Consider the following 144,179-nt stretch of genomic DNA (forward strand, 5'->3'; position numbering starts at 1 on the left):
TCTATAGTCAAAAGGACAGCACTATTAGAGACAGTCAGATAGGAATTCCTGCCTCTATCACATATTGACTGTGTTATCAGAGATGAATTACTGAACTTCTGTGAGCATTCAGTGTCTTAATCTATAAATAAGAATCATAATTACATATACCGCCCTTCTTCACAGGGTTGTTGACAGAATTCGAAGGAAAATAATTCTGTAAAGAAGGAAGTTTTTTCTATGTAGGACAAAAATGTGATGCAGGATTTTTTTTTTTTTAAATTCCAGTATATTTGACATACAGTGTTACATTAGGTTCAGGTGCGCAATACAGTGATTAAACGTGATGCAGTTTTAGTCCACAATGGAGGCGTATTTGAACAACTTGATCGGCTTCAAGTTTATACATTCCTTCAACAAAAATCCTTAAAACCTACTATGTTACAAGCACAGTACTGGGCACTAGGGATGCAATAATGAACAAAATAAGACCAAATCCTTGCCCTGATGGAGCTAACATTTAGGCAGTGGAGACAATTAATGCCGTATATGTAAAATAAGGCCAGCCAGTGAGAAGAGCCACAAAGAAACAAAACAAGGGGGAAAGCATTCAGCAGTAGAAGAACATTTTATATTGTATGATCGCCACAGGCTTCCAAGGGTGGGGGAGATTTCCAGATTCCTAAATGAAACGACAGTGTGAGAAGACATCTGAGAGTGCTCTCCTGGGAGACCCACTAGCAGATGCATTAAGCTCTGTAATGGAAACAAGCTCTGTGTATTTGACCAACAAGAAGGCCAGTGTGGTTAGAGCACAGTCAGTGAGGGCAGAATGGGGAAAGCAAGGGAAAGGAAGTTTCCAGAGGGCCGGATCTTGCAGGACGTCACAGGCTATTTAGGAGTTTTATTTTGTTTTGTTTTGGTTTGGTTTGGTTTTTTGGTGAGTAGTCCAAATGTTGAGGAAGCCATCAGGGAATTCTGAGCAAAGATGAGATATGGTCAGATTTATTATTTTAAATTCTTAAGTTACATGATTGGATGAGGGAAATAAGATCTCAAATAATATATATGTTTTTTTTTCTTCTTCAAATAAGTGTGTAGGCTGGTATGCAAGCTCTGCTCCACGAAATTGTCCGGGCTGGTGTGAAGATGTGGTAACTCCTTAGTGCCCAGGATCTAGACTCTAATTGTGGCTCCTGCGGCTCTCATGTTCTTAGATTGTTGTCCTCATCTTCACGATCAATAGCATTAGGTACAAAATGTTATGAAAACAAAAAAGAGAGGGAGTTAATTCTTCCTGAGAACTTGAAGGATATTTCACAAAGTTTATTTAGACTGGATCTCGAAAGTAGATTTTTTTAAAAGCTTTATTTATTTATTTGACAGACAGAGATCACAAGTAGGCAGAGAGGCAAGCGGGGGTGGGGAGGGACCACAGGCTCCCCCACTGAGCAGAGAGCCCCTCGCAGGGCTCGATCCCAGGACCCTGAGATCATGACCCAAGCCGAAGTCAGAGGCTTAATCCACTGAGCCACCCATGTGCCCCTCATAAGTAGAATTTGATCGGGGAGGAAATTCAAAGGAAGATAATTATAATCATAGGTATATCAGTAAATAGTAGGTAGGGAGGAAGTAGTCTGTTATTGTCATAATAAAAGGTATACTGGAAAGGCATAGTAGATGAAGCATATCCATTTATTAGATTTCTAATGTGTTTAAAAGCTCCATGATGGGAAAACTATCTAGAAAATTAAGACATATTTTCCTATCTCAAGACTTTTAAAACTAAGTGGGGAGACATACAAGCACATACTTCAGCATATATGACAACAAAGGTATATGTCCTTATGGAGACACAAAAAGAGACCCACCATCAAAGACATTTTAGTGCCCTCTCAGTGGTTGTTTAGGTACCTTGCACTGTTCACTTTATCCACCCCACTAGAATGAAAGCTCTTTGAGGGCAGGAGTCATTTACTGACAATTATTTATTAAGCGCCTGCTGTTTGAGATGATTTTTTTTTTCCCATTTGAGATGATTGCTCTAAGTGCTGGGGATGTATCAGGGAATATTTCATTATTGTGAATATGTAAATTAGAGAAATTTTATTACATTTTCATTTATTTAGACTTCCTACATGGGATCATGATTTTATATTCCTTTAATCAAGTCACCTTTTTAATTCTCAAGAAGTATATCTAACTTATTCATCGGATCCTGAACAACGAACTTATTCCTAGGTGTTACTATGCATTTTTTTCCATACTGGGCTCTCTGAACACACTAGCTTTTTGAAAATTAATTGAACTCATATAATTATGCCTTCATTCAATTAGAATATTCAGTGATCACTGTTTTGTGCCAGATAATATTCTGGGTGGTAGAGATGTAGCAGTAAACAAAATAAAACAAAAATAAAACTTCCCTTCATGGAGCTTATATTCTACTAGTAAGGGTCCTCAGAGAACTAAACATAATGAATAGATCAAATAATGCAGTTTGTGGACAATGATAAATTTTAAGGAGAAAAATGAAGGAGGGAAATGGGGAAGAAATGTTGGGTATGTTTTTCAAAGTTGATCAGGCAGTGTCTTTAGTAGAAAATCCTGAGTAATGACTTAAAGGACATGAGGGATTCAACAACGTGGAATCCTTTCTGTCTTGAACAGAACGTGGAAACCATTCTGTTTTGAACAGAATGTTTTAAACTGTATTTAAACAAGACAAGGACAAAGTCCCTGAGACAAAAGATGGACCATGTGTCAGGATGGAGGGCCAAGCATTACACCGTATGGACAGAGTAAAACTTTTGACAAGACTCCAAGGCCTTTCAAAGCTAGTATAAAGACTTGGGTCATTCCTTTGACTGAGATGGGGAACCAGAGAATTTTAAGCAGAGGAGTGACAGGACCTTAGGTGTATTTTTAAAGGATCGCCTCAGCTGCAGTTCTGAGAATAGACTTTGAGTGAGGCAAGAGTGGAAGGAGGGCAGCAGTAGAGATTGAAATGCATGGTAACATGATATAGGCTGGCAGCGGTGGAGATGATGAAGAGGGCTCATATTACATACATGATTTCTGGAGCTAGAGACCCATAAGATTAGCTGGTGGATCAGATGTGGGGAAATAAGAGTGAAGTATGGAAGACCGCCGGGGTTTTGGCCTGCAGTACTGGAAGGATGAGCAAGTCTGAGGGAGGAGCAAGTTTAGACAACATTTCTGGGGTTCAATTCAAGATATTTGGGTGCTCTTATCACCCTTAGTGTGTATAGGCGGATAATCATTAAATGTTTGCAGAATGAAAACGAATGCTCATGAATGGATCAGTGTGCTACAGAGGGAATGGATAAACAAATATATAAGAGTATATGTCCTAGTTTTTGCAGTAAGTCGTGAGTGTTGACTCGTCCACAGCAGGAGCAAGAGTCAGATGATAAGCACCTTGGTATAATAAACCTAATAAAAGGATTAGATAAACGGTTGAGACAATAACCAAGCCCAAAAGAGACTGTGTTTGCCAGTATATCAAATCATAAGACAGTTCAAAGACAGAACCAAGAGCTCACAGTAGAAATGTTCTGTTGTGAATGACTGTATGAGCAGTGAAGCAATAAAAATAATAGCATGTAAAAGAGTGAGACTGGGGGCACCTGGGTGGCTCAGTGGGTTGAAGCCTCTGCTTTCGGCTCGGGTCATGATTCCAGGGTCCTGGGATGGAGCCCCACATCGCGGGCTCTCTGCTCAGCAGGGAGCCTGCTTCCTCCTCTCTCCCTGCCTGCCTCTCTGCCTACTTGTGATCTCTGTCTGTCAAATAAATAAATAAAATCTTTAAAAAAAAAAAACAGTGAGACTGCATTAGAGTCCCTTAGATGTGGTTTTGACCTTGAAGGATACTTTTGGTGTACTATAACACGTCAATTATTACATGCCAGCCTTAAACAGCTAAAATGGAGACAAAATTGTGATTTAAAACAAACAAACAAACAACAACACATGAAGGTACTTTGCTCTCTTTACTTGCTTAGCATGTCTATCCTCTTCCAAAGGCATGTCTATCTGTTGCAGGCCGTAGGCCAGGGTAGTAAGGACTTGCAGCATGGGAAATGCTCATGATCCATGCATTATTGAGAGAAAAATAATTGTCCAAAATTCTTTTGTTTCCAATTGACATTTTACGGTCAATTTAAGAATTGATCCATGAGGACTTAGAACTAGACATCACTCCATCACGTGCAGAAGACAAGCATTCTACCTACCATGTTTGTTACTGAGATGTACTGAGCTACACTGAAAATTTTACGACCTAGAAAGGTGAAGTAAAAGAAAGCACGTTCTTTCTAGTCCAAGAGTGTGAAGAAAAGAAGAGAGACATAATGAGACATGTGTGTCTCAGGCTCCATTCTCCAGTCCTCAACCCTGAAGGAAAATATGTAAATAAGCCGAGGCAAACACTGAAGACAAGGATTCTTCCAACCTATTTAGGATAATGAATGGAGACATATGCTACATGGTTGGTTTTTTTTTTTTTTAATATTTTATGTCTTTGTTTCTGAGAGAGAGAGCAAGAGCACAAGAGCAGGAATGGCAGAGGGGCAAGGGAGAGGGAAGAGAAGACTCTCCACTGAGCAGGGAGCCTGATGTGGGGTTTGATCCCAGGACCCTGAGATCATGACCTGAGCCGAAGGCAGATGCTTCATGACTGAGCCACCCAGGCACCCCCTTTCTTTATCCTTTTATCACTATTTAAGAGTGTAGAGTGGTGTGGTTAGACTGAGAGAGGTTCTAGATGGTACCCAAGAGTTCACCTCAGTTTCTCCTTGTCTGCCACAGAGGCAGAAATGAAAACCAGCAATCCTTACATGGGGCTTGCCAGGATATAAGCAAGGGGACTGTACAACATAGGCTAGGGACACCTAGATAAAGAGACTGGATGAAGACTACATCAAAGCCTAGGAGGGGCTTGAAAGCATTGGAGTTGAGGTTTTGAGAGGAGGAATGGATTCTTCTTAGAGAGGAGCAAAGAAGGAGACTGAAGTCTGAAAGAATAGTTTTATCTAAATGGGAACTGCACTACCTAGAACAATTGCATATATAATTATATTAGACAAATATATTCCAGCCCAGTCACAGATAAAAAAGAAAAAATCATTTCTCTGCAGTCTGAGTTTAAGTTTGAGGATACCTGTGATGCTGTTACACAGATTCACAAGTTGTCATATCCCCAGGACTATAATAATTTTATATAATTTCCCATTTCAGATCATTGTATTTCATTTATTCTTTTCTTAGGTCAGGCAACCTGAAATCCAAAAGCAAACAATGGAGGCAACAATAAAACGTGGCTTAGATTTTCAAAGTTGAGTGTTATGGGTGGAAATGTGAACCCCCTCCCCACTACCACCAATTCTTTTTTTTTTTTTTTTAATTTTTAAAATTTCTTTGCAGTGTACCAGAATTCATTGTTTCTGCACCACACCCAGTGCTCCACGCAAAACACGCCCTCCATAATACCCACCACCAGGCTCACCCAACTTCCCACCCCCCGCCCCTTCAAAACCCTCAGGTTGTTTTTCAGAGTCCATAGTCTCTCATGGTTCATCTTCCCCTCTGATTTCCCCCAACTCTCTTCTCCTCTTCATCTCCCCATGTCCTCCATGTTATTTGTTATGCTCCACAAATAAGTGAAACCATATGATAATTGACTCTCTCTGCTTGACTTATTTCACTCAGCATAATCTCTTCCAGTCCCGTCCATGTTGATACAAAAGTTGGGTATTCATCCTTTCTGATAGAGGCATAATACTCGATAGTGTATATGGACCACATCTTCCTTATCCATTCGTCCGTTGAAGGGCATCTTGGCTCTTTCCACAGTTTGGCGACCGTGGCCATTGCTGCTATGAACATTGGGATAGAGATTGCCCTTCTTTTTACTACATCAGTGTCTTTGGGGTAAATACCCAGTAGTGCAATTGCAGGGTCCTAGGGAAGCTCTATTTTTAATTTCTTGAGGAATCTCCACACTGTTCTCCAAAGTGGCTGCACCAGTTTGCATTCCCACCAACAGTGTAAGAGGGTTCCCCTTTCTCCACATCCTCTCCAACACACGTTGTTTCCTGTCTTGCTAATTTTGGCCATTCTAACTGGTGTAAGGTGGTATCTCAATGTGGTTTTGATTTGAATCTCCCTGATGGCTAGTGATGATGAACATTTTTTTCATGTGTCTGATAGCCATTTGGATGTCTTCATTGGAGACATATCTGTTCATGTCTTCTGCCCATTTTTTGAAATGATTATCTGTTTTGTGTGTGTTGAGTTTGAGAAGTTCTTTATAGATCCTCCCACTACCACCAATTCTTATGTTGAAGTCTTATACCCCAGTGCTTCAGAATGTAACTTTTTTAATTTAATTTTTTTAATTTAAATTCAATTAGTCAACATAAAGTACATCATTAGTTTCAGATGCAGAAGACAGAGACTTTATCCAAGTAATCAAGAGAGCCATCTAAAAGCCAAGGAAAAAGACCTGGAATGGTCTTTCCTTCACAGCCCTCAGAATGAACCATTCCTTGCCACCACCCTGATTTTGGACTTCTAGCCTCCAGAATTATAAAACAAAAACAAAACCCCTATTTTCTATTGTTTAAGCCATCCAGTTTAAGCTACTGTGTTATGGTAACCAAAGCAAACTGGTACATGAAGAAATGTTTAAGTTGTAAGCAGCAAAATTAATCACCATAACATTTTTCAAAATCAAGAGCTAATCAATGCTGGATAAGATACCACAAGAAAGATAGCCCAAAACAAAAATTAGGAAGTCTTCTAGATGCTTACATAACATTCCAGTTAAAGACTGGACCTACATCAAGAACTGAAGTGCAGACCTTCATACTCAAATTCAGCATGGTCTACAACAAGAAGCAGTATATAATTTGGAGTCAGGGCAACCTGGATTCCAATCCATTATTATTAGCTGTATGATCGCAGGAAGGTTAGTTAACTTTAGGAAATAAGAATTGGGTTCCATTATTTGCACTCTTTCTTTCACCATCAATCAAATACTCTTTGAAACCCAAGCAGGAAAAAGATCTCTAATATGGTAGATTAAGAGTCTATGTGTGTCTGTGTGAGTATATGCATATATATACTGATTTCCAGTAAGTCCCTGATATAAATTATGAGATTTTAGTTAACTTTAAAATTCTCAATCTATTCAACAAAAGAATTCACTGATCTAATCATTAGTTTTCTAAATATTTCTAAGATGCCTTCTTTTTCTACACATTTCATGGTGATAAGATTTAAATTAATATCATACGAGATACCCTGGAATGACAGAACTCCTTTTCTATTTTTTATCTTGATGATTAGAATCACTTTTTTAAATTACACAGAACTGTTTTATTGCAGCAGTATTTGCAGTGGCCAAATTATGGAAGCAATCTAAGTACCCATCAATAGATGACTAGATAAAGATGTGTTGTATATATACAATTGAATGTCGAGCAGCCATAAAAAAGATCTTGCCATATGTGACAACATAGATGGACCTAGAGGGTGTTATGCTATGTGAAATAAGTCAGAGAAAAACAAACACCATGTGATTTCACTTATATGTGGAATCTAAACAAAACAAACAGAAAAGACAGGAATAACAGAAAACTGGTGGCTGTCAGAGGGGAGAGGGAGTGTGGGGATATACAAAATAGATGAAGGGGATTAAGAGGTACCAGCTTCCAGTTATAAAGTAAATCTCAGAGATGAAAAGTACAGCATAGGGAATACTGTCAGTAATGTTTTAATAGGGGCGCCTGGGTGGCTCAGTGGGTTAAAGCCTCTGCCTTCAGCTCAGGTCATGATCTCAGGGTCGAGCCCATCATGCTCTCTACTCAGCGGGGAGCCTGCTTCCCCCTCTGTCTCTCTGCCTTCCTCTCTGCCTACTTGCAATCTCTGTCTGTCAAATAAATAAATAAAAATTTAAAAAAAACTTAAAAAAATAATGTTTTAATAATTCTGTATGATGACAGATGGGAACTATACTTATGGTGGTAAGCACAGCATAATAAACAGAATTGTCCAATCACTATGTTGTGTACCTGAAAAGAACATTATATGTCTGCTATACTTCAATTTAAAAAAATTTAAAGAGGGAAGAAAATAATAACACATAAAAGCATCTTTATTGGTTTTTTTCTTCTTTATCTAGAAACAGATGTGAATTCTCCTTTGAGACAGCTCCTTTGTTCTAGGGTTAGGGGAACAATTGACAACCCTTTTAGTTTCACAGAAGTAAAACTAGATCCCATTCTAGAATGGAAAGCTTTGAACAAGAAAAAGCTAAACTGTTTGGATAATACAGTAAAAGCAGAGGAATGTATCTAATTTACAGCTTTAACACTGTTTATGCACATTAATTCATATGTATTATACCTGAGTCTGAGGTAAATCTCATTAAATATTATAATCTGACCCCATCTGAAACTGTGGAAAATTAAGACAAGGGTCTGTTTGTCTCCACTAATGTCATGTCAGTAAGGGTGACAACAGTAGATACCAGAAAGAACACTGTCATCTGATGGCCAAAAGGGACATGCAAATTAAAATGAGGTAAATTACAACAAAGAAAATCCCAGGTCCAGGATGCATCACTGATAAATTCTACCAAACATTAAAATAAGAATTAATACCAGTTCTTCAAAAACTCTTTCAAAAACTGGAGGAGTATGGAACCATAGGCTGAGTGGATTATGAACAACAAAAACTTATTTCTTGCATTCTGGGGGCTTGAAGTCCAAGATCAGGATGCTAGGCTAGGTGGGTTCTGGTGAGATTCCTCTTCAGACTTACAGACCAGCAACTTCTCACTGTAATCTCACATAGCAGAGATTAGAGAGAAGAAAGCTCTCTAGTGAGTCCCTAGTCTCACTAGTCTCTAGTGAGGCAACTAATACTCCTCATGAGGGTCTCACCCTCAGGACTTCATCTAATCCTCATTTTCTCCCAAAGGCTTCAAATCCTTTACCATTACAAAAGGAGGTAGTGAAAAAAAAAAAAAAAAAGGAGGTAGTGTTTCTACATATGAGTTTTGGGGGCAACATTTAGTCCACAACAACCTTTTAGAACATTCAAACACAACACAAGTACAGAAAACTATCCCTTTTGAATATATGTTAAAAAAAAAATCAAAAGCTGGAGTAAACCAAATTCAGCAACAGTGAAAAAGGATTATATGCAACGACCAAGTGAGATTTAACTCGGGAATCCAAGATTGTTTTAATACTCCCAAATCAAGCAATGTAATACAGCATATTGAAAGAATAAAGAACAAAAACCATACCATCTCAATACACAAAAATATTTGAAAAAATCTAACTTTTTCATAATAAACATAAAAAAAATAGAAGTACAATAAGAACTTCCTCAACCTGATAAAGGTCATCTATGAAAAACCCAAACATAACACAATGCTCGATTGTGAAAGAATGAAAGCTTTCTCTCTAAATTTTGAACAAGCTGTTTGTGGCCACCATTTCTAGTCATCACCACACTAGAGATTACAGCCAGCGAAATGAAAAAAGGAAAAAGAAGTAAAGACATTCATATCAGCAAGAAGTAATCCAGCTTATCTTCATTTACAAATGGCATGCAGTTGTATATAGAACATTCTCAGAAATCAGAAAAGTTAAAACTAATCAACAAGCTCAGCAAGATCGCAACAAACAAGATCAATATAAGAAAATCAATTAGTAAAGAAAACTAAAAAATTAGGAAAACAATTTCATATACAATAGTATTAAAAAAGAATATTTAGGGCGCCTGGGTGGCTCAGTGGGTTAAAGCCTCTGCCTTCGGCTCAGGTCATGATCCCAGGGTCCTAGGATCGAGGCCCACATCGGGCTCTCTGCTCAGCGGGGAGCCTGCTTCCCTTCCTCTCTCTCTGCCTGCCTCTCTGCCTACCTGTGATCTCTGTCTGTCAAATTAAATAAAATCTTTAAAAAAAAATTTAAATTTAATAAAGTGTAAGACTTTAAAAAGTCTTTAAAGTATCAGAAGACTTACTGTTAAGATAGCAATTCTTCCTGAATTGATCTATAACAAAATCTTAATCAAAATCTAAGCAAGCTACTTTATAGAAAGTGACAAGTAGATCATAAAATTCATTCAGAAATGCATGGAACTCATAATAGCCAAAATAACCTGGGGGGAAAAAAAAAACATTTCAGAGGGCTCACTCTCAATTTTGAAACTTACTACAAAGCTGTGGTAATCGAGATATTGTGGTATTTGTGAAAGGAGGTATATATCTGTGTCTGAGTAGTATATTGATATATGTAAATACATAGATGAATAGAATCAAATTTACAGTACAGAAACTGTCACATTTATGCTAAATTCATTTTCAATAACAATTCCCAGATAATTCAATGGGGAGAGAATAACTGGTTCAACAAACAGTGCTATGGCAACTGGATATCGACATGAAAAATGAAGTTGGACCCCTTACCTCATGCCATATATAAAAATAAAATCAGGGGTGCCTGGGTGGCTCAGTCAGTTAAGCGGCTGCCTTCGGCTCAGGTCATGATCCCAGCATCCTGGGATCAAGTCCCACATCGGGCTTCTTGTTCCACAGGGGGCCTGCTTTTGCCTCTGCCTCTGCCTGCCTGTACTCTATCTCTCTGACAAATAAATAAATAAAATCTTTAAAAATAAATAAATAAAAAATAAAAAAATAAAATCAAAATGGATTAAAGACCTAATATAAGTAATATATAGCTAAATCTACAAAACTCTTAGAAGTAAACACAGGTGTAAATGACTTTTATGATTCCAAAATCACAGCCAACAAAGATGAAGTGGACATCTGAAAGTTAAAAATATTTGCTTCAAAGGATACAATGAAGAAAGTGAAAAACACAACCTACAGAATGAGAGAAAATATTTGAAAAAAATACAACTGATAAGTGTATATAGTATCCATATGATATAAAGAACTCTTAACTAAACTGAAATTAAAAATAAGCAATTAGACACTAAGAAAAAATCTGAATACATTTATCCCAAGAAATAGCCAATAAACACATGAAAAGTTGCTCTAGATCATTATCCATTAGACAAATCAAAATTTCAGTGAGATACCACTTCACATCTGCCAAGATAAATACAATTTGTTACATCTCTACAGAACACATGGTATAGGTTGATGATAAAGAACTGGGGTGTATTATCAAGAACTTGGTGTCTTCTTCTTTACCAAAGGAGAGCTAGCATGTACTTCTGGTATCAGGTACTGTCATTTGCATCAACAGCCGCATAGGTTATGTCCTTATCTTAACGTTTAAGAGTGAACTGGAGCATGCCAGACACTAAGGTCCAACCTGTGTATAGTCAGTTGATTTCAGCCCTCTTGCTGGGAACAGAAAGTGCTGAAGGGGTAAGAACAGGCAAATTACAACCACATGGTCACGGCCCTATTTTCCAAGCATAACCCCATGGCCATACACCCAGGGATTGGGACATCTTGGGGAAAATTAATTCAACAATCCTCTAAAAACTCTAAGCTAGATTCTAACCGCATATTTACATTTTAGACCTACTGTTATCCCCGGACTCCAACTCCTTGATTAGAATAGATTGAATTCATCAATTTTATTTAGGCAGATGATTTAATTATCTCAGAAAACATTCTAGTGACCTAATGCCCAAAGAACAAAAGTTTTGACTCCATTTTTTGTTTGCCTGTTTGACCTAAAACTGCCTTGACCTAAGGATGGGGATTTTTCTTAGATGTCCCTTTCTAAGATTTTACAACAAATAAGCCCAGCAGAAAGGGTGGGGGAGAGGTAAAGACATCTGTCCTTGTTCAAAGTTATTAAAGAGAATTTGGGGTTGTAAAACAAACCCTATGGTTATTTTAAAATCCTATGGTTTTATTTTCACTATATGTTCTCTTGTATCACTTTCATCACTTTATAATAAAGCATTCCTTAAAATCTCATATCTGCTGAAGAAATAGATAACATAGTATTTAGAGGAGTTAGAAATCTGCCAACTGAGTAAATCCATGATAAACAGATTAGAAATATCTGAAATATGATTGCACATTTAAACTATGGAGGCCCCCACCCACTTTCTTTTACCTGGACTACAAAACTTCAGCTTGGGTCTAAAATTAAAGATTAGGAAATTCCCAAACAATTTCTCTGGTATCAGTGTGCATGGGGAATGGCATTAAATCTCGTGGCATCTCAGAAACCTGCATGCAGAAATCCCTGAAATGAGGCTTCATGACCTAGAGCAAACAGGCTATTTACTACCTTTATAGTAGTAAAGGCTGTATAATTTCAATAATTGAACTCACTGGCTAAACAAGCATTACCACACAGCTGCAAAACCCTCAAGAAATTGCAGACAAGCTATTAAACTATGATTTATGAAGTCAGCTTTTGTTCAACCAAGTGATTACAATTTAATAAGTTCGCCTACTTAGCTCTGAATTGGACACAACCAGTCAGAAGAATGTGTGAGAAATAAGCTTATGAGAAGATTCGGGTCTCCCATCCGAAGAGGCCATTTATCCAATTAGCCAACAATTCTTCAAAGTTCACTTATAGGCACTTCAGGGAATATAAAATGGTGTTGAATATGGGCCCTGCCCTCTGGAAGTTTATTATAATCTAATAAGTGAATGAAATTTGTACATAAATACCTATATACAGGGCATCATGTAGGCACCAATACATTCTTGTGGAGGTCAGATTTGAGCAAAAGTACTATGCAGCTAGAGGAGAAGTCTTCAAGAAAAAAAAGAGCACTTATGTAGGCTCTGATGCTGTGTAGTGTCTGGATGTAAAGAAGGGTAGAACTGCACAAAAGTGTACATAGAATAGAATGTAAATCATGTTGATTAAAAGGGAGGTAAACAGGCTGAATGTAGGAAATATAATGGTCAGATAGCAAATAGCAAAATATCCGAGCTGTGATTATGACAGTATGTGGAGAGTAGTTTTAGTGGGATTCAGTTAGGCAATATTTACCAAGCTCCTACTAAGTGCCAGACACAGAGAACTGGGGGACAGAGATACACGAGAGGAGGTCAAATATGGTCAGCTGATGAGGGCCAGAATGAGGGAGAAGATTAAAGACAAAGGAACCAACCGAAAGCAGGTATTTCATTTGTCCTGTGCAATTGTCTCCCCTGCGCCTAGAACACCTAATTTGAGAAAGTTTATGTTTCTCAATATAGTTTAACCGGGACAAAATAAAGTTTAGAATCTGCTCCTGAGCTATCCAAGACAATAGACCATGGGTGCTATTCTTTTGTTCTCTTCAGATTGGAAGAAGAATATAAAATTGGGGGTAGCATAACTCTTCATAAAACAAATCCTAGCCCTCTAAGAGCCTAAACCATTCATTTCATCTTCTGGAAGTTTTGATGATAATGCACTGGACACAGTTTACAAATCCACCGATTCATTCAACCATTCAGTCAGTATTTGGAAAGCACTGCACATCACTAAGTGTGGTGGGATAGGAGAAAGACAATATAAATACCTTTCAGAGATAAATATTCTAGAGAAACAAACAGAAAATGAGTATTTTGCCAGTTTGTAGTGAGTGCTACAAGGCAAGTGAGTCTAGATGCAAGCAGAGAGAATGATGGATGAGCTACAGAAAATTCAGATATTCTTTTTGTGATTGATTTTGATGTATGATTTTTCACATTTTTAGATGTGCAGGTAAAGGTTTCATGAAACATTACAAAAAATACTGCATGCAGACTATGCTAGTTACCTAAACTTATTTGATGATTATTCCACTGATTCATTGTGTGACAAGATCATTCCCATCAGTAAGTTATTTGAAACATTTTATAGACACAATCAACATGAATCTTTTAGATGAGTCACATTTTTTACTCTATATTAACAGATAATGTTATCGCACTGGATTACATTTTTCCTGTGCTACAGTGTACACGGCATTCTCTGTTCACTAAACAACCTCCTTTCCTTAGTAACTTTCTCTAAAATTTTGAAAAAGGATCTAGCTAGACTAATCCAAAAACCTAAAGCACAACTCATACACTCCCTGCCCTGCATCCAAGATGTTTCTTGTAATTTTCCCCACCTATCTGTCCTTAGCACTGCCACTCTAACTCATTATCCCTCTCCTTAAATAATTGAATAACTTCTTAAATTATTTGTATCTCTTTGTTTCTCTCCTTGCTGATTCACCTTTCCCAAGGGGCTAGATTAATATTCCTAAAATATGACTCTGATCATATTTCTTACCTCTCAGAATCTATGATGACTCCTCATTACTCATGGAGTTACTGACATTTCTCCAACAGCAATTATGTATTCTGTTACTAAACAGCCATACCATCAATCCCATGAAAGTTGGCCATCCCACTATGTTTACCCTAAACTCAAGTGACAACTGATAATCTGTGTGTTTATTGTAGTGGTTCATCATACATGTATTAGAAAAGAAAGGCTTAAACTGAGTGTCAATCTCAAGATAAAACCAAAGAAGACCAAAAAAATCAAAGACATAGAAAGCAATGCACAAAAAAGAGAATTAGCAAAACCAAAAGTTGATTCTTGGAAAAGACTAACACAAGTGATAAATCCTTAATAAGATCGCTCAAGAAAAATAGAGTAGGCAGGAATCTCCAATGCTGGTAATGAAAAGAGGGAAAATCATTACAGGTTCGATAGACAATAAAAGTTAAACTATATAATTATAAACTTTATGAAAATATAAAAAATTATATTAAAAGAATACATCCCAGGACACCAGGGTGGCTCAGTCAGGTAAGCAGTCAACTCTTGATTTTGGGATGGAGCCCTGCATTGGGCTCTGTGCTGGGTGGGCAGTCTGCTTGAGGATTTTTCTCCTTCTCCCTCTGACCCTCCCCCAGCTCACACACTCTCTTTCAAATAGAGAAATTGTCAAAAAAAAAAAAAAAAAACCAACCACATTCCTAGAAAAGCTCAGTAAACCAAAACTAATAAAAGGAGAGAGAAAAATGCCAAGCAAAGATGTCTTTACCAGTTAATTTTCTAAACTTTTATGGAAATAACAACATGGATTACATACATTCTTCCAGAGATTAGAAAAGAAATATTTTCCAATTCATTTAATGAAGTCAGCATTACTCTGATAGAATATTTTACAACAACAACAACAACAAATTACACAGTAGTCTCTGTCTTGAACATAGATGCAAAAATCCTAAATATAAGAAATGTAGTATCATATAAAAGGGATTAAAATATAAGCAGACTGAAGTTGAGTTATTTCAGGAAAACAAGGGGACTTAATGTTAGAGTATCCATGTAAACTATTTCATCAACATAAAAAGGAAAATAATACGATCATATCAATATATGCAGGAACAAATGTGCTAGAATTCAACACTCATTAATGGAAAAAATGCACCTAATAGACTAAGAATAAAAGAAAATATCTTCAAAATGGTAAAATATCTACAAAGTCCTTCAGCAAACATCATACATTATAGTCAAATATTGAAAGTGTAACCTCCTGAGATCAGGAATGAGAAAAGGATGCCTGCAATTGCCACTTATGTTCCTCTGGACAGTGCGACATGAGATTTTCTAAACCCTTAGTAATAAGGAAATTTTGCTAAGTTGTTGGAGAGATCATAAAAATAATTTTTATTTCTATATAAAAAGACCAAAAGTTAGAATTTTTTGTTGTTTGTTTGTTTAAGATTTTATTTCTTTGACAGAGACAGATCACAAGTAGGCAGAGAGGCAGGCAGAGAGAGAGGGGGAGGCAGGCTCCCTGCCAAGCAGAGAGCCCGACACGGGGCTCGATCCCAGGACCCTGAGATCATGACCGGAGCTGAAGGCAGAGGCTTAACCCACTGAGCCACACAGGTGCCCCGTTTTTTGTTTTTGTTTTTGTTTTTGTTTTTGTTTTTGTTTTTGTTTTTTTTTTAAGATTTGAGAGAGAGAAAAAAACAGAGAGAGACAGAGAGAGAATGAGAGAGGGAGAGGAAGAAACAAACTCCTGGCTGAACAAAAAGCCTGAGGCAGGACTCCATCCCAGGACTCCAAGATCCTGACCTGAGCCAAAGACAGGTGCTTAACTGAGTCCCCCAGAAGCCCCCAAAAGTTAGAATTTTTAAACACCACTGAAAGCACTAAATATCAATTAGCTAGGAATAAATTTAACAAAGGATATGACTGACCTCTATATAGAAAACAATGAAATATTCCTAAGAAAACATTTTAAAAGATCTAAATATCAAAAATATATATACAAATATATTGTATTTGTAGCTTGTGACAATGTCACTTCTCCACAAGTTGACCTACAGATTCAACGCAATTTGAATTAAAATCCCCTTGAAAATGTTTACCAAACTGACAACCTGATTCTACAATTTATATGGAAATACAAAGGGACAAGTATAGGCAAGGCAATCTTAAAAAACGACTATTGGAAGACTTACACTATTCTCTATAAAGACATTTTAAAGCCAGAATAATGAGAAATGCGCATTTGACCTAAAGACAAGCAGCTAAAAAGGAGAAACCAGAAATACACACACACACACACACAGTTATTTGTTTTATGACAGATCATTGCAAAGCAGTCAAAAAGGTTTTTTCCAGTGAGTAGTTCTAGGTCAATTTGATATACATTCGGGAAAAAATAAACCTTTATCTTTACCTAAAACTATAAATGACCACCAATTCCATATGTTTTATAGCATGTAAAGTAAAATAAGTCTTCACACATATAAAAATATATACACAAATGGGAAATTATCTTTGTGAACTTGAGGTATTCAAAGACTTATGAAGATTATAAAACACTAGTAGTAAGAGATATTCATAAATTGAACTTTTATCAAAATTTTTCAATGGGAATATGAAAAGGCAATCTATAGCAATGAAGACAACATTTCTAACATATCTGACAAGATCCATTCACAGGATATATATACACTCTTACAAATCAATATAAAAAACTCACTGGAAAAATGAGCAAATGAATTGAACAGGCATTTCATGAAATATTTAGATTGGCAATAAACATATGGAAAGCTGTTCAACATATTTTGCCATGAAAATGCAAATTCAAACTACTATGGGATAACATTATATGGTCATCAGAAGAGCCAGGATTAAAAAGATAGTAAATACCAACTGTTAGCAACAATAAAGAGCAGCTAGAATTCTCTTGTACTGTTGTAACATGTTCACGGGCATGCTGGCTTTAGAAAATTTTTTGTAAATATCTATTGAAGACATCCTACCATCTGGCAATTGTAGTCCAAAATGTATAGCTAAGAGAAATGTGCACACATGTGTACCAAGGCATGATTTCATTTCTTGAAAGATCGCTGCAGTTTATCAGACAGAAGACTTGATAGCGGATAAACATAAGCGTTATTGTAACAGCCCCGAACTGGATACAACCCAAATGGGGAAAAAAACTGTGGTATAATAATTGATGAAATGCTACACATCAATGGAAAATAGATGAATTCACACTACATGTAAAATATGGATGAATCTTGGAACATAAGAATGAGCAAAGAAAGTACAAAGTAGTAAACATTGTATGAACATGGAATAATGTCATTTGGACACTGCACACACACAAACATGATGTCAAAACCAGACAAAACTAGTTAGCGGTATTAACTACCAAGACAATGGCTACTTAGGGGGAAGACAGATGAATATTTAGTAAGAAAGGTAGAAAGGTATCTTATGGCATTCTGTTAATATTCTATTTCTTAATCTCAGTTATGCAGGGGAATGTAGATGTGAACGTGGACAGCGATATTACAAGTGTGGATTCTTATAATGGCCTCATGCATTCTTACAGGAGAGAGAATCTATGGAAGAATTCATGAGAGCCACTGAGAGAATTTCCACTAGTTGGATGATTTTGTTTTCCCTTTTTTCATATGTCTGTCTCTAGAGAACTCTGGAATATATTCTCACATTTCAAATATTTCTCTGATAAATGGCATTATTGAGATTTTTCCCCACAGAAGACTAAAAGCAAATAAAATTTTTCTAACACTGGGGATCACAACACCTCCACTTTCCCTCTACATCTCATCGTTACAAGCAGTACCAGTTCGCTTTATGTTATGGCATACATAAGTCACAAATAAGGGATACCTTTTTAATTAAAACGTAAGTTTTTGAATCGTATATTTATTTTTAAAAAAAGATGAAGGATGGTATGGCCATTCTGGGAAATAGTATGGAAGTTCCTCTAAAAATTAAAAGTAGAACTACCATATGCTCAAGCAATTCCAGTTCTGGGTATATACCCAAAGGAAATGAAATCAGGATCTCGGATATCTGTACACCCACGTTCACTGCAGCATTATTTACAATAGCCAAGGTACAGAAACAATTATGTGGAATATATATATTTTGTATCTTTATATAAGTCCCAGTAACCTAACTCATAAAATTAGGATTTGCTTATTGCTTTGACTATTTATGTTGGGCAAGCAATTACATTTATAAAATAAATTAATAGTAATGCATTCATTCCTTCGTACAATATTTGTTCAGTGCTTATTATGTACTACCTCTTCATGCCCATTAATCTTCTCTAACTCCCACAGCAACCCTGAGGGGGAGGTTTTAGTCTCACAAGCATGTGAATATGGAAATTGAGAGAGAGCTAAGTGACTCACTCAAGGTCTATCAGCTGCAGTGTGGATATAAAAATTGGACACCTTGCATTCATCTTTTGGGCTTCAGAGACCTTATTCTTCCCACTAGAATGCACACTCTGTGATAAGAGTGAATGGAACAGAGGAGTAGCCAGGAAGATGTGATCAGGGAAAGCTTCACAGAGTGGGTGAGTTCTTGCTTCCTTTGCTCGGCTCTCCACCATGTAAGGATACAAATCGGCAGACTGCAAATCAGAAAAGGGCCCTCACCAGATCTCAACATTGATCTTACACTTCTAGCCTCCAGAACTGTGAGAAGTATGTTTCTGTTGTTAATAAGGCCCCCAGTCTATGGTATATTTGTTATAGTAGCCTGAACAGACTAAGACAGGCATCGTCACTAAAATTTAGTGTGAAAAGGAAGGCACTTGATTCAAGGCAGGGACGGCATCATGAAAAGATAGTCCATTTGGATTTCACCCTCATAGTGAAAAACCAGATTCAGAAAGTCTCTTAAGACATCAACAACATGTTAAATGACTGTACACTATTTCAATAATCAGGATGTTGAATGCCTTTAAAAATGCTAATTAATATACTACTACTATATCCAAATATTGACCAATCATTATAATCATTCCAGTATACATACCACGCTTTCCCCCCTCATCCTCTTCATCATGATGACTTAAATTCAACTATCTGCATACTCCATGCCTAAAATACACATGGAATATTAATAACAATTAATATTGTTATTGATGGGCAATTAGCACTTTAAAATTATGATTGGGGCACCCGGGTGGCTCAGTCGGTTAAGGGACCAACTCTTGATTTCAGCTCATGTCATGAGATCGAGCCCCACATGTTCAGGCTCCATGCGCAGTGGGGAGTCTGCTTCAGATTCTCCCCCTCTCCCTCTGCTCCCCCACCAGTAAATAAATAAATCTTAAATAATTTTTAATTGGGCCTTAATGCTTTCAAGTAATCTTAGTACTCTTTTTTTTCGGTCAGTTCTTTCCCCCACCTTTTTAGGCTAGTATTCCAAACTCTTTCCCCATCTCTTCAAACTTCCCACACCTCCTCTCCAATTCTCACTCTCAGCTGATAATTCTCCTTCCTATTTCACCAGGGATGTTGAAGAATTAGAAAAGAATTTCCAAATGCTCCCACCATCCATATATATCCACCTACCTACATCTGTGCCTATGCAGTCTGTGCCAAATTAGAGACATCTCTACAGCAATTGTTCCCTATTTCTTCTACAGAAGCAAATTGCTCTCTAATGGATCATTCTAGTCAACACTAAGAAAAAAAAAATCGATCATTTCTCCAAATTAAAAATACACCATTTTTGAGACCATTTTTCTTTTATTTACAGCTCTAGTTCATCTTATTTACAGAAGAATTTGAAAGCATTGTATATAACATGAACCCAATCTCTTCCCTCCCATCCGTTCTAGAACCCACTTATATCAGGCATTTTTCATCCATTCACTCTCTAGATGGTCTCATCCAGTGCCCTGTCTTTACCATCCAAATGCTGACTTCCCAGTATATACATCCTGAAAGCTATAATGATCTCTAGACCCATATATCAAGCTGCATCCTTCACATCAGTACTTGGATGTCTAATAGATGATTTAAACTTAATATAACCAAAACAAAGGCCCTAATATTCCCTTCAAATGAAGTCCTTCTGCAGTGTTTCTCATTTCAGATAATGGCAAATCTTCAAACTGTTTATGCCAAAAAATTGTTCAGTCATCCTGACTTTGGTCACGCTGACATCTCACATCTCATGTTGTAGGAAATTCTGTTGACTGTAACTTCAAAACGCATCTAGGATCCAATTATTTATCACCATCTGTAATGGTACCACACTAGCTCAAGCCAACAATCATCATTTCTTACTTGGATTATCACAATAGCCTTCAAATTGATTTCCTGGCCTCTGTTCCTGTAAGTCTTTTCTTTTTATATTCAATAAAATAGCTAGAGTAATCACATTAAATCTAAGGCAGAATAGGTTATTTCTCAGTGCAAAACCTCCAAAAGTAACCAATTCACCATAAAGTAAAAGGTTAAGTCCTTACTAAATCCTACGAGAGCCTACCGGCCTCTATGTACTTTTTCAACCTCATCGCCAACAACTCTTGCTCTCCCTCACTACCCTCCAGCCGCACTGGCTGTCTTACTGTGCTTTCACCACAGTGACCAAGGCCACATCCACGTGTCCTTGCACTTCCTACTGCCTTCCAGTTTTCTTCCCCCAGACACCTGCATGGCAATCTCCCTCATTTCATTCAGTCCTGTACTCAAAGGTCACCTGCTCAGGTCATCTGCTTCCAGTTAGGATCTACAAATATGAAAAAAGAACATGGTTTTCAAGCCAACAACTAAAAAGGGCCAAATAGGCTACAAAATCATAGTTAAAAAGAAGAATCAAAAGCAAAGCAAAGCAAAATGTCAGAAAGATGAGATCCAACAAATCTAAATAAAGTAAATTTCAGAAAAGACGGGGCCCTTCATGGAGAAGAAGGGACAAAAAATCATTTTTGTCCATGGTGGAATGGTAGGGAAAGAAAGTTTTTTTTCCATAGACTGGGATAAAAAGAAACTAGTCCTCTGAAAAACATTCTGAGGGTTTTGGAGGAGAGGGGGGTGGGAAGTTGGGTGAGCCTGGTGGTGGGTATTATGGAGGGCATGTATTGCATGGAGCACTGGGTGTGGTGCATAAACAATGAATTCAGGAACACTGAAAAGAAATTTAATAAATAAAAATTTTTTAAAAAAAGAAAGAAACTAGTCCAAAGTTTAGTCAGTTGTAATGCCTACACATTGGCTGGGGTGATAGAATAGAATTTCAAAGAGCCCTCAAAACAAAAGAAGACTGCATCGTCTGCCAAATCTTTCCCAAGAGTCTTCACCAAGTAGCCAGAGGTGCTTTCACAAAAGCTAGGGTAATGGCAAGAAAGCTGAGAGAAATCCTTTCTAGATACTCTAGCTCTTAGTAAATTTTAAGTAAGATGACTGTTTTGTGAAGACTGTGGGCTGAGTAGCAGGGTAGAGAATTATCCTAAGGTGCAGAAATCCTGGAGCAGGAATGGAAAGCAAAGAGAATTCTGCAGTTACCCTAAAAGTTGACAGCCATGCTGGAGAGCAGAAAAAGATCTCCCACGCTCTGGAAAACACAAAGGGAGGTAAGCCATATTCATGGATAGGAAAACTCAACACTGAGATATTCATTCTCCCTGAATTTATCCATACATTCAAACACAATCCCAATAAAAATTCCATCAGAAATTTTTGAAGAAATTGGCAAACTGACTCAAAATTTATTTTGAAAAGCAAAGGATCCAGAATAGCTGAAATAAATCTGAAGAACAAAATTGAAACAATTATTTAAAGACTTACTATAAAGCTACAATAATCAAGATATTGCAAAGCTAGTATAAGGATAGAAATAAAGGTCAATGGAACAAAATAAAAGGTAACAGAACAAGATCAATGTATGTTCCATCAATACACCAAGTAAATTTAATTGGGAGAGGAAAACACTTTTCAGCAAATGATACCAGAACACATCATTATCTACATGAAAAAAAGGGCTTTGGCCTTGCACCATATAAATCACATTCCAAACATAAATCCCAGAAACATAAACCTTCTAGCGGAAACCATACAGCACTTTCCTGACCTTCACGTAGGTAAGATTTCTTGACAAGTTAAAAAAAGTACTAGTCTTAAGAAAATGATTAATTAAAACAGGCTTCATCAAATTTCGATTTCCTATTCAACAACAACAACAACAAAAACCCACAATAAAATAGGCAAACACCATACTGAGAAAAAAAAATCTGATAAAGACTCCTGTTCAAAATACATAAAAATAATACGTAATAATACATAAAAATAATACATAATAATACATAAAAATCAAAAATAAAAACCAAACAAGGGGCACCTAATGGCTCAGTCTGTTAAGCATCCAACTCTTGATTTTGGCTCAGGTCATGATCTCAGGGTTGTGAGATCGAGCCCCACACTGAGCTCCACACTGGGCATGGAGCCTGCTTAAGAGCCTCTCTCTCCCTCTGCCTCTCGCCCCTTCCTCCACAAGTAAATAAGTGTAAAAAAATTTTTTTAAAGATTTTATTTATTAGAGAGAGGGTGCAAGAGCGAGGGAACACAAGCAGGAGGAGTGGCAGTGGGAGGGGCAGAAGCAGGCTCTCCACTGAGCAGGGAGGCTGATACAGAGCTGGATCCCAGGACCCTGGGATCATGACCTGAGCCAAAGGCAGATGCTTAACTGACTAAGCCGCCCAGGCGCCCCAAATAAATTTTTTAAAAGCCAAATACAATAAAAATTAGACAAAATGAACAGATCCTTCTTTTTAAACAAATGGTCAATAAACACATGGAAAGACATTCAACTTTATTAGTCGTAAGTGAAATGTAAATGAAAATCACAATAAAATGTCACTATATTCTATTACAGCTGTAATAAAAATTATACACAATACCAAATATCAGTGAGGATGTATGTAGAACAAGTGGAATTCTCATGCATTGCTAATGAGAGTATAAAATGATGATTTTGGAAAACTATTTGGTAACTTGTAAAGTGAACTATGCACATACCCTATGATTAAGTAATTCCAGTTGTGTTTACCCAAGAGAAATGAAAGCATGGGTCCACAAAAAAAACTTTATTTACCATGATCAAGGCAGTCCTAGACATAAAAGCCTAAAACAGAAAGAATGCAAATGACCATCAACAGAAGAGTGAACCAAAAGATACATATATATACATACATACATATATTATGAAAACCATGTTGGATGTCGTGTAGCCATTTGAAATAACCAACTATTGCAACTTGCACAACTTGGAGAATCTTTTTTTTCTTTTTAAGATTTTATATATTTATTTGACACAGAGAGATCACAAGTAGGCAGAGAGGCAGGCAGAGAGAGAGCGGGAAGCAGGCTCCCTGCTGAGCAGGGAGCCCGATGCGGGGCTCGATCCCAGGACCCTGAGATCATGACCTGAGCTGAAGGCAGAGGCTTAACCCACTGGGCCACCCAGGTGCCCCCAACTTGGAGAATCTTACCAACATTATATTGAGCAAAAGTAACAAGGCAAGCGCACATGCACATACACACATACACACCACACACACACACTGCACAATTGCACTACTATGAACTCAAAGAACAGGCAACACTAAGTTAAAGTGATCAAAATCACAACAGTGGCTGCTTACAGGAGAGGGAGAAGGATTTATTGGTACCAGAAAAGAGACACTTTATGGGGACATGGAAATGTTCTACATCTTGCTTCAGATACTTGTATGTAGCATGAGCATATGCAATTGTCAAACTTAACTGTCAAAACTTAAGTATACATTTTGGGGTACCTGGGTGACTCAGTCCTTAAGTGTCTGCCTTTGGCTCAGGTCATGATCCCAGGGTCCTGGAATTAAGCTCCGCAGCGGGCTCCGTGCTCAGCGGGAAGCCTGCTTCTCTCTCTCGCAGTCCCTTGCTTGTGTTCCCTCTCTTCACTGTCTTTCTCTGTCAAATAAATAAATAAAATCTTTAACCCACTGAGCCACCCAGGTGCCCCAGTAAATAAAGTCTTTAAAAAAAAACTTAGGTATACATTTTAATACTTGTAAGTTAAACTTCAATAAGTTATCCTGTTGCTTTTTTCCTTGAACAACTTATTCAAGATTTTAATGTCAACTTCATAACCCCCTTCCCTCATTTATTTGCTTAGCCCTCATCTCCTCCAGATAGATTATATGTAATTACATGTTTATTTTACATCCTCCCCCTGAATATCCATTCCATGAGACAAGATGATTTTGTTCTCTTCATCGATGTATCTGCCAACTTAGAACACTACCTGAGATCTAGTAGGTGCTTAATAAATATTTGTTGAATAAGTGGATGGGTTCTCAATAAATTGAAATTTGTTAGAAAATATTACAATGGATTTGTAATGGTATCCCTATGCAGCCCAAGAACAGGGGCACTTGGAGATGCCTCCATAAAGGGTCTAGTGTTTTACTTATCATTGCCACACCGAGAATGGATAGACTGCATTTTCTTTTCCAGATACGAATGGCTGCAATTTTTATAAGCATCAATATCTCTGAATGGCATAACTAGTAAATATTTATCTGGCCGTGAACTTTGGTTGAAGGACATGCATCAAAATTATGGGGTCAATTAAGGAAAACAACTCAAATTGTCTCATGTTGTATTGAATAAACAATTATAATTAACATTTAATTATTCAAATAATGAGTTTGTAGATTTGCCTAAGGCCCCAGGAAAAAAAATCAGTGATTAGCAAAGTTTCCCTTTGTTAGATATGAGTCTTTGTTAGCTTTGAACTCAGGAGAGCAAGAATATTTGTGCCTTTTCACATGTGGAAGTGGTCCAGGATACCCCAGCAGATTCCCTGGAAGTTCAATCACAAATTTCTCTTTTAAGAACCACCTGTGATCCTGTCATCCAAGGTGTACCACTGTTAAATGGTTTTTTTTCCAAGATTTTATTTATTTATTTGACAGAGAGAGACACAGTGAGAGAGGGAACACAAGCAGAGGGAGTGGGAGAGGGAGAAGCAGGCTTCCCGCTGAACAGGGAGTCTGATGCTGGCTTGATTCCAGAACCCTGGGATCGTGACCTGAGCCGAAGGCAGATGCTAAATGACTGAGCCCCCCAGGTGCCCCTTAACATGTTGATATAAACATTCAAGATTGAAAATTCATACAACTATTTATACACTAATGACCGTAATATTAGTAATCCAATGTTTGCCCCTTCTGTAACTTGATTTTTTCTTTAATTTTGTCATTTTATTTATTCATTCATACTTTAAAAAAACATTGTGCCGGCGGGTAGAACTTATATGTGCATAACTTTATGCTCAGCTTAAGATTCAAAGCAGGTCCCAAGATCAGTACATTCCTCTTTTTTTCTAATTTTTGTAACATACCCAGAGTGATGAAAGGGACTCCTGACAACAGCAGATGGGATTATTCTGGAAAGTTGACTCTTCAAAGAGATCATATGCTTTTTCTGAATCTCTTTTCTTGTGAGTGACAATTCCACTGACGATGTTACCAGTCCAACCAATCAGCACTGCCGGTGATACCGTGTTCACGAAGAGCTGCTCCTGTTGAGAACACAATCAAAATCCCACCCCATGCACATAGCAACAAAGCTCTTCACTAGTAGCACAAGTAAAGAGTCCTCCAGGCTTTGTTTTTGTGGAGGAAGTTTCTTCCTTTATATGATTAACATATGCTTCTATTAGAGATTTCTGTATCACAGCGCCTCTGGCAGAAACAATTAGGCTTAAAGTTCCTCTTATACCACTTCTGTTATAAATCTTAGCAACTGCAAAATTTCATCAGATGATTCTTCTAATAACCTGAAATTTCTCAGTTCCTCGACCTCTTCTTATCCAATGATCTAGCCTTCTACACAACCTAAATCTCTCACTCCTGTGGACCAAAGATTTTGTTAAAACCACTGATTGTAATCTCTCTATAATCTTAATTGCTATCTACCATGTCCTATCTTCCCAGGTTATTTTCTCTAAAACCAAGATTCCAACAAGTTTTAATCCCCACTTTTCATGACTCTTTTGATGTCATTTCTCCTTTACTCACCCAACTTATTAGTTCATTCAAATTTATGGTAAATCATAAAAAGAACTACCTCACATGCTCCTTAATTCCCTCTCCCCTCTCTTTACTCATACCCGTTAGAGTAAAACTACAACATTAGTTCAGTCTAACACTCCCTACAAAAATGCAGGAGAATATGGTTGGAGAGATAACTATGCTGATTGGTCTCACTTCAAATTCATGCCCATTAATCTCAGGTGAGTCGTTAATGCTGCCACGGAACTAATACACTTCCTACTCCACTCTCTCAACTCTGAGAAAATGATTTCGTAACTTTTACTTCTCACCTCAAAACTCCCAGTGACTACTTTCTCATCCTTTCAACCAGCTAATGACTTCGCTGCCTATTTCACTAGTAACACTAAAGTAATCACAAGAGACATTCCAAAAACTACTGCAAATAAAATGTTCTGCCTGCAAGAGAAATTCAAGAACCCCCCGCCACCAAGTTTATCCACCTGTCTGCATACATACTCTGTCATTAACAAACACACCCTCTTCAACTTTTTTTCCAGTACTATGCTTTCTTCCAATACTCTCTCTCCCCCAGAATAGTGTCCATAACTCTAAACCAATATATCCTCACCAACATCTTGTTTTGAACATCTACCAGAATTAATAATATATACAAAAGTTAACTGCTGATTTGCTCAAACCTGCCCCAGCTATAGTCTTCCTCACCTCAGTTTACAGCAACATTTTCCCTTTTCACTGTTGTACTGAAAAAAGGTGTCATCTTTGATGTGCCTACTTTTTTTCCCACTCCATGTCAGTTTGTCAGGAAATTCTGGTGTTACAGGCTCAATCATGTGCACCTCAAAAGATAAGCTGAAGTCTTAACATTCACACAGTGCTGAAGAATGTGACCTTATTTGAAAAGAAGGCCATTGCAGAGATAATTAAGATGAGGCCGTATTGGAAGAGGGCTGGGCTCAATCCAGTATGACTAATGTCCTTAGAAGAAGATTTCCTTATAAAAAGATGGCCCTGGAAAGACACAGAGATACACAAAGAGAATACCATGTGATGACAAAGGCAGAAAACTGGAGTTTTCTAACTACAAGACAAGGAAAACCAGATTGCCAAGAAAGCACCAAAAGTTAGAGGACTGTGGATTTCGGGAGGAACGGGGCCTTAGGGACACCTTGCTTTTGAACTTCTAGCCTCCAGAACCACAAAATCACAAGCTCTATCATTTTAAGCCTCCCAGTTTATGGTACTCTGTTACAGCAGTCCGAGAAACTAATACAACTATTAATCTCTATATTCAAAATATTTCTATAACCCAGTCACATTTTACCATCTCCACTGCTATCTCCGTACTCTAACGGGTCTTGTATGAATCTAAGGATATTAAGAGATTACTGGAAATGTTGCTTCTATATGAGAAGTTGTCAAATTCTTCAAGCACATCAATACCAAATAATTATGAATTCTATGCCAGCCAACAATATCTAAACAGTTATCACAGAAAAAATCAGTTGAAGAAAAAGAATCAAGTTTATAGGGACAAAACGCCTGACTTTTGGTTTCGGCTCAAGTCATGATCTCAGGGTCCTGGCATCGAGCTCTGCTCAACATGGAATCTGCTTGTCCCCGTTCCTGTGCTCCTTCTCCCACTTGTGTGCTCTCTCGCTCTTGCTCTCTCAAATAGATCTTGTTAAAAAATCAAATTTAAAAGAGATCAAATTTATACAAGCAACACAAATTGCAATTTAAATTAATGTGCTTACACTGAGTTTAACACAATGAAGGTTTGTTGTGCTTGCCAAGGGAAGAAGTAAAAACGATAGCGGACAGTGGCTGGTGGAGAAGAAGAGACAGACCTTGATCCTTTGCAAAGTGACGAAAAGGCAGCTAATCAACTTCTAGGCAGCCCGTTCAGTAGCACACCCAGCAGACTGAGCTAATGCTGGAGAGGTATCTTTTGCTTTCCCCATCTTTTCCACTGCTTTTGTCATATGTGTCACATATTTTGCTTAATGCCTAAAGCTGTTCTCATTCTTCTAATTTTTGCACTATTTTCTTCATAAAGTTTCAACCATTTGGGAGTTCATAGTAGTCTTGCACTCAAATTGCATTTAAAAAATAACATTGTAGCACAGAAAAATACCTTAGGGCAAAATAAAGGCTGAATATGAGAGCATTTTTAATTCCATAGAAAAAGCAAATGTGCACAGCAGACTAAAAAGCAGTAAAAGATGTTATTTCTTTACCCCATTTACATGCTGTGCCTACACCAAGTAAAGCTTTTTGGTTTTATCCAAGTATGGTACATGACTCGACTGTGTTCCATATATTCTGACTGGAAATTGTTGGCTGAGTAAATACGTAAGTCTGCCTAAAAATCTAATGGCAAAATGCCATTTCTTATCATGTATTTTATGTGTTTTTGGTGAAAAGCTTTTATGGTGCCAATTCAACAGCCAACCTCCCCCCCCCCCAATACTCATATAGAATAAATGTTCTTTTTATCTTATTAAGGGCTGTTATGGCAAAATAATTAGCTGGTCCAGCATCACGTGATCCGAGTCTGTTTTGTTCAATGTCACTCACACATCATGTGACTCTTAATAGTACTTCCTTCTGACAAGTTCAGAGATCTTCAGATTCCCTAACACTAGCTAACAGCTGCTTCTCTCAGCAGAGTGCAGCTCTTTCTAGAAAAAAGCTAGATGAGATCAGAGTATTTACAAGCTCTTCTTACTTTCTCCTCACACCATTAAGGAAAGTTCAATCACACTCAAGGTAGCAAAGAACATAGGTATCAGGTTTTGAAATTGCTTATGCTCTAATTACATAATAAAATACATCAACTCCTTTGAGTGAGGCCACTCTCTCTCATCCGGGGCTCCACTGGGCAAGCCATCCATCCATATCAACAGAGTTGTCAGACTTAAAAAATAAAAAGACACGATGCCCAGCTTAATTGGATTTTCAGACGAATAGCAAATAATGAGACATGCAATAATTGGATACAGTATTTGGGATATACATTTACCAAAAAAAAAATTTATTTACCTGAATTCAGGTTTAACTAAGTATCCTGTATTTTATCTTAGCAACCTGATTACTAGAGGATGAGCCATCCCAGCTCACTAGCGTCTGCCAAACTACTTCAATAATTCCTCACATCACTCCCATGAGGCACATAATCCCCAATCACCAGGGGTTCTATAAATATGCAATCCACTCAACACACATTTACAGAAACGTGTAGATCACTTACTAAGTGCTGGGCACTGGGGACACAGGATAAATAAAGTCTCCCCATCCTGGAGAAGTGCACCCTCCAGAGGAAGAGGCAGACATGTAAACAAACACTCACAAAATAGTGTGCTTGGAATAGCAACATTAACAGATTTTGAGGAGCAATGAAGAAAAAAAAGAAGCACTTAGCAAATTATTTCTGAAACCGTAACTAAGATTCTGAGTTTTTAGAAGTCTGTAATAATGAGAGAAACAGATGCATCCGACTTTTCTGTGAATGATATCCACAACTAATTGTTAAAGCACCTCTCGGAATCTTTAAATGCTGGGATATTGCTGGAAAACCCAGGCCCTTGACTAAAGAAAATGACATTCTCCTGTGTTAAAGACAGATGGTTTAGGCCTCTAATCCATGCAATTTATCTAAATATATCTTTATTCTCGGTGTCTATGCACACTGCTGGTTTATGGTCCTTGGTTGGAATGTTAGCCAAGTCATTTTGTGCAAAAAAGGAACTGCGTAGGCTAAAGCTTGGATGAGCTCACTAGAAATTACTTTCTATTCTGGGTCTCTAAGCGACTGCAGTTTGGGGATCATAAAATAAGATGGCTTTGTCTTTGGTCACAGCCTGTGTAAGCTTTACATGCAGAAAAAATGGAGAAGGTTGTGTAGACAATAGCTAGAGAGAAATAGAAAAAGAAAAAGCCTATCAAAGAATCCTGTTGAAATCGTCTTTAGTTCACTTGCTGGACACCCGATAGTAACATCTTAAGTTATCAAGCCCTACTTACACGGGAAAATATATGCATATTGATTATCATTTACCTTGATAGCTTGAATTATACTTCCCTATTTTGGTATTATATATAGATTAGCTAAAATAATCTAAAGACTACTATCGTTCCAAAGATGTGACAACACAGAATGCTAAAATTATAGTAACACACACAATTTCAGTTGCTTTTTTATTTGGAGTAACAGGGGACATGTTGAACAATTATGATTGATATTCATATTTCTATTATTAGTTGGGAATCTAGACTGCATCATTTTCATCAATCATAGTTATTTTAACACAGGGTCAAAATAACCTTCATCACAAGTCATTCTACAGAATGAAAGCATTACTATACAAACCTGGTAAACTTTTCTCATGCTCTCTCCCTGTCTGTACTTCTGTGTAATTCCTCTAATAGAAACACTCGTGTCCCAGGGGGTTTAGATTAGTTTTGGAGGGGTCACTGAAATCCACTGGGCACAAATTCCTATCTGCAATGTAGGAAATATTCCTTTAGAGACACCAAGGTACTGCCAGACATTCTGGTCCCAACCTGCCAAGAAACATTCAATAGCTGAACAATACAGTACCAGCATTCTCTGAAGGGATGACAATTCAGTGAACTGCATACTCAATCCAAATACATAAATGTCAAAGTCCCCAAAGCCTAGCTAGCTTTTTCTCCTTATTGTGACTCAGACATCAAACTCCAATCCTGATGAGGCACTCTCCATCAGACCTGCACTTAAGACCAGTGTGGCTGTTAAGATTCAATACATCCCCTGAATTCTAAATAAAAATTATTCAGTGTGTTTGACAAAACACTTCTTTGAATGACTGTAAAATTGATATATCTTTGTGGTCATGGACTGAAATATTCTTTCTGGTACTTTTCTTCTCTATGGGTCATATCTATTTTTTTTTGTCTTTTCTGGACATAAGAATGAAGAAGCATGATCAAAAATAGCAAATGCCAACAAAACAACTTCAAATGTTTAACTTCTGAAAGACAGAAGCAAATTTAATTTTTAAATCTTTACTAATATTCAAGAGAAACAATATATTCAGCTCAAGTCATTCATTCATTCAGTCAATAAATGTTTATCTAATGTCCATTAAAATGGCAAGCATATTTTCAAATCCAAACAGTAAACAAAATAGACAAAGACTATTTTGTTAATATAGACAATATTACAGATGATAAATCATTAACTAAAAATCAGGATTCTAAAATATTGTTTTAGTATAAAAATCAAATATTTGATGAATATAGTTTATTATGTTCTATGTACCTAAAATAAGTTTGGGATTGGCCAGATGGTATAGAAGATATTATCATATATTGAATAATTAGAAAATACAAAAATAAAACCACCTGGGACCTTCAGGAAGAAGCAAGTTTATTAGTTTTACTATATAATGTTTTAGGTGGTGCCTCTACTAGGTTTCCTACTTTAACCTATTTACCTCCCAATATCCTGGCTCCTAACTGGCCGTTTATGAAAATGGTCACATTTTCCCCTAATTTAATGGTATGTATCCTGTCACAAAAAAGGTGAAAGTGAGAAGCCCGAGTTGTAATTAAATGGGAGCATATGACAGGATAAATTTAAAAAATGAGCATGATAATTCAATAATTAGCTCGGGAGAAGCTACAGAAAACAGTAGGCTTGGAGATCTCTGACTATGAATAAGTGACTCAGGGAGTTAACACATGACAGTAAAAAGAAAGATTTGAGAAGTGTTAAATGCAGTTGATGAAGTGGCCTCTCTTTAATTATATATGTATGACCTGAATGCCTGTTGGAGAAGACGAAAAGATCACTTTCCGAGGGTTCTAAGGCAGAAGCAAACACGTCATGGTCATCAGTAAAGGTTTCCTAGAAGAATTCTGTAGAAGAATTAGGATTCAAGAAAGGATAGAATGCTTCGGCAGAAATTGGGAAGAACAGATTGGATAGAATGGTAAAAGCTACATCATGTATGTGGGGAAGTATAAGGTGTGTTTGAAGCCAGAGAACAGGATAAAGCTGGAAGCTAGAATTGAGAATCATATTGCAAAGGATGTTGAAGCTGAGGGTAAACATGGATTTTTTAAGTTGATATACAACAGGGAACATTGAGAGGATAGCCAAGTACCACTATACAAGACTGACTCTGTGCTATTAGGAATTTATTCACAGTTTTCAGTTTTGTGTTATGTAATGTATTTCCTGATTATACAAAACTAGGTCTAAGAGTCAAATGGTCTTTGACAAAGGAGAAAAGGCAACTTAATGGAGAAATGACAGTATTTTCAACAAACCGTGCTGGTACAATGGACATCCACATGCCAATAATGAATCTGGACACAGACCTCCCATCTTTCACAAAAATTAAAAATGGGTCACAGATCTAAATGTAACAGACAGAACTATAAAACTCCTAGAAGATTACCGAGGCTAGACCTAACCCGTAGGGTCTTCTATATTACTGAGCCCTGTTCTAGGACTGGCCATAAGTACAGAAGCAATAAGAATCGAGATTCCCTCCCTTCTGCCCTAGAAGACAAAATAGTACAATGAAAATTCTTCAACAAAATGTACACCTTAGGGTAGTCCTGGATCAGCGTAGCTAACCTGAACATACAACTTCAACAAAGGATCAGAGACGCTTGGAGGGAGTGATCAGTTTTTCCATCTGTTCATTTTGTCATTCATCTATTCAGTAATTATGTAGGCTTCTTGTTATGTACCAGCTCCAGCGCTACATGAGGGAGAAGAAGAAGACGGAGCAGATACAACATTTCCTGAGGGAACTAGTAAGCGAACTTACAATAATGAAAATCAGATGTGAGAGGGCTAATATAGGAGAAATATACAGGACACCGTGGAGTACAACCGAAAAAGGAGTACCTAACCCACACTGGACAAGTCCTGCAAAGCTTCTCAGAGAAGAGCTGGACCTAGAGGACAAACTGGAATGATGCAGGCCAAGAGGATGAGAAAGCTTCCTCCTGAGTAAGGAGCTGCCCATAGGCCTAGGGGTAAGGGCTAGCAGGGGGCTAATCGCACGCACAGTATGCTTAGCCCCTTCCTTCAGACTAGAGCACAGACAAAAGGGGGCGGAGTAGTAAAAGGGAAGGCTGAGGAAGCTGGCAGCCCCAAGTCATCAAGGGCCCTGTGCACCTTGATAAGTTTCTGAATGTTTTCCAAAGAGCAAGCCATTCAAGAACTTCCGGGCAAGAAGGTGACACTATCTGGTCAAACAAAACAAAACAAAAACCTTTCAAAAACAGTCCTGTAAAAGGGATTCAATGAAAGAGGAAGTAGATGTACATTTAGGACAGGAAGACTATTTTGATGAGATTAATTCATCCAATGCTCAAAAGGCTGAGCTCAGCGGCAACGTGAATCTGAAAACCATTATCTCACTGTATTGAGTTAGAGTGAGAAATCAACCTGAATGGTTTTATGGATGAAAACACTCTGATCCCTGCAGAATCTCTTGGAGGAACCTCTGTATCCAGCAAAAGATATTCAGTGTCTTGGGCAACAAACACCTTTGCAGTCTTTGGCACTACCTGCTGTCTATCTTGAACTGGGTCCTTCTAATATTGACCTCCAGGTACCTCCTGCCTGCAGTAATTCCTCTTTTCTGAATTCAATCCCCATTTAGTTAAATGCCTGCCATGATATTGGATTTGGATGATAGCCTGTGCCACATCCCAGAATGCCTTAAACTGAGCCATGATCTGGTCCCCCACATATATTAGAGTTTGAAAAACTTAAGCCTTGTGAATACAAAACCACTGAGTTGGTATGAGGTATTAAATCACTGGCTGGGAGTACAAAAGCTGAGGGTTCAGAGTATTTGAATACAAACTAGCATCTAGCACCTCTTTGCAAGAAAGAGTGGGGCATCTCCTTAAGACTAGCCATTAATTACTGACAACAGGAGAGAGTAAGTTGGTGTACCGTTTGTTTCACAGCTAAAGGAGAACAGAGGGCTCAGTGCAGTCTCCAAACACCCGACCAAGAAGCCTGCCAGGAGAAAAAATTTCAAGGAATTTCCAAATTCCACAGTGTCCCTTATTTTTATCATTGACTTAGAAGAAGATAAACCTAAATGAGGTACACATTAGCCCACATTTAAAAATATTTCTGAAAGGTAAATCTCATTTTATTTAACTCAGAAAGACATATTCCATCCTTATTCAGCGTTCCTTTATTAAAAGATTAAGAAAAATTGATGTTTAGCCATTCACAACATTGTGGGCAATGATTTTATAGCTTTCATGAATATGATACTGAAGTATACTTTGCAGGGAATCCCCCTCAATTAAATAGCACGGTCCAGGTGTGCTTTCTCTGGAAGATAAAAGGCTTCCATTGATTGCCTACTCTTAAGAATACCTGTTTTCAGGAGGTGGGAAAAATCTGTGCCTGCAATCGGCGTCCCCTGTTGGACTCTCCCGATTTAATTCCCAAGGACACAGTTGAAGGCGGAAGCTGAAAATGATGGAAAGGAACAGCTGTAGAGCATCCTGAAAAACCTCTTATGTGGTTCCCTGGGAGATTCATTTTTTAAAATCCCATTTCCTTCATTGTCTAAGTACTACCCTGTTAGGAGTATCAGCTTTGGTCCAACATAGACCCCTGAAATCAGCTTCCGCACCTTCTAGTAGCCACATAGTTCAAGCGCGTGGAACAGGCAAGGGTCCTTTTATGCTTTTTGCGCTCATTTGTATTTCGCATAACTGATAGTTCTGTGGTTTTTGTCTGCTTCATTCTCACGTACCAAAAACCAAAAGCATAGCTCTGACTGAAAGTTGAAGAAAATGCTAAGATAAGGAGTGGTTGAGGTGCTACAGGTCACAGAATTTAAAACAAAGCACAGTGCTGGGGGGCGGGGAGCAGAAAATTCCAAGCCAAAGAGTGCCACAGACATTCCATAAAGCTAACCGTTATTAACTTAAGGCTACCTGGTAAGAAATGTGCAGTGCTGGGTCACAGTTTACCAACATGCCAATCCTAGATCCTGCTCTGCTCTCCACTGTCAACTAATGGTCACAACAGGCACTGAACAACCATTTCCTGATGCTGGCTTTGGACCCCATTATACATGCTGGGAACGCAGACGCCATCTCTGCCCTCATGGCCCCAAAGTTAAGCGGGGTAGGGCACAGAATGGCAATCAGACTACATAGTGTGAGAAGAATGATGAAGACGAGGCAAGGTATATCTTTCCCGGGAACAAAGAGTGTTCTTTATCCACAGGGCAACTTTTGACCTCATCACACACCGTCCTTAATTACTAACACAAGAAACTGCACTACCATTCACCAAAGGATATTTTAGATTTCTTAATCTTCTGTTGCGTATTGGGTAACCAAGCACAACTGAGAATAAACAGTAACATGTGTGGTCAAGACATTCAAAATATTAAAACCCACTGAATTAAAAAAGGAAGATCACTGCATTTGCTAAATGTTCTAGTTTTGGTAATTAGAAGATGCCAATTTTTTAATTGCATGTGTTTCTGTTTCTAATCACACTGGCAGCACCTTGGGTATGAAATAGGCAAGACCTTTAACACCCTCCCAGGCACATAGTCGGTACTTGGTAAACAGAGGCTGAACTTTGAACTATTTTCCCATCATACTCATCACCATAAAATAAGGAGACACATTTCATAAGCCACATAAGCAAATATGCCTTCTTTATAGTTACTCCTCACATATATAAAAAATATTCATATTCCACATAGATAAAACTTGTTCCACTGTACCCACATCTGCTCCAGAACACATGGATGTCTTGGGTTGATTAAGTGTATTAGTTTCAGAACCATACTTCATAGGAGGAACAGTTTGAGATAACAGTGAATTATATTCTCCAAGCAAGAACTCTGAGATAAATCTAAGGGCTTCCAGTGTATGTGGTATCTCTTCCTAAATAACTGAAAGTTAGAGCAGTTACGCAACTGTGCGACAGTGGGCCTTTGACGGATTCAACCGAAGGCATCCATGTGCTTTGGAACAGATGCGGGTTCCACAAGGAGAGGAAAAGTAAAACAGATTTTGACAGTCCTAAGCAAGCCAATAGGCTAGAAAGGCAGGCTCTGTCTTGGGAGAGGGAGAATTCTGAAATTCCTTTGTCTCTTTACATTTAGCATAGCAAGAGACAGGCCCAGGGAACTTCATTAAAGTTTAAGGAAGAAAAGGTTCTGTTTCCAGTTTGGAAATGGAAAGAAAGAATTCAAATTTTACTCTTCTCAGTCTTCTCAGGGCACATGGACTGAGCACAATAAGGCAGAAGAAAGCTAAAAGAAAAATCAAAGGGATTATGTAGGACCAACATCTCCCCATTTCCCCCACCTACACACCCCCAGCAACCGCCATTCTACTGTCTGCTTCTATGTATTTGACTGTTTTCAATTCCATATATGAGTGAGCTCACACGGGTTTTTCTTTCTGTGTCCAGCATATTCACTATGTATGTGTATATTAAATCATCATGTTGTAAACCTTAAATATAAAATTTTTATTTAAAACATTTCTTAAGAAGAGAAATTACGTGGGAACACTACCCCCACATACTCAGGGAGGCTAAATCTCAAATTGAAGAGAAATATTTGGAAATATACCATTTGCTGAATTCCACAGATATGCCTAAAGGAGGAACATCAGGCTTTCCTCTTCTTTGAACTTTTCATAATTAATAACAATAGGCAATGTTCATAAAACACTTCCAGTAGGCACTGTTATAAGTGCTTTAAATACAGTAACTCACTTAGTCCTCACAAGAACCATATGGGAAGGCATTGGTTGGATCCCTGCTTTGCAGATAAGGAGACCAAGGCATGGAAAGATGAAGTGGATTGTCCAAGGCCACTGTTTGTAAATGGAAGAAACAGTTTAAAATATAATGTCATTCTGTCCCTTAATTAGGTACAACTCTCATTACTTTCTCTACCAGTTTTCTTCTCCCTTATGGGAAACGTATGTCTCCCATAATTTCTTCAACTGTATTCAAACCTCTTTGAGGTTTTACCTTGCATTTTTATACTCCCCACAGTGCATAGCAAAGCGCTACTAGACATGTACTTTTGAGACTGGACTAATTACATCCTAATGTCAAATATCTCCTTACTTACAGATAAGGCAGCATCAGCTTGGTCTTCATGTAAAAAGTGACTATCTCAAAATGGTGGCATAAAATACCCATCTATTGGGGTACCTGGGTGGTTTAGTGGGTTCAGCGTCTGAGTCTTGGTTTTGGCTCAGGTCATCATCTCAGGGTTGTGAGACGGAGCCTCATGTTGGGCTCTGCACTCGGCGGGGAGTCTGCTTGGGATTCTGTCTCTCCCTCTGGCTCTTTCCCAGCTCGAGTGTTCTCTTGATCTAATAAATAAGATCTTTTTTTTTTTTCAAGATTTTATTCATTTGAGAGAAAGAGAAAGTGAGAGAGAGTATATGAGTGGAGAGGGGGTGAGGAGAGGGAGAAGCAGGCCCCTCACTGAGCAGGGAGTCTGATGCGGGACTATTTTCCAGGACGCTGGGACCATGACCTGAGCTGAAGGCAGGCACTTAACCAACTAAGCCACGCAGGCACCTTTAATAAATAAAACCATTTAAAAGAGTAAAAATAAAACAAAATACCCATCTGTTGCCATGGCTTAAATACTGATACTGATACGGACCTTGACAGAAGATCACAGTGCTGAGAAGAAACAAATCTGCAGTAATGCATGGCTACTTCCAGCACTATGAACACGATATTTGAAGGAAGCAATGCTGTTTATAGAACTTAAACACTGCTAAGGACTTAGAACATAAAGAATGTATTTAAAATATCAATGCAGGGGCGCCTGGGTGGCTCAGTCAGTTAAGTGCCTGCCTTTGGCTCAGGTCATGATCCCACCCAGAGTCCTGGGATCAAGTCCTGGTGCATCAGGCTCCCTACTCGGTGGAGAGTCTGCTTCCCACTCTCCCTCAACCCCCTGCCCTGCCCATGCTCTCTCTCATGTGCGCTCGCTCGCTCTCTCTCTCTCTCTCAAATAAATAAATAAATAAAACCTTTAAAAAAAAAAAAAAAGGAGACCCATGCAAATACTATGGGCTTTTCCACCTTAAATGCACAAGACCACCACCAAACCAAGGGAAACAAGTGTAATGTGCGACACACAAACAAGGGAAGAAACTCTAACAAAACACTTTCCAAGGCCGTACTTCCTAAGGATTATCGGCAATCCCCTAGAGGGAGGGAATTATAGATGACAACAAGAACTTAGCTATCGTGTGTGGAGTTTGTGGCCTATAACGATATATTTTAAATTGAATGGAATTCTCATTATAGTCTACACTGGGGTTGTACTCCGCCACATTGTGAGTTTTTTGTCATCTTTATGATGACCGAGTTCAAAGGGACACTCAAATCATGTTAAGTATTAACTAGTCAAGTTTGGGGGGGGGGGGCCTACCTGAAGACTGAGGTCAGATGCTAAGGACCAGAGAGAACACATCCAAAGAAGCCAAGCCCCTTTCAGAATTTCGTCTTTCATCAGGGAATGTAACGTATCTTCATAGTATTCAATAAGCGTCTACGAGTGTTTGGTGTAGAGACATGTTGAGAGCCCCTCACTGGCCTTTCTCCCATAGCTCACTCTTCTGGGCTCTACAATAATCTATTGCTAGAAACAACTTACAGCAGAAGCTCTGCTGGAGTGAAGGTCTCAGTTACCAAGAGACACTGAAGCAACAATGAGGTCACATTATTTCTTCACTTCAGCAGATAATAAGAGCTAAATTTTTATTTAAAAGTAGACTTGAAGTATCACATATATTAATGGCACTTTCCCTTGAAATAAGGTAAATGCTGTGGTCTCAGATGACAAATGAGGAGACAGAAAGAAATAGGTTTAGTTCCTTGCCCAAGGCCATTCTGTATGTCAGTGACAGCCACAGCTTTGACACTTTGCCCTAAGCTCAGTCTCCAAAGATGCATTTCTGATCTTTAATCATTACAAAGTTGCTAGAGAAGAAACACTGTGCCTATTTCAAGATACTGAAACAATTACATAGAAAAACATTTTTTTTCCAGATACTGACATCTCCATTTAGAGCATCCAAACTCCTATTTTTCCCCAAAATGTACTGACCAACATTCGGTGGCATGACATTTCCTCATCTATATGAAAATGTTGTGAGCATGCCCAAGGGCATGGACGGACGGCATTTTCCCAGTAATCACTCAATAGGCAGAGTTAGAACTCTTTCTAGTTTTAGAGAAGCAGAAGACTTTTTGCTGAACTTGTATTGAACAGTAATTTCATCTAAGGCACTTAGCTCAGCAGCAGCTAGATAAAGATACAAGTGAGGCTGGCACACTGGGTTCGGTCCTTCTAAAGTTCACTTAACTTCACTATCTCTACAAATATCTCACCAAGTCACTTGGGGAGCTTTTAGGAAGCACATTTCCATACCCCACCCTTGACCTAGTAAGTCAGTAGCTCTGGTGGAAGGACTCAGTGACTCAGTGCCCCTATATTCAGACTTACTCCGAGTTTTCAACAAGCAGATCCTTAAATGTTGGTGGTTGACTATAAGAATCCTACGCAGGAGATGCAAACTGTCCTTGCTACTGACAAGACCACTCAAAGATTAAGTCTGAAATGTCATTTGCATTTTGACTATGAGAAGAGACAGGGGAAAGGTGTTCACGGGGAAGGCAGGATATCATGCTTTCTGTGTTTGAGTATTACCGCATTGTGCTTATGAGCAGTCTTCCAGCGTGAGACTGTCTGGGCTCTAATTCTGGCTTTAAATAATCCTAGCGTGTCCAAGGGGGCAAACCACTTAACCTCTCTGCCTCAGTGTCTCTGTCTGTAAACTAGAGACAATAATATTGCCTATTTCCTGGGGCTATAACATGACTTACATTAAACTTATTTGCACATTCTAAGTACTTCAAAACTGTTAGGTTCTGTTGTATAGCACTCATACTTTCAAAAGGGTTTTGTATATATCCTATGGAATCAATTAGGGTCTATCGCCCTCCACTGCTGTGATGACCAAACTTAAACAGACTGACTTTTGCCATGTTACTCTAAAGATTCATGGTACAAATGATAGTAAGGTTTCCCTTCACTCCCAACTCAATATCCTCTTGGACGGCGAGTTACTACTGTGTAGACCGGAGCCCACAGGAAGAAGCAGTAAGATTCCTTAATACCTAACTTTTCACCAGCATATACAGAAGAAAGTAGTGAAACTCCTGAAACTTAATAAGGCAAAGTTTCAGTTACGTGCAGAGTTCAGAATTCAGCTATGCACAGATACACATTTCCCACCCGTGTTAGATCCAATAAATGTTCTCAAGCTTCATTATGGAAGAAGAATCACTCTGCTACTAATCTACTGTGTGTGACATCAACAACCTGTGTGACAACAGCTGACAGATAGTTGGCCAAGTTGATAAGCAAAAAAGTCTTATGGCTTTACGTACGGGGAGGCTTTGAAACAAAAGGTTTGGGAACCAGATCTCAAACAGCCCCCTGTGTATAACTGATGACGTTTACCGAGAGACCTCTGAAAAAGAAATCGGAGTTCATATACCTGCCTTCCCACTACACAGTGGCAGAGCACTGACACTACTGTCTAGTGCTTCTGCTGCTACAACCCACGCCACGGTCTTGAGTAAGTGCCTGTTTCATGCCATGCAGAAACTGGCTGGACGCCAAGGAGGGTTGAACAGTTCAAATTTGTTCCATTTGAATAGAGTCTTACAGCAGCATAAGTTAGCCAATTATAGACCTCTCTCAGACTTACTCTATTGTCAACCCAGTGCTCCAGAGGACACTGAAATCACTGGATGTGCCACCAAACAGACTTCTGCCCAATTAACTGGGGACAAGAGGGCTGGCAAAAATGCTTGCCTCAGTAGGGCAAGAGGCCAGCATGAGCCTGGGCTGCGTGCCGGGAAGGCTGAGCAGTAAAGGATGAACAGAGTTATTGATTCATTTTATTTTTAGATACTTTAAAGAAAACTCAATCTAGCTAATCAAGATTAATTAAGATGTTATAATTAGCAAGAAAAGTACAGACCAATGTTTTCCTCCAGGTGCACATGGGCATACATCTAACCAAAGAGAACCAGAACCCCACTCGTCAACAGACAACATTTTTAAACTGTAAAACGTCTGCCGTTTAAGTTTATATACAGGCTACCATGAATACCCCTTCAATCTTTGATAATAGTTATTATAATACCATGGAAAAATCTTGCAATTGGTAGTCTTCAATTTATTTATCTAGAATATTCTTCACCTTCACCTTGCATTTAAAACATCAGCATAAAAAATCACCTCCAGCTTACACACCCACACAGGCACATAGGTAAAACACTTAGAAATACAACATTAACAGGTGGGTCAACATATACGACAGAGAAACAAAGCAGGGACTAAAGACTGATCAGTGTTAGACAGGAAGAGGTGAAAAATAGAAAAAAAAAGTCTCATTTGTTAAAATGAGTATGCCTAAAAGATTAGTGTCAAAAAACCTAAACTTATCCCCACAGACCACTTTTTCTGACAGTCTTCAAAGGGCTAAATGGATCAAACAGAATAGGACTAAAAGGAAATGGAATTCATTATTTTGTTCAAAGGAAATGGAGAGTAAACAATACTAAAGGCAAATGTAAGGGTGATCAGTAAAAGAGAAAGCATCAACTAATTATGCTAGTCATGATATGGGGCAGTGGGGGGGCACGAGGGAGAAAGAAGCAACACAGGGTCCCCTGCTGCTTTTCTGCCACTTCCACACCTGACAGGCCAGAGGAAGATCACAGGTATTCACCCATGGGACAGCAGTGTGGCCAGCAATACCTCTTCTCCCCAACCCCAAGTAAATTCACACACCCGACGGCAAGACACATTGAATTGAATAGTCAAGTACTGCTGGAAGTTACAGAAAACCAAGCGTTCCACTTCAGATAGCCAAGTTTGCTCAGCAGGACCTTTTCAAAGACTGCGAGCCAATCCGCAAATGATTGAGGAGATGTACAATCTTGACCGCACCAAGTAATTTACATCCTGGCTTCCGTGCTTCAGATCTCCGATTAGTGATATACGCTATAAATTCAGGCCAACCCAGTAGGTCAGCATGGCTTATAACCTTACATAGTATGGAAACTAAGTATGCTGTAGTATAGGCTATCAGGGACAAGGTGCTTCTCCATGAGCTTAGAACAGGGTCCCACTGCAATTCACTTCTAAAATAAGATGGGGTAAAATAAGATATAGGAAAAACATATATACCTGCTTTAATGGCAGTATATATTTTTGGAATTGCAGCTTACAAATGAGTATAGATATCAACTACCATTCTAAAAGAGCCAAAAAAGGAGGGAAAGAACAAACATTCATTTAGGACCTACTCCAACTCTGACAGCAAGTGTTCAAAGTGGTTGTTACTATTTCATCATCACTTTTATGATCTCATTGGTCCTTAAAATCACACTCTTAAAAGGTAGATATAATTATCAGACTCATTTTTAAGTAAACTGTAGAGGCTCACTGGTTTAAGTGACATAACCAAATATTACAGCTAGGAAATTGCAAACTCCAGACCTATCTCATGCCAATTCTGTTCTACATACACCCTGTTGCTTCCCCAACATTTTACATTTTATCCAACGTGTAACATCAGAAAGATAAAATAATGATTCTGTGGTAGGCAGAATAATCCTCCCCCGCCCCTATCAAACGATGTCCACCTCCTAATTCATCCCCAGAACTTGTGCGTATATTTGTTTACATGGGCAAAAGGGAATTAAGATTGCTCATAATCAAATGGCCTTGAGATGGGGCGATTACTTTGGATTATCTGGGATGTCCTAATGTAATCAAAAGCAGAAAAATCCTCCCCCCCCCAAAAAAAGCAACAACCAGAAAAATGGTAGTGATAAAGAATCAACTGGTCTTTGCTAACTTTGAAGATGGTAAGGAGCTTCAAGACAAGGAATGAAGGTGGTTTCTAGAAGCTAGAAAAGGCAAGGAGTCAGATACTCCAACGGTAACTCCAGAAAGAAAGAAGCCCCAATGACACCTTGATTTTAGCCCACTGAGATCCAGTTTGGACTTCTAAGGCTATAAAATAGATTTTTGTTTGTTTGTTTGAAACCACTAAATTTGTAGTAATTTATTATAGCAGTGATAGGAAAGTAACATTGATTGTATTACTAAGTCTCCTGAAAATGAAACAGATCATATAAAATGATGTATGCTAAATTTCTATTGAGCTGATAGCTTATACAACTGACTAGAATTAAACCATTAGCAAAAAAAAATTGTGACTAAATTAATCAATATTTATAAAAATGCATTACGTACCTTTGCATATAAATTATTCTCACAAAACTCATTAGCAGTTTATTTACATTCATATTTCAAATGGGAAACCAAACCCCAAGAAACCTAAGCACTTATGAACATGTAAGGATTTGATCAATCTCACTCATGTTCAGAGAAATGAACATCGAAACAAGATTATTTTTATGAAGTCTTTGAGAAGAAAAAGTAAGTTTGATAAACCAAGTCCTGGCAAATCATACACAAACAGTGGCTTAAAAAATTGTTATCATACAGTTTTGGAGGTGATAAGTAAGAAATGAGTCTTAGGAAGGCTAAAACAAAATCATGGTGGCTGCAGGAATGAAATCTCTCTGGACATTCCAGGAGCACAGAATCCCTTTCCTTGCTTTTTCCAAACCTTCTAAAGACCACCCACACTCTGCTTGGTTCATGGCTCCTTCCTTGAATCTCGTCCGCATATCTCTTACTTGGATTCTAATCTACTCTGACTCTGATCTTCTCCCCCTGCCCCTTATCTTTATTATTTGCTTTTTACATATTCTTGAAATGTATATCTTCCTGATATGTTTTACAGGATGTATATTGAGATGATTTTTTACTCCAATCTTTGACTTGCATTTTCAGTATCTTAATGATGCTTTTCATTAATGGGAATTTTAAAATTTTATTAGGTCCAGAGCTCATCATCTGTCACTTTTATGTTTATTGCTTTCTGTATTCTAAGAAATATTTTCTTGTCCAAAGTGACAAAGATATCCCCCTAAAGTTTTGTTCTAGGATATTCATATGTAACTCATTTTTATTATGTTTGCAATTCATCTCAAGTTACTGTTTGTGTACAATGTGACCTAGGACAGGTATTTTTTTTCCTTATCAATATCTAGTCAGCAACCATTCCTTAAAAATAGTTTCCTCTCTCTATTGAACTACATTGGTGCCTCTATCTAAAAATATTTGACCAAACATGTAAGGGCCTATTCATGGACTCTTTCTGTTTCATCTACCTACCTGGCTGCACTTTAGGTCACTACATAGCTACCACTACCACTGCAAATACTACCACCAGCGCTACCACTTCTATTTTAAGTACTCTAGACTTTAAGTCTTAATTAGTATTAAACCTCCAAACTTATAATTTTCCAAGATTGTTTTATTCTGTATTTTCTACATTCACATATAAACATCACTGTAATCTTGACCATTTCTACCAAGGTAAGTGTTGGGGTTTGGATTGTAATTGCAATTAATCTATTGGTCACATTGCAACTGACAAATTAAAAGTAATTCACCTCTAATGCATGAACACAATATATGTATTTATGTAGATTTTTATTTATTTTTCTGTTCAATATTTGCTAGTTTTGGGATAGAGGCCGCACACATTTTTTTTGGTCAGATTTAGCCTTAAGTATTTTGGTTTTTGAAGATATAGTATAAATAGTATTTTAAGGTATCATTTTCAATTGTTAATTACGAGTAAACAACATATTATTACATGTTGACCTGCTCTCCTGATATCCTGCATAGTTCCAAGCGTTGGATCTAAAACTTTGAATTTTCAACATACAAAATCATTGTTTGAATGGAGGTGTACTTTCTCTTGCCCAACAGCTGTGCTTTTCATTTTATTATTTCCTTACTGTTCAGCTTTAGACCTTCAATACAAAGCTGAATGGAAACAGAGTGTTCCTCAAGTATGGTTTGCTACGGGATATTTCATAAATGTACTTTATCAAGTTGAGAAAATGTCCTTCTATTCAGATCTTATTGGTCTTCCATGAAAGGGTTTAGGATGTTGATTTTTTAAAAATATCTGTTAATAGGACATTTCTTGGGTTTATTTTGTTAATGTGATAAATTAAGTTTCATACAGTGTTTTTACTGCTAGATTTGATTTACTAATAGTTGAAGTTTTTGCATCTGTGTTAATGAATGATGAAGAGCACAATTGTCTCTACTTATCCTTTTCAAGTTTCAATATTATGGCCACACTGACCTCATTACAACAACTTAGAAAGTGTTCTCTCAAGTATGTGTGTAAAAATGGTATTATTTATTTCATATTTTTTTAAGATTTTATTTGTCAGAGACAGAGAGAAAGCACAAGAGAGGGGGGCAGACAAAGGGAGAAGCAGGCTCCGCACTGAGCAAGGAACTCGATGTGGGACTCGATCCCAGGAACCTGGGATCATGACCTAAGCCAAATGTACACACTTAACCGAATGAGCCACACAGGAGTCCCTTCTTTCACATACTCAGTAGAAGTATGCAGCTATGCTACTGGACCAAATGATATAGTAAAGTTTTTAACTATTTCTTCATGTGTCAGTTTTGGTGATGAGAGGAAAAAAAAAAATACCAGGCAGGACAAACGAGAAACCTAAACCATATCTACTTTCCTTATCTCGTTTTATGTGCCTAAGAAAACCTTGAAATCAAAAATCTAACAATGATATTTTTAAAAGAAAAAGTACAGGCCAATCACACTCATGAACATCAATCTAAAAATTATTTTTAAAAAACAGCAAAGCAATCTCAGTAATAAAAAATATGTCATGACCTAGTCAGGGTAATTCCAGGAAAGGAATACAAGTTTGATTTAACATTACATAATTAGTTTTGTTGACCACAGTAATAGATTAAATTGAAAAATGATGATTACCTCAAGCATAGAAAAATTAATTTTGGCTCATTTATAATTAAAGCAAAATTTTTAACCGAGGAATGAAAGAGATCTGCCTTAATATAGCAAAGTGTATCTATAAAAACCTTACAGCAGGAGCACCTGGGTGGTTCAGTCGATTAAGCATCCAACTCTTGATCTCAGGTTTGTGAGTTCAAGTCCAGCATGTTAAAAGAAAAAAAAAAAAAAGGAAAGAAAACAAAATGAAAAGGAAAACAAAACCAACAGAATGGGAGAAGATATTTTCAAAGTATACATCTGATAAGGGGTTTATATACAAACAATGAACTCTTACAACTCTACACCAAAAAAAAAAAAATTGATTAAAAAACTGGACAGATGACCTCAATTAACATTTCTTTAAAGAGAACATCCACATAGCCAACAGACACATGAAGAGAAGCTCCACATCACTCATCATGAGGGAAATGCAAATCAAATCAATACAACAATGAGATGTCACCTCACCCCTGTCAGAATGGCTAAAATCAACAACACAAGAAACAGGCATTGGTGAGGATGTGAAGAGGAATGCAAACTGGTGTACCCACTGAAGAAAACAGTATGGACGTTCCGCAAAAAGTTCCAAGTAGAACTCAGCCTACGGTCTAGCAATCTCACTACCAGGTATTTACCCAAAGAATACAAAAGACTAATTCAAAGGGATACATACACCCCAGTCTTTACAGCAGCATTATCTACAATAGCCAAATTAATGACACAGCCTAGCTGTCCATCAACTGATGAATGGATAACAGAGAGATGATATATCCATACATACACACACATACACGCAAGCGTGTGCGCCAGAATATTACTTAGCCATCAGAAAGAATGAAATCTTGCCATTTGCAACAACATGGATAGAGTTAGACAGTATTAATATAAGTGCAGTAAGTAAGAGAAAGACACATACCATAGGATTTCACTCATACGTGAAATTTAAGAAACAAAACAGATGAACATGGTGGGGGGAGAGGTAAACTAATAAAGAGATTCTTAACTATATATATATATAGTTAAGAATCTCTTTATTATAGAATAAACTGATGGTTACCCGAGGGAGGTGGGTGGGGGAATGGGTGAAATAGGTCATGGGGATTTAGGAGGGCACTTGTAATGAGCACTGGGTGATTTATGGAAGTGTTGAACCACTATATTGTGCACCTGAAACTAATACTACACTGTATGCTAACTGAGATTTACATAAAAACTTAATAAAAATGGTAATAAAACATTTCCCAAAAAAGAAGATACAAGAGATAAATTCTTGAGATGATGTGGAGAAACTCTTCCATTTTCAATCATAGCTCTGCCATTTACAAACTTGTGCTACTTTATTTATCTTCTGTGCTTTAGTTTACTCGACTACATAATGGAGATAATGGTAATATGTATCTCATGGATTATTCCTAATACATACATCAAACATTTAATACCATGCCTAGTGCGTAAGAACTTAGTTATCGATATCTTACATATTATGCTGTAGCAAAAACTACCTTCCCCTAAATTAGATAGATTAAAAATGTAAACATTAAAAACAAAGCTTTAAGTTAGAATATAGGATGTTTTGATGGGAGTGGAATTCTTCAATAAAATGCAAAAAGCATAAAAAATTGATAAACCAAATATAATCATATTTCTGCACTGTTCAACAACATAACAAAATTTAAAGAGAGACAACAGCCTTTAAGAGGACATTCATATAACCTAGGAAATATAAGGAATGATTATGAAATTTTTCTACAAAACAGAGATAAAGACAATCAACCCAATAGGTAAATGAGTAAAGGATATGGCCATGCAGTTCATAAAACTCAGACATAAAACTAACAACTAAACAACAGTAATATACTATTTCACACATATATCATTTTGTTTCAAATGATGGATCTTTAACAAACTGACAATCATAAAGGTATGTTTTAAGAAATGCAGGGAAATGACAAAACCAATAAAAATGTTTATAAGTTTTATACTTTAAAAAAGACTTAAAACAATATAAATGGCTTTCAGTAAGATACTGTATGAACTGTGGTATATACTTAGTTTTATATTACACAACAATTAAAATCTGTCTCACTTATATAAATATAAATATTACATATTTATACATGTTAACTTTTTGTTGAAATATAGTTCACAAAATTGTGCAAATCTAAGGTGTACAACATGCTAGTCTGATACATTTGTATACTATAATAATTGCCATCTTAGCAATAATTAGCACCTCTATCACATCACATAATTATCATTTCTTCCTGGTGGTTGGAATAATTAGTCTTTTAGCAAATCTGATTCTAATAGGATACATATATAAACATATAAATAATATACCAGAATGGTCTATAAATACATAGTACGATACAAGCATGGATCACATAGACACATCGTAAGAGTATGGGAAATGAGAAAGAGAAGGGAAACCACGGACTTGTCCAGGTTTATAACATTACTTTTTTATCTTTTCAATCATTTCAAACTAGATGTGAAAAAGTAAAATGTCATCTTTAGGAACAGAACTGAAGGATCATGAAGAGTTTTCTATGTTTTATGTCAAAAGACCATTGCAGTATTTGATTTACTATGTTATTTTGGTTAAATAAAACATTTTAGACCAGAATGAAAATAAAATTTAAGAAATAGGAACTTCTGCTTGAGCCATAATGGAGTAGTCACAGGGACCAGCTGAACTCTCACCTTAAGCAACTAAAATACAAGACAGAAATGAGTACACACAGTATGATTCGATTTGTATAGATTCTCACAAAATGTAATCTATAGTGACAGATAGCAAGCAGATCAGCAATTGCCCAGGGATGAGAATCGAGGTAGGTTGGAATATGAACAGACTTGAAAACACTTAGGAGACTGAAAACATTGGTTACCTCCACTGTGGTGATGATTTCACGGGTGCAAATATATGCCAAAATTCATCAAAGTATATACTATAAATTATTAGTTATGTTAATTATACCTCAGTAATGTTATTTAATAGGTAAGCTATTTGGTTATATCCTTTCTATACATCCAATCTTTAATTTTGCATAGTGGGGATTATAAAACTAATACCTACAATGTAGGACCATTTTGAATTATAATTTAGATAGATATTTTTCTAAGTGTTTCATACATACTAAGATACAGTAAATGCTCAATAAATTCTTACTACTACATACTAGATATTGGCACATATTATCTCATTTAATCTCAAATTACCCTAATATTTCTATAAGAGAGGTATTTGTATGCTCATTTGACAGATGACAGAAGTTCAAATCACTGAGGTGAAATATCTAGTTCTACAGCTCACATTTGGCAAAACTGCAATTTGCATATAGCCCCACCAGACTATAAAACCCTTGCTAGTCTTCATGGCATATTATCAATATATTTATTGAAGTCCTATTGTTTAATACTTTTACTTGAAACACAGATCAGTATTTATAATTTCTCCAACTGACTACCACACAGGCACAGTCATCCTGTGTAGGACGTTATTGATGGCCCAAATTCCTAAACTCAGCATTTCCATAGTTGTCATGTAAAGACAGCCTTTGGTCATCAAAGCAGGACAGATTTTCTTGCCTCCAAAGCCCGGGAAAGCCCGGACACTACGGTGATAGGAACTGGAAGTACTTCCCTTTATCTGCTTGTAATCCTGTACCTGGTGCTCTAAGAGTTTAAAAGTCTGTTCAGTTGTACACAAAGATAAACTTGAAATGGATAAAAGACCTCAACGTGAGGCAGGAATCTATCAAAATCCTAGAGGAGAACGTAGACAGTAACCTCTTTGACATCGGCCACAGTAACTTCTTTCAAGATATGTCCCCAAAGGCAAAGGAAATAAAAGTGAAAATGAACTTTTGGGACTTCATCAAGATCAAAAATTTCTGCACAGCAAAGGAAACAGTCAACAAAACTAAGAGGCAACCCACGGAATGGGAGAAGATATTCGCAAATGATACTACAGGCAAAGGGCTGATATCCAAGATCTACAAGGAACTCCTCAAATTCAACACAGAAAAAACAGATAATCACATCAAAAAATGGGCAGAAGACATGAATAGACACTTGTCCAAAGAAGACATACAAATGGCTAACAGACACATGAAAAAAGGTTCATCATCATTAGCCATCACGGAGATTCAAATCAAAACCACATTGAGATACCACCTTACACCAGTTAGAATGGCCAAAATAAAGAAGACAGTAAACAACAAGTGTTGGAGAGGATGTGGAGAAAGGGGATCCTACTGTTGGTGGGAATGCAAGTTGGTGCAGCCACTTTGGGAAACAGTGTGGAGATTCCTTAAGAAATTAAAACTAGAGCTACCCTATGGCCCTGCAATTTTACTACTGGGTAATTACCCCAAAGATACAGATGTAGTGAAAAGAAGGGCCATCTGTACCCCAATGTTCATAGCAGCAATGGCCACAGTCACCAAACTGTGGAAAGAACCAAAATGCCCTTCAACAGACGAATGGATAAAGAAGATATGGTCCATATATACAAAGGAGTATTATGCCTCCATCAGAAAGGATGAATACCCAACTTTTGTATCAACATGGACAGGACTAGAAGAGATTATGCTGAGTGAAATAAGCCGAGCAGGGGCGCCTGGGTGGCTCAGTGGGTTAAGCCTCTGCCTTCGGCTCAGGTCATGATCCCAGGGTCCTGGGATCGAGCCCCGCATCGGGCTCTCTGCTCTGCAGGGAGCCTGCTTCCTCCTCTCTCTCTGCCTGCCTCTCTGCCTACTTGTGATCTCCCTCTGTCAAATAAATAACTAAAATCTTAAAAAAAAAAAAAAAGAAAAGAAATAAGTCAAGCAGAGAGAGTCAATCATCATATGGTTTCATGTACTTGTGGAGCATAACGAATAACACGGAGGACATGGGGAGATGGAGAGGAGAAGGGAGTTGGGGGAAATCGGAGGGGGAGATGAACCATGAGAGACTGTGGACTCTGAGAAACAAACAGGGTTTTGGAGGGGAGAGGGGTGGGGGGTTGGGTGAGCCTCACGGTGGGTATTAAGGAGGGCATGTATTGCCTGGAGAACTGGGTGTGGTGCATAAACAATGAATTTTGGAACACACACAGAAAAATTAAATTTTAAAAAAGAATATAAAAAAAAGAATATATACACATAGATGTAGCATCAACTAATTCAGATTCTTTTGAAAATTTGACCTGAAGCCAATTAGAGTTTAACTCATATGAAAGAACAGGCCCGCTAAGAATATTTATGTTATAATCAAACATAATTGTAGACAAATGTTTAACCTAATTAAAATAAAACTCAACTATTTTAGCTTAATAATTTTAGCAACTAGAATGTTAATAATGAAAAAAAATTATTTTTCATAATGGCCCTTTCCATGAAATTACTTGATTATTTATTACTTTAAATGACTGGGGTTTTTTTATAATGGATAACTCTAGGTTTATTTTGTAATAATTTAAAATTTTAATTTCCAGCTAGTTCAATTTAATAAAATATAGAAAATTTGGAAATTGTATATGCAGATTCTATTGAACAAATGATTTAGATGAGATTTTCTCCTGGAAAAAGTAATAGCCAGGTAGTCTTATATTTTATTTTTCAAATTTCCAAAGTATAAAAGTGTCTAGTACATAAATAGGTTCTTAATATTCACTGAATGAATTCCCTGCAGTCATCCACAAGCTTGTAATAATTTTAAATTACAAATCCATGGATTTGATATGATTCCATCAGCATACTGTATTTTTTTAAAGTAAAACATCTTATTGAAATAAATGAAGAGTGGAATATTGGAATAATTGAACTTGGAAATGCACGCATACAGTTACTGAAGAAGTTTTTAGCTCCGTGACTTTGATCAAACAAATTAACCTCTCTGTGGCTTTTATCCTATAACAAATTGATAACAGCAATATTTCCTATCCCATAACATTATTATAAAATTTTTAAAATTCAGAAACCTATTGGGTACTTAGGGAAAGCAAGGAAAAAAGTGTTCTCTATCATGCAACAAACATTTGCTTACAAAAATCAAAATTAGTATATTAGTGTATTAATACATTGTAATTGGAGTATTTGTATTATATCTTGTACAGCACTATAGGCAAGCTAATATTAGTGTAGAAGAATTAATAACGTATACTTCACATTAAATATATCCAGTTGAAATATTAAAACAAAAATAGTTTATATAGATAAGATGATTGCAAAAAATAAGATTTTTTTAAAAGTCTGTTCAGTTGTTGTTGTTTTCTAGAATCATGCCATAGATCCCAACAATCCTGGTTATTGAATGCCCTGTCACTGGATAAACTGTTTTACAGATATCTGTAAAACATTACAAATGTCTATAAAACATTTATCTTCTTGCTTATATGAACAATACTCATTCTGTGCAAAAGCATAGATCTTATGATATGTCATTTATATTCCAAAATCAACTTTAACTCCATGTAGTTTTGGTTGTTACTAGTAACACGCACTCCTTTTTCACTCAACAAATAATGAAGCACCCACTCTGTATTTACAATGTTGAATTAAGATCTATTCCCTGATCTCACCAAGCTTATCGTCTAGGGCAGTATATATGATTTAAGGACAGCTAGCACCATAGTTATTCGAGAGCTTGTTAAAATGTATGATTCCAGTCTCATCCAGACCTACAGTATCAGAATCTCTAGGGACGGGCCTCAAGCATCTACATATCTACATGCTGATAACAGCTCTCAAGTGATGCTGATGTAGTGCAAAGCCTATGGGTTAATGTCAAATTCATAAAACATCAGCACTGAATCAAGTACTGGCCCTTACAGCTGCAAGATAATTTGGTAATCTTCTGGTGTCTCATAAAACTTCATTTTACACATGAGGATCCGGAGATCAAAACAGTACCTTGTCTAAAGTCACCTGTCCTCTGGGCACATCCACCACTGGAACGTAAGTCTCCTTGTCATTCTAAGTTCACTACATATTTTACTGTCCAAATCGATTTACTGTCCAAATCTGAGAGTGGAAAAGGTGAACTATTAATAATTCCAGTGGGACAACAGAAATAAACTGGAACTTTTCTGGGCAAACCAAGACCTAGCACCACCTTATCTAATCCCCAACGTTTCATGATTCCATATTCACATATAAGTTAACCTACCCTCAAATGTCTTCCTTCTTTTAGAATCAGTTTTGTATTCTCATGCATAGACATTTATAAGTTCCCCAACTGACACCTCCTGTACATTTGGACTTAGTGGAAATGTATTTATTTCTCCTCTTCTTTTATTTTCCCAGGTCACATTGGGGCTTTATGGTAGAACACAGTTTTTAAGAGTTCAGGCTATGTAATCTTACAGACCCGAGTTTAGATCAACCTGAGTTTATATCAGATAGATGTGTGATCTTGAGAAACCTACTTCATCTTTCCATGACTCAGTTTCCCCAGTGAAAAACTAATTACTGAGAATGTTAAATAGGTTAATGCAACCAAAGAGATCAGAAGAAGGGTGCCTCGCTGGCTCAGTTGGTAAAGCATGTGACTTCTGATCTTGGGGTGGGGAGTTTGAGCCCCATGTTGGGGGTAGAGTTACTTTAAATAATAAATAAAAATGATAAAGTGATCAGAAGAATATACAGCACATGGTGAGCACTTAGATATTCTCCATCATTATTGTTATTAATAGAACTTGCCACACTGATATTTTAAAACATTTTTTGAAACAAGAGATCTATGTAGGAAGACTAATTAGAACATCACAGACTTTAGAACAGAGGTCGTTATTCACATTCTCTCTACGGTTTCAAATCAGGTCAACCCAAGTTTAAGTACTGACTTAACCATCGCATGTCCCTATTCAAGCTACTTCACAACCTTACAACCTCAGTTATCTCAACTCTAAGACAGTAATAATTCTTTTTTTTTTAAGATTTTATTTATTTGACAGACAGAGATCACAAGTAGGCAGAGAGGCAGGCAGAGAGAGGAGGAAGCAGGCTCCCTGCTGAGCAGAGAGCTTGATGCGGGGCTCGATCCCAGGACCCTGAGATCATGACCTGAGCCAAAGGCAGAGGCTTTAACCCACTGAGCCACCCAACACCCCTAAGACAGTAATAATTCTTCTAACGGTATTACAGTCATGTTGTCATGTTAAAAAATCATCAGTACAAGTGATTTCAACAGAACCATGGAGAGGAGGCACACAATAAATAACAGATCTCATGGAGCACCTGGGTGGTGCAATCAGTTAAGCATCCAACTCCTGATTTCGGCCCAGGTCATGATCTTGGGGGTCATGAGATTGAGCCCTGCAGCAGGTTCTGTGCTGGGTGTGGAGCCTGCTTGAGATCTCTCTCCCAGCCCTTCCTCAACCCCTATGGATGCTTGCTCTCACTCACTTGATCCCATGCTCGCTCTTGCTCTAACAATAATAATCACATCCTACTACTGTTAATATTTTTCTTACAGGTCATAAATATTTACTTGGTTTTAAAATAAAGGAGAATTATAAAGGACACAAAGCTTAGAATGTTTGATAAATATCCTTATTCAAAAATCTAACAGACTGGTGGTTTTTGCACACATTTATGTTGCTCCATTTTCATAAGTCCAACTCCTGGCTTGCCCATTCCACATTTTTTTGAACAAGTAAAACTGGACAAAAACATAGTATTTGGAATGTATTACTCAAAATAAAATAGCTAAATGTTCACCCTTATATGTACAGGGATTTCTTCTCTTTTTGGTATGGTTGATACATAATGTAAGATTCATTTTAGAAGTACAAAACCAAAAAGTATGTTCTTCTGAAAATGACTAATCCTTTTATAACACTGGATATCAGAATAATCTACTTGCAACCAACTTTCCATCCTCTAAATATTTTAGCAACACTAGTGCAATAATGAGAACTTAACTAGAAATTATAAATTTTTGAAACGTGCATTTTTTTAAATTTGACTAAAACCCAAGGTCAGTGAATGAGATCATTAACAAGCCCTCATTACTTAGCAGTGACCTCTAATGATATTCATTTTAAATTCGCCATTGGGGATTTTAATTGTTCTTACGCAGCTGTGGTTCCTCATTATTTGAATATCATACATGTCATTGTAAACATTAAAAATCTCATTCAGAGAAGTATTTCAAGAGTGACATTAGAATGAGACCATGTATTTGAGGGCATTGGAGTGGTTAACTGCTCCCAAGAGTGTGCCTATGTGGGGTCTTATATGAATGTATGTGTGGGTCCAATTCCATATAGTATGAAAGAGACAATTTAACCTTGAACGTTGAGAAAGAAAAATTATTTTTATAACTGTATTAGTAATTATCAGCTTGGCAAAGGAAACGCTCACTGATTATCTATTCTCCATAATAGATGAGCTCAGAGTTGTTTTTCCAAGTTGGAGATGAGTCTGCACAAACAAATCGAAGGGTTATGGCATAAAACCTTGTTAAGAACATTTTTGCAAAAACACCTGGCAAGCTTAGATGTTCTGTATCTGGCTCCAGACTGGAGTTTCACCCAGTGCAAAGTTAAATGCCCCATAAGGAAATTTAACTAACCAACATATTTAAACTCAAGATTTGGTCTTCAATGGCTCTAATCCTTTCATACAGGACCATTCATAAGTGTCATTATATGTTTTAGGATTCATGTAGGAGTATTTCTTTCCTATATGTTTATTCCCAAGTTTAAGTATTGTTTTACTCATTAATGGTCAACTCCCTCAAACTGGTATTACCCTAATGATTACTTAGATGTTTTAAGCAAGCTCTCCTAACACTAAGTTTAGATATTGGATAAAAATGCTTATTTAACAAGTATCAATATTTTAGTGCCATTCTACCCAACCAAATATATGCTCTGGAAAGTACAAGCTGAGTTGAAAGTCCTTGCCATGACTGTTCTGCTTAAGATATTGAGACATTCATGAATATTTCATAGGAGTACATAGTCTTAGGAGTTTCTAATTGCCAACATAATTTCTTAAAAGGTAGAATACAAAAGTGGAAGGTCAGAAACAGAGGCTGCTATAGCATATATCTGCCATTTCCATTCTATAACCTTGAGTTACTAATTGGGATAAACAGGGTTGCCCTTCATCCAAGTAATTCCTAAATACCCACTATATACCAGGTAATTTCTGAAGTGAAGGAAGAAATGGATACAGTCAAAAACTTTGAGGTTGTATTGACTGGAGTTTAGATTTCATTAGTTTGAAATGTTTTCTATCTCTTGTTATAAACAAACATTCCCAAGTCAGGTGATGCTATGTCAATTGTACTTCCTCTCCACTGGGGATGGAATTAATTACTGAAAAGAAAATAATGTTGTAAAATGCAAGGCATTTATTTCTTCTAATTCTTAAGTTTTAGAAATTTTACATGGATTTAAAATTGTGTTTCCTCATCTGGCTCATGCTCTCTGCCAGTTCGTGTCTTGATCTTATTCCAAAGAACTATCCAGTTCTTTTCCTCCCTCACCAGTAGTGGTACAAGCATGACTTTTTGCCAAACAGCTTTGGCATGCTTCATTCTCGGGAATTCCAGCTTATACAGATGTTTCCTCAGCTTGTCTTTTAGACTCTGGGCTGAAATTCAATCCGTATTTCACAATGAATAATGTCAACCAGAATATACTAGCACCCCAATGGAAAAATGATCCACAGGTCATCACTAGAAAGCAAAAACAAGAAAGAACGAAACCAAAGAACACCCCACAAGGACACAGAATTATATTGATAAATTCATTCTCTTTGCCATAAACATTTCCCCCCACTTTTTAATCTTGGCTTGTATGCAATATAAGAAAACTTGCCTTTGGATTAGTGTTTTGTTAGTAAAATTTCAATTGAAAATTATTATGACATGTGCTTAATGCATTTATATTATTAGGTCACACAGATATTTGGATGTTAAAAATGATCATAGAGTCAATAGTAAATATCAAGAAGTAATAAGAGTTTCAGTAAAGACCAAATCTAAAGTATGTCTTACAGATAATGAAACATCAGATATATATAACTATTTAAACCTCCGAAAATAAGTAAGTGTAATGACAATATAGAATTTTCTAAAAATCCTTTATCCAGACAACTCTTGCCTTTAAATCAAATGATATTTGTTTCAGGTTCAACATGAGGAATAAGTAAGTGCAATGAGATATTGTGCTCAGAATCAGGTGTCTAAACTGTTCAGAGTGAACCGACAAGCAGTCTTGATAGTGAAACTTATTCCCATACCTCAGAACAGAACTAGGCTTATTTAAGAGTAGGAAGAGGTTTGGAAAAGGATTATCTAGGCTGCCATATAAAAAAAGATAGCAAAAATTAAACACCCGAACACAAGATAGGTATGTTGGCAGAGGGTTAAAATGGTTTCACCTTTTTGGAGAAAAAAGTTTCAATATTCAAATTATTTAGAATTTGCATACACTGACCCTGAAACTCATCTTCTAGTATTATATCTAAAGAATTTGAAGAGGCACCTGGGTGGAGCTCAGTGGGTTAAGCATCTGACTCTTGGTTTTGGCTCAGGTCACAGTCTCATGACCCTGAGATTGAGCCCTGCATCAGGCTCTGCGCCAGTGAGGAGTCTGCTTGAGATTCTCTCCATTCCCCTCTGTCACTCCCCCACTCCCACTCATGCATGCACATATGTGTTAATAAAAATCTTCCTATTTTTTTAAGATTTTATTTATTTATTTGACAGAGAGAGACACACCAAGAGAGGAAACACAAGCAGGGGGACTAAGAGAGGAAAAGGAGGCTTCCCGCTGAGCAGGGAGCCTGATGTAGGACTCGATCCCAGGACCCCGGGATCATGACCTGAGCCAAAGACAGACACTTTACGACTGAGCCACCCAGGCACCCCAAAATTTTTCCTATTTTTTAAAGATTTTAACACGAAAGATTATGATAAAGGAATAAATTAATACCACTACAAAAAGTCATCAAATCACAAGGGAAGACAGCAAGAGAAGGAACAGAAGATCTATAAAAGAGACTACAATTACCAAAGTAATAAGTAATTGTACATCCTTACCTATCAATTACTTAAATTTAAATGGATTAAATTATCAAAAAAAATAAAAAATTATAGTAATCCAAAAAATATGGCACAGGCATAACAACAGGCATAGACCAATGGAACAGAATGGAAATCCCATAAATAAAACCATGCATGTATAGTGAACTAATATTTGCAAAGAGAACCAAGAATGGGGAAAAGATAATTTCTTCAATAAACAGTGTTGGAAGTTTGAATGATATCTGCATGCAGAATAAAACTGCACCCCTTTTTTATACTACTCAGTAAAATTAAAATGGATTAAAAACTTAAATGTAAAACCTGAAAGTATAAAACTCCTAGAAGAAAATGTAGGGGAAAAGCTCCCTGAAAAGCTCCCTGACATTTGTTTCAGCAATGATTTTTTTGGATGCAACACCAAGAGCAGAAGCAAGAAAAGCAAAAATAACTGAAACCACATCAAACTAAAAGGCTTTAGTGCAAAATAAAGTAAAACAAAACAAAAAAAATAACCCACAGAATGGCTGAAAATATTTACAAATTGTATCTTATAAAAGGTTAATACATAAGGAACTCCTACAATAGCAAAAACCAAAAAACAAGCAAAAACTACTGGATTTAAAAAACAGGCAACAGGGGAGCCTGGCTGGTTCAGTCGGTTAAGCATCTGCCTTCCGTTCAGGTCATGATCCCTGGGTCCTGGGATCAAGCACCACATCGTCAGGCCTTCTGCTCAGTGGGGAGTCTGCTTCTCCCTCTCCCTCTGCCTGTTGCTCCCCCTGCTTGTGTTCTCTATCAAATAAATAAAATCTTTAACAAGCAGCAGACCTACACAGATCTTTTCCTCAAAAAAAGACAAATGAACAACAGATCCATGAGAAGGTGCTTAGCATCACTAATCAGGGAAATGCAATTCAAACCACAAGGAGATATCACCTCACACCTGTTCAAAGGTCTACTATCAAGAAGCCAAGAGATAAGAAGTCCTGGCACCTAATGTACCACTGTATGTTAACTAAATGGAATTAAAATAAAAACTTTAAAAAATTAAATTTTTTTTAAAAAGAAGTCCTTGTATGATGTGGAAAAATCTTTGCATTTTGCACTTTGGTGGGAATATGATTTGGGACAGGTATGAATGGAAAACCGTATGGAAGTTCCCCCCAAAATTAAAAATAGAATTACTATTTAATCCAGCCGTCCAATTTGGGGTATACATCTGAAGGAAAACAAGTCATAATCTCTAAAAGATATCTGCACTCCCATATTTATTGCAGCATCATTTATAATAGCCAAGACATAAAAACAACCCAAGCATCAGTCCATTGATAAATGGATAAATTGTGGCATATATAAAATGGAATACTATTCAGCTATTAAAAAAGGAAATCCTTCCATTTGTGACAACATGGAAGAAACCTGAGGGCATTATGCTTAGTGAAATATTGAAAGATATATATTGTACGATCTCACTTTTATGCAGGATCTGAAAAAAAAGATAAGCTCACAGAACAGGTTAGTGGTTTCCGGTGTGGGAATGAGGGGGAAATGGGTAAAGGTGGTCCAAACATACAAACTTCCAGGGACAAGATGAGTAAATTCTGGGAATCTAATGTATAATATAGTGACTAAAGTTAAGAATACTATATTGTATACTTGAAAGTTCTGAAGAGATGTATTAAAAGTTCTCACCCCCAACAACCCAAACAAAAAAATAGGTAACTATGTGAGGTAATGAATATGGTAATCATTCTGTAACATGGATCTATATCAAATCATCATTCTGTTCACCTTAAACTTATACAATGTTACATGCCGATTACATCTTGATAAAGCTGGGAAAATAATTCCTATTTCAAAGCAGGCTTTTATTTCCCCACTGAAGGAATTAATCCTAAAACTTCTTTAGTGATTAGTTCCCTTTCACTGCACTCTAGGAGAAAAGTGTGACTTATTGGAGAAGAGACAAAATATAGTACATTACAAGCTACTGCCTGGTTCTAGGCTCTACAGACATCCTTGACTTAGACAAAGGATTTATTATTTTGCTGCCAATGTTGTAAGTGGAACTTTATGCACAACAAAATTAATTAATCCTGGGCCCTTTGAATCTTGCTCTAAGATCAATGTTGAGCTCATTAACAGCCAGAGTTTGAAAAACATTCAGATCATTCTAGCCCAACCCACTCACTTAACAGTGAAATGCCAAGCCCAGAGAAATTTCTTATGCAAGAACACACAGTAAATTAGTGACTGACCTGAGAACTGAACACATGTGTTCACATTCTAATGAAACACATTTTTCCCCACCACACCATATTACCCATATTTCTCACCAATTTTAATCATGCACCAACTTGTACACAACACAAGGGTGCCTGGTTTTAGTAACTTTTGCATAACATATTATAGCACAGTGTAGTCTGCAAAGCAGATGTTTGCTAAAATATTATCGAAAGAAAGAGGTTATTACCACCAAAGAAGCAGTAACTAAGAGGTGATACAGACACAGAAAATCAGAGTTTGAACCTGAACTATGTTCCCAGTTGAAAAACAGGCCAGAATAGAAGAACTAGTCATCAAGTGGCCAAAGCAATAGAAACAGTATACTCAAGGAATACAAGAACTCCTCGTTTATATGGCCCTGAAGATGTGCTCACTTCGGCAGCACATATACTATATGGCCCTGAAGACAAGGGCCCAGTTGGGTTTTTTGCAACATCATCATGTTTGACTCACAGAACCCTAAACCTCTGAGGTGGAGATCACAGCCAACTTAGGTTTTGGAGGGAATTTCCTTTTCACTGGTAAATATTTGACCTATTTAAAGAGTATCCTCACAAAATTATAAGTTGTAAAGATTTCTTCAATGTAAGCAACTCAGGAACTTTCCACCATGATGCCAATGTCATGCATGAACAGATGTTTGGTAAACACTTCTTGACACTGCTAAGAATAGTTGTCTTGGAATTATAGTGCTCAAGCAGATATTACATGAACAAGCCTTGGACATATAATCATCAACTTACTTGTAGCCAGAAAAAATAACTGAGACAGCAGAACCTTCTCTCAAGCTCTGTAGTGACATACCAAACAGATTCTTTCCAGGAGGAATCTGGCCTTAGCCTTGGTTATTTTATAGAGCTCACTATGGATTAAGTAGTGATATGGACATTGTTGCTGCTAATAAACCAACTACGACTCTTATGTGAATGTATTATTTCAAGGTTCAGTAATTAAGCTCTAATAGACACATTTAAGGTGGTTATTTCTAGGTTCAAGGCATTCCTTCTATGTGGAAAACAGAGAATTTGTTTCCAAAAAAGCCCGAGTTGTTTCCAAAAGAGGCTGATCAATGAATACATTGATCTTTCTCAAAATTATAGGAAGGAGTGTGTAATAGTGTCATCACTTCTACTCGTCTTCTATTGCTGGTAGCAAGTTTTAAAAGTAAGCAGATCTCCTGATGGTAATAAACTGACATTTGCGGCAAGGCTTATAAACTATGTTCACAGGCCTAGTGTAAGCCACAGGAAATTCAAGAATACCTGCTTCAATAAGCTATCCAACATAAGGAATATCCATCTTCTCCCCCCTCACTATTCTCACTTAATCTCTTTTGAAGTAAACCATTTCATTAATACAAAAAATAGACCAATGTAATAGACATGGTATAAATTATTTGGATAGAGACTTATACTGTTACATAAACCAATTAAATTTCCAGTGACATGTCATCTGATAGAATGGTGAAATAGTGTTTGCAGCAAACATTCCACAGGATTTGGCTCAATTGTATATCATTTGACACTTCGGAAATAAATTCCTCATTAGAGTTGAAAGTGATAAATTTGGTTTATAGTAATTATACATAGACCATATAATTAAAATGTAATAACATTTCAACTCTTAAAAATGGGCTGTATTTGGAATTTAACATAGTAGCAAGTTGAAGATAACATAAAATATAAACTTATTTTTAATCATTTTCTAAAAAATTCTAATTAAGGGAAAACATGGTTATGAAGTCAAAATAGGTCAATAATGCAATGGAAATCTCAGGTGACTGAATTAAGGCATACAAAACAGAGATAAATAGCCTTTTTCATATTATGAAAATATCTCATTCTTGCCTCAATCACCTGTATATTACAGAGAGAGGAAGAACTGCATAAAATATGGTTCTTTAAAATAGCAGCTAATCCAAAAATAATTCGCACTTATATTTTGGGAATTCACAACTTTTCAAGTAAAACAGTGAACTACAATTTAAAGAAAACCCTTAGGAATAATGTCAATTTAATTCAATTTTACAAACATGTATTGAATAACTACCAGGAGCTAAGAAGACTCTGGAGGTATAAAAAACCAGTAAGATCAAGGTTTCTGACTGTGAGAATGACAGTAATGAAAGGAAGCCAGATGTGTAAACAAGTTTAAAAAATGTGATGGCTGCTATACCCTCATGTGCACACAGAACCACGAGGGCACAGATAAAGAATTCAACCTCGTTTGAGGGTGTCAAGGGAAGCTACAGAGGAAAGCACACGAGATCAGACTTCAGCAGTGAGTTCACCAGGTAGGGAAGCATGGAAGGGACATTCCAAGAGTATGACAATATTATCAAAGACCTGGGAGAACTCACTGCGCTTGGCAAAGAACATGATGGGAGTCTAAGACATGGAGTACAAGAATCAGCCCCAGCACAATCTGGAGTTAAATGAAACTAAGATTCTTAGGTCCCACTTCTAAAGATTCTATTTCAGTTGGACTGGGATGAAGCTCAAGAAACCTTTAAAAATCTTCATAGCTTACTTTGTTGTCCGACATTTTTGTTTCAGTAGATCTAGACTGGTCCGTGGACCACACTGCAGGGACACCAGTTTAAAGTGTTGGTGATAGGAAGAAAGGGGGACCTGAATTGAGGTTACAAAACTAGATCATGGCAAAAATGTGGAAGATTTCATATTTTATGGTAAGGAGTTTGGTCTTCATTTTGTAGACAATGGGAAGTTATGAAAAACGCAGTGGCTTAAAATGACAACCAGCTATTTAATTCAATTCTGCAGTCTGGTTTAGCTGTATGTTTCTTCTGATTTTGGCTAGGCTCCCTCCTGCATCTGTGGCCAGATGTGGGTCACATAACCAGTTTTGATTATCTGTACCAGCTCTCATCTCTGGAGCTTCAATTAGGGCAACTGGGCTGACTCAGCTCTGCCCCCTGTGGTCTCTCAACTTCTGGGAGGCTGGACGAGGTTCGTTCATGTGACAAGAGCTGGATTCCAAAAGAAAGAGTAGAAGCCGTAGAGGACACTTGAGACCTAGGCTTGAAACTGATAGAGCATTAAATCTGCCACATTCTGTTGGTAAAAATAAGCCACAAGTCCACCCCCACATTTAAGGGGTAGAGAGGATTACCTCTTGATGGATGTGAAGGGGAACAGAATTTGCCACTCCAAAATAAGCCTCTTCAGCTAGAAACAGCAGACAGGAAAAGCTCTGAAAACCTAATATAAGTTACTATTTCATAGAGATATTTACAAGGGAAACCTCCATTTCTCAGGTTATCTCTTCTGCCATACCAGGAAAAGAAGGAGGACTCTAATCTCTAGAAACTCTTATCAATGGAGAAAGCCTCCAAGTTAAATCTGTGTAACAATCTTACCCTTGTTGTGAGAAAGAGCATGGTAAACCTCCCTAACTGGCTTCCCCCACCCCCAGATCTTTCTTGTGTCTTTAGCTGGAGATGGTATTTAAGGTGGTAGCTTGGGCCATTTCAGGGAGTTGCTTAGTTTCCTGGATCTCTCCCATGGATACAGGCGGTATCGATGTTATTCAACTTCTGTTTCTCTCCTCTTAATCTATCTTTTACTACAGGGTGGGTCTCAGCCAAGAGCTCTGAAGGAAAATTAGTTTCCTCCCCCACAGTCAGAACTTCAAAGTAATGTTGTCAAGGGACTTGGGTAAAGTGGACCCACTGATTAGGGCCATCAATGCCCAACAATCCACCACTGAAGTTATCCCACATCCTGTTTCCCTTCATTTTCATAAGTAAAGCACCTAGCAGAGGCTCTGGCACAAGAATTTAAAAGGGAGAGGGAAAAGTGGCAGCCATCTACTAACAGTATAGAGAGGTTAGCATAACAATGTTTCAGGAATATTACATAGACCGTGCCCTTGACAAATCAATTCAAAGTAGTGGAGAAAAATTATTTTAATATTTTCACCCAACCTATGAAAAGAATGCCAACAGGAGCAATGGGAATGCAAGAAAAGAATGGAACTGAGAACTGTTCCGTAGAAATATTCAAGCCGTCAGTATGGCAGAGTGGCTGAGAATATGAGCTCCAGATTGTGAATAGGAACTATGGATTCGGGAAGATGGAGGTTTACATGCAAACCCTGTCATCTTAATCAAATCACTTGATTTATCTAACCTTCTGTCAAAGAAAGAACAAACACACGTGTAGTAAGGATCAGGGCTCGAGAGAGATCCAACCATCCTCTGACAATCCTCTCTGCATGGTCCTGGAGCAACGATGAATGCTACCCCAGAAAGCCACAGACGTAAACTATGTAGAGACCATGTTATTCACAAAAATCACCATGAGCAGGCCAATGTGCATCAGGAATATGTGTGCATGCACTCTGTACTGCTGCCTCCGGAAGTACTTAAAGCCAAATGCAGACACTGGTTTCATTATACCCCAGTGGAGGACAGAATACTGACACTGCGAGCGGGAGAAAGACCAAAGTGAGAACTGCTGCCCTCCCACATACATGTTTAAAAAGTGGAATCCCACTATATATATGTATATATATTTTTTAAAGATTTTATTTATTTATTTGACAGACAGATCACAAGTAGGCAGAGAGGCAGGCAGAGAGAGAGGAGGAGGAAGCAGGCTCCCTGCTGAGCAGAGAGCCCGATGCGGGGCTCGATCCCAGGACGCTGGGATCGTGACCTGAGCCGAAGGCAGCGGCTTTTAACCCACTGAGCCACCCAGGCGCCCCTATATATGTATATTTTTGAGAGACTTTATTTTTATTATGTTATGTTAGTCACCATACAGTACGTCATTAGTTTTTGATGTAATGTTCCAAGATTGTTTGCATATAATACCCAGTGCTCCATGCAATGCATGCCCTCCTTAATAAGCCATCCCCCCAAACCCTTCCCCTCTAAAACCCTCAGTTTCCTGGAGTCCACAGTCTTTCATGGTTCATCTCCCTCTCTGATCCCCCCATTCATTTTTACCTTCCTTCTCCTAATGTCCTCCATGCTATACTTTATGTTCCACAAGTAAGTGAAGCCATATAATTCTCTTTCTCTGCTTGACTTCTTTCACTCAGCATAATCCCCTCCAGTCCCATCCATACTGATGCAAATGTTGGGTATTCATCCTTTCTGATGGCTGAGTAATATTCCATTGTGTATATGGACCATAACTTCTTTATCCATTCGTCTGTTGAAGGGCATCTCAGCCCCTTCCACAGTTTGGCTATTGTGGACACTGCTGCTATGAACATTGGGATGCATATGGCCCTTCTTTTCACTACATCTGTATCTTTGGGGTAAATACCCAGTCATGCAATTCCCAGGTCATAGGGTAGCTCCATTTTTAATTTTTTGAGGAATATCCACACTGTTTTCCAAAGTGGCTGCACCAACTTGCATTCCCACCCAAAGGTGTAAGAGGGTTCCCCTTTCTCCACATCCTCTCCAACATTTGTTGTTTCCTGTCTTGTTAATTGTTGCCATTCTAACTGCTGTAAGGTGGTATCTCAATGTGGTTTTGATTTGAATTTCCCTGAAGGCTAATGACACTGAACAGTTTTTCATGTATCTGTTAGCCGTTTGTGTGTTTTCCATAGAGAAGTGTCTGTTCATGTCTTCTGCTCATCTTTTGACTTGATTACTTGGTTTTGTGGGGTTGAGTTTGAAAAGTTCTTTATAGATCTTGGATACTGCCCTTTGTCTCTAGCGTCATTTGCAAATATCCTCTCCCATTCCATGGGTTGCCTCTTTGTTTTGTTGACTGTTTCCTTTGCTATGCAGAACCTTTTGATCTTGATGAAGTCCCAAAAGTTCATTTTCACTTTTGTTTCCTTTGCCTTTGGACATGGGTCTTGAAAGAAGTTGCTATGGCCGATGTCAAAGAGGTTACTCCCTATGCTCGCCTCTAGGATTCTGAAGGATTCCTGCCTCACGTTGAGGTCATTCATCCATTTTGAGTTTGTCTTTGTGTACGGTGTAAGAGAATGGTCGAGTTTCATTCTTCTGTATATAGCTGTCCAATTTTCCCAGCACTATTTATTGAAGGGACAGTGTTTTCCACTGGATATTTTTTCCTGCTTTGTCGCAGATTAATTGACCATAGAGTTGAGAGTCCATATCTGGGCTCTCTACTCTGTTCTATTGGTCTACGTGTCTGTTTTTGTGCCAGTACCATTCTGTCTTGGTGATCATAGCTCTGTAGTAAAGCTTGAGATCAGACAACATGATGTCCGCAAATTTGTTTTTCTTTTTCAACATTTCCTTGGTGATTCAGGGTCTTTTCTGGTTTCATACAGATTTTAGGATTGTTTGCTCCAGCACTTTGAAAAATGCCATTGGCATTTTGATTGAGATGGCATTGAAAGTATAGATTGCTCTAGGCAGCATAGACATTTTAACAATGTTTATTCTTCCGATCCATGAGCATGGAATATTTTTCAACTTTTTGGGTCTTCTTCAATTTCCTTCAAAAGCACTCTGTAGTTTCTAGAGTATAGATCATTTATCTCTTTGGATAGGTTTATTTCAAGGTATCTTAAGTTTTGGAGCTATTGTAAATAGAATTGATTCCCTAATTTCTCTTTCTACAGTTACATTGTTAGTATATAAGAAAGCAAGTGATTTCTGTGCATTGATTTTGTATCCGCCACATTACTGAATTACTGTATGAGTTCTAGTAATTGGGGGGTGGAGTCTTTTGAGTTTTCCACATAAAGTATCACGTCATCTGCAAAGGGAGAAAATTTGACTTTTTTGTCAATTTGAATAATTTTATTTCTTTTTTTTTTGTTTGCTGTTGCTAGGATTTCTAGGACTATGTTGAACAATAGTGGTGACAGTGGACACCCTTGTTGTGTTCCTGATCTTTAGGGAAGGGCTCTCAGCTTTTACCATTGAGAAAGATATTTACTGTGGGTTTTTCATAGATGGATTTGATGAAATTGAGGAATGTTCCCTCTATCCCTATACTCTGAGTTTTCATCAGGAAAGGATGTTGTATTTTGTCAAATGCTATTTCTGCATCAATTGAGACAACCATGTAGTTCTTCTCTCTTCTCTAATTAATTTGTCTATCACATTGATTTGCAAATGTTGAACCACCCTTGCATCACAGGGATAAATCCCACATGGTCATGGTGGATAAGCCTTTTTTAATGTATTGTTGGATTCTATTAGCTAGGATCTTGTTGAGAATTTTGGCATCCATATTCTTCAGGGATATTGGTCTGAAAATCTTCTTTTGATGGGGTCTTTGCCTGGTTTTGGACCAAGGTAATGCTGGCCTCATAGAATGAATCTGGAAGATTTCCTTCTATTTTTTGAAACAGCTTCAGGACAATGGGTATTGTTTCTTCTTTGAATGTTTCGTAGAATTCCCCAGGGAATCCATCAGGTCCTGGACACTTGTTTTTTGGAAGGTTTTTAATCACTTCTTCAATCTTTTACTAGTTATTGGTCTATTCATGTTGTCAATTTCTTTCTGCTTCAGTCTGGGAAGTTTCTAGGTTTTCAGGAAAGCATCCGCCCAGAAAGTTCCATGTGTACTTGAGAAGAATGAGTATTCTGTTGTTTTAGGGTAGAATATTCTGTATATATGTAATATGAGGTCCATCTGGTCCAGTATATCATTCAAAGCTCTTGTTTCTTTGTTCATTTTCTGCTTAGATGATCTATTACTGAGAGTGGAGTGTTAAGGTCTCCTATTAACATATTCTTATCAATATGTCTCTTTATTTTAACAGATGGCTTATGTAGTTGACTGTTCCCATACTGGGGGCAGAGATATTTACAATTGTTAGGTCTTCTTGTTGGATAGACCCTTTAAGAATGATATAGTGTCCTTCTGTATCTCTAACTACAGTCTTTAGCTTAAAATCTAATATTTCTGATATGAGAATTGCTACTCCGGCTTTCTTTTACAGTCTGTTGGGATGAAAGATGGTTCTCCATCCCTTCACTTTCAGTTTGGATGTTATCTTTAAGTTCAAAATGAGTGTCTTGTACACAGCATATGGATGGGTGCTGTCTTTTTATCCAATCTGCAACCGTGTGCTGTTTTATGGAACAGTTAGGCCATTCACATTGAGAATGATTATTGAAAGATGTGATTTTATTGTCATCATGTTGCCTGTGAAGTCTTTGTTTATATAGATTTTCCTTGTAAATTTCTGTTCTATATCACTCTTGGGGTCTTTCTCCTTTTTTAGAACCCCCCCCCCCTCGATATTTCTTGCACGGCTGGCTTAGTGGTAACATATTCTTTCAGTTTTTGCCAGTCTTGGAAGCTCTTTCTCTCTCCACCCATTCTAAATGACAGCCTTGCCAGATAAAGTATTCTTGGTTGCACGTCCTTTTCATTTGGTACCCTGAATATGTCTTGCCACCCCTTTCTGGCTTGCCAGGTCTCCGTGGACAGGTCTGACATTATTCTGATTCCTCCCTCTGTATGTAAGGAATCTTGCCCCTAACTGCCCTTAAAATGGTTTCCTTGGTTCTGAGATTTGTGAATTTTACTACTACATGCCGGGGTATTGGTCTATTCTCCTTGATCTTGGGAGGGGTCCTCTCTACCTCTAGGACATGAATGCTTGTTTCATTCCCCAGATTAGGGAAATTCTCAGCTACAATTGGTCAAATATATCTTCTAGTCCTCTTTCTTTCTCCACCCCCTCAGGGATCCCAATAATTCTGACATTGGAGCATTTCATGGCGTTGTTTATTTCTCTAATTATGTTTTCATGGATTCTAAGCTGTGTGTTCCAGGCCTCCTCCTGTTCCTTCTTCTCTATCAGTTTGTCTTCTAGACCACTAATTCGTTCTTCTGCCTCATTTATCCTAGCTGTGAGAGTATCTAGATTAGATTGGATCTCATTGATGGTATTTTTATGTTCTGCCAGATCAGCTCTCACTTCTGCCCTTAGAGAATCTATGTTGCCACTAATGGTTTTCTCTAACCTAGCTATTGTTTGCATAACTGTTATCCTGAAGTCTATTTCCGATATCTTGCTTATATTCTGTCCATTAGTTCTGCAGCAGAAGTCACCGTCTCTGATTCTTTTTTCCTGTGTTGGGGGTTCCTCCTCCTAGTCATTCTGGTGAGAGGTCGTTGAGGGAATGTACAGAGTCCAAGCTATTGATCACAACCTAAGCAAGACACGCCTGTTTTATAGGGACTTTAGGGTTGTCAGCCTCTTGTTCTTCCAGCCTGTTTTCTGGGGGAGGGCCCTGCCACACTATTACTCAGGCAACCCTGTTTGCGCAGAGTTGCCCTGCCCCACTGTGGCGGGGTGATGGGCTCAGTGAAAGCCAGTTTGGGGGGGCTTTCGTTCTCTGGCAGCTTTCCTTGGTGGCTTTCCTCATCTCTTCTGAGAGTCAGAGCAGAGGTGACCATATCCAATACTGTCTCAGAACAGAGAGATTGCAGTCTGCTCTCCAGAGAACCCTCCAGGCCACCCTGTCTCTGTTTTTGTCTGCGCTGCTAAAAACCGCGGCTTCCTGGGTTGTGCTCCTCACAGAAGCACTCCCAGCCCTCGCTTCCAGGTACAGGCACATCTCTGTCCTTCGTGCTTCTAAAACCACCAGCCGCCCCCAGTTTGCACTCACGCCCCTGCAGCTCTAAGTTTCGGTCTGGGGGGCTGCCTTAAAGTCCTTTCCCTGCAGCTACCAGTCTGGTCTTCGAGTCTGTGCCTGGGCCCCAGCATGGGATGCTTTCTTGCTCCTGTGTTATTACTCCTTCCCAGCACCAGCATTTATGGCGGTTCCCTCCCCCTTCCATTTATCTTCCAGTATCTGCCCAGAGAATCACAGCTGGCTGCTTTATACCTCGAAAGCAGCTGCTGGAGATATTCTGTTTGTGGAGATCTGGATGTATCTTCTTACATCTCAGGTTGATTTCATGTGTGTTCAGAGTCGTCTAGCAGATATCCAGCTGGATTCAGGGGACTGGTTGAAATAGGGTCCCCTACTCCTCCACCATCATGGTCCCCTCCTATACATACAGTTTTATCAGCTACTTTTTTCTATTATGTCCTGTGAATGTGCCAACTGATATAAATGCTTCTACCAAATCATTTTGTTTTTATTAAGTGGGTTCTAACCAAGCATGGAGCCCAGCGTGGGGCTTGAACTCACAACCCGGATATCGAGACCTGAGCAAAGATCAAGAGTTGGATGTTTAACCAACTGAGTCACCCAGACGTCCCTCTACCAAATCATTTTTAATAGCTTTGTAAAATTCCACTGACTTGTACCATTATTTAAACACTATTTGAATAAAACCTTATTTGTTCCATTTTTTTCAAACAATTGTGTCCTATTGCAGAGAATACCATACACAACTCATTCCTTACAACAAATTTGTAGAAGCAAAATTCCTGAGTCAGAGAGTGTGGAAAATTGCAATATTCTTAGATCTATTGCTAAACTGTTTTAATGGTTTATATTTCTGTCAAAGGAGTAACAGAATGTTACCTTCCTAGAATCTTCACCATCACTCTAAGTATCAGTTATGTATTGCTACATAACAAATTACCAAAAACATAATGGCTTCAAACAATACACATTTGTTGCCTCACAGTTTGAGTTTGTCAGGAGTCTTCACATGGTTAAGCTCTGGTCTCTGCTGCTTCAATCTCACCAGCTACAACCAAGACCTCAGCTGCGTTGCATTCTTATCTGGAGGTGCAATGAAGAATCCACTTGGAAGCACTCTCAGGTTGGTGGCTGAATTCATTTCTACATGGTTATGGACTGAGAGCTTCCTTTTTAACCTAGCTAGAAGCCTCCCTCAGCTCCCAAAGGTCTCCTGACTGTTCCCTGCCATGTAGCCCTTTTCACAAGCAGCTTACCATATGGTATCCTACTTTGTCAAGGCCAATGGTAGTATAAAATAGAGCCAGTTTGCAAGAGTCTATATAAAATGTCTATAATATTATGCAATCACAGGAAAAATAGCCCATCAGTGTTATCACATTCTAATTTTTTTAATTGTTTTTTTTAATTTCTTTTCAGTGTTCCAGAATTCATTGTTTATGCACCACACCCAGTGCTCCATGCAATACGTGCCCTCCACAATACCCAACACCAGGCTCACCCAACCTCCCACCCCGCCTCCCCTCCAAAACCCCCAGTTCCTCACAGAGTGTTATCACATTGTATTGTTTAGATACAAGTCACAAGTTCCACTCAAACTCTAGTGGAACGTTGTCTACAATGATATGGACTCCAGGAGGTAGGAGTCATTATAGTTCACCTTAAAGTCTGTTCACCCCTTTGATGTTGTCATTTGTTTTACTTTTTACAAATTTCACATAAATTAATCATTGTTCTCATTTGTGACATCATTTGCATTCAATCTTCCTTGATAATATAACTTTTAATGGGAAAAGTGGTCAACATTAAGTGCTGCTCACAAAAAAAAAAAATAACATAGAAAGCTCACAGTTCTAGCAGAAATTAACCATAAATTGCCTAGAGCTCTTTCTGTACTGAATTTAAAATGACCAGACATCAAAATAATATCAAGAGAAGTAGTATTCTATGATGTTTAGAAGAATGATCTCTGGAGCTAAAACGCCTGAGTTTGAACATCGACTTTACAAGCTATGACACTTGTTGGCCAGCCACTTAGCCTCTGAGTCTCAGCATTTATTTCTGTCAAATTTGGACTATGTTAATTATGATTGAACTTACTGAGCACTTTGTATGTTCCAAACTTCTAAGTACTTTAACAGGAATTAACTCATTTAATTCTCACAGTAACCCTATGAAATAGATATCGTGAAGTAGATTATCCTAGGGTATAGTGAAAATTAAACGAGTTAATTTAAGTAAAATCCACAGAACAGTGTCTGGCACATAATATGCACTCAGTAAATGTGAGTTATTATTGGGATATATGCAGTGCTGTGTTCACGTCAGTGCTCTGGGTGATACAAAGAAGATAATATAATGTTTAACCCTAAGAAGATTATTGAGAGAATAAGACATTCGTGGAAAAATAGCAAAATCAGGATCACAAGTATTTCCTCAGTCAACATCATTAAGTGCACATGCTCTGGCTAAGTCCATAGCATCCAGAAACTTCTCCTAGAAGTGGCTAGCCACAGATCTGTTTTGAAGAATGGGTAGGATTTGGTTCTAGAGATAAGTAGGAGCGAGAAATTACAAGTGAATGGAATAACTCATTCAAATGTCAAAAAAAAAAAATGGCCAGGGCTCATCTCTGTCAGTAATTAAATATAACTCTGGTAGAGAGTCAGGTGTTCAGGAAGGAACAAGGTGAGGCTGGACAAGAATGCTGACACTAGAATATGGGTGGCCTCAATGGACTGCACTAACCAGTGAATATCTCCTGTATTTATTCAGTGAACAAAATGATGATTTGTCATAGTGAAGACTCTTATTTGCAATAACATGAAATTCGATGCCAAACTTACCCTTCATATGAGGAAGGAAACAGAATGCCTTCAAGACTTCACTGCCTCTCATTTACTATAAATCTATCCCTCAAGGCTCAACTTGTATGTGTCCCCAGACATTTACAAACTCCTGGAATATCTACTATCATTTATCACATGAAGACATAGCACAATGGGATTCGGGGCAGGCCTCCCCCAAAATACACCACTTTGGTTATTTTGAATCAAAGTTTCTTAAGAAATAGCCAGTGCCAGAAGGAATGCTCTGATCCCTTCTCTGAAACCCTGAATGCAGGAAATTCCACACATGAAAGATATTCTCCCTGCACCTATCATGTGGAAGACATTCTTACAGCCAGAGGTAGGGAGTTCAGGACCAAGAAGGCTATATAAAACAGGATTCCTTTCATAAAGTTGCTACTGTTCCGTGCCAGTCTCGGTAATAGTAATGCTACCTGCTAGAAATGCCTGGAGACTCTCGCCTGGGAACCAGTGGCCTTCCCACAGACATCTCCCCTTTCCGAACCATCGCTACACCTGGAACAACCTTTTTGATTCTTATGATTACAACATGCCCTTCAGCAACAACTATCAGGAAAATGTGAAAAATAGAGGTTTATTACTTACAAGACCTGAAAATTACACAGTACACCTAGGGCCACACAGTGAGGTAGCAGGCAAAGGGAGAAGGTAAATAGGCCTGGGGTTCTGTCTTTATTGAAGGTAGAGGCCTAGGGTTTCATAGGCTCCCTCTTTACTGGAGAATTTAGAACACAGGAAGGAAAAATACAAACAGTCCAAATGGTCAGTTACTAAAATCAACCACGAGCCCTTAAAATAAAGGAGCCTCGGTGGGTGGATACAGCCTTGCTCTTGATCTAGTGTTGTGACTGGCAGTGTGTTTGAGACCGCCGTCTTTGAAGTGGACACCTAGGGGCGCCTGGGTGGCTCAGTGGGTTAAGCCTCTGCCTTCGGCTCGGGTCATGATCCCAGGGTTCTGGGATCGAGCCCCACATCGGGCTCTCTGCTCGGCGGGGAGCCTGCTTCCTCCTCTCTCTCTGCCTGCCTCTCTGCCTACTTGCGATCTCTATCTGTCAAATAAATAAATAAAATCTTTGAAGTGGACACCTAGGCATCAAAAGCTTAAGTTAGGTGCTTGCATTACCAAAAAAAGAAAAAACAAAACACACAAAAAACAAACCTATTAGGGCGTTACATGATAGCCACCACAAACCCAAACCTGTCAATCCTTCACAAATATTTGAGTTTTTTCTTAAAAGATATAAAAACCTGCCTGCTTTGGTCTTCAAGCTCATATTTCTATGGACTTCCATATATATACAATTAAATTTGTTTTATTTCCTTTTCCTAGTAATCTGTCTCATGACAACAGAGTTATTAGACCAGCTAAAGAACCTAGAAGGGGAAAAGGACAAGTTTTCCTCCCCTACAGTACACTGCATCATTAAGTAACTACCAAGTGTACAAAGTGTGACTTTCAGTAAGAGAACAGGCTGCTGGCCGAGCAGGGACCAGGATTTATGGCAGGAAATGACACCATTGTTTATTGAGCACCTAGTACATTCCTGGCACTAGGCTAGGGATGTTTACACATTGTGCATTTAGTCTTTACCACTACCATGTGTTGTAAGCCTAACTCCAGAACCAGAGAATAAGACAAGTTTCACTGCTATTGTGAGTAGAACAGTTTATGCTGAGGAAATATATTCTTTTTGTTGACTTACCTAGAATTATGACCACAAAAATTAGAACCACGCAACACACAACAACAGCACTCCTGATTTATTAAACTTGTGATTTGAAAGGAGGTGTGTTGGACATGCAGAAGTATAAATGCAAGGGAATGGAGACTATCCTGAAAACTAGGCAACATGAAACCTCCATCCAGGTTCTAAGCCTTGTCTGGCTACTCCTATATGCCACACAAGACCCATAATCAATGATGTATCTAATAAATTTTTCCTATAGCCGGACACTCTTCTAGGCATATCTATTAATTCATTTAATCCTCACAACTACATGAGGCTAAATACTATGATAAACTTCATTTTTTTTAAGATTTTATTTACTTATTTGAGAGAGAGAGAGAGAGAGTGTGGGGGGGGGGAGAGCAGAGGGAGCAGGGGAAGCAGACTCTCCCCAAGCAGGGAGCCCAACGTGGGACTCAATCCCAGGATTCCAGGATCACGACCTGAGTCTAAGGCAGATCTTAACCTACTGAGCCCCCCAGATGCCCCGATAGTCTTCATTTTACACATAAAAATATTTGTTTTCTGTCAAATGAAAAAGTTTCACACCATATCAATGTTTTCCCTTTTGGTGAATTTTGACAAGATATTCATCTCCACCCTCCGTCCCTAGCCTTTAAGAGTCCAATTATAGAGAGAAATGTTTTATCAGTATTTCTTATATGTAACAAACATACATCTTCTGCTTATCAAAGTTACTGAAGTAATATGAATAACAACTAGTTTCAAAACATTAGAAGTATCACCTAACTCTGCACCTCAGCCTATAAATCTATAAATTATCAATGTAATTCTATGTTCTACTTATAGGGAGATTACTAGTGTAAAGTTACATTTCGACTAGAAAAGTGTTCACAGAAATTTAAAGTCCTCAACATGTGTAAGGATTAACCAACTGTAATGCTTGCTAAATGGAAGATCTTATTTCTCCTGTGTGCTTTTAATTTGTTTTCCATAAGGTTTACATCCACTTTAAAAACAACAATCTTCTCTTTTTTTGCTCTTTGAACTGTCATTCTATTGGAGGAAACTTTCTCTACTCTCCTTTATCTGGGTCTTTCTGCTTTTCTGATTCTTGATAATAATTAGTTCTAGTCAAGACAGATTGCTTTTGGTGCTGTTCATATTCATTAAAATGGGCAGCCACGGAAAACCTGGAAAGGCAGTAGGGCTGTGGGAAACTACAAATTAATGTTTATACTGCAGCACTGCAAAGAGCAGAAATTCAACCAGTCAGTCAAGGGAAGAACTTGAAGAGGAAGTCTACCGGGACAGAGCCTCTCGCTACTCCTCTTGACACAGAATTAAACATTCAGCAATCTTAAGCGCAGTAACTGGGAAGATTCTAGAGGTCAATGTACATGGCGCTCCTTTTCTAAATTCACAAGCTAGAATTAGGTATATAAGGACAAAATACTTGGGTAAAATGCTAAAAAAAAAGATTCATCATGTCTTTTCATAAATATTCCTTTATACCTTGATGGGTCCTATATTAAAGCACAGAGTTGTCAGGAAGCCAACTATCTTTCTTTGTAGCTTATCAATATATTATGAGAAAGACATGGCTACAAATAGCAAGGAAGAAAACATAAGCCTGGGAATTAGAAATAATGCTGGATCCTCCATCATGTGTTTTCCTTACTCAAGATAGCTATACTGAGTTTCATCCTGGGGGTTAAGTGGTTTTAAATGGGTTGAAAAATGTTTAGGATTCAAAGGTTTAGTAAGATAATACCTATTTTTTAAAAGATTTGAGAGAGAGAAAGAGAGCATGCATGTGCGGAGGGGCAGAGGAAGACAAAGTCTTAAGCAGACTGCCCATTGAGTGCACAGCCCTACCCTAGGCTTGATCTCACGACCCTGAGATCATGCCCTCAGTCAAAAGCAAAAGTCAGACACTTAACCGACTGCACCACCCAGGTGCCCTAAGAGAATACCTGCTTTAAAGACATCAAAAATGGAGATTCAGATTGTTTAAGAACCTTCCCTGATGTTACACAGCTAATGTGAAGGTCATAACTTTCGCCAACACCTGTGTTCAATTCCAAAGCTCTTGTCCCTTTTACCAACGGAGTCTACAGAAAAATAGGAACATGTCCCCAAAAGTGCAATAAAAATAACAGAAGGGATAGATAATGGCTTCATGGGGAGTTCTTAAAGAATCTGATAATAGGGGCGCCTGGGTGGCTCAGTGGGTTAAGCCTCTGCCTTCGGCTCGGGTCATGATCTCAGGGTCCTGGGATCGAGCCCTGCATCGGGCTCTCTGATCAGCAGGGAGCCTGCTTCCCCCCTTTCTCTCTGCCTGCCTCTCTGCCTACTTGTGATCGCTCTCTCTGTGTCAAATAAATAAAATCTTAAAAAAAAAAAGAATCTGATAATATTCTGGATTACTCATATAGAATAACGTACACCTCTATATGTTCCCAGTAAATAAAATGGAGGACATTGCTTTAAGGTATAAGAGAAAAAAATTAAACACTTTAAGATATAATAAAAATATACTGTCTAAGCACAGAAGCCATGGAGAAAGGAACCACACATAGTGTCTATTCCTAGAGTACTTCGAGCAATATATGGACAGAGGACCCTTTAACCTGCCCAAAAAGACATTGCGGGAGTAGATGCGCTGTCCATGGTCCTTTCTGCTTTATGATCCCATGATCCCATTACCTAACAGTTTACAAATTACAGAGTCCACAGTAGTTTATGATGTCTCCATTTGTGCCTGACAGTAGGGTAGGGAGTATGCAGCATAAAATTGCTTGCCTGTTACACGCAGTTAATATTAATACAGTATAATGAAATAGGATATGTTGATCTTATTTTGATTTAGGAGCTCTAGAAATGAAATAAGGTGTGCTCAAGGAGCGTTGATCAAACTATTTTTCTCCTAAATGTCAGATAGTTAAGAAAGAGCCCATTTAGACACACTCATTTATATAAACCTTGTTCTTCCATGCCTCACATCCAAAGTCATCAAAGATGAATGGTGTAATGGTTTAATGAACCAACATTTCCTTCAAGTCATAGGTCACAGGGAATGAAAGACATTAAAAATATTTCATTACTTATAAATATCTTCTTCAATAACACCATTTTAACAGTATTCTCTCCTAGACATCTCTTACTGTACCAGTTTATAGCGAAACTTATTTCCCTCCTTACTCAGTTCATTTCATCTGTTGAGAGGATGCCTTTTGCCTTTCATAGTTCAGAGCTCAATCTTCAAACTAGGCTGCTCACCTGCTCCAACATTCTCTTTCCTGTAAAGCCTGTAAACTAACGAACACTTTCACAGGCCATGGGCTAGGAGACTCAGTGACTGTGTGAGGGCTAAATATGTCATCTACACAAGAATGAAATAGAGAGCAAATAAAAGGCTCAACTAAACCAAAAGAGTGGCGAATCTGAAAGCTCATTTACACTTCATAATGTAAATGTATTTGGAAAGAAAACCAGAAGTATGTGAAAAAAGTGTAAGGACTTTGAGGAAATAAGGTGACTTGAGCTAATGCATACAAGGCTGCCTCCACACCCATTCCAATAGCTGGTGGACTGGGCAATGGAACAGAAAAGTCGGGGAAGCATGCCCCAACACTGAGGGGGGGATGCTATGGGCCCCCTTGAACTGAACTATTCCCACTAAGTGAAATTCATAGGGTCACTTTAAAAGTAAGACTGACAAGGAGTGCCTGGGTGGCTCAGTGGATTAAAGCCTCTGCCTTCGGCTCAGGTCATGGTCCCAGGGTCCTGGGATTGAGCCCCGAGTCAGGCTCTCTGCTCAGCAGGGAGCCTGCTTCCTCCTCTCTCTGCCTACTTGTGATCTCTGTCTGTCAAATAAATAAATAAAATCTTAAAAAGAGTGACAAAATTCAAATAATCACAAAATACAGAAGTACAAAGCCTAAAGGAAACAGATACATGATAAACATTGAGAAATCAAGGGGTGCCTGGGTGGGTCGGTGTGTTGAGCCTCTGCCTTCGGCTCAGGTCAATGTCTCAGGGTCCTGGGATTGAGCCCGCATTGGGCTCTCTACTCAGTGGGGAGTCTCCTTCCCTCTCTCCCTCTGCCTGCCTCTCTGCCTACTTGTGATCTCTTTCTCTCTGTCAAATAAATAAATAAAATCTTAAAAAAACAAAAACAAAAACATTGAGAAATCAAGCATGGTTGGGATTGCTTGAGAAGAGAATGAAGAGAGCAGAGAGAGGCACCTGGGAAGAAGCCCTGAGGAAATTCATTATTAAAGAATTATAAAAATGCTGCTGCATAAAATAAGGAGATTGTTGTAGCACTGAAGATGAGGAATAAGAGTAAACTTGTGAAAAATATTTATTCCAGAAAACAAAAATCACATTTTAGTCATTAATGCCTTTCATTTCACCCAGGGTCCCTGGGTGGCTCGGTCAAGTTGAGGGCCACAACCCATGGTTTTGGCTCAGGTCGTGATCTCATGGGTCATGAGATCATGCCCCATGTCAGTCTCCTCACTCAGGAGGGAGTCAGCTTGAAGGATTCTCTCCCTATGCCCCTCCTCCTGTTCTCTTAAAATAAATAAATCTGGAAAAAAAAAAAACATACCTTTCATCAAATAAAAGCAAACAAACTCTACAGGAAAAGAAAATACCAGCACATGATCTCAGTACTAGAACCAATAAAGAACAAAACAATTACTGCAAAAACTGAATCTACCATGCAGCAATCTGCATGAGGCTTCTCAATGGATATTTCTGTAGAAGATACTAGAACAATCACAACAAAGGTAGTAAACAAACATTAGAAGATCCGTTTATTGAATGAAGATGTTAGCTTTACAAATTGAAAGGGCAAAATTAAAAAAATAGATGAACACCTACACATATCATGACTAAATTTTTGAATTATAAGTATAACAAGTTTTCCATTCATCTAGTAAAAAGAAAGTAAAACAAACAAAAAAAAAGCTTACTTACAAAGAGACACAGCTGGCTCTAGGCTTGTTAGAGTCTGATCATGTATGCAGACACGTGCATCATATTAACTCCCTCCACCACCACCACCACCACCACCACCACTAAAAATATGTTAAATATATAATCTTAAAATCCTCAACAAAATATCAGCAACTTGAATCCAAACATTAAAGGGATAACAATTATTCAGTTATTTCAGGAGCCAAAGCATCCACTTCAACTCTTTCCCCATTATCTCCTTCCTCGTAGTACTCCTACAACAGAGCGCTGTAGTCAGCAAATCTCTCAACTTACTCCCCCCTGACACTTTGATCTATTCCCTTAACCATAATTTTCTTGATCCTTCCAGAAACAATGCAAATGCTATTCCTTTTTCTTATTTTACATGAGTACATGAACTTTTTGGTTCAAGTTTTTATTTAGATTCCAGTTAGTTGATGTATGGTATACTATTAGTTTCAGGAGTAGAATTCAGTGAGTACTTGAGCTTTAAGTTACACTGCCTGCTGCCTCTCCACAGCTGTTTACTATTTATTCTCTAGCAGCTATTTCCTAGTGTAGATGGGAGTTCTCTTTCATTCTAGAGACATACCAAAAGCATAAAGGCAAGTAAACAAGCTGCTCCCAAGTCTACTTGCTTCTCCCATTGCCATTTTACTCCTTCACTTCCAAATTTTTTGAAATCGCTGCAGCATTGGTGGCCTCCATTACTTGTAATCGACCTACTTTCCCACCCCACCATGGGCTTGCTTCTAGAAATATTCTTCCCTTGCTGTCCACAGTAACACACACTCCCGATTTTCTTCCATTTCACTGGGAATTATTTCTTAATCTTTGTTGCCAAATTCATGCCTACAATCTATTCCTTAAATGCTAATTTGTCTAGAGTTTCTCACTGAGGCCCTTTTCTCACACTACACTTTCCAAGTGTCATCTCCAGTATTCCCAGGGTTACAGTGATAATATACATGTTGGTAAGTCCTAAACTGATCCAACAACCCATGAGACACCCTATACACACACCCCATAGGTTCTCAAGTAGTAATACTATTTTACTTCCACTAGCCCTTACTGCATTATTCTGTACGTATAGCTTTCTCCATTATTGTTTTTCCATATGTAAATCAGTGTACACACTTTATTAAGTATCCTGAAACTTTTCAGTTAACATGCAAAACACCTTACAATGTCCTTAAATATCATATGGCATGGTTTTAAAATTTACTAAATGCATATGTAAGCATAAGTAACACATGTAGAGTTTAAGGAATAGTGAGAAAAAAAAATTGGAAAACATATGCCCTACAGGAAAATAAACTGCAATTTAACCCCAAGAGGAATATTAAAGTGCAATCAAAAGTGAATGAAATGAAACCTCATCTAACATGAAAAACCTCAGCAAAATGATAGAAAATATTAGCAACATGGTCCTGAAAACAAAAAAATGCAAATCCCAGAGTAAGAAGTCCCCATTTAGAACACAAAAACTGTACTTGTAGAATATACTTTTGAGCATACGTGCATTATATATACAGGTGTAGGTGAATGCACATGTGTGTACAAACACTGTAAATAGGTTGATCTAAAAAAATGAAGATTCAGGATGGTTATCTCCTGTAGGCACAGGCATGAGAATAGGATGGGGCACACATACATAGATGTTCTTATCAAAATTCTTCTAACTCTTGTATTGAATGAAGACTCCACAAGTATTTCTAATGCAATTCACAGATCGAGCTATGCACACATGCATGGGTCAATGAAAGGAACTTTTCAGGAACCAAGTAATGACTTACTTAGTTCTGCATACCTGAGATGCAAAAATACAACAGTCCACAAACACAGTATTACTAGGAGCTTTGAAATGCCCAACTACATCATATAACTCTCCTTCCTTCGTGGTCCTGAATTTGGTGTCAATTACTCTAGTTACATATGTACTACTAAACTATTGCTCAGGATTTTTCTTATTTTTATAGAAATTACGTTATACTAAATATATTTTTGCATTTCTTCATTTTCCTCAGTATTTTGAGATACATTCATAGTAATGCATTAAGCTGTAGCTCATTGTTTTTAATTTCATGTAGCTTCCCATATGAATATAACATCTTAATTCTAGTTATTAGTAGACATCGGTCTTGTTTCACACATCTTCTATGATGTTCCATATCCTCTGGTTTTTGTTATGGATACAATGGAGTATTTATATGTTCTGGATACTTATCCACTGCCAATTTTGTGTTGCACAAATCTTCTCCAAGTTTGTGGCTGAGCTTTCCATTTCCTTTATGGTGGCTTTTGATAAATAGAAATTATTTAAATGTAACCAAGTGTACCAAACATTAGAGCTTCTTACCTTAAAAGAAAAATCTTTCCATGAACCAAGAGCAGGAGTAAACAAACTATATAGTCCAGTGGACAAAATTTGGGATTCTATATTTTTTAATGTAGAGAATGTTTATTTTTCAAAACTTATAAAAATAAACAAGGACTAATATGCAATAGAGATAGTACATTATGCACAAAACCTAAAGTATTTACTCTTTAGTCCTTTATATAAAAGTTTGCTGACCCCTGTCCTAGGGCCACAAAGACCATCTTTTTATCAGCACTGTCTAGAAGTAGTTTCTGTGATAGAAATACTCTATATTCTATGTTTTCCAATATGATAGCCACTTGCTATATGTGGCTATTGAGTACTTGCGATATACTTAATGGATTGGGGAATGGAGTTGGTTTTTTTTTTTTCTTCTTAATTTAAATCACTAGATGTGTCTTGTGGCTACTGAACATGTAGTCCTACATTTTTATCTACAAGTTAAAATGTTTTACCTTTCAAACCATCTTTAATCCAACTGGAACAGATTTTTGTACACAGAGATCAAATGTCATTTTCTCACAGGGATAAAAAAGGTTTCCTAAGCATTTTCCTGTAATGGTACAATTAGCATGTGTGTGATTATGTGTGTGTGTGTGTGTGTGTGTGTGTGTGTGTATAACAGACTGGAATAGGTATATGCAACTTCTTGAGGCCAAAGGCAACTTCAGAAAATTATATAGCCTGTGATTTTTCTCAAGTCAATGCTACACCCAACATAGGGCTTACCTCACAACCCTGAGATCAAGAGTCACATGCTCTACCAACTGAGCCAGTCAGGTGCCCCCCACCTGTGATTTATTCAAATTCATCACATTCATGACACTTGTGCACTAGGTTTACTTCCAAGCACTTTACAAATATTAGTTAATTTAATCCTCATATTAGTACTATATTAGTCCTATTTTCCACATGGGGAACTGTGGCACAAAGAGTAGATCCAAAGACATATAGATAGATAATAGCTGCCACAACCAGGACTTGAACCCAGGCAGCCAGACCCCAAAGCTCATGCTCTCAAATCACTACTTTGCATGACTCAGCAAATAGTTTTACTTCTTCCATTCTTAACTATGATTTCTTGAACTTTTTATGATCTTATTGTACATGCTCAGGACTCCAGTAACTGCACTGTAAGACTGGTAGCAGTAGTATCCTTTCTTGCCTTAGCCCATCTTTTAAAGGGATTATTTTAGTGTGATATTTGCTTCATTCGTGTCAATATACCTGATCAAGTAGTTTCTTTCTATACCCTGTTTGCTAAAATTGTGCCTCATTAAGAAATTCATGAAGCTGAAGCTTTAATCAAAGACTTTTTCTGAATATACTGAAATTATCATATAGATTTTCACCCTTAATCTCTGAGTAGGAGCTGTATTAATCATTTTTCTAACTTTGAGAAAGCCTTGCATTCTTGGAATAAACAATCTTATGATGCTATGATAGGTCATTTGTAATATGTGATATTTATATGTAGATAAAGAATATAAAGTGGGAGTTGGCTTTGCAGTTTTTTTTAAGTATTAATTTTCATGACCAAGAGCAGCATAGTTTTTCCTTCTTCTACTGCCCTTGTCTGGTTTTCTGTCAAAGTACATACATAAGCCTAATTAAGTCAGTTGAGGAGTACCCTTTTAAACTTACACACTTTCTGAGAAGAGAAAATTATCTATTCACGGTTTGGTAGAATTCTTTTGAAAAATGCATTCTCTTAAATCCGTTTATTAGGAAAACAATGTCTGTCCTTATTTTTAAGAGCTAATTTGAATCTATTGTTCTTAGCTGTCTCCTGCTTTCCATCTTTGCAGTTGCTAGCTCAGCTTTAATCGTCGGTCTTTTGTAGGTGACCTATGTTTTCCCTGTTTGCATTTAAAATATCATTTGTTGGGAAGCCTGGGTGGCTCAGTTGGTTAAGCGGCTGCCTTCGGCTCAGGTCATGATCCCAGCGTCCTGGGATCGAGTCCCACATTGGGCTCCTTGCTCTGCAGGGAGCCTGCTTCCCCCTCTGCCTGCCACTCTGTCTGCCTGTGCTCGCTCGCTCTCTCTCCCACTCTCTCTCTCTGACAAATAAATAAATAAAATATGAAAAAAATATATCATTTGTTTTAGTGCTCCTTAGTTTATCTATAAGTGTACTTCAGTGTGGATTTAATCTTATTTATCCTATTTGAGATTTGTTGGGGATCCTCAGTCTGGAGATTAGATTCTTTCACCAATTTTGGAAAATACTCCGCTATTAACTCACTGAAAATTTCCTCTTTTCCATTCTATTCTATACTTCTAGTACTTTAACTAGATGCTTGTTAGTCCTTCTAAGTCTGCCATCCATTATTCTTGATGTACATGTCCTATTTTCTAGCTCTTAATGTCTATGAATTCAGAGTGATTTCAGATGTACACTCAAGTTTATCAATTCTCTTCGCTACATTTAACATTCTTCTTAACCCATATACCAAGTTTTCGAACTATTACTTCTTTAGGTCTAGAAAATTTACCCTTTGTCAAATTTCACTAGTCAAGTGGAGAGGTATTTCTTAGTCCTACTTCAATACCCTCTTTTATTTCTCAAAACATGTTAAATACACTCCTTTTTCTGATAACTCTAGTGTTTACAGTCTTTATAGATTGGTTTAAATTCCAGAGTTTGTGGTTTCTCTTGATACTCAAGAGCTATGGTTCATTTTGTGTTGTCTTTTATGAGTTTTGATTATGAACTCAATACTGGGTATGTAAATATGAAGAAATAGTGATTCAATTACTGGGAATCAAGCTAAAGAAAATTATCTCTTTGATAAGTCAAATGAAATGAATGTGATTGTCTTAATAGATGCCAAGGTGACTTATAACATCTATCATCCAAGCCAGATTTCTTACTTTTAAGGAAACAGTAAGGAGTATATAACCCTAAGTATAATAGAAATGTGTATCTTAAAATATCAGACACTTAATAATACAGGGATGATTTAGGACTTAAGAACTTCAATGTACTGTTTCAAAAGAGGTTTAGTCCACAGATCTTAGGAAAATGGGCTTTCCACAATGGCGGAACTAGAGAAAGGTACCTCTCAGTGACTCAAGGGCATAGACTCTAGTATTACGAGTGAAGACGTGACCACAGATACGGAGTTTCCAATATCTAGGAAAGCCTAATGTAAAAAACATCCCCTTAAATGGAAAGACTAAGCAAAGAGATGTGGATATTTTTCTTCACTATGGACATGAGCCCTGAATATAATAGAACTGTGGAAAACTTAAAATTAAGCTTCTCTCATGTAGAAGTCTCTACCTCTTGCATTGTCATCATCAACTGGGTGCTGTTCGCCAGGAAGCCTGATGCTGTACAGCATCTGAGGGATGCTGTACTGTTGGATGTTAGGTCTCTTATGATTCCATGCCCTTGGTTAAATTAATCTGGAAATTAAGCGAACTATGAATGTGTATGTTGGTCTTTTCTGATCAAACAACAGTACTTCTGAAATCACACAGCAGGACACTAATGTCAAAACAATATTATGAACAAAAAGTATGGAAAATGTGTAAAGATATCATCTTATGAGAAATTTACAAGGTACACTAGATAATTAAAGGATATGCGAACAATTAGGACTTCTAGGTTCAGACAATGGGTTAGCACACTTTTCTGTAATGGTCAGATAGTAAATATTTTAGATTGTGCAGGCCACATGGTCTCTGTTGTACCTACTTAACTTTCCATTTGTAGTTCAAGGGAGCCATACAAAATATTAGAATAGATATGGTTGGTGTTTCAATAAAACTTTATAAAAACAGGTAGAGGGCTAGATATGACCCATGTGCCATAGTATAGAGTAACTGACCATCCCCTACACTTATTTGATTACAGAAATATTTTTCACCCAAATCTCAGTTAATAACCTATATGCTTTATTTTTTTTTAAATTTTTTTATTTTAATAAACATATAATGTATTTTTATCCCCAGGGGTACAGGTCTGTGAATCGCTAGGTTTACACATTTCACAGCACTCATCATAGCCCATACCCTCCCCAATGTCCATTTCCCCCCACCGCCCTCTCCCATCCCCCCTCCCCCTAACCTATATGCTTTAAAATAGGCAAGTTAAAATGATCAGTCCTGGGGTGTCTGGCTAACCTGGTCAGTGGAGCATGTGACTCTAGATCTTGGGCTGTGAGTTTGAGCTCCACATTGGGTGTAGAGGGCTTTTTAAGATTTTACTTTTCATGTACATAAAATGATAAATTCTACTTGAAAAGCAAAGAATTCTTTTAAACTGTTTTCATTTAGTCTTGCAGCTTTATAGAATTCATGTAAGATATATTACATATTATCTAAAAGTATCCAGGTAACAGAAAAGCAATTTTTTAATTTTTTTATTAACATATCATGTATTATTAGTCCCAGGGGTACAGGTCTGTGAATCACCAGGTTTACACACTTCACAGCACTCACCATAGCACATACCCTCCCCAATGCCCATAACCTAAGCACCCTTTCCCCATGCCCCTCCCCTCGGCAACCCTCAGTTTGTTTTGTGAGATTAAGAGTCTCTTATGGTTTTTCTCCCTCTCGATCCCATCTTGTTTCCTTTTAGAAAAGCAATTTTTTTATAGCTTGTATTCAATTTCCTTATGCATGCACTTCAATATTTCGCATTCAGCCTACATTTAATGATGTATCTATGCTGTGATTATGTTATAGAAAGCCAGTTTGAAGGCATGATACCCAGAGTTGGGGCTAAAAGATAACAAAATATTAGAATAGTGCCTGCAAATTAAATAGATTAAGATGTATACATTTTATGATTTTCTCTTCTTAAACTCTTAAGTTCATGTGCCCGTGAACATGTGCCGGTGAATAACACCGGGACAAACACGCATTTGGAAAATGCTGACCATACGGACACCAAAATAAGTACGTGGTAGGCTGTAATCCTTACCTCTGACTGCCCTGACTTTTGGTCACTATACTGGAAACTTTAGTATTATTAACCAACTCAATCAATAAAACATAAAAGGTACTATGAACAAATGATATTTTCTTTCCACTTTCTGAATTTAATAATTTTCCATCCTTCTGCTAGGTTGATAGGTCCTAAATGTATAATTTGGCCTTCATTTAACATTTAACAATGTCTCAAGGCAAGGCAGTCCTAGAGATTTTAAGAAGGTAAATGGAAGAGAACAAGGTTCACCTTTAACTTAACCACTGTGTGAACCTGAACAAATCACTTTACTTCCTCAACCAGTTTCTTTGTCTGTCAAATAGGATAATTAAAACCTTCTCATGAGGCTATAGTTACATGTCATCATATATGTGAAAATCTGAGTGGAGCTCCTGAGTCCCAGCACATACCTGAGAACGGGTAGCTGCATCTGAAGAAGTGATTCTATTTCATTAATTCCATCAAGCATGACTTATCTGTAACCTAAATATGTTTAGAAGGAGGGCGCTTGTTATGGTGAGTACTGGGTGTTGTATGCAAGTGATGAATCACTAAATTCTCATTCTTCAGGTGACTCACAGGAATCAACAAGAATCAAATTACATTTCATTCACATTTCAAAACAAGATGTTGTGAGGATTCTCCACCAGAGTCGTGTGGTAATAGAGTCCTAAATGGTATAGTGGTTGCAAGATAGCATTACTCATTCTCATGACAATTCCAGAGAAACAGCCTGGTGAAGGCCACACTTGCATTACCAGCCATTGTAAGACTTCACTTACTTTACAAGCCTTCAATCAGCAAAACCTCCCTTCCCACGAACCATTTCTCCATCACAAACCTCTCTTGGCAGACTAGAGTGCATTTCTCATCAGGATGCCCTATCCCACCCAGCAGGTCAGACATCTCCAACTACTTTTCTTCAGACTACAAATATATTACTATCTTACTGACCTTCAGAGATCAGAAAACAAACTTAATTCTAATCTACATAGAACATCAAGTTATATAATACAATTTATCTGAAGACTACATGCCGTTGAAAAAGTTAGCTTGGGGGAAAAAAAAAATGAAAAGCTTGGTCTGAACTTACTTTTAAATAGCTGTTACTATGCTTGCATTCAAAGTTTTATTCAACATTTTGTTAAAGAGCTAGAACCTCTGAACTACATTCCCAGACAGGTTTCGGCAATCACTGCCTAGCACGAGCAAAGCTATTCGAACATATCCATTGTGGAATGTAGTTTGCTGCCTATAGGCCGCTATACATAGCACTTTCAATTAGGGAACCTGGCCTATTCTTTCAATGCCCCGCAGGACATGATCTAATTTTAAACTCCAATCTTCATTAGTACACCATAGTCTCAACCCTTAATCTCCTACCTAATTTAATTCTGCTCATCTACTCATTTGACCTCTACAAAGTTAAGGTTTTTTGCACAATTGTAAATATCTTGCCTCGATACATATTATGGAGGATAAAGCTAGAGGATAAGATGATCGAATTACAGGTTATTACCCCAACAGGTCACAAACCTTCCAAGTTTCTGGCCTTGGGAGCAGCCTTCTTTCCTTCCACTGGAAAACTTAAACTCTTTCCAGCTCAAGCCATCTGGCTTTCCCAGAGCAATTAGCCTATGTGGACGGTTTTCTTTCATCCTGCGTTAGACCAAACATCCTTCAGAAGCAGAGACCTATCATTTCCTTTCTTCTTCTACAGTTTGTACATTTGAATAGGGGGAGCTGCTGGGCTACATAAGAATTTGCTTAAGACAGAATATGCTGTGGATCAGAATCCAACAAATATGCGCACCTCATTGGAACGCCTTTCACTTTCCTCTGCAAGTTGCCTTCGTCTTCGACCTTGGCATGCAGTGTGAAGCATTGCTGTGATGCCTCTACCATTTGTCCCTTAATCCTAGGTTCCATGCTCCCTAAGTCTTTTTTGCTTAACTGTTCTCTCCTTTGTCCTTGGTAGTTTCACCAACTGATGGGTTTGTTCTTTCACTCAGATGTGAACTTAGAGCCCAGCTCTGCTCTTTTGAGCCAGGAGACCACAGACAACCCACTTACTAGCTCCTTTTCCTGTCACCATCAAAGGGTTTCTTTACACTTGTCTAATGCCACAATTGTGACTTCCTCAGAAACATGGATATCTTTAAGCCCCCCAACCTAGCATAATATCTGGTACAGAGAGGCAATCAGAAAAAGTTTACTGAGTAAGCAAATCCCCTCAGGGTCTCATGAGGGATTCATTCACTCATTCTGAGGACTTCTTTACTCCTGTTATAACATTTTGAAATGAAACCTTCCTGGGTTCAGAGTCTGCCCTTGTTACTTATTCCATGCGCCATTTTTAAAATTTTTAAAAAGATTTTTATTTATTTATTTGACAGACAGAGATCATGGAGAGAGAGAGAGGAGGAAGCAGGCTCCCTGCTGAGCAGAGAGCCCGATGTAGGGCTCGATCCCACAACCCTGGGATCATGACCTGAGCCGAAGGCAGAGGCTTAACCCACTGAGCCACCCAGACACCCCGATGTGCCATTTTTTAAAGGTAATCTCTACCCCCAACATGGGGCTCGAACTCACGAACCCGAGATCAAGGGTCAAATGCTCTACCGAGTAAGCCAGCCAGGCACCCCCCATACCCCACCGCATGCCATTTCCTATGGAGTTTTGTACAAGTCCAATTTTCCACTTGACTATAAGCTCTTTAAGGATATAGAGTATGTATTATTCATCTTTAAGTTATTCCCCTTTAAAGGTTATCATGATGACTCACAAATCTGAATTCCATAAAAAGGTTGCTTAATGAAAAGCTAGTGCAAAAGCAGGGTAACAAGTATGAAGTGCTTTATATAAACAAGACATTTTCGTGATTCCTGTGCTGGTCCCCCTTATTATAACCTCTCCTCTGCCAGCATTTCCGTGGTCTACAGTACAACCGTGGTAATGAGAAAGCTCTGGCTTTCAGTTCTGGCTTTGCTGTTTCCTACGTGCATTAAGTTCAACAAATCACCGACCATAATCAGCCTCTGCATTAGAGCTTTAAGGTAACAATTACATTAGATGATGGTCTTAAACCCTGCTACATAGGAGATACTCGGCATTTGTTAACTCTCATCTCTCTTTCGGTTCAAAGCATGTTGTAAAATGACCTGCCTTTACTAAAACCCATTTTTGAGTAAACTTACTCTTCTCCAGATATCTCATCTGTAAAGTCCTGTAACTTTTTTACGAATGATCAGTGGTCATTGTAGGTTGAATTTCTCTAAGTAAAATGTGGTGGAGGGGCACCTGGGTGGCTCAGTGGGTTAAAGCCTCTGCCTTCGGCTCAGGTCATGATCCCAGAGTCCTGGGATTGAGCCCCGCATCGGGCTCTCTGCTCAGTGGGGAGCCTGCTTCCCCCTCTCTTTCTGCCTGCCTCTCTGCCTACTTGTGATCTCTGTCTGTCAAATAAATAAATAAAATCTTAAAAAAAAAAAGTCAAACACTTAATCACCCAGGTACCTCATGAACACCCTACTTAAAGTAGTAGCAGCAAGGACTGTTGGTTCAGAAGCTCCTGAGAAGCTTCCAGGGTGAAATCTGAAACAGGCCCCACACAGGTAGGCGGCATGTTTAAAAAGCAAAAAGGAACAAGCTTATGAGGCATGTCTAAGGTGGCTGCAAGACGGGTAGATCTCAGCACCCTCCTGTCAAATCTCAAATGTTTTCTAGAGGCCTCAATGGGGTTCAGTCCTGGTTACTGTCCACAGGGTCTCAATGCCATCTGACTATCACAAGGCTATGTCCTTGGGACACCTTCAGGGAGTGGGGAAAGCCAGCACATTCTAGTATATTCCAAGAACAGAGGAGGTGGGTGAGGGGCCTCCGGTTGCTGGACTCCAGTTTGCAGATCAACAACGAGTCCTTTTGAGGACCTCTCCCAACTGGGAGGGTGAGACTAGGAAAATTGGAGATAATTAGGCTGCAAAAAACCACAGGGCTTGGCTACTGATGACCAAATAGATGCTGGGGTGAGAAATGAGAGAGGTTTCGTGTTTCTGATGTGAGCAACTGGATAAAACACATGACTTTCACAGGGACAGAAAATGGAGAAAAAGTAGAAATTTGAGAAAAATACTTGCAAATGAGAAAATCATGACTTGCATTTTATCTATGTACATTTTTCTTGATCTTAGAATAAATTGCACGGATTAGACAATTTGGTATAGAATTAGAAGAGAGGGCTTTCAGATAATAGGTAATGTTTAGCCAATAATTAAATTAATGAGGATTTGAACCTTCGTAACTGTGGGAAACTGCACAGAAAACTGCTGATACCCATGTCATCTCTCACCACCGCTACCCAAAACTCCCTAGCCTGCCTGTTCTCAAATCTTACAGATCCTAACTAAATCTTACTCTTTCCTCTGGACCTTTCCTTATGCAAAAGCCTTTTATCCTCCCTGGAACAACACTGTTCTTGGCTCCATTCACTCTCCATCGTCTAATACCCAGCCCAGATATATCCCCACAGGAAATCATGCCAAACCACCCCCCCGCCCCAGAAGACTTAGCTTAGCTCTCCATCCCTTTGCCCAACAGCACTTTATGTTTACTACTACCTGTCTTCGCACGGATCACATTGTTTTATAATTGACGGTCTATTTGTCTCTCCCATTATGGGATAAGGCACGTCAGGGAATGACCATGTATTATTGTCCCTAACCATATTCTCAGCAACTCAGCCTCGTGCTAGACATACAGTAGTAGTTCAATCCATGTTTATCAAAAGGAAGCCCATTCTGGGCTTGGAATTTTACTCATTTAAATAGCACAGCAAGGAAATATTTCAGTTTTCAGAAAGGGCTTTTCTCTCCCCACCCCCACCACTGGCTTTTCTCCCCCCCACCCCAACTACAAATCTATAGCAACTATGCTCACCATTTCTGTGGGCCCAACTTACTAGAAAGGAGGTGAGGACTAAACAGTGCTCAAGATTCAGGACAAAGTCATCAGTGTCTTGGCAGCTAGTCTCCAGCTAGATACTAACTGTGCATGTACTGTGTGTGCTCATGTGTGCACACGCAGGGGGTGAGGGAGGAGATGAGAAATATTCAATGAGCATTTATTATATGCCCGACTCAGCTGAAGTGCTCTCAGTACATTATCTCCTATATTCCTTACCACTACCCTACAAAGCAGATACCTTTGCCATACCTATCGTACATGGGGAAACTGAAGGCGCAGACACTTGACATGACTTACCCCATATCACACAGTAAATAAGAGGCAAAAGAAAAAAAATAAGTCCAATCTTATCTGGTTTCAGATTCTGTATTCCTCCATGATGGTGGTTATTAAATCTTTTTCACAAAGAACCAGATAGTACTTTTGCTTTTATGTGTTACATAGTCTCTGTCACAACCACTCAACGCCACCGTTACGGCACAAAAGCGACCACAGAGGATAAAAGCGGCCACAGACGGTACATAAATGAATGGGCCCGGCTGTATCACAATAGAACCTTATTTACAAAAATAGGAGGCTGACCAGCTTTGACCCTTGGATAATGTGTGGAAACCTGCTCTATTATGTTTCTCAACCCTGGCTACGCAGAAGCATCACCTGAGGAATGTTAAAAAAAAAAATGCAGATACATATATCACACCTCAGAGCAGTTTTTGACCTTGGAAGTTGCTTGACTGTTTTTAAGCTACAGATGGGGAAGTTGAGGTCCAAATAAGTTAAGGAAATAGTTCAAGGCTACAGCTGTCAAGTGAAAGAGGCAATGGGCAATTACATCTTCAGATCCTTGTCTGTTTCTATGTTCTGTCCCCACAGCACCTGGCAGCCCGTCGGCTGTGAAAGGTTTGTGTTCTCATGTTGGTTAGAGTGATCACTTATGTGCCTTTAACCAGTTGAAAAGGCTTGATCCCACATTATGCCCCCTTCTGTTTGTGGAGGGGAGAATGTAAGTGGAAGAAAATACTGCTATTAAGAGGATTTCAAGGGGCTCCTGGCTGGCTCAGTCAGTAGAGTGTGGGGCTCTTAATCTTGGGGTTGTGAGCCTGAGCCCCACACTGGAGGTAGATCTTACTCAAAAAAAATCTAATCTAAAACAATAACAAAAATAATCCATTTAATAGGACATGCCAAATATCTCATCTATTACTCTAAGCCCATCTTCTTATACCCAATTAATATTTACTTTTAAAATATTGGGAATGTAGAATGATAAGCTCTGAATTGCACTCTGAAAACTTGAAACAAGAGTACCAGCTTTTGCCAAGATTAAATATATCATTACCTCTCAGGTAGAAAAGCATTTATTTTTCACACAAAACCACTGACAGTGGATGATAAAGATGATTCTGTTTGATGTGAGATTATATTCAAGACCTCTGGGTCAGTAAATCTACAGAATGTCACAAGTTATGGAAGACTGGTACAAATTGCGACAGATGCAAAACTGCTGTTAAATTATAATACTTCAGCGTCCTATTTAAAAGTTGGAATGTGCTCATCAGATTTAAATTCACAGTGAGGAGAACCTGACAGATATTCTAAAATCTATAATAGTTTCATGTATAGGTCTACGGGGACAAGATTTAGCTCAAAAAAAAAAAAAAACAAACAAACAAAAACGTCTAAATTTTTACTAGTACTACTATATACCTCAAATTCTACCTGAAATTAAATATAAACAGCTCAAAATTGTTCTCGTATAACCTCAGTTTATGTAAAAAAAAAAGTATCTAAAATAAAGTGACTAACATGGTTTAAAAAAAATCAGCATGATCCAAAATTTAAGCAAGAATACTAATATAAGTATGTTTACTGTTTTTCATTTCTATAGTGACTTTTAACCACATATTATCTTTACAGAGCTGATTTTTTTTAAATTTTTATTTATTTGACAGAGATCACAAGCAGGCAGAGAGGCAGGCAGAGAAAGAGGGGGAAGCAGGCTCCCTTCTGAGCGGAGAGCCCAATGTGGGGCTCGATTCCAGGACCCTAAGATCATGACCTGAGACGAAGGCAGAGGCTTTAACCCACTGAGCCACCCAGGCGCCCCTACAGAGCTGATTATTAAATACAAATGGTTTGCAGTAGGTTGCAAACTATAAAAACTCAACAATTATTTGTCAGATGGGTCATTTTGATGTACTGAATGATTATCACACAAAACCTAAACTTTTGTTACTTTAACTAAGGAAACCAATCTGAAAATACTAGGACTTCGCCAATTCACAAAAAGACCTCAGACTATTCCCCAAAGCTGTAAGGAATAATCACGAGGCATTACACAACCTCTTCCAGCTGAAATCTTCCTTACCTGCGGCAGCTTCTATCAAATAAGAGACTATTTGCTCAGCACTTGCAAGCAACTGGTGCTTTCAATCAGATAATTGGACAGAGCAGGGGAATCGGCACATTGGCAGAATCAATCACACCTACGGTGAGTCAGAAGCCTTTTAAACCCTGGCTCCTGTAAGTGGCCTAATCTGTCTGAAATTGGGAGAATCAAGTATGAAACTACAAAAAATTCAGGCTACTTCAAACTTTCCTTCCCTTCCTTTCACAATTTTCACCTCCCCACTTTGTAAGCACAAGTGAACATCGTATTAGTCAATGAATAGGGGTTACTGAGAAGGTGTACGAAATGTATAGATTTTTACCTGCTAAATCCCATTTTATATGTGCAAGGCAAGTTGACTTTTTAAAGGAACCCTGGGAAAACCTTTACTAAGAAAACTTCTCTTAAAAGGGGGGAGGCACATCCCCTGACAGTGATTCTTAACCCTTCTGGGTCTCTGGGCCACTTTAAGAATATATGCAAAGTTTTAGAACTTCGTGAAACAAACAAAACAGGACACATGAGCAAAATTTTGTGGGCAATTTCAGAAGCTCAAAGATCCCTTCCCAAAGTCTCACATTTTAATTTTAGAATTTCTGCTCTAATCGCTTTGGAGATGTGTTAAAGCTTGAGGCAGTCAGTGTAAATAAAAAATAACATCCCATTTTATCTGCTATCAGATTGAAGATATCCTTGATTCTTTTGCTTTGGCTATACCAACTGATTTCCATTCATTTATTCAACAAATACTACTTAGCATCTACTATGTACTGGGGCCTGTTTTAGACACTGGGAAGCAGTGAACAAAATCGAAAACCAGCTCTCAAGAAGTTTATATACTGAAATGTGATTCGAGCTGCATACAGTGTTGGGGGGTGGGGCTTAAGAGACCATACCAGGATTACTTTTAAGCTGTAATTCTCAACTTTGACCATTCATTACAATCACCGGGGGGCACTTTAAAAGCTCCCTTCTCAAGCTTTCTGTTCAGCTTTCAAATATACTGTTTTCTGTTGCACTTTACAGGTTGGGGGAGTTGACTGGACGCGTGGAGAGGGAAGGGTTTGAGTTGCACACGGGACTAGATCGATCGCAGAGGTGGGCTAGCACATAAGGGGTGAGGAAATGGTCAATGACTGGGACAATTCAGGAGAAAAAGGATCTCAGAGCCAGAGGTGACCATGAGAACCTAGGGCCCCTGAAGAAGAACAGGAAAACTTCCAGAAGCCACGGAATTCTCAGTGTGTATCTTAAAGGTTAGGGAGATTCCAACACGCATCTGCGTCACACTTTGGAATATAGCTGTGCTAATGGTAAGAGGAGTGATTACAGAACACGGATGATCCTTTTCCCCTGCTTTGAGTACAACTGAAGCTGAAGAACTAAGTGGCTGCACATCCGAGGCAATCCCCCTAGAAATGTAACTCATTTGAAGGGGCAAGTCATGCCACATCGGTGTTCTTTCCTGTTTTCTTTCCCTCTCTTCCTCCCTCCCTTTTTGTCTTCCTTTCGATCACGTGTATTAATTGAACTAAAGGAGGTAATACTTCCCTTATCCAACCTAGTGTAATCAACAATAACTCTTGTAACCAGGCAAGAATGTTACAATTCCAGAACTAGATTATAAAGCGGACTGAGCTCTATGGCAGCTTCTTGGCCCTGAATAGAATCTCTGCTGGGACTGGACATTTTCACCAGGTTACAGGCAGGATTCAAAAAGCAAACAACTCAGGAACCTTCCTGAATAGAAGCTAATTAGTTTTCTAGGCTTTCTGAAGTTCTAAGTTTAAAGAATTATAGGATTCAAAATACAACCCAAATGATTTAAAGGCTGAAGGAAATGGCGGGACTTTGTGAGCCTTGGTTGTTTCCCAATTGTTTTTTTAATCTACTAAGAAAATAGATAATACAGCAAGAACTTTCGATATGCACTGCTATCCAACATTTCACCACTAAGTACTTGTGAAATTTCACAATTTGAGTTATATTACATTCTCCACAAGGGTTTCTTAACCTCAATAATACTGACCTTCTACACTAGAAAATTCTTCACTCTAGGGGTGCTGTCCTATGCGTTGTAGGAAGTTCAACGGCACACCAGCTCTCTACCCATTAATAGTAGCAGCACCCTTCATACCGGTTAGGACAACCACAAATTTCTCCACCTGTTTCCAATTGTCCTGGGGGGCACAAAATGGCCGCCAGTGGAGAACCACAGGTGTCCACTATTCCATAAAAATTCCAAACAGCTTACAAAAACAATATATAAAAATAAGACCCAACCATCACGAAGGAAATAAATATGAACAGAAATCCAAAACCAGGGGAAGAGGAGAGGAATCGAAGCATGAAGGTGACAAGGACTCAAACACGTGATGTACACACACACATACACGTACACATCCATATGCATCAAAAGGACTTATTACAGGCACTTGACCTTAGGCAAATGTAAGCAAGCAGTTTTTGTAATGCTGCTGTGTTCAGGTCTTAGTTTGGAACAGAGTCTCTCCAGGAAAGATGGGCTGGCAGGGGAGATGGAGGGAAAGTGGGGGAGAGCAAGAACAAGCTGAAACCTGCAAACACGAGCCGCAGCCCCGGAGCTTGGACAGGAACCCACGAATATGGGACTGGAACCGTGCCAGTTTTCATTGCCTCCTACCTTGATAAAATGGGTGTTCTTCAAGGAAAGCTGCTGCCCTTTGTCATGACGCTTAATGCTCACCTCATCTAAGAGTGAAAGGAGCCGAAGGAGCTGAAGGAAGATGGAAAGAAAGAAGGAACAGTCGGTGGCCAGGCTGCTGTCCCATACAAAGGACGTGAATCAGCAGGTGAGTGAAAAGGCCTGTGAGCTACAAAGGCACCCGCCTCAACCATGCACAGGTGAACAACCTAATCCCTACTGCCTTTCTTCCGCCCACCAGACTCATGCAAAAGGTCTCTGATGGCCCAAACCAGGCAAAAACATACCAGGAAAGGAATTTTGGGAAAAGGACTTTAGCTTAGCCATGCTGATGCACTAGAGAGCCACCACATCTTCTCACCTGATGAAATTCTGGTATAGAATATAAGTCTATCTAGTGATTCTCAGTAAAATGCAGCCAAAATTTAGAAGACCTCCATGGAGAAAAAAAATTAAATAACAGAGGTCTCTTAGGCTGCTTTATCAATATTCTTCAAAAATTCAATCATTTGTTTCTTTAATTAGAGGGTGGGTGGAGGCAGAGGGAGAAGAGAGAAACTCTAAGCAGACTCTGCACTGAGCCCAGAGCCTTACGTGGGGCTCAATCTCTGGACCCTGAGATCACAACCTGAGCCGAAACCAAAAGTCAGATGTTTAACCGACCATGCCACCCAGGCACCCCCCAAATTCAATCATTCCTAAAATCAGATTGATCACAGATATCAAATATGCCTGCACAATTATGCTGATGTTTTCTGTTACTATTACAAAATGTAAGTATTTTCACAAAAACATAATGGAAATAATTTGTATATATGTAATGCTATTTTTTTTTTCATTTTAAGAACCACAGCTTCTATTTGAATTGGTAAGACTATTGCTTTTATGGGTGTAATTATGACTTATGTATACATTACCACCAATTCCACATATATTCCTGCTCTATATCTTTCTCTTTTTTTTTTGGTAGAACATTGTTTTTCCCATTATGCTGGGCTTGATCAAAAATTTTATTATCACATTTGTATTTTTCCACAAAATAAATTGCATTTATATTTTGAATTTATTTAAATATAAATAATACACTGACATGTAAGTGTAAATTACAAAATAAAATGTTATTTCTTCAGTATTGAATCTTTTTAAAATTATTTTTATTTTTTTAAGTAAACTTTACTCCCAACATGGATCTTGAACTCAAGATCCTGACATCACAAGTCACATGCTCTACCAACTGAGCCAGCCAGGCATCCCTTCAGTTTCGAGCTTTTCTTTTTTTTTAAGATTTTATTTATTTATTTGAGAGAGGGAGCAAATGAGCGCACAAGCTCTCGGGGGGCGGGGGGAGGAACTGGAGGCAGAGGGAGAAGCAGGGTGCCCGCCGAGCAGGGAGCCCAATGTGGGGCTCCATCCCAGGATCCTGAGATCATGACCTGAGCCGAAGGCAGACACAACAGACTGAGCCACCCAGGCGCTCCTCAGTTTTGAACTTTTAACTTGAACTTTTAAAATAGCATTCCCTAAAATGTCAGGTATTTCATCTTTGACACAATGATCTTCCTCAAGCCTTGCCTTCATTCCATAAATTTGGTTTCTTAAAAACGGTACTATTACTGAAATAAACTCATTTTTAATCTGAAATATCTGATGATACTGATATGAAATTCAAATCTTTGAACTGTCTGCAAAGATCCTCTTCTGCCAGGGGAGCCAATACATTATGAGCTACTGAGCTACTGTTTTATTTTATCGGCATGCATATTTTGAAGTTTAAAAAAATTAATTTAGAACAGTGATCTCATTCTGAAAGATAAGTCACGTTTCAATGAGTAACCTATAAACACACCTTTTACAGCTGCGTGTGTTAGTAGGAAACCGTCATCCTCTGAACAGTCTGCTTAAATGACAAGTAACATTTGAAGCGGTTGCTGATACTTCTTCAAGAGATTTGTGAGTTCTGATTTTCACATGATCTCTCACACCACTATGACCCCAATGAGGGAATGGGAAATACTGATGAATATTTTGTTTTTATCACCAGTTTTCTTGAGAGAGAAAAAGTGAGCACTTAAATATTTTAGCATTTAAATATTCATTACATATGCACTTCCACTTTTTTGGAGCTCATAGCTACAGGAAAGGAATATTGCAAAAATTTTCACATAAAAACAGTAAAATAACTAATTGTCCAATTGTATCTTATAAAACTGAAAAGCCACATGCGTGCCTGTGTGGCGCAGCTAGTCATCCAGATCTTGATTTGAGCTCAGGTCTCCCACTGTCCCTCCCCACTTCTGAAACAACCAACCAACCAACCAAACAAACGAACAAACAAGAAAACCTGAGAAGGCACAATAGGAAACACAGTTGGATTACTCTCTGCACAGACTATGGCATGGCCGCCGAGCCCCAATTTCCCTCCTCTATTTCTTGGACACAACCTCTAATTTCCCATGTTTCCCACTGACCCAAACAAGTGAGGATTCAGTACCTTCATGAATTTTGCAGTTCTTGGCACAGACTATATGACAACTGAGTCAATTACTTCTCCCGTTCCCATTTGAGACTAGAAAGTAGTCATCCCCAGCACCATGTGTCACACACTACCGTCAATCTTGCAAACAATTTGCATGCTGTCTTTAGAAGGAAAGGGCAGAGGATGAGAAATGGGCTAGCACTGTTCACTACACAACATCTCACATACGACTAGCTGGGACCAAGTTAGAAACCAGAAATATAAATTGCAGATCTGCCAAAGCTACCCTGACATATTTTAATGTAACTATTAATATTAATACTTCATTAAAAGTTAACTATTCAGGAAAAATATAAAGTCAGACTGGACGCCAGGAGTGCAGGAGTAAACAGGGACTCTCCCAGGCAAACTGGGACTTACAAGTGTTCTACATTTAGTAACTATGACTCACTTTCAGCCTTAAGTCTGATTGAAAGCACCTCCCACTCTCCTGAATTAGGCTCTGGGAGCTTCCATGGAGAAGAGGGGGTGAACAGCAAATGTCTGGCCTCCTCTATCCCTCTAACTCAACTCCCCCACTCTTGCTGGGGTGGCCAACCTTAAAAGGACCTCAAATAATTTGCATCCCTTAGTATTCACCCTATTGTTGTAGTCCCATCCCACAATGAACACAGCTGACCTGTGTAACAGCAACTTTCAGAAGTGACAGAGTGCCATTTGTGAGTTAGACATAGAAGACACTGTGGCAATCCTCCCTGTTCTATTAGATAACATGCTATTAGAAAACCAGCTGCCATGTTGTGAAGACCCTTGAGGAGCCTAATGAAAAGGTTCATAAACAAGCCCTCCCTCCAAAAGCCAGCAAAACTCTGAAGCTTCCTACCAACCGCCAAGGGAGTAGGCCATCTTAGAAGTGAATCCGTCAGCCTCAGTCATGCCTTCAGAGGGCTACATCCCCAGCCAACATCTGGAAGGCAACTGAACGAAAGATTTTTAGTAGAACTACCTACCTAAGCCACTTCTGAATTGCTGACCCTCAAGAACTGTGAAAAAAAAATAATTTTTATTATATCTAAGACATTACATTTGAGGATTACTTGTTATATAGCAATGGGTAACAGACTCCTCTGGGGTTCAAAGGACTAGGAGAATTAGAGGAGGAGGAAGGACAACTCTAATATTGGCTGATATATTTATAAATTTCAGCTCTAGGACTCCATTTCATAATATGTGGCCACCTGCCATCTTCTTTGTGGGGTCCATTCGGCAGAGCACCACCCACTGACCGTCATAATGAATTCTTGCATTCTCTGGATGGCTTCATGCAACACCCTTTAAGCTCCTGGGAGGGCAGTACACCCATAGCTTCTCCCTGATTCGGTCCTTTCCTTTCCATCGGTCCTGCCATGTTTTCCATTGGGCATGGTCCCATCCAGACCTCAGGATGACGCAAGCTGACTAACTTCTGAGCTGTCTAGTTGGCCCAAAGGGAAATCACTCATTTTGGACATGTATCTTTGGACACATTTGGACATGTACCTTTTGGACACACCAAAAGATACAACTGCAGTCTGACCACCTGCTGATCTCTCTTTCTCCTTGCATGGCCATTTGGAGCTACTAAATCCACTCCTGATTTCCATGTTCCTTTATACCCCCGGAACTCCAGAAGATAATGTCCCATTTCTCCAAGAGCTGTTCTACTGTATCCCATCTGAGTGGGAACATGATTTGGACATACAAATTTCTGCAGTTCAGGAAGTTTCTATCCAGAGGATGTAATGCCAGTCTCCTTTTATAGTCATACTAAATCTGTACAAGTGGGTTTTTTAAAAATATTTTATTTATTTGTGAGAGAGAGAGAGAGAGAGATCACACACAAACAAGGGGAACAGCAGGCAGAGAGAGAGGGAGCAGCAGATTCTCCGGTGAGCAAGAGGCCGATGTGGAACTTGATCCCAGGACACTGGGATCATGACCTGAGCTGCAGGCAGATGCTTAACTGACTGAGCCACCAGGCATCCCTGTACCAGTGGTTTCTTAAGAAACCCTCCTCCAACTCAAGTTTAGAGGGAAATTTTTAAAGCCATTCTAGTTGCTATTACTAAAAATTTCCTTCAACAATTCCATTTAAAATGTTTTATATTTCCCCTATATAGTAACAATGGAGAAGAGGTCATTGGAACCATTTCACTAGTTTTTAGTATGTCCCACAGGAATGTGTCTAGCACAATTGTTCTAAGCTTTAGGATTTTAGCCAAAATTCCTAAAAAACTGAAAAAGCACTATTATCCTGTTACATTCTAGCTAAAATATTCTTTCCCCCCCACTTCCAGGGATATGCTGGTAGGTGTACAGTATGTATTTTTCTGAAAGATTTTATTTATTTGACAGAGAGAGAACACAAGTAGGCAGAGAGGCAGGCAGAGAGAGAGAGAGGAGGAAGCAGGCTCCCTGCCTAGCAGAGAGCCTGATGAGGGATTCGATCCCAGGACCCTGAGATCATGACCTGAGCTGAAGGCAGAAGCTTAACCCACTGAGCCACCCAGGCACCCTACAATATGTATTTTTGAGTAAATAGATGGAAATACCAAGATCTCATTACCAGAGAGGTAGATAATTACATATATTTATATTTTTAAAGTAAGCTCCACAAACAGCATGGAACCCAACATGGGATTTGAACTCACAACCCTAAGATCAAGACCTGAGCTGCTGACTGAGATCAAGAGTCAGACGCTTACCAAATGGGCCACCCAGGCTCTCCCAATCTATATTTTAAAATAAAGTACTCATATTAGGCATCCTATAGCAGTTACTTTGTAACATAAAAGATAATTTCTTTGACATTTATTTAATTCAGTAATGGCTTCGTAAAACTTTTTAAAAATAATGTTCCTTGCTAAAAGGAGAGGACATAACAAAGCTACTGTTTCTAAAAATAATCTGATTCATATTCTTTGCAAGACTCTGGAAGAAAATGCCCCTAGTGAAGCAGATCAAACATTAGAAATTAGGGATAATCTGAAATAAGGAAAAAGATGGAAAACACAATTGCCAAATGAAAAACTACAATGAAGAAAATGAATACGTGACTCCCTCTGGAGAAACCAGATAATGAATTTCTTAGGGACATGGACTCTGGGGTTGAAATGTACCATCTCCATGAATATGTGCAAATGACTTAAATTCCCTCAGCATCAGTCATCTCATTCGTCAAAATAGAGATGATAACTGAACTTCACGCATAGAGAGAGAATTGGGAGAATTAAACAAGATACCACATGTAGAATACTAAACATCTAGTCAATATGTAATAAATGTGAGCTTCTAAACCTGAAGAATGACCAAAAGTATGAGAAACTTGAACAACTTCTTCTAGATCATGAAGGAAAGGGATAAAATGACAAAAATTCTACAATAAATACGTGATCAATGTAGAAGACATATTCCAAAGATGCAAACTGTAGTTGAAAAAAAAAAAAACAGAGGGAACAAAGCTAATAAGCAAAAATATGATGCAAAGCTTTCCACCTATAGACAAAGAGCTTTTTCCTGACAATGGAGAGTCCTCAAAATGTATTAAGGAAAATAAATGAAATTAATTCCATACCTACGCTTATCTTAGTGTATTATTTTTTTCTCAGTGGAATTTCTACACTTCACTCCCAGAGAAAGAATCTCATGAATATCCATTAAGGTAACACAAAGGAAGAAGAAGAAAAGCTTACAAAAGACTGATTTAGGTTGACCCCAGGCTCCTGGGCAACACCAAACCCCTGAAGAATACGGAAGCAAAATCTGAAACAGTTTTACTCAGAAAAAGTGTTGTTCGTGTGTGAATACATCTGTAAGCAAGGTCTCACTCAGGAATTATGCCAACTTGGTACTTTTCATGAATAAAATATTGGAAGGTCTTCCCAAATAAAAGTACTGGCAAATGTATATGAGGAAAAAAAAAGAGAGAGAAAATATCAAGAGATAAGCAATTAAAATTCACGGTAATTTTGGAAAAATTTGAAGGAACAGGCTGCTGTATAAATATACACTCTAAATAACTATAAATATATACTTTTAAAAAAAAAAGATTTTATTTATTTGACAGAGAGACATAGCAAGAGAGGGAACACAAGCAGAGGGAGTGAGAGAGGGAGAAGCAGCCTTCCCGCCAAGCAGGGGGTCCAATGGGGGGCTCAATCCCAGTACCCTGGGATCATGCGCTGAGCACAAGGCAGATGCTTAACGACTGAGCCACCCAGGCGCCCCTGTAAATATATACTTTAAATAATTGCTTTTAGTCCAATTACAAAATTAATTTTGTATTTAATTTAAAATAAGACTGGTATTGTGAAACCGAACAAAAATAAAAGTTAAAATGCAAAAATGAATTCTATAACCCCAGGTTGTATTTTCAAAGACTTTCTCCTATATGGTGTGGAGACCGAGAAAAACTAAGGCCATCCCACCACAGGTTTAGCCTTAGCATAAGTACAGCCATCTCAGACCCCTGTGGCCAAGGGCTGAACTTTCCCCTATTTTACCTTAGTTCTAAGAAGCCCCACCCTGCTTTAGTAACAGGAACCCATAAATACCCCTGCCTTAGTTAAACTCGGGGTCCAAGTCCCTACTCCGCTGTGTCGGGTACACTTGGGCCCAAGCTTAAGCTTGTCGAATAAACCCTCGTGTGATTGCATCGGTGCTTGGCTCCTCGGTGGTCTCTAGGACGCGAAAACTCGGGTACAACAATTAGGAACAATGGAAAAGAGATCACTGGACCTATTTCACTAGCTTTTCACTATTTTCACTATTTTACTAGCTTCTTTCACTAGAAAGAAGAGGAAAACAAATGCAAGAAACTCCAATTCTCAGGGTGCCTGAGTGGCTCAGCTGGTTGAGGGACTGACTCTTGGTTTCAGCTCCCGTGGTGATCTCAGAGTGGTGGGACGGGCCCTGTGTTGGACTCCGTGCTTGGCATGAAGTCTGCTTGTCTCTTTCCCTCCCCCTCTGCTCCTCCCCCCATATGTATTCTCTCTCTCTCACTCTTTCTCTTTCTCTCTCTCTCCCAGATAAATAAAATCTCTATTAAAAAAAAGAAATTCCAATTCTCACAAAGGAAGTAAAAATTAAAGGAGTTATGTCAGACAGAAGAGTACCAAGATTCTTAATAGTGAAAGAGTAGGGTTCTACGCATTAATATCAAGAAGGCAAAAATACTATCACCATTACCGTTTAACACGAACATTACTTTGGAAGTTCTAGTTGATCTATTAAAACAGAAATAAAAAGTATCAGTGGACAGAAAGAAAATTGTATCATTATTACAAATTATGTGGTTATACAGCCAGAAATTATTTTTTAAATTGAAAAGCTACCATAAATAAGTTTTCAATTGGACATTAAGTCAAAAACTCAAAAATTAATAATGCTCCTGCGTATAGAAATAGGTAAGTTGTAGATAATAGGAGGAATACCCAATTAATAGTATTAATAGTATTAAGAATGATCTTTACGAGTACGGTTATCTACATGAGAAAATATAAACTTTAAGGAGTAAATTTTTAAAAACCTGCATACAGGAAGTCATGCCATAATTTTGGACAAAAACATAAATATTATAAATCAATTCCTCCCAAAGAGACAGTATGTATTTGATATAAACCCAATCAAAATAGCTTTATAATTTGTTAAGAGAAATTTTAAAATAATTCTGAAGATAAACTGGAAAGATAATTCAACAGAAATTGCTAATATTTTTAATTTTATATATTTGCAGATATCAAAGCATATTATAAAGATTAACAGGGCAGTATAGAAATGGCATAAGAATCAACACTTTTATGGGATAGAATATACAGCCAAAAAATACACAGTAATATATATGTCAGTATACCATATAAAGAAGTATCATCGGTTAACATAAAGAAAAAAACATTTTCAAATGGTAATGAGACTCTTCAGTTATTGGAATGGAGTTGAGAGAAAGGAATAAATTAAAAACTCCACCTCATAATATGAGCAAATATAATTTCCAGAGGAATTTAAGTTTGAAATACTTTTCAATCATTTATTTTTAGAAAAGGTAGTGAATATTTATCTTACATTTGGGGGAACTTTCAATGCTCAGATGCAATGCAAGAAACTGCAAAGTGGTAAAACAGGAACTTTAAAAATAGATAAACTTAAAACATCTGAGTATAAAAAAGAAACACCAACCCAAATCCAAAGGCAAAACCGAAAACTACTGAAAACTTTGCCTTATATATGGCAAGTGGGTAATATTTCCATTTATAATGAAGAAGGAGAGCGAAGTTCTTATCTCAAGGAGTCAAAGAATCAATCCTGTAGACAAAGGAGAGTGAGTAAAGAGATAGAGTTTTATGAAGCAAGGATACAGAAAAAGCTCTTGGAAGTGAGAGGTTTGCCAACCTGGGCCTCCACTGACAGTCTTTGGTTTAGAACCGACCAGGGAGCTTGTGACCTTATCATTCTTGTGATGTTTTGGTTTGAGTTAAGGACTGGTAATAACATCTTTAATGGCTTACTTTTTCTTTGGGGTCTGCTTGTTCTTTGTCGGTCACAATGTGACTGCCATAAAAAGACCCCACCTCTGACTCCCGGGGCAGGATGGTCCAGTTCCGTTACATCTCAGCATTCCTGGGATTTCTGTGAGCCTGATCACATAGTCCCCTACCTAGCTCTCCGTACCTAGCCCAGCCTGTCCCTTAATGATACCCTTCAGATGTATCTTGGCGGTGGGGGTCGGGGGTTGGATAAAGTTTCCAAAGGAATTTTTATATGCTAAAGTAGACTTACAGGATCCTGGGGGTCAGGTTAAGATTGCCTTTTGCCCTTAGCAAAGTGTCAACATCCGGGCAGTGGAGTCCCTAGAGGAATGTCACTCTGCCTGTTCAAGGACTTGTCAATGGGCTGTAAGTAGTAAGGAAATTTAATAATTTTTCTTCCGCCTTTGTTTCCCAAATCAATAACATCCACATGATACAGTACTAAGGAACTGATATGTTTATGAATAAATTTTCCCTAAAAAAATTTCTCATAGGAAATTATTGTTTTAATTTCATTTGCCAAATGCTAATTTACATAAATAGTGTGATATCAACTGTTTGGATAATGTACACATATGAAGACTGCATGTATATATACCAGACATCCCTAGACAATGGGATCATAAGTGAATTTTAACTTTTGAGTATTTCTCTGTATGTCAATTCTTTTAGTTTTTTTCATAAGCCATACACATTAAAGGTGAATATACATTCTTAAGTCTATCCACGTCCTCTCAACCATTGGTAAGGAGGAATATGCATTAGTATAGCTTTTCCTAACGGGCACCAAGAAGCCTAAAACTGTTCATGCCCTTTAGCTTTCCAACTCCATTTCTAGTCATCTCTCTTGTGGTAGACAGAATGGCTTCCCAAAGATGGCCATACCCTAATCCCTGTAATTTGTGAATATACTGTCTTCTGGGGCAAAAGAGTTTGCAAATATAATTAAGGTTATGAACCATAAAATAAGGGGATTATCCCAGATTTTCCAAATGGACCCAATTTAATCATATAAACCCTTATAAACAGAGAACTTGTTATTTTTACCTGAAGCTTCTTCATAGAATTGCAAACATTTTCATTTCCTTGTTCTAATATTCTTGTCCTATAATGGAATGCCAACTTTTGTTATGTATTTCCCATGCAGTTTCTTTCAATTAAATTTTTTATCTAAATTTTTTTATATTTTCAATCCCTCAAAAATGCTTGTAAACTTTTGTAAACATTACCGATAGTAAGCAATTGTTCATAACAAATAACTGAATAGCATAAATTCAAAATAATCACTTTCTACCAAAGACACAATTTGCTCCTTAATAAGGATCTATGCTCTAATATAATCTTGTACCATGCCTAAAATTAAATTTAAATGTTTTGATGGCATCATTCCATTTTATATTTGGAGAGTTTTAAGGGAAAATGAGATATGTACTTCATCAAGATATTCCATTTGGGAACAGATCCATAAATATTGTTGGGAAGACCTTCTTCCGCCCTGTGGTCTTTCTAGCTGGACTTAGAATCAAATTGACATGAGACAGATTAGTAGGAAAAATCAAATTTAATAGGTGTGTGTACGGGGAAGCCACATAGCCATGGGATTCCAAAAACAATGAGGCAACTTGAAGCTTATAGGAGCTAAGGAGAAGGGAGGGGTCCGAGGATACATAAGGGAGGAAGGCCCTTAGCCGGAAAATAAAAGGTAAAAGGAGATGTTTGGAAAAACAAGGTTATTACATAGATAAGTTTCTTAGGTAAAGGGGAGTCTCTGTTAATAGCTCTCTTCCTTCTATAGGCTCTGTTTTCCATTATATAAATTTCAGCAGTTGTCACGGAGGCAGAGAGCTATTCCTGCATCTGCTAGGTTTTGATTATTTTTAACTCAAAATTATCTTTATATCAAAGTGACCCATCTTGGGGCAGCCTGTCCCAGGCCCCTACAATATAATATTTAGTTTTTTAAATTTTTTCAAAGAATATCATCACTGTCAAAACAGTTAAGGCCATCTTTCTAAAGAATAAGATTAAAATAAGTGTCTCATGCGGCACAAATAATGCTTCTAGGTTTTGCCCAAACTTCTGGTTTGCACACCATTTCCTTTGCCAGATTTTTCAAACCATTCACACAGGCCTGCCCTCAAAAGAATCTTAGTTTGTTTAAATAATGCTGATACTTATTTTTTATAAATTTATATGTCTCATTAAGTATTTTTATAAAAATAAAACTTTTATTTTTAGCAGTCAGTCCATATCTATCTTGTTTCCGATGTAAAAAATCAGTATCCTGTTCTACACACTTCAGCCCTAGCACATATAAATAAAAATCTAAGAAATATGGATTTTTGCATATTGAAAAAATATTCCTTGCTGCCCTTTGCAAATTTTGCAAATACCATGCAATTATATAATACCTTGGGATGTAAGGAAAAGCAAGAGAATTAATGCTTGCTACCAGTAAAAAAAAAAAAAAATAACACTTCATGAAAGAATTATTCCAATTACACCATTTGAGAGAAAGGATTTGGTAAGTTAAATAATTTGCTTTTTTTCTCATCTAAGCACATTTATAGCACAAATCCTCCCTACATTATGAAGCAGGGTTTGTCTCCAGTGTTGCTGATGACACAAGAAACTTTCTTGCCAATGAAACGCAGTTACCTTCTGATGTAAGAACAAGACACATGAAGAAAAGATTCCCTGAAGCCTGAATCCACTGTTGGTGATATGCATGCATACAGCTCTGGTGCCCATGTCTAACGTACTAAGTCCAAGGATGGTCCCCCAACCAAAACTATTTATTGAAATACTCTGGAGAACTTTTTGATAATAGAGGAAACTAACAGTTACTTAAATCGTTTTAAGAATTATTCAGGGGGGGGCGCCTGGGTGGCTCAGTGGATTAAGCCTCTGCCTTCAGCTCAGGTCATGATCTCAGGGTCCTGGGATCGATTTCTGCATCCAGTTCTCTGCTCGGCAGGGAGCCTGCTTCCTCCTCTCTCTCTGCCTGCCTCTCTGCCTACCTGTGATCTCTCTCTCTCTCTCTCTATCAAATAAATAAATAAAATCTTAAAAAAAAAAAAAAAAAAGAATTCTTCAGGGAGGGGTGCCCAGGTGGCTCAGTCAGTTGAGAGACCGACTCTTGATTTTGGCTCAGGTCATGATCTCAGGGTCAGGGTGACTGAGCCCCACATCCGGCTCTGTGCTCTGCTCAGCTTAGGAGTCAGCTTGAGATACGCCCTCCCTCTCCTTCTGCCCCTCCCCCTGCTTGCACTCTCTCTTAATAAATGAACAAAATCTTTAAGAAAAAAGAATGCTTTGTGGAATTTTTATTATTATAAAAATATAAAACAACTCTTTGAAAAATGAAACTTTCTCTTATGAGTCAATTAAATTCAAATAGAATTTAAACCCTAAATAGAACATTGCAATTACCTAGTTAAAATCCTCTTCATTTTTCCTATTAGAAAATTATAGCCCAGAGAAGGGAACTGAATTGCCCAATACCTCGGATTTCAATAGCAACAAAACAGGACTACTGTCTTGGTCACCTGACTTCCAGGCTCATTATCAATGTTGGTTGATCGCTGATATATTAGATTGGCAAAAGCAAATGGAACATTTAGGAAAATGCAGGGATTTTTATCAAATTGTAAGAATTTAGTACTTGAAGCAAATAAGTTTTCTACAACCTGAATGTCCTATTTTCTCACTTTCTCTTAGTCTAAATGTGTTAATTTAATCTGAGGAAACAGTGTACCACAGGGATGGATTTAGTAGAATTTTTAATGAATGACAGTAGACTCCAATAAAACAAAATAAAGTAAAATCCCATAATAACTTCAACTGTTGAAAAGTGCCTGGATAAAAGAGGAAATTTAGAGCTGAATTTTTTACAGATTTTCAATTAAGTTTGACAGCTGTTTCATTACCAGATTTTATTCATTGTAATAATACATTGTGAAACGATAATCCTTTTATCAGTTAAAAAAAAAAAGGCTCTTACAATTTAGGTAATAAGATCCTCGTATAAAAACCTAAAAAATTTTTAATATCATTATTTCCTCACTTTTGCAGTGCCTTTCATGGAGAATGTTAAGAAAAAATACATAACTAAAATGAGGAAAGAATAAGACAATTTAACTGTGATGAATAACCAAATTACATAATAACTGGTGGGAGAAGCCTAACTTCTCTGTACTCATTCTAATTTGAGCTCATTTATTGAATCACAAAGGTTTTCCAAGGTAAAAGGCAATTAGTCTGAATAGTTATAAAAATAAGATTTAACCTCAGGTTCAAGTGAATGCTTAAAGAAACAATATTGGCAGCACAGATTTTTGATTGGTTGGAAGCTACTAGAATAAATGCACAAACTTTAACATTTGAAACAACAAATCATTACACTGGAATCATAGCAGTTTGGCTATAGTAAGACTTAAAGAGCATATCATAGACCAGAACGGGAAATAAAGATAACTTACCAAAGAGAAAACGTCAAAACGAGGGAATAGAAACGATCTTTAAATTAAAAGAATAGCGTGAATTTTAATCAATTCAGATACAGTAATACAATTCTCAAGTGTACCACAATCAGATCCTTACTTTATAGTATTATCTGAATTACCAACAAAAAAATGAGAAAAGAAATGAATCATAGTATTTTTGGAGATAGTTTTTAAGACCCAGTTAGCAATGTTGAGATTCATTTTTGAACAATGAAAACATGTTATATTAAAGCCATTTTTCCAATAATTTGTTAAAACTGCTTCTTATTCAAATCATGAAATTCTAGGTCTTATACAACTTTACACACTTTCCGTTTGCTCAGGGATGTGGTCACCTTCACCACTAGGGTTTCCTGTGTTTCACCACTGGGGCCAGGAGAATGACGACCATGACTATGAAAAGCCCTACTTCTGACATTATGCAATGAATAATAAAATAATGTCTCCACTTTTAGTTCATATTTTCATATTTCAGCTAATGAGTTAAAATTTCAAAGCATGATCAAAACCACAATGAGATACCACCTCACACCAGTCAGAATGGCTAAAATTAACAAGTCAAGAAATGACAGATGCTGGCGAGGATGCGGAGAGAGGGGAACCCTCCTACACTGCTGGTGGGAATGCAAGCTGGTGCAACCACTCTGGAAAACAGTGTGGAGGTTCCTCAAAAAACTGAAAATAGAGCTACCCTATGACCCAGCAATTGCACTCCTGGGTATATATCCTAAAGATACAAACGTGGTGCTCCGAAGGGGCACGTGCACCCGAATGTTTATAGCAGCAATGTCCACAATCGCCAAACTGTGGAAAGAGCCTAGATGTCCATCAACAGATGAATGGATAAAGAAGAAGTGGTATATATACACAATGGAATACTATGCAGCCATCAAAAGACATGAAATCTTGCCATTTGCGACGACGTGGATGGAACTAGAGGGTATCATGCTTAGCGAAATAAGTCAATCAGAGAAAGACAACTATCATATGATCTCTTTGATATGAGGAAGTGGAGATGCAAGGCGGGGGGGGGTTGGGGGGAGGTAGGAAAAGAAAAAATGAAAAGATGGGATTGGGAGGGAGACAAACCATAAAAGACTCAATCTCAAGAAACAGACTGAGGGTTGCGGGGGGGAGGGGGGACGGGAGAGGGTGGTGGGGAAATGGACATTGGGGAGGGTATGGGCTATGATGAGTGCTGTGAAATGTGTAAACCTGACGATTCACAGACCTGTACCCCTGGGGATAAAAATACATTATATGTTTATTAAAATAAAAAAATTTAAAAAAAAAATTTCAAAGCATGGCATAACGATGTTAACATCCAGTCAACAATTCTTTCTCAGCATCACCATCTTTGTTCTGAAGTGCTAATGCAATTATTTTTTTAAATGCTTACGTATTGTCATTTTGTTAAAAAAAAAAAAGTAGAAATAAAAAATAGAAGTACTGATGAGAAGCCTAGAGCTCATTATTTAAAATGATAAAAGAAAATCATCTTGCCTGCTAAAAGCAGCGATTCTCCAGTTTTAGACACTCATTGTATTAATTTGAAAAAAAAAGGAATATAGAACATGACAAAAGCAATACCCTACATAAAATTTAACAGTCAATCAAAGACATAAATTTTAAAATGTGAAACTATAAAACTTCCAGAAAAAGATAGGAGAAATTCTACATGTCCTTGGGTTGGACAATGAGTTTCTAGATGCAATATATGAAGCATGATTCATGAAAGAAAAATCATGTAAGCTGGACTTAATTACAATTTAAAAAAAAACTTTTGTATGAAAGATGACATTGAAAGGATGAAAAGACAGGTCATCCTGATAGAAAGCACTAGAAAAACACATTTCTGATAATGGACTTTAAACAAAAATATATAAAGAACTCTAAAAACTCTACAAAAACAGGGCGCCTGGGTGGCTCAGTGGGTTAAGCCTCTGCCTTCGGCTCAGGTCATGATCCCAGGGTCCTGAGATCGAGCCTCACGTCGGGCTCTCTGCTCAGCAGGGAGCCTGCCTCCCCCCCCCCAATACCTGCCTCTCTGCCTACTTGTTATCTCTGTCAAATGAATAAATAAAATCTTAAAAAAAAACTCTACAAAAAGAAAATTGAAAAATAAATCAATATCAAAAAGAGCAAAGATCCAAACAGACACCTCATCACAGAAGATATACAGATGGCAAGTAAGCATACAAAATGTGCTCAGTGCCACTTGTCATTAGAGAAGTGCAAATTAAAACAACAATGAGATGTCAGTACACACCTATTACAATGGCTAAACTCACCAAAAAAAAAAAAAAAAAAATTTGACAACACCAATTGCGGTAAAATCTGTGGAGCAACTGGTATTCCCATTCATTGCTCATGGGAAAGCAAAATGACAGAGCCACTTTGGAAGACAGTATGGCAGATTCTTAAAAAGCTACGCATAGTCTTATCATACAATCAAGCATTATGTTCACACAAAAACCTGTGCAATGTTTATATCGGTTTGATTTACAATTACCAATAACTGGTGGCCACCAAGATGTCCTTCAATAGATGAATGAATAAACAAACTGTAGTGTAACCATAAAACAGAATATTACTCAGCAATGCAAAGGAATGAGCTAGCAAGTCAGACAATGTAACTGCATATAATGTGGGCTTCTTAAAATGAAGGCATTTCTTTGGAGAAAGGTCTAGCCTTACTGAGATTCTCTACTCTCATCTTTGTAGGCGTATGCCATGTTCTTCATCTCAAGCCTAAAGAGACTTGGACAGCTTGACATGTGTATCCTGCAGTTGAGGACTACCAAAAGCAGGGATCTAATTGTTGTTCTTGGAAATCTAGATGGCCAGATATGAGCTAACTGCTTTGGTAGCTGAATCAAAGGAATGTTGTCAAACTGGAATCAGCCTGCCCTACTAGGTTGGGGCAAAAGTTGCCCAGCATTCCACATGGGCCAGGTGTGGACCCCAGGTGAGAGGAAAATAGAGGGTAATTACAAAATACTTAGATTGAATGGTTATCACCAGATGTCAAAATAAGAACTGAAAAGTGTAATATCTGAAATGGAAGGAGAAAAAAATCAATTTATCTACATCACTTACAGATCCAAGAAGCTCAGTCAACTCCAAGCAGACGAAATACATCAAAAAGCACATCACAGTCAAATTGCTAAAAACTAAAGACAAAAGAGCAAATCTTAAAAGCAATCAGAATAAAGAGATATACAGAGAAATGGGGATAGAATGATGAATGATTACCAACCAAAACAAAAGGAAGCCAGAAGACAATGTAAAAATACATTTAAAATCCTAAAGAACCAAAGGAGAGAAGAAAAAACTACAAGATTATTTCAACATGTTCTAAAGTAATATCTGGGGGCGCCTGGGTGGCTCAGTGGATTAAGCCGCTGCCTTCGGCTCAGGTCATGATCTCAGGGTCCTGGGATCGAGCCCCGCATCGGGCTCTCTGCTCAGCGGGGAGCCTGCTTCCCCTTCTCTCTCTGCCTGCCTCTCTGCCTACTTGTGATCTCTCTATCTGTCAAATAAATAAATAAAATCTTTAAAAAAAAAAAAAAAATTTAAAGTAATATCTGATAAAATTCAGCACTTTAGAATGAAAGCAAAACCTCAGGAAGTTGAAATAAAAAGGAACTTTATTGATAAAAAAAAAAAAACCTCTCCCAAAATCCTCCAGTAAACATTTTAGTTACTAGCCATTAACTTTAGGATCTAAAAAGAAAAGAAGCTCACTGTCGATGTTCCTTTTAAAAATACCACTGTAGTTCCTTGCCATCACAGTAAAAAAAAAAAAATGAGATGTTTATGGATTTTAAGTGAAGCAGCACAACTGTTATAATCTGTCATGATAGGATGATCTACATAGTATTGATAGTTATAATGTATTTAAGAATTAACCCAATAAATTCCTAAGACTCATGTTCAGAAAGTTGCTAAACTCCAAAAACAGCTTTAAAATTATATGAACATGGGAGCCTGACTGGCTCAGTAGAGTATACAACTCTTGATCTTGGGGTTAGAGGTTCAAGCCCCATGTTGGGTGTAGAGATTACATTTTTTAAAAGATGTTTTATGTAATCTCTACACTGAACATGGGGTTCAACTCACAACTCCAAGATCAAGAGTTGCATACTCTACCAACTGAGCCAGCCAGGTGCCGCAAGATAACTTAAAAAAAAAATCTTTATACAAAAAGATATGAACAAATGGAGAAAAATGCAATGTTCATGGGTTTAATAACTTAATATTATAACTATAATAATTCTCCCTAAAAATAATCTATGAATTCAATATAATTCTAGTAATAATTCTAGCAGAATTTATGCAGGAATCAACAAATTCATTGTTTTCTCTTTACTAATCCTATATTTTATTTATCTTTTTAAAAAGATTTAGTTTTTTTAATTTTTTAAAAGATTTTATTTATTTATTGCTGTCCACTCAATTGCTGTTTATTTTTATTTTTTTTATGTTGTTAGCCACCATATAGTACATCATTATTTTTGACATAATCAATGATTCAATACTTGAGTATAACACCCAGTGTTCATCACAACACAGGCCCTTCTTTGATTTTATTTATTTATTAGAGAGAGCACGCACAAGCAAGAGCATGCACATGGATGAGGGGCACAGAGCGAGAAGGAGAAGCAGACTCCGTGCTGAGCAGCAAGAGTGACACGGGCTAAATCTCAGGACCATGGAATCATGACCTGAGTGGAAGGCAGACATTTAACCGACTGAGCCACCCAGGCACCTGTTAAATATTTCATTTTTAGGTAATCTCCACATCCCATGTGGGGCTCGAGCTTACAACCCTGAGATCAATAGTCATTCCTGTACTGAATTCCAGTGTGTCTGGAGGATTCCCCACTATCAACAAGCAATTGTCAAACACCCTGCGAGTGTCCAAAAATTGAACTCAAATCTAACACTATCGAGTAGGAGATAGCACCAGATGCCACAGGTAAAGGACAGTCTCCCGAGACCACCCTCTACTTTGAGGTCAATCACAAGCCAGTATGATAACTGTGCTTCTGAATGACCAGCTACGAACTGAAGGTTCCAAAGACCCACTGCAACTAAGGATGCCACTCCCTAGACCAAGTCATTCTCGTGCTTCTGACCGACTGGCTTTAAATCAAAGGTTTCCATGACCCCCTCTTCGGGTTCAATTAATTAGCTAGAGCAGCTCACAGAACTCAGGAAACTCATTTACTCACCAGATTACTGATTTATTACAAAGGATATTAAAGGATACGAAATAACAGCTGGATAAAGAAACATAGGGAGAGGTCCCAAACAAAAGAATTTCTATCCTCGTGGAGTTTGAGGCCTAGCACGGTAGCCCATGAAAGTGTTCTGGTTCCCCTACCTGGAAACTCCCATTCCTTTCCTTTTGGGTTTTTATGGAAACTTCATTTCATAGGCATGAATGATTAAATCACTGGCCACTGATAATGAATTAAACCTCCAGCTTCCCCCTCCCCAGAAATCAGGGGGTGGGACTGAAAGTTCCAACCCTCTAGTCATGGTTGGTGCTCCGGCAACCAGCTACCATCCTTGGGTGCTTTCCAAAATTCGTCTTATTAACAAAAACCTAATTGTGGTAGAAAGGGGTATTATGAATAACAAGACACCCATTTCACTTTTATGGCTCTAAAGCATTTTCAGGAACTGAGAATAAGAGACCAAATATTATGACAAGAGACGCTCCTATTGCCCTTGTTACTCAGGAAATTTCCAGAGTTTCAGAAGTTATGAGCCAGGAACTGTGGAGGAAAACATATATATATGTTTTTTTTCTCATAAACCACAATATCATACTTATTTACTATACAATATTAATATTATGCTATACTAATACCCACTAGGTATTAGAATGTAGTGAAGAGGTTGCCTTTAAGAACACTGGCTCTTGAACCAGACTACCTGGGTTCAAATCTACATTCTACCAGTTCGTAGCTATATGACCTTGTGCAAATTACTTAACTTCTCGGTGTCTCAGTTTCCCATCCAATTTTATGGGGATAATAACAGTACCCACCTTATACATTGTTGTGAGAATTAAATGAGTTTATACAGGTAAAGTACTTAAAATGGTATACATTAAGTATCAACTATTATTTAACTACCTCTGTGGCACAGTAACAGAAATGGTATAGTCCTGGCACATATACACAAAATAATAGATGAAGAGAAAAGAGAGATCAGAAGCAGATTTATGATAAAGGTAACATCTCAAATCAATGGGAAAAAGTCATTTAGTACATGGTACTGAGAAAACTGACCCATAATATGGATTTATGACATAAATGTGAAAGGGAAGTTAATAGAGGTAAGCAAATGAAGGAGTATTTTTTTACCTTAATATTAGTGAAACTCTCCTTCAACAAGACCCCCAAAATGGCAACCATATTGTTTACATATAAAACTTTTATTTGATTACATTAAAATGGAGAAACGAAGGGAACCAAAGACAAATTTACCAGGTGGGTGACAGACGGAAAGAAGATGTCTGTAGCATATGAAACTGACAGAGAATACTTAAAGTACACGGGGGCCTTGTGCAAATTGACAAGAAAAAGACATCAAATCTAATAGAAAAATGGGCAAGAAATAAAAGGGACACATTCACAGATGATAACAGATGTATGGAGAAACACAACCTCACGGAAAACCCTCAAACAATGGTACACCACTTGACTGACACCCATCAGATTGGCGAAAATGAAAAGTGGGATAATATCAGGTCTTGGAGAGGGTGTGGAAAAATGCACAGTATCATGCCTTGCTGAGAGAAGGTAAGTCTGAGCAAGAGCAAGCGCGCAAGGGTTTGATGAAATTAAATGTGCAGATGCCAAATGCCTCGGCAATCCCATTCTGGGTTATAGGTCCTAGAGAAATGTTCACGCCTTTCACATCTGCTCATTGAAGTACATGTATGAACATGCTTCTTACTGTGCTGGTTGTGAATTTGGGGTATTGATAAACCGAACGCCCACCACTTGGGGATAGAGGAAGGTTGTGTGAGGAGGCACACAACGGATTGCTCTTCAACACTCTGAGAAAGGAACTTCAGATGTACACATAGTATGAATGGATCTCAATACTTAAGGGTTGAATAAAAAAAACAGAAGCAAAACAAGTACACAGTACCAGTTGTATTAGTTTTCCAGAAAAACAGAACCAACAGGATATATAGAAATATATATAAGAAGAGATGTATTATAAGAAGTGACTCACGTAATGATGGAGGCTGAGAAGTCCCATGATCTACCATCTGTGAACTGGAGAACCAGGAAAGCCAGTGGTTTACTAGTTTGAGTCTGGAGGCTGAGAATTGGAAGGCCGGTGGTGTAAATGTCAGTCCAAGTCAGAAGGCCTGAAACCCAGGAACACCTATGGCAGAGAGAAGGAAAAGAATGAAATTACCCTTGTACTGCCTTTTCAGTCCATTCTAGTCCCTCAGCAGATTGGATGAAGACTGGTCAGGAGGAATCTTTACTAAATAAAGTGTGGATTTTCTTTTACTTTACTGTGGATTCAAACTGTTAATCTTACAGATTAAAATGCTACTCTCTTCTGGAGACACCCTCATAGACACACCCAGAAATCATTTAAATGAAGTTTTTATGAGTTATCTGCGCATCCTTAGCCCAATCAAGTTAACACATAAAATTAGCCATCACATTATTCATATGAGATTTTACTAATATAAACAAAGATGTATATCAAATAATTAATCAAAGACTTGTGTGGAGGAAGAGAATGGGTGAGGGATCAGAGACAGAGAGGAAAAAATAAATTAAAGAGGTATAACTGGCACGTGTGTGTGTATGTATGTGTGTGTATTGTGAGAATACTCATCATCCACTCACACATTATAACACTTCTTTTATTTATCTTGTACATTCAAAGTTTTCAGTTATGCTTTATGCATAGAAGCAGAACTTTGGTACCACCATCATTTAATCATGACACTATTCCTATATATAAGTGTTCCTACATGCTTTTTAAAAAAAAAACTTTTATTTAAGTAATCTCTATGACCCACATGGGGCTCAAACTCACGACCCCATAAACGAGAGTCACAAGCTCCTCCAACTGAGCCAGCCAGGAGCCCACCTATACTCTCTTTAATAAGAAACCTGACATTCAGCAAAGTTAAGTACTTGCCCCAAATTCTGGGGCAAGAGCCTTGGAATTAACCTTGAGACCAAGCACCTACCCATTAAACTACCTTCTCCCAGCACAAAGGAAGTTTGATATTATTCACTTGCTTATTGGTGTTATATTCAGTTTGGAGTTTGTCGTTTTCCAAGCACCTCATTATAGGCTGTCCTCTCATATTTATGAACCGAATTCACTGTCAAACTTTTCTCTTCATAACTATTTGGAGAAATGGGTAAAGTTGTTCTTTCACATTCCTATTTTGTTGTCAAGGAAGCTGATGCCCAGGGTGGGAGGAATGAGGCAGAAATCTTAATCCTGAGCCCTTTGATGAGGAAACTCAGTGAAAAGTCATGCTTTCAACATAGGAAACAGACTTGCTCATGAGTCTAAAAGTTGATGTGTATATAGTACACAAGGTATTCAATTCATTTGCTCTATACATTTATTAAATTTGATAAATATGTTGCTTCTTATCCTGAGGGAGTTTTGTTACCAGAAAGCACCAGACAGTGAACATCTGATCAGTACTGCTAAATCCACACCCATAATCTGCCCGTTCTTCAGATCAGCAGCTTCCAATCAAATTTAATTGTCAAATACAATTCATGTGATACTTTCAGGTTCATTTCACTACAAATAAATTTCAATAAGTGTGTTCTGGTGAGACTAATTGTCCTTTACAGAATCACCCTCTTGACAGACACCATTACACATGCAATTTCATCAGTAACTACTAACATTGGGGCAGTTAACATTTTTCTCAGCTTAAATTTGTACATTTTTCAATATTTTATTACCTACAGTCAGCCAAAAGAAAGAAAAATGAACATGTTTCACTATTTACACTTCTGGAGCATATTCTCGACTACATGCCATTTATTCCCATAAATCCTAATAGGACAAGATATTAATAACACTTGGCCAGCCTAAAAACTTGAAAAATATAAAGGTGATAAGGCAAACTGGAAACAATGCTGAGAATTAGCCAACAAAAATCGTACTAAATAAAAAACTGTATTGTATTGTAAAGAAAATCATATTACTAATTGGATCCTCATTCATCATTTCCTTTTGATCATCTACACTGATTTACACTTATAAAAACTGTCATTCATTTATTTTTTACGTATTTATTCCTCACTATGTTCCCAAAAGTACTCAAGACATTTAAGAATATGCACATAGTATAGCAATATCAAATACAGGTAAAAGTAAGTTGAGACAAAATTAACTACATAGTAAAGCAAGCTGAAGCCAACCCTGAAGGAAGGGTAACACACAGAATATTATGAAACCCATAAACTAGGTGTGCCCAAGATTCAAAGATTCAAAGCAGCCAATGTCAAGAAGAGATATGATTTGGGGCACATGGGTGGCTCAATCTGTTAAGCACTGCTCTCCCTTTTCCTCTGCCACCCACCACCTCTCCTCCCACCTGCCCCACCCTTGTGCTCACTCTCTCTCTCAAATAAATAAAAATAAAGAGGTATGATTCAACACAATGTTCTTAGTACCCACCAAATAAACACTAGTTTTGCAGGAGAAAATACAACCAAGTGTCTTCAAAGAGAAGGCCCTATGTTGCAAGCAATTATGTTTTTCCACGTTTAAATCTTATGAGTTAACTTTTAAAAACGTAGTTTGCCCCTGTTTATTTAAATTTTACCAATCTATCCATACTTCTATTTCTAGGAATTAATCTGGAAAACATAATTCTAAATTCCAAATAATATGCAGACACAAAGATATTTATGACAGCATTATTTATAAGAGCCAAAAAACTGGAACCAATCTGAATACATAATGAGAGGATAATCAACTAGATCTATGCATGAAACAATTTTCAGCCAATTAAAAATGTTACTGTAAAAATATTTATACTATTTTTTGATCAATTTTAAATATTATAAAAGAGTATGCATATTATGACCCCAAGTTTATCCTTAAATTATATACATGTATATTTAAGGATAAACAAAATAAAAGGTTAAACCAAAAATTGCATAGTGGTTATCTCTGGGCTATACAAGAAGAGATCATTTTTACTTTGATCTTTGGAATTTTCTCTCTTCATGAAATTCTTTGGAATCAATATGAATTATTTCTATAAGAAAAGGTAACTTAAAAATAGTTGGAGGGATAGATAATGGTTGGGGACTTTCTTACACAATGACAGTGGTACGTCTCCTCTGCATCTAAATGTCTTGGGCTAACCCAAGCAAAAGATCACCTAAATGACAGAACCAAAATTTGAACCCAGGTTTTCTGCTTTCCAGTCCAGTTTACTCAACTCTGTAACACAACATCAGTCAGGTATGAAAGTTAGGCCTACTAGAAGTAATTAATGAACATAGGCATGATATTTAGTCTTTTTCTAAGTAAAATCATAGACTGATAGTTGACTGGTTGATAGATGCAACTTTTTTTTTTAATTTAATTTTTTCAGTGTTCCAAGATTCACTGTTATGGACCCCACCCAGTGCTCCATACAATCTGTGCTCTCCTTAATACCCATCACCCAGCTCACCCATTCCCCCACCCCTCTCCCCTCCAAAACCCTCAGTTGGTTTCTCAGGGTCCACAGTCTCTCATGCTTCATCTCCCCCTCCAATTTCCCCCAACGCACTTATCCTCTCCATCTCCCCCAATGTCCTCCATGATGTAACTTTTTATTAAAAGAATTTTTTGAAGGAGAAAGAGAAAGAAAGAGAGCATAAGAAGTGGGGAGAGTCAGAGAGAGAATCCCAAGCAGGCTGCACACTCAGTGAGGAGCCTGATATGAGGCTCAGTCTCAAGACCCTGAGATCATGACCCAAGCTAATATAAAAAGTCAGACACTTAACTGATTGAGCCACCCAAGCACCCCCAAAGACTTTACTTTTTAGAGTAGTTTTACCTTTACAGAAAAAGTGATCAGTAAGTACAGAGTGTTCCCATATACTTGGTCTCCAACTACTCCATCCTCCCACAATTCCCCGTTTATTAGCATCTTACATTAATATGGTACATTCGTTATAACTGATGAACCAATATTGATACACTATTGTTTTGTTTTGTTTCTAAGTAAACTCTACCCCCAACATGCAGCTTGAACTCATGACCCCAAGATCAAGAGTCACAGGCTCTACAGTATGAGTCCAGCAGGCACCCCTGCACCACTTCCAATTTTTCACAATTATGAATAAAGCTGCTATAAACATTTACAAGCATGTTTTTGTGTGAATGTAAGTTTTCAACACATTCAGATAAATATCTAGGAGTGCCATTGCTGGGTTATATGATAAGATTATATTTAGCTTTTTAAGAGTGTTCCAAAGTGTTTTCCACAGAAGCTTGCCATTTTCCATTCCTATGAGCAATGAATGGGAGTTTCAGTTGCTTCATAGACTCGACAGCAATTGGTACTATCAGGTTTTTGGAAGGGTAGCCATTCTACCAGGGGTGCAGTGGTATCTTGTTATTTCAATTTATATTTCTCTAATGACAAATGATGCTGAGCAAATTTGTAGGCTTACTTGCCATCTGTATATCTTCTTTCGTGAGGTGTCTGGGTTATTTTCTTATTGTAGAGCTTTAACTATTTGTAAAATGTCAGTACAAGTCCATTATCAGATATGTGTTTTACAAATGTATTCTTCCAGTCTGTGAATTGTTTTTTCATTCTCTTAGCAATGTTTTTCATACAGATGAGGTGGGGGGTTTTACTGTTGTTGTTGTTTTTAGTAGACTCCAAACCCAATGTGGGGCTTGAACTCATGATCCTGAGATCAAGAGTTGCATGCTTTACCGAATGAACTGGCCAAGAACCCCCAGAAGAGGTTTTTTTAATTTTAATAAAATTCCATTTATTTAATTTTTCTTTCACAAATCATACTTTTGTTGTACCTAAAACCTCATCATCCAATCTAAGGTCACTTAGATTTTCTCCCTTGTAATATTCCAGAAGTTGTATAGTTTTGCATTTTATATTTAACTTTATGGCTTATTCTGTATTAAATTTTATGTAAAGTATTTTTGCATGCTATGAATTTGTTCTTGTTTTCTAGATTCACACAATGAGCATCTAACTAAAACTTAAGAATCACAGCTTTTAGCAGGCTTGATTTTTTTCTTCTATCAATTTTATTAAATAATGAGATCTATATTTATTACTTTTTAAGACTTCCATTGTTTTTCATTTCTATTTTTTTAAAGATTCCATTTTTAAGTAATCTCTACACTCAACATGGAGCTTGAACTCTCAACCCCAAGGTCAAGATTTGCATGCTCCTCTGACTGAGCCAGCCAAGTGCACCTCATTTCTATTTTTTTACAAAATAAAAATAAGCAAAATTGTTTTTAAATCATCGCACAAACACTGCAGAGCAAACAAAGATGATGACAATAAAGAAGCTGAGCCGTTGGCTAGAAGTTGATTAGCTGAAGTATAACCATCTTACCTAAGAGTGGAGACATTTGGGGGGGTTTTAATTTTAATAAAGCTTAACTTACCAATTTTTCTTTTATCGATGATGCCTTTAGCATAGTATCTAAGAAGTCATCACCAAACCCAAGGTCACCTACATTTCCTGCTATGTTATCTTCTAGAAGTTCTATGGTTGTGCATTTTACATTTAGGTTTGTGATCTATTTGGATTTAATTTTTGTAAAAAGATTAATGTCAGTGTCCAGAATCAAATTTTCCAGTAGCTGTTCAGTTATTACAGCAATATTTGTTGAATTGGCTCACCTGTTTACAGATAGTAGTTATATATATTTATTATTTCAATAAAAATATAATTTTAAGCCCAGATTAAATGAGTGTAACCACGTTCTTAACCCTGGATTCAAACCGCTAAAACCGTGAATTTCTTACCATCTCTCACTCTAAACTCTGAGCTTCTCTAAGTAGTGATCCAGTCTTGTTCACTGTGATATCCTTAGTACCGAGCAGTGTCTGATACACAGTAAGAGCTCAGTACATAAAGAATGCATGAATGCCCCATTTCAGTGCTATACAAACGTAATACCAGTTTAAACGCGTTGAAGTGATTTAATCAAAATTATTAAACATTCAGGTATTTAGGTATTTCTAAAAATCCACATGGGATTGTGAGTTGCGACATAGCCATCTATTGTACCTACTTCACCTTCCTCACCCTACTTACCATCGAAAATATTAAATTCAAAATAACGCACGAAGAGCTACAAAGCTGACATGGCTCAGTAAACTAAAGCTATCAATAAATATTAATCTACAAAAAGAATTACCCTTAGAACAGATGGTCCTAACTGAAATAATATGCTTAGAAGCCAACTTGTGTTTCACCCTCTGAAACCTGAGCACAGAGGGAGGGGGACAAAGGAACTTCCAGCTACCCACACCTCATATCCCACTCTCAGAGAGCTAGAAGGCTGAACTAAGGACCACGAACACGGAGTCTCACGTTCCTTGTAACTGGGAGCCGCTTTCTAAGCCACTCAAGAGTGCTGTCTTTTCATCCCACTTCTGCTCCCAATGCAGCGGAGGTGGATTAAACGAAGAAGGCTGGTAAATATTTACCAAGCAAACATAAACCACGTATAGGAGTAACAGAATTATTTGCAAGACAAAAAGTATTAAGTGTAAAAAAATCATATTATTTTACAGGATAACCAGAGCCTTTTACATGGCAAATGTGTGAAATTGGCATCTGCATAGAAATGTGAGAAACTGACAAAAGTATAATTACTAGAGGTTTTTTTTTTAAGATTTTATTTATTTATTTGACAGACAGAGATCACAAGTAGGCAGAGAGGCAGGTAGAGAGAGAGGGGAAGCAGGCTCCCCACTAAGCAGAGAGCCCGGTGCGGGGCTCGATCCCAGGACCCTGAGATCATGACCTGAGCTGAAGGCAGAGGCTTAACTCACTGAGCCACCCAGGTGCCCCGGGTTTTGTGTGTGTGTGTGTGTGTGTGTGTGTGTGTGTGTGTGTGTGTGGTTTTTTTTTTAGAGATTTTTAAAAAGGTATTTGAGAGAGAGCATGAGCAAGGTGGAGGAGCAGAAGGAGAGGGAGAAGTAGACTCCACGCTAAGTGGGGAGCCCAACACAGGGCTCGATCCCAGGACCCCGAGATCATGACCTGAGCTGAAGGCAGACACTTAACCGACTGAGCCACTCAGGGGTCCCACTGGAGTTTTTTGTTGTTGTTTTTGTTTTTAAACAGTTCTACTCTGACAAATAATTACAGCAAAGGGGAAAAAATTGTATAGAATAATAGTTGGCAATATTTTTCTGTAAAAGAGCCAATACTAAATATTTTAGGCTTTGCAGACTCTGTGCAACTCTGCCACCATAGTATGAAAGCAGTCATAAGATAATGTGTAAGTGAGCGGGTATGGCTGAGTTCACATAAAACTTCATTTACCACATAGGTGGCTATCCAGATTCACCTCATGGGCCATAATTTGTTGAATTCTGATACAGAATACCTAAATAATATAACTAATATGTATAAACAAATATGATACAAATACTGTTGACCAATTTTATAGAATATGTATATGATATATATGGTATTTTATAGAATATATATGATATAAATACTATATTTATAAGAATATAAATATGCTTTTTTACAAAAGCATCTATGTCACAATTCGATGAAAAAAATCACTTACTAGTCCCCACAAAAAAAACCCTTAGTAAATCTGGAAAATGGAAAGGCCAAATTCTTTAACCATAATATGGTAAAAATAAAAATACCACATTTAAAATAGAACCTACCTGCATGTTTGGGAAAAAACAAAACCCCCCAATGAACAAATACTGACTTAAGGAGAAAACCAAGATTAAACTTTCAGAATATTCAGAATATGAGTATTTGTTTTCTCATAACTATGCCAGCAATTGAATCTATCAATCTTTTTTATCCTTGCTAAATGATAGGTGAAAAACTGTATTTGTTATTGTTTTAATTTGCATTACTTCATTTATTCATGAGGTTAAACATCTTGTATATGTTCATTTTGCATGGTTAGTAGAGAACAAGATACAGAATAATACTTTCTCATTGGATTTGAACATTGTACTCAATGGTGAAAAACTGAATTAGGAACAAGCACTGCTTTAAAAAGATGATCAAGGCATTAACACATGAAATAGTTAAAGTAAGTATAACTATTAGGAAAGAAGGTAAGAAATTGTTTTATTTGTGAATTTTATGATCATAATTAGGAAAATAAATTTAAAAAACTATGAAAATGAACACTAGTTACTAAAGGTCTCAGATGTTTCTTAGTCACATATTTTTTTTTAAGAACGAGTAAAGACTTGCCCAAAGAGATAAAGCAATGTAGAAAAACCAATTGTAAAATCGAAAGAGTGATTAAAGACAACAGCCCCTGAAATAGACCAAACTACTCAGTCATTCCATCATTCATTCATGTGTTACGCTTCAGTCATACTGGCCTTCTTTTATTCTTTTTGTTCCTCAAGAACATCCAAGCCCCTTCCAATCTTCATGTCTTTTTACTTTCTTATCCCTCCAATCAAAACCTCTTCTTCCTCTCTAGACTCTGGCTTCTTATTCATCTTTTCAGATCTCAGCTCATCTTTTCAGAACCCTTTTCTGGCCATTCTGCCTCAAAAAGCCCCCGTATCACCACCACTCTTCCCTATTCCAGCGATTTTCAAAATGTGTCCATGCACCAACAGCATGAGCATCACCCCAAACTTACTGACTGAGAAACACTGAGGGTGGGCCCTGGTAATCTGGGTTTTAACAAACCTTTCAAGTGATTCAGATGTGCCCTCCATTTTAAGAACCAGTGCTCTATTCCGTTGTCCTGTTTTACTTTGTTCAGAGCACTTGTAATAACCTGAATTCATCTTTAACTAGCTAACTTTTTTGTTTCCTATCACTGAAATGGAAATTTCACAAGGCATGAATCTTTGCTTTGTTTATGGCTATACCCCTATGCCTAGATCAGTACTTACCTGACACATAGGAGGTAGTAAAAAGTATTTGTTGAAAAGTACACCAAAATATCACCAGTGGCTGCCTCTGGGTGGTGAGATTCTAGATGAATTTTACTTTCCTTATAATTTGTATGTACTGTCAAGATTTTAAACCATAAGCACATATTTTATAACTACAAAAACCAACTTACATCATAAAATGATATGCATATAAGTCTGCATTTCCCATATTGATAGCAATAGAGCAGTCTACTTTACCCTCTGTTAGAATCCCATGATCTCCATGGCAACAAAGCAGCACTATTATCTTAATATTGAATTTAGCTTTATTACGATAAGCTTTTGAGTAGTATCTTCAGGGGCAAGTAATTTAAAATCCAAGCCCTTACTTTCAGTAGCCCTTGACTGTTTTACAAGCAAATGACCTTTCAAATAACATGCATATGTCCTTACTCTTCCATCTAGAATTTTCTAAAATGTCTCTTTTGAGATTATATGATTTAAGTGTATGGCTTACCCCAATCTAATCTGTATAAATAATCCTGAGACCTACTATAACAGCAACAAAAACAAAATCAGCATATTTAGGACAACTTAAAATAATTCCATCGTTTGATATGAATTCTTCCCCTTTCGAGACATAATAGCTGGACTTTGAACTATCACTCGGGAAAGTTGTTTAACTGACATGAAATTTGAACAGTTCTTCTGAGAGAGTAGTTCACTCTCAAGACCAGAGATCTCGGAGGGCCTGGGTGGCTCAGTCGGTTGGTTGTCTGCCTTCAGCTCAGGTCATGATACCAGGGTCCTGGGAATCAAGCTCCATGTCAGGCTCCATGCTCAGTGAGAAGCCTGCTCTCCCTTTCCCTCTGCTGCCATTCCCCTGCCCCAACTTGTGCTCGCTCTCTCTCTCTCTCTCTCCCTTTGTCAAATGAATAAGTGAAACATAAAAAAAAAAAAAAAATACCAGAGACCTCTGCTCTGAGTGTTGTAAATATGATGAAATTAGGGTCACCTTGTGGTTGAGAATTCTTATCTTTCTTTCAATAAACGATGGACTATATCTAGTCCTACTTCCACCATTAATTTCCTGTGTGACCTAGGGCAAGCCACTTAACTTCTCTGGACCTTGCTTTCCTCCCTGGTAAAAAGAAGGGATTTTATCAAATGACCTCTTAAGCCCTTTCTAGCTCTAAATTTTACTGAGATCCATGTCAATTATTCAAATTGGGATTTCACTGTGGTGGGTGTCACTTGCTCATGATTCAATCAATACCAATTAAAGGGAAACTAAGATTAAAAAAAAAAAGTAAGAAGGCAGTATTACTGACCCTTGGCAAATCTGACTTCATTATACACTTCTGATATACGCAACTGTTCATGAGGCTAGAGGAAGAAGAAAAAAATCAGGCTCAGTGAGAAAAAGCAAATGTGTGCTGAGCGATTACCCTGTGCCAAGTACTCATAGATGGCTTGTCAGAAGCTCGATGGTGATATTCTCTTTCCTCAAGCAGTCACATGAGCTGCAGCCATACTTGACCTTGGGAGGAGCAACCCCCACGGCTTTTGTAAGTGGTTCTCCTCACCTATCCACCTCTCAGACTTCAGGCCCTTTCCGCGAGCCTTTAGCTTGTCTCATCCCAAGACAGGAGAATGCGCACAAAGACGTAAAAACACTGACATCCTCTCTAGAGTTCTGTGTACATTTAGTGACAGGGCACAGATTTCTCTTCTTAAATTTTTTCTACATTAGTATGTTTAGTCTCCCTGAATAGATAAGAAGTTCCTTTGGGCAGAGATACTACAGACAACATCATCTGTAACCCTCAGAGAATCAAATGTTTACTGAGCATCTAGTCAGTGCCAGGCACAGTTTCGGGCCCGGGGGCTACATGATTAATATGAGGCGGTCTTCGCTTTTGAGGAATTCGGAGATTAGCAGGGGAGATGGATATGTAAACAACCCACACGGATAAGTGGCATAAACATGAAATGACTAAAGGGTGGTACACACAGAGGGAAAAAGTCTTCACTCTGCTGAGGGAGGACAAAGCAGTCTGTGTGTGTGTAGCAGGCATGGTGATCAAGACCCTGAATTTTGGAGGCAGAGAGAACTTAGTCTGAATTCTGACTTATCTATTTAGAAGCTGTGTGATGTTGCAAAGGGAAAAAAAAAACAAACAAACTTTTTAGAGTCTCAAGTCTCTTATCAGTAGATTGGGGACAGTAATGAGACGTGAATGAGAAAAAGCACTCACCAATGCCCAGCATGCAGTGAGTATGAAAGAAATGGTAGCTACTATTCATCTCGGGTAAATCTTCATGTGGAAGAAAACAGGTGAGGTCAGCCTTGAAGAAGAAATATGAAAGGACAAAGGGGACAGTCTTCAGTTGCAGAAAAGAGCAGGAGACATTCAATGTTTGTTCGAGGGAAGCAAAATTATTTTGTATGACTCCTGGGTATTACAGAGGTTTGGGGACAGTGAAGAGAGGTCCTGAAAGGCAGTCCAGATGGAAAAGAACCTTGAAAATCAAGATCAAAGGATTTTGAACTTCAGCTTGAATGAAAAGGGGACTAATAGGAGGAAGGGAAAGTAGAAAGAAAGGAAAAATGACATATCATCTCATCTATACTTGTAATGCCTCAGGAAGTGAGTGTGATCATCCTTCAGATTATTTGGTTATCCCTGAGTAAATCTCTTTCAGAAAGACTTTAATTCCCAGGGAAGAAACTGATGAGATAGCTGCCTACCAGCAACCATTAATTCAGCCCACATTCTCTAATCACAATTCTCAAATTGTCCAATAATACATTTTCTGAAATAATCGTAGTCCGGCAGAAAAACTGTTCTGTTGGCTCAGCATTTTTTGTTCAGTAAGAAGGGGAAAAAAAATATTTAACTATTTAGCCTAGCTTGAGGTTGGAAGTTTTACTGGGTTTTTATCACCTTAAAAAAGCCCCACATTTTTCATTAAGGTAACCACCAAACATTTTTCTGGAAGAGTCCCAAAGGCTATAGCACCACATCACAGATCATGGGGAAAATCTACCTTGAAAGCTTCCCTCATTTTTGGATCTGCCCCTACCCCATCCTTTGACCCTAGAATCCCAGCAGCTTGTCTATAATCTATAATCTGTGGGGCTCATCTTAAGGTCTGCTGATCTTGCGACTGCTCCCAGAATCCATCAGGCATAGTTTGGCCTTTTGCCAAACTGTATTTTTCCTCTTTTAAGATGAAGTATGGGTTTTAACTCTGGCCATTTGGTCATATTGAGAAACATGACCACAATTACCGATGAGTCACAGCACAACACAACCGACTCCCAGACTGACCTGGATTCAGTCTCTCTCCATCCTCCACCTCCACTTCCACTTCTGTAGAGGAGGGTGTCCGCTGCAGAATCTGAGAGAAGCCATCAGTTGCTGACATTCTCAACTTCAGTTTATAAACTTAGGGTGCCCTATTATCTTGGAAACAAGGTGTTTAATGTCCTGGAAAGAAATCTTGGCAGAGAAGTGTTATATCCCCATGGCCAATACTTACTGAGTATTCACTGTGTGTCACATTCTCCTGGACATTTTGAATAATCTCAGATGAATCCTGTGGCGTCCTACTGATAAAGTAGAATATGATACAGACTATAATTCCTTTGGGACAAACTTCCCAAGTTTCCCAAACTCCTTGGTGGGAAAAATATTAAGAGCTCTCCAGGGACTACAGTCCTGAAGTCTGTTTCAGAGTAGCAGCCTTTGCTTCCCAGGTTGCCAAACTCTGCTAGACCGCTAACTCCCTCGAGGATGGCCAGAAACTGAGTCACCATGAATCTCTATCCTCACTGTCACGACTGCTGGCACATGCCAAGTGCCCCAAGCAAAATCAGTCTCCATATATGAGACTCTAATATAAAGAAACGTGCAGAAAACCACCAAATGAAACCTATCCTAAATGCATCCACGCGATTTCTTGAAGCAACTTACTGAGGATGACTCCAAGAGTACCAGAAAGGGTGAGCTTCTTACTGTTTTTCACAACCATACCCAACTAGGGCTCTTAGCGTTATGCTGAATTAGAAGGAATGTGTTGGGGCACCTGGGTGGCTCAGTGGGTTAAGTCTCTGCCTTCGGCTCAGGTCATGATCTCAGGGTCCTGGGATCGAGCCCCGCATCCGGCTCTCTGCTCGGCAGGGAGCCTGCTTCCCCCTCTCTCTCTCTCTACCGGCCTCTCTGCCTATTTGTGATCTCTGTCTCTCAAATAAATAAATAAAAATCTTTAAAAAAAAAGAAGAAGAAGAAGAAGAAGAAGGAATGTGTTACCTGAACACTGGAAGACATGGATTCTAATCCTGATTAGTAAGAGTAATTAGCTGTGTTGAATGTGAACAAGACATTTTAAGTATCAGGGCCTCAGATTCTTCCTTTATAAATCGTGAAGGCTAGACTGGATAGTCTTTCACGTTCCTTCTGGCTCTGCTAGTCCATGATCATCAAGCAAATTTTTTTCCTGTTCTTCTCTATGTGTTGTACATACCTTTTCCTGTAGTTCTTAAGAACTCTTCCAATTTATAAAGAGCTCTTAATATTCATTTAGAAGATATAGACTTTTTAATTAATCAAAATGTTCAACGGACTATTTTGACATTTACAAAGATGGACATAATTTTAAACTCATTTATTTTGTGTTTGACTATTCTATAAAGCATTCCAAAGCTCATGGTCATGTGGGAAATGAAAGCTACAAGCATGCATTAATAGCAACATATCAAGGAGTCTGGAGATTCTTCAATTAATCTGTTTTCCAGACTGTTCTCCCAGATTTCATCCTATTAAAAACCAGCCATCTTTCTTCATACAAGACAACTTTCTCACAATTCACTAAATCACCAAAGCATTCCACCTTGGCTAAAAGAGAATAATTCACATAACTTAAGTAAACCTTCCACACAGGTATATACTGAGTGATAAAGCTTGATGTAATCTCCTGATGTAGCCAAGTGAATGAAGACTGACTTTTTTCCTGCCTACATATCAAGTAGTTTAGCAAAAGCTAAAAGCATATTTATGTATCTCCACGGGGAGCTCCTGCAACAGTGGGGCAAATCATGTAACCCAGGTGTCTGCTGAACACTCCTTACAGAGATATGACAAAATCATAGCCCAGATTTTATGGTGAAATATGAAAATATCTTTTCTCATTTTTTCCATAAATTATCAAAATATTCTGAATATTCCAATATTCCAGTATTCAAACTACTTCTATTGATCTGGGAAACAAAGGCAAAAGAAAAAAGTTAAATTTCCTTACTGCCTACCGCCCATTGACAAGTCCTTGAAACAGAGAGTGACATTCCTCTGGGAGTTCAGCTGCCTCAATGTTAATACTTTGCTAAGGGCAAAAGGCAATCGTAACCTGACCCCCAGGATCCTGTCAGTCTACTTTAACATGTAAAACTTCCTTCGGAAATTTCCTTTATCTCACCCCCCAAGATACATGTTAGCAATCATCTTCGAAGCATATGAACCGGAGGAGTCAATATGGCGGAGAAGTAGCAGGCTGAGACGACATCGGGTAGCAGGAGATCAGCTAGATCGCTTATCTAACCATTGCGAACACTTACAAATCCAACGGGAAATCGAAGAGAAGAAGAGCAACAATTCCAGAAACAGAAAATCGATCACTTTCTGAAAGGTAGGACCTGCGGAGAAGTGAATCCAAAGAGACGGGAAGACAGACCCCCGGGGGAGGGGCCGGCACCCGGCAAGCGGCGGAGCGACGGAGCACAAAATCGGGACTTTTAAAAGTCGGCTCCACTGGGAGACATCGCTCCAGAGGCTAAACCGGGGGGAAACCCAGGCGGGGTCAGCATAACCCCAGGTCCCGCGGGGTCACAGAAGGACTGGGGGTGTCTGAGTGCCGCAGAGCTCGCAGGTATTAGAGCGGGGAAGCCGGCTACAGCGACAAAGCCGAGGAGTGAGCTCTCAGCCCGGGGTTACCTTGTGCCGGTCGCAGGCTGGGTGGGCTCGGAGCGCGGCCGGAGGCTGAGGAGACGGAAGCGACCCGGTGCTTTTCTCCAGCTCCAGCAATTGACTGCTTTCCTCAAGGCGCGACCGCAGGCCAGGGAGGCGGGGCTGTTGGGCGCTTTGCTCTGAGAGCGCACTGAGGAGCGGGACCCCAGCTCTCGGCTCCTCCGGGCCGGAGACTGGGCAGCCGCCATCTTCATTCCCGTCCTCCGGACTCTACGGAACGCGCTCAGGGAACAAAAGCTCCCGAAAGCAAACCCGAGCGGATTCCTTAGCCCGGCCCCTGGCAAGGGCGGTGCAGTTCCGCCTGCGGCAAAGACACTTGAGAATCACTACAACAGGCCCCTCCCCCAGAAGATCAACAAGAAACCCACCCAAAATCAACTTCGCTCACCAAGAACAGCGGAATTCCACAGCAGGAGAAAGCAAATCTTATCTGGACAAAATGACAAGGCGGAAAAACTCACCTCAAAAAAAAGAAGAGGCGGAACCGAAGGCTGGAGACCTAATCAATACAGACATAGGTAACATGACAGATCTAGAGTTCAGAATGACAATTCTCAAGGTTCTAGCCGGGCTCGAAAAAGGCATAGAAGATATTAGAGAAACCCTCTCTGGAGAGATAAAAGCCCTTTCTGGAGAAATAAAAGAACTAAAATCTAACCAAGTTGAAATCAAAAAAGCTATTCATGAGGTGCAATCAAAAATGGAAGCTCTCACTGCTAGGATAAATGAGGCAGAAGAAAGAATTAGTGACATAGAAGACCAAATGATAGAGAATAAAGAAGCTGAGCAAAAGAGAGACAAACAAAGACTGGACCACGAGGAGAGAATTCGAGAGATAAGTGACACCATAAGATGACACAACATTAGAATAATTGGGATTCCAGAAGAAGAAGAAAGAGAGAGGGGAGCAGAAGGTATATTGGAGACAATTATTGGAGAGAATTTCCCTAATATGGCAAAGGGAACAAACATCAAAATCCAGGAAATGCTAAGAACGCCCCTCAAAATCAATAAAAATAGGTCCACACCTCGTCACCTGATAGTAAAATTTACAAGTCTGAGCGACAAAGACAAAATCCTGAAAGCAGACGGGGAAAAGAAGTCTGTAACATACAAGGGTAAAAACATTAGATTGGCAGCGGACCTATCCACAGAGACCTGGCAGGCCAGAAAGAACTGGCATGATATATTCAGAGCACTAAACGAGAAAAACATGCAGCCAAGAATACTATATCCGGCTAGGCTATCATTGAAAATAGAAGGAGAGAGAAAGAGCTTCCAGGACAAACAAAAGCTGAAAGAATTTGCAAACACCAAACCAGCTCTACAGGAAATATTGAAAGGGGTCCTCTAAGCAATGAGAGACCCTAAAAGGAGTAGATCAGAAAGAAACAGAGACAATATACAGTAACAGTCACCTTACAGGCAATACAATGGCACTAAATTCATATCTCTCAATAGTTACCCTGAATGTTAATGGGCTAAATGCCCCAATCAAAAGACACAGGGTATCAGAATGGATAAAAAAACAAAACCCATCAATATGCTGCCTACAAGAAACTCATTTTAGACCCGAAGACACCTCCAGATGTAAAGTGAGGGGGTGGAAAATAATGTACCAGGCTAATGGACATCAGAAGAAAGCTGGGGTGGCAATCCTTATATCAGATCAATTAGATTTTAAGCCAAAGACTATAATAAGAGATGAGGAAGGACACTATATCATACTCAAAGGGTCTGTCCAAGAAGAAGATCTAACAATCTTAAATATCTATGCCCCTAACATGGGAGCAGCCAACTATATAAACCAATTAATAACAAAATCAAAGAAATACATCGACAGTAATACAATAATAGCAGGGGACTTTAACACTCCCCTCACTGAAATGGACAGATCATCTAAGCAAAAGATCAACAAGGAAATAAAGGCCTTAAATGACACACTGGACCAGATGGACATCACAGATAGATTCAGAACATTCCATCCCAAAGCAACAGAATATACATTCTTCTCTAGTGCACATGGAACATTCTCCAGAATAGACCACATCCTGGGTCATAAATCAGGTCTCAACCGGTACCAAAAGATCGAGATCATTCCCTGCATATTTTCAGACCACAATGCTCTGAAGCTAGAACTCAATCACAAGAGGAAATTTGGAAAGAATGCAAATACATGGAGACTAAACAGCATCCTTCTAAAAAATGAATGGGTCAACCAGGAAATTAAAGAAGAATTGAAAAAATTCATGGAAACAAATGATAATGAAAACACAACAGTTCAAAATCTGTGGGACACAACAAAGGCAGTCCTGAGAGGAAAATATATAGCGGTGCAAGCCTTTCTCAAGAAACAAGAAAGGTCTCAAATACACAACCTAACCCTACACCTAAAGGAGCTGGAGAGAGAACAACAAAGAAAGCGTAAACCCAGCAGGAGAAGAGAAATCATAAAGATCAGAGCAGAAATCAATGAAATAGAAACTAAAAAAACAATAGAACAAATCAACAAAACTAGGAGCTGGTTCATTGAAAGAATTAATAAGATTGATAAGCCCCTGGCCAGACTTATCAAAAAGAAAAGAGAAAGGATGCAAATAAATAAAATCATGAATGAAAGAGGAGAGATCACCACCAACACCAAAGAAATACAAACAATTATAAGAACATACTACGAGCAACTCTATGGCAACAAATTTGACAATCTGGAAGAAATGGATACATTTCTAGAGATGTATAAACTACCACAACTGAACCAGGCAGAAATAGATAACCTGAACAGACCCATAACCAGTAAGGAGATTGAAACAGTCATCAAAAATCTCCAAACAAACAAAAGTCCAGGACCAGACGGCTTCCCAGGGGAATTCTACCAAACATTTAAAGAAGAATTAATTCCTATTCTCCTGAAACTGTTCCAAAACATAGAAATGGAAGGAAAACTTCCAAACTCATTCTATGAGGCCAGCATCACCTTGATCCCAAAACCAGACAAGGATCCCACCAAAAAAGAGAATTATAGACCAATATCTTTGATGAACACAGATGCAAAAATTCTCACCAAAATACTGGCCAATAGGATCCAACAGTACATTAAAAGGATTATTCACCACGACCAAGTGGGATTTATTCCAGGGCTGCAAGGTTGGTTCAACATCCGCAAATCCATCAATGTGATACAATACATTAATAAAAGAAAGAGTAAGAACCATATGATACTCTCAATAGATGCTGAAAAAGCATTTGACAAAGTGCAGCATCCCTTCCTGATTAAAACTCTTCAAAGTGTAGGGATAGAAGGCACATACCTCAATATTATCAAAGCCATCTATGAAAAACCCACCGCAAATATCATTCTCAATGGAGAAAAACTGAAAGCTTTTCCGCTAAGGTCAGGAACACGGCAGGGATGTCCGTTATCACCACTGCTGTTCAACATAGTACTAGAAGTCCTAGCCTCAGCAATCAGACAACAAAAAGAAATTAAAGGCATCCAAACTGGCAAAGAAGAAGTCAAACTATCACTCTTTGCAGATGATATAATACTATATGTGGAAAACCCAAAAGGCTCCACTCCAAAACTGCTAGAACTTATACAGGAATTCAGTAAAGTGTCAGGATATAAAGTCAATGCACAGAAATCAGTCGCATTTCTTTACACTAACAACAAGACAGAAGAAAGAGAAATTGAGGAGTCAGTCCCATTTACAATCGTACCCAAAACCATAAGATACCTAGGGATAAATCTAACCAAAGAGGCAAAGAATCTATATTCAGAAAACTATAAAGTACTCATGAAAGAAATTGAGGAAGACACAAAGAAATGGAAAAATATTCCATGCTCATGGATTGGAAGAACAAATATTGTGAAAATGTCGATTCTACCTAAAGCAATCTACGCATTTAATGCAATCCCTATCAAAATCCCATCCATTTTTTTTAAAGAAATAGAACAAATAATCCTAAAATTTATATGGAACCAGAAAAGACCTCAAATAGCCAAAGGAATATTGAAAAAGAAAGCCAAAGTCGGTGGCATCACAATTCCAGACTTCAAGCTCTATTACAAAGCTGTCATCATCAAGACAGTATGGTACTGGCACAAAAACAGACATATAGACCAATGGAACAGAATAGAGAGCCCAGAAATAGACCCTCAACTCTATGGTCAACTAATCTTCGACAAAGCAGGAAAGAATATCCAATGGAAAAAAGACAGCCTCTTCAACAAATGGTGCTGGGAAAATTGGACAGCCACATGCAGAAAAATGAAATTGGACTATTTCCTTACACCACACACGAAAATAGACTCAAAATGGATGAAGGACCTCAATGTGCGAAAGGAATCTATCAAAATCCTTGAGGACAATGCAGGCAGCAACCTCTTTGACCTCAACCGCAGCAACTTCTTCCGAGGAACATCGCCAAAGGCAACAGAAGCAAGGGCAAAAATGAACTATTGGGATTTCATCAAGATCAAAAGCTTTTGCACAGCAAAGGAAACAGTCAACAAAACCAAAAGACAACTGACAGAATGGGAGAAGATATTTGCAAACGACATATCAGATAAAGGGCTAGTATCCAAAATCTATAAAGAGCTTATCAAACTCAATACCCAAAGAACAAATAATCCAGTCAAGAAATGGGCAGAGGACATGAACAGACATTTCTGCAAAGAAGACATCCAGATGGCCAACAGACACATGAAAAAATGCTCCACATCACTCGGCATCAGGGAAATACAAATCAAAACCACAATGAGATACCACCTCACACCAGTCAGAATGGCTAAAATTAACAAGTCAAGAAATGACAGATGCTGGCGAGGATGCGGAGAGAGGGGAACCCTCCTACACTGCTGGTGGGAATGCAAGCTGGTGCAACCACTCTGGAAAACAGTGTGGAGGTTCCTCAAAAAACTGAAAATAGAGCTACCCTACGACCCAGCAATTGCACTCCTGGGTATATATCCTAAAGATACAAACGTGGTGCTCCGAAGGGGCACGTGCACCCGAATGTTTATAGCAGCAATGTCCACAATAGCCAAACTGTGGAAAGAGCCTAGATGTCCATCAACAGATGAATGGATAAAGAAGAAGTGGTATATATACACAATGGAATACTATGCAGCCATCAAAAGACATGAAATCTTGCCATTTGCGACGACGTGGATGGAACTAGAGGGTATCATGCTTAGCGAAATAAGTCAATCGGAGAAAGACAACTATCATATGATCTCTTTGATATGAGGAAGTGGAGATGCAAGGCGGGGGGGTTGGGGGGAGGTAAGAAAAGAAAAAATGAAAAGATGGGATTGGGAGGGAGACAAACCATAAAAGACTCAATCTCAAGAAACAGACTGAGGGTTGCCGGGGGGAGGGGGGACGGGAGAGGGTGGTGGGGAAATGGACATTGGGGAGGGTATGGGCTATGATGAGTGCTGTGAAATATGTAAACCTGACGATTCACAGACCTGTACCCCTGGGGATAAAAATACATTATATGTTTATTAAAATAAAAAAATTTTAAAAAATAAATAAATAAATAAATAAAATCTTAAAAAAAAAAAAAAAGCATATGACCCACTGATATACATCTGAAGGATCTCATGACTGAGATTTGTTTGTTTGTTTGAAGATTTTTTTTTAAAGATTTTATTTATTTATTTGACAGAGAGAGATCCCAAGTAGGCAGAGAGGCAGGCAGAGAGAGAGGACGGGAAGCAGACTCCCTGCTGAGTAGAGAGCCTGATGCGGGGCTCGATCCCAGGACCCTGAGACCATGACCTGAGCTGAAGGCAGAGGCTTAACCCACTAAGCCACCCAGGTACCCCTGAAGATTTTTTATTTTAGAGATGGGGTACAGGGAGGGGCAGAGGGAGAGGGAGAGAAATCTCAAGCAGACTTCCCACTGAGCGAGGAGCCCAACCTGGGGCTTGATCCCAGGCACATGAGATCATGACCTGAGCTGAAATTAAGAGTCAGACACTCGACCAACTGAGCCACCCAGGCTCTCATGACCGAATTTTTACTAAACAGTAATAAATGATCTTTTCCTAACAATAGTTAGCCCTTCCAAGGTCCTGGAAACCTAGCTTCCAAAATTCCTTATAGACTTAAGATATCCCTAACCCCCTACCAACTTGAAAGTATATAATCGCCACTAATCCCAACCCCAATGAAGCTTTTTCTGCCCAGGGCTCCTATCCCCTTGCTTTAATAAAACCACCTTTTTGCACCGAAGTCGTCTCAAGAATTCTTTCTTGACCATTAGCTCTGAAGCCCAATATTTTCCTACATCATTATCAGCATGTGTCTTGTTCTCAAAAGTAAAACATGGATCTTTTATGTCAACATACTGTTAGATCCCACCACATCGGGAAGTGTATTCAAATGTGAGCTATTACTGGAGAGCAAACACTCTTACTATTAGTAGGACAGAACCATACTCACTGCCTAAAGGATGATGCAAAAGTTTGCTTTCCTTTTCCCACCTGGTTGCCTTGCACTCAAAATGAAGACCTTCATTCCCAACTTCCCCAGGGGAGATGTGGCTCCTTACCATGTTACAGCCCTCTACAGGGTCAGCTTCGGACTTTCAGAAGAACGAGTCACAACTAACACACTCACTACACGCTGAGCACCGCCCGATTCCATTAGATGCGCACACGTCCCTCACAACAACCCTCTGAGTCAAGTGCAGCCATCTCCCTCATTTTACAATAACTGAGGCAGAGAGAGTCCGCGGCTAGCACACTGCGGTGCCAAGATCCAAACGTCTGCAGTCTGTTTCCAGAGTCCTGGCTTGTCACCACGGCAGCACCGCCTTTCAAGACACAGACTGGAACACCAGCACATCAACCTATTCCAAGCAAATAGTCACTGCCCCTTGTAATCTCATTTTTAAGGTGTTACTATGCCTCAAACAACAATCTTTTCTACTGGAGATGGGGAAACACAGGAACAAAGGGGGCCAAGGGGACACAAAAACCTGTCCTAACACATTCATACATTTGTTTCAATTTCAGTTCTGCAAAACAGGGTCAGTCCAGAGGAAATGCCTTCCTGCCCCCAGGACCATCACCTCACAAGTGCAAGTAGCATAACTGACCTTCAGCCGTAGCCTTGGCAGGAGGGCGGGATGCTGCAGAATCCACCACGCAATCCAACAGAGGGAGAGGAAAAGCAACAACAGGATTTGGGGTGTCCTTGCTGGCCACACTTACATATTTAAGGAGAAAGTTATAAATAATACCATCTTTATATATCACTGATAACACACTTGGTCCAATTCCTCTAAAATTGGACCAAAAACCAGCAAGACATCACGATTTTCTAAGACCTGTTTTTCATACGTTCCAAATAATTGTGGGGGAAGAAAGACAATTTTCCCTCTACCCCCTGTAATAGAAGATAGATTAATAGGACAAAAGCAAACAGAAGTTTCATAACATGCATACCTCCCATATACATGCGAGACACGCAGGAGAATTGAGTCAACTCCCAGAAAATGACCCAAACCACCATCTTACAGACCATCTTCAGTAAAGACAAAAGAAAGATTTTGGAGCAGGGAGGGAGGAAAGCCAGTTGGAGAAGGCGATGCGGCAAAGCCCAGCAAACAAGGGTACAACTGTTAAGCAGATTTAAGTTGAGATTTACAGTCGCCTTTAGAAATGGAGATTTCCTTTTTAAATGTAAATGTCTCCTACCAAAGGGTAACTTCTACTTGGTTTCCCGAGCTTTTCCTCTGTCTGCTATTAAAAAAAAAAAAAAAAAATCAGCCTTAAATAATCCTTATGCCAAAAGACATACTTTGGGGTGGCAAATTCTGCTCCCCTTCGTAATAAAACATGGGATAAAATTAGTGCAAGAAAAAATAAGTGTGTTTATATCAAGCTGAAGGTTTCCAAAACCATAAATCAGCAAGGAGGAAAGGATAAGTGATAACATCTGAGGACAGACTCTCTTCTATTATTGTATCTCCCATCATTTTTAAGCATATGTAACTCACAACGAAAACACAATATACAGAAAATTTGACGCTTCAGAATACACGGAACTGTCAGTGCTTGAATTTCCACCTCTTTCTTCTCCAAATATTGTTTCTGTCGGTTCCCAGATATTAGGCAGGAAAAGATTTAATAATGCAGTAACCGGGGCTTTCCCATCTTTAAATGACATTTTAAATCAGGTTTTACTGGAAGCTTAATTTTTTCCCCCAGGATCCCTTAATTCACAGAATAAGAGAAAGAAAGAAAGAATTAGTAAAAATCAGCACCATATTCTTTATTAAGAAAAAAGAAAAAAAATACTTTGGGGATTAAAAAAAATGTATACGTCAAAGAATGCATGACCTATATCTATTTAATGTATGACTCCCATATGATTCTTTGTACAAAGCATGTGTTTCTCTTTAAAAAAAAAAAAAAAAAAAAAAAAAGCCTGGTATGAAAAAAAAAAAAAAATCCCTTGGAGGACCAAAACCCCCAAGCAAGTAATTGCTAGCCCCTATGCATCTAAAACCAGTCTGCACCAGCAAAAATGTTCTAACTATAACCACTCTGGTTCCTGTACCTACACATAGAGAACCCCTGTCTACTAACTTCATCTACCACAAGGAACTTTTGTTTGTTGCTTTTATTTTCTTTTTTAAAGATTTTATTTATTTATTTGACAGGGAGAAAGATGGCAAGAGAGAGAACACAAGCAGGGGGAATGGGTGAGGGAGAGGGAGAGGGAGAAGCAGGCTGCCCGCAGAGCAGGAGCGTGATGCGGGGCTGGATCCCAGGATTCTGGGATCATGTGGGATCATGACCTGAGCCTAAGGCCTCTCCAAGCCTTCACAACAGGAACCTGCGCACAAAACCGGGCTCAGCACTGCCTAAGTCCCAAGGTGATTTCTGAACTATGGAGAAAAAATTTGTTTCTACAAAATCTAGCACCATCTTCTCAGTCTGGAAGCTTCGAATCAAGTCTTGATCGCAACAGCCGCCACGTGGTAGCAAGTGCTGCCACCGAATTCCCAAGAGCCGTCACCGTAGATCTTTGGCTCAGTGACCTGCCTCAACGCAAACTGCCGTCTCCTGCGTCCGAGGCTCCTACTCGTTGCTTAGGAAACCTAAACCACAGTAGAACACAGCACCTACTCAAGGAGTTTACAGTCTAGCTGGGAGGTAAGACTTCAATTAAATAACTCTAATACAAGGTAAAAATGTGAAGAATCCTTACTGTGCTTGGCTGGCTCAGAAGGAAAAAATCCTTTGAGTTAATGTCTGATGCATAATAATTGTTCAATAACAATGAACCGGCTAATAACAGGACTGTCCCAGATGTCTTGCATAAATATTCTCTTTTAATCTTCTCTGCAACATGGTAACGTCCATACCCAGCTGATGTCCACCATGGGGATGAGTAAACTGAACCACAGAGGAGGTGAGTAATGCCTCAAGGTCACACACTCTTTTAGGTATCAGAGCCAAGAGTTGAACTCAGGCGGACTTTCTTCCAAGTCTGAGCTCTTAATAACTCTACTATCCTGCTTCTGTAAACGTAATAAATACCTGAGCTTGGTCTTAATGGTAAGGTTGGGAACACAGGGCTGGCAGAAAGCAATCCCAAGTGGAGATTTAATATGAGCAAAGGCATATAAAAGGGAGAGCATGAGGGCACGTGAGAGGCAGAATGAATCTAATTTCATTGGAGTATGTGGAAAACTGTAGCGTGTGATGGATGATTGAGAAAGAGACGGCTGATCGAGACTGGATGGTCTTGGGGCCACCATTTCCCATCATTCTGGAATAAAACTGAGCCCTCTTGGGCTCCCTTCATCCTGGCTCAGCCCATGTCATCTGCTCAAAGTCCCCTGAGTTCTCGTCTACATTTTTTTCTGGAATCTACCCCTTCTCCATTTTCCCGGCCTCTGGTGCAGAGCCCAAAAACTACCTGCTGGGATTCCAGGACGTATCACGTAACTGAAATCTGTCCTGGAATCCAATGACCCTCATGTCTCCCCTTGCAGAATGAAGGCACGAGAACTTTTTCCCCTGTCAGCTCTGTCTTTATTCTGTGCCTCCGTGGTTGGTTTTGCTAAGGTCCTACTAGTAACGATTTTCATGAGCTACTTTGTTAGGTTCTGGGAAAGGACTGAGCTTCAGGGAGACTCAGTGGTACGGGTCCGGGAGCTGAGCCATTTCACCATTCCAATGCCAAAAAGAGGCCCCAAAGTGGTGAAGTCTTTCCACAGCAATGCTCTGGCACGCGAAAAACCTGGGAAGCTTTGGTGTAACCGGAAACAGTCCATTTGATATGGGCATTCATATTCTCATGATAGACAGTGACGAAAGTGAAGCTGGTGGCTCTGACAGGGACCAGTGGGCACCAGAGCAGGAGAAAAACAACAAAACAGGCCGAGACAAGGTGTGGTGATTTGCAGGTGCCAGACTGGTCTACGGATACACGTGAAGACTAACTATGGGGACTTCTCAAAATAAGAGGAGGATTCATTTTATTTTATTTATTTATTTTCAGGGAGTTCATGCATGACTATCAATTTTATGGAGATTCACGTTATCCAAATTTCAATTTAAAGAAATATAACTCTTTAACACGCTCGGACTCTGCCTGGAAGTGTTAGGTGAATCTTAACCTGGAACAAGGAGTGAGAAAACTTGTCTACTTCCTCCTAACTTCACTCCACACACACAAAAATGAGCTGCCGATCACATTAGGCCAAGGTTTGGGACGCTGATGAGGCCATCTTTAGTAAGGGCCCAGGTCACGTGGATGGGGTTTTCTTTCTGCACCCTCGTCCATCCATACTCACGGACGGGTAAAATGAGCAGGGCCCGCATCCTAGGGGAATGAATGGCCACCTTCACCTCGTTCTCTTCTCTTCCACATCATACCATCAATAGTAAGCTGAGCGAGGAACTGGTGCCAGTGAAATGGGCCTAGGGACCTTGATCTCATTTGTCTCCCCTCACGTATAAGCTATAAGGACCCCACTGCAAGACCACCTACAGTCCACTGGTGACAACAGCTGGAAGAAGCTACCTCAGACCACAGTAGCACAGATTCGAGTTCATCATCCTTAATTACAAAGTCCGCAATTTATTTCAAGGACGCATAGCTGGATTATTGGCAATTGGAAAAGCTTCCAAATCTAGTATCAGTAAGACACTGTCACCCCAAGCTGTGCATCTCGCCTCTGAAATCAGTCTTCCTCGAAGATCTGTTTGCTTAAGTCTCAAGCTATCCATCTGAGATATGTAAGATG

The sequence above is a fragment of the Martes martes genome (genome assembly GCF_963455335.1).
Source record: "Martes martes genome assembly, chromosome: X".
NCBI lineage: Eukaryota > Metazoa > Chordata > Mammalia > Carnivora > Mustelidae > Martes > Martes martes.